The following is a 137,929-nucleotide window of genomic DNA, read 5'->3' on the forward strand; positions in this document are numbered from 1 at the left end:
GGGGGCTCCCCCAACGTGACTGGTTAGGGGTGAGGGAAGGGGTCCCTCGTTGGCCAAGTGCCGGCTGTTTGGGGCCGATGGCTTCCAGGCTGGCTGGTGCGGAGGCCAGCTGTAGGTGGCCCGTCCAGGCTCTGCTCGTGCATACAGCCTCTCAGCTGAATACAGCCGCTGCAGTGACTGCGTGTCTAACTGATTAGAATTAACCTCCAGGGTTTCATCACCGTCTGACCTTCTCCAGTGGCTCTGATTTTGTAGACTCGGTCACCCCCTCATTCCTGCATCCAGCAGGAGCGTTTCCAGGGAGGTGCACACCTCTCCGCCCATGTTAACCTGGGAAACCCTCCCGCTGTGTGTGCAGCCCGCAGACGAGGCGTAGGTGGGGAACCGGATGCTGACGACGGAGCATCTGTCAGAGCAAAGCCGGCTCCTCTGCCTGGGCTGCAAGGCAGGGGTGGGGCTGGGGGAGGACAACCAGGAAGCCGCTGTTCAATCAAACAATGGAGGGAGAGGCTCTCCCGGGATTAGCTAGATTCAGGGTTCCCCTGCTGCTAATGCCCCCGTGCCCCGGGGCTCAGCCAGGCTGTGGCACCTCTGGGCACTTGCCAGTGGCCGGGGGTGGACGCGCGCGTCCTGGATGAGGGACCAGACTCTGGTGCGTTCTCAGCTGAAACGGCCCGCAGGTCCCAGCGCCTCTCAGCGTTTTGAGGGTGAATTTAGGACCCAGTGTTTCCTAAGAGCCTCACATGCTCCAGGGACCCCGGCCAGACACTAGCCCACAGCACTCGCAATCCGGCCCCGGGGCCCCGTCCAAGTCTGGGTCCTGGAGTACAGGCTTCCCGCGAGATGCCCATTTCCTCTCTAGAGTCGGTTTGGGACCTGTGTTGACACACACCGCTGCCCCGGGGGCACCCTTGTCCTTGGCGGGTGCAGACCCTTCTCCCATGATTGCGACCTCCCCACCTGCTCCAGGGAGCCCCTCCATTCAGCGCACGCTCCCGTGGTCCCCTCTCTGCTCTCTTTGCTTGCGCTTTGTAACACATAAGTAATGATGGCAACGCGAATATGCTGCCCTCTCCTTTCAGCCCTCCCAGAGGTCATCGGACGCGTCCTCCCGACATTGCTGGGCTCCCCCCCACGCTGGCCCCCACTCCCCGCCACGCTGGCACCCACTACCCCCCACCAGCCCCCACGCTGTGCACAGGCTTCCAGCTGACATCAGCAGGGGCTGCTCACCTCCCTCCCCGAGCTGTTCCTCCACGGCGCAGGGCACACGGCACATGCAGGCAGGTCCCGTCCTTGTCGCCGCCCCTCTCCTGAAGGACCTCAGTGTCCCCTGCTGTACCCAAGGCTTGCTGGTGACCCGCTCCGTACCCCACAGCCGGTCACTGGGGATTGGCAGCTGTGATCTTGGTGGCGCTCCTTGCCTGCGATTGGCGAGGCTGGGCCAGTCTGTGGTCTCCAGGGCACTCACTGCTCCTGGCTTTTGTCCTGTGAGTCCCTGGGGACGTAGCCCTGCCTGGTTCCTGCTGGGGGTGTTTAGTAGGTAGCGGTTTGGGTCATTCTGACTCCTCTGCCCTGCCCCCGTCCTGATGGTGCTCAGCCAGCCCCTTCCTTGTGCGGCAGCCCCGGCAGCCCCGCTCAGGATGCCCCCCAGCACCCCCCGCCCAGCCCTCCCCCGGCCCCACGCCAGCCACTCACTTTATATGCGGTCTTGTTATTTCTTCTTTGCACTTGGGGAGCCTGTCCTCTGACTCGTTCCAGAGACAGTTTTCCTTCTTAAATTCCCTTGATTTAAGGGAGGGCAAATGGGCTCTACCTTCTCCGTTGTGACTCGCTTGTCCTCGGCCTTTGTGCAGCACACCCGCTGGCTGCTCCGCGGCCTTCACCCCAGCAGGGAGCAGCGCTGAAGGGGCAGGCCTGGCTGGGGGTTGTGGGGAGGGGACAGGGGCTCCCAGCTCAGCCGGCCCTGTCCTCCGGGAGTGGTGGGGAGCATCTGCTGACCAGCAAGGGCCCTCATGTCTCAGAGGCCGCTCTGCCGCAGGGATGGCCACCCACCATTCTCATGCTTCAGCCTGACTCACTTTTTGCAAAAATTGGGTTGTTGTCCTCATGTCACCCCCACACCTGCTGGGGCCACAGCCCTTGTTGCTTCAAGGAGGATCACTGGTTTGACCCCTAATGGAGGGAGTTCCTGGGATTTCTGGGTTCTTCTGTGGGCTGCCTGAGAGCTGTGGATGAGTGTTTGCCCCAGCCCGTGGGGTCTGGTTCAACGTGACTGCTGCGGACAGCCATGTGACCCAGGCCCCTGAGGAGGAGCAGTGCTCCCCCGCCTTGCTGAGAAGGAGGTCCCACCCTGCCTGGTCACCTGTTGTCCGTGCCCACATTTGGACAGCAGAGGGCTGGGTGCCCTTACTCTGTCCACTGATGAAGGCCTTAGGGGTCTTCCCAGGCGCAGGGACTCAGTCCCATCCTCTGAGCCACACCAGCTTGGGCAAGGGCATAAGAGGGGATGAACTTAGTCCACAGGGGCACCTGCAAGCTGGCAAACACCCCCAAATATTAGCCATCTGTCATATTTAGTTAGCAACTACTGTATACCAGGGGCTGGCCATACACTTCTGGGAACATGGAGATGCCGTAGTGTCCGTCCCTTACAGGCCACACACTCGGGAGAGGACACAGGCCACTATGCCCCAGACCAGTGCAACGTGGCCTGTGTCAAAGCACTGGAGGCCCTCGAGGGCCCCAGTCACAGGTCTCTTGTCCAGGGAAGCTGCTTCCTCCTAGAAGGACTCCTTGTGTTGAGGACTGTGGCTCCTGTTGGGAGGAAGGGTGGGATGTCCATGATGGACCACACTGGGACTCAGGTCAGCCTCCACTGTCATCGCCACAGGGCCTGCTGGCCTTGCTGACCCAGCCGTAGAGTGGACTGAGTGTGAGATCTGGGCCCAGCACCCCCATGTTGACCCAGGCCCTAGCAGGGTCCCTGTGTCTGAGTGGAATGGCTTCGGGAATGCCTAAGTCATTCCTGCATGCCTGGTCATTTACCCCAGGCCACGGCCAGGCATGCAGTGGCCAGGTCGGGCAGGGTCCAAGCGGTAGCTGTGGGCTCTGCCCCACCTCCTTTCTAGAGTCTGGGCCCCGTGAGCTGGTCCAGAAACGCCTCCTCTGGCCACAGATGCTGTCCGGGTTCCCTGTTTTCCTTTCCTATCATCTGGCCTCACCTGAGGCCAGGCCAGCCCATCAGCTATGTTCTGATGATCTAGAACTGTAGGGCAGAGGTTCTCCAGGGGCGTATCTGTCTCTCTAAGGAGGGCATGAAGAGTGGGGCCCAGTCCCAGGGTGGCTTGCAGGTCACACCGGAAGCCACACCCTTCCACAGCACGTGGGGACATGTGTCACAGAGCCTGCTGAGAGCCCAGGGCATGCCACACTTGGTGGTACCTGGACTGATGGAGCCTGGCTCCTGTAGGGCAGGCACTCCCTGGGGCTGGACCAGGGATCCATCCATCCTCCGTTTCCCTTGCATGCTCAACACAGCGCATGGCCACTGACTGGGAAACAGCATGCTACAAAATGTACACGTGTGGCTCCTTCTGGGCAAAACCGGGGGCGGGGGGTACTATAGGTGCATTGTTGACCCTCAGGGCCTCAGTTTCCCCGCTGGTAAAGGGGAGATTTGTGGGGGCCTGCATAACCTACCTGTGGTTTCCCTGACACAGACCTGCGCCCCCTGGACATCCTGGCAGAGGCCGTCCCTGCCCACGGAGCTGCAGGCGGAATCAGGGTGATACAGGCCCACGGCGTGCAAGGACTCCAGCTCTCTGCCGCCGCCCCCCATGCCGTGAGCTTCCCTGCATCAAGGATTTTCTTCCGATGTGACCTCTTCCCTGAAGAATTTTCGATCGTCATAACCTTGAAAGTTCCCAATCTTCCCCCGAAGGTCAGTGACACTCTTTACTCCTCATGTTCCTGCGCTACGTCCTCACCACCCAAGCACGTAGCGGGCACGACTGACATGGACTGCGGCCAGGCACTGCTCCCGGGCCCCAGGGTAGCTTTGGGGTCAAGGGTGGCCATCCTGATAGGTAGCGAGATGCCCATCACAGCAACTGTGCAAGCAGAGCTGTGGGACCGTTGCTAGGTGTCTATACCGGTAATTCCTGCAACCGTATTTTCTGGCGGGCTGACCTGTCAAAGGCTAGGGATGAGGCTTGGAGTTCCTAGTTTGACGTCTTTCCTCGGGAAAACAGGTGATCAAATAACAAGACGGTGCCTTTTGGGATCCGATTACCTGTGCTTTGCAGTCCTGTCCACCCCAGTACAGCTAATGTTCCTGTCCTCCCACTCAGCTGGACACCCCCAAAGGTGAGGGCCCACGGTGCCCATTGCTGCTTCCCCACGGGGCCTGGGACGGTGCCTGTCAAAGGTCTGTGACCAAGTCAGAATCCTCAGCTAAGGAAGGAAAGCCCTTCGGCCCTAATCCTGACCCTCCTATTGGTTTGCTCCAGGGAAGGAAGGCGATGCTGCCGTCTCATTCGCGCCTTTGGCTGTGCTGAGTTTTCTTTTTCTTTCTTTCTTTCTCTCTCTCTCTCTTTGTTTCTTTCTTTCTTTCTTTCTTTCTTTCTCTCTCTCTCTCTTTCTTTCTTTCTCTCTCTCTCTCTTTGTTTCTTTCTTTCTTTCTTTTTTTAAGATTTTGTTTATTTGACAGAGAGACAGATCACAAGCAGGCAGAGAGGCAGGGAGAGAGAGAGGGGGAAGCAGGTTCCCCGCTGCACAGAGAGCCCGATGCGGGGCTCGATCCCAGGACTTTGGGATCATGACCTGAGCCAAAGGCAGAGGCTCAACCCACTGAGCCCCCCAGGCGCCCCACTGCTGAGTTTTCTTTTCCAGTCATTGTGTTTTCCCTGTCCTATATGTTCCATTTTCTTCTGTTTTATATAAATTCCACTTCTCATCTTGTCCTCTGCCGTCCTGAGCATGAGTCCAGTATTTGGGTGTGTGGACTCCATTCTGTGGACGACTCCCACGTGGGAACTGCCCGCGGGGCTGGCTCTGCTGTCCTCTTCCTCTTTTTATTTTCCACCGTGCTCAGTGGCATTTATGCGGAGCTGGTGTTTCAGGACCATGTTTTACCACAGGGCCTCCAAAGAGGGTACTAAGGGCAGCGCATATGGGGAGCACACTCTGTCCCTGAGGGGACACTGCCTGGGGGACTCAAATTGTGTCACTCCGCAAGCATCTTTTATACACGTGGCTTTATTTATGTTGTTTTGAACAAGCTCTGTCAATGAAATAACACTGAGCTTATTTCAATAAATGTACAATAATTTTATTTATTTATTTTAAAGATTTTATTTATTTGAGAGGGAGAGAATGAGAGAGAGAGAGAGAGCACAAGATGGGGAAGGTCAGAGGGAGAAGCAGACTCCCTGCTGAGCAGGGAGCCTGAGGCTGGACTCGATCCCCGGACTCCTGGATCATGACCTGAGCCAAAGGCTGATGCTCAACACACTGAGCCACCCAGGCGTCCAGTGTACAATAATTTAAGAAACCTATTTTATACCCGTGCATTTACAAAGTGTATTGAATGAAGGACAGTGTGGTGAAGCCCTCAAGTTTGTCAATGACACCACGGATTTTTCCTTGCATATGAGGGCTGTTCTGAGAAACGTTTCTGTACGTGGGCTGCTAAGGAGTACTTTTTTTTAAGTTTTTATTTAAATTCCATAGTTACATAGAGAGTCGTATCCGTTTCAGATGAACAATACAGTGACTCAACACTTGGTACATCACCCAGTGCTCCTCAGGACAGGTGCCCCCGACTCCCCAGCCCTACTTCCCCCAGCCCCCGCCCACCTCCCTTTGCCATCAGTGTATTCTCTCGAGTTGAGTCTTTCTTGGTTTGCCTCTCTCTATCTTTCTCTTTTTTTGTTCCCCTGCTCGTTTGTTTTGTTTCTTAACCCAGTTTTTTTTTTAAAGATTTTATTTATTATTTATTTGACACAGAGAGAGATCACAAGTAGACAGAGAGGCAGGCAGAGAGAGAGGGGAAAGCAGGCTCCCTGTTGAGCAGAGAGCCCGATGGGGGCTCGATCCCAGGGCCCTGAGATCATGACCTGAGCCGAAGGCAGCGGCTTAACCCACTGAGCCACCCAGGCGCCCCGTTTGTTTTGTTTCTTAAATTCCATATGTCAGTGACATTATTTGTCTTTCTCTGACGTATTTCGCTCAGCATAATACCCTCTAGCTCCATCCATGTCATTGAAATGGTGAGATGTCATCCTTTTTTAGGGCTGAGTGATATCCCATTGTGAATATACACATCTTCTTTATCCATTCATCTTTCGATGGACACCTGGCTGTTTCCATAGTTTGGCCATTGTGGATAATGCTGCTCTAAGTATCAGCATGCCTGTGTCCCTTCAAATTAGAGTTTTTGTTTGGGGGGGGGCGGTAAATACCCAGTAGTGCTATTGCTGAGTCATAAGGCAGTTCTATTTTTAACCTTTTGAGGAATCTCCACACTGTTTTCCAGAGCGGCTACTCCAGCTTGCATTCCCACCAACAGTGCACGAGGTTCCCCTTTCTCCACATCCTCGCCAACACCTGTTGTTTCTTGTGTTGTTGATTTTGGCCATTCTGACGGGTGTGAGGTGGGATCTCATCGTGCTTTGGATTTGTATTTCCCTGATGCTTCTTTTCATGTGTCTGTTGGCCATTTGGGTGTCTTCTCTGGATAAATGTCTGTTCATGTCTTCTGCCCATTTTTTGATTGAATTGTTTGTTTTTTTGAGTGTTGAGTTTTACAAGGTCTTTATAGATTTTGGATACTCACCCTTTATCAGGTATGTCATTTGCAAATATCTTCTCCCATTCCGTAGGTTGTGTTTTAGTTTTGTTGGTTGTTTCCGTTGCTGTGGAAGCTTTTTACTTTGGTGAAGTCCCAATAGTTAATATTTGCTTCTGTTTCCCTAGCCTCAGGAGACATAACTAGAAGCATGTTGTTATGGCTGATGTCACAGAAATTACTGCCAGTGTTCTCTTCCAGGATTTTTATGGTTTCAGGTCTCACATTTAGGTCTTTCATTCATTTTGACTTTATTTTTGTGTGTGGTGTAAGGAAATGGTCCAGTTTCATTCTCCTGCATGGGGCTGTCCAGTGTTCTGGACACCATTTGTTGAAGAGACTTTCTTTCTTCCACTGGTGTACTTTTCTGCTTTGTCAAAGATTACTTGACCATAGAGTTATGGGTTATTTCAGGATTTTCTATTCTGTTCCACCGATCTATGTGTCTATTTTGTGCTAGTACCAAGCAGTCTTGATGATGACAGCTTGATGATGACAGCTTGAAATCCAGAATTGTGATTCCCCCAGCTTTGGTTTTCTTTTTTAGGGTTGCTTTGGCTATTCAGGGTTTTTTGTGGCTCCAAACAAATGTCAGGGTTGTTTGTTCCAGCTCTGTGAAAAATGTTTTTGGTATTTTGATAGAGATTGTGTAAAATGTGTAGATTGCTTTGGGGAGTATAGACATATCATTGATATTCATTCTTCCAATCCATGAGCATGGTATGCCTTTCCATGTGTCCTCCTCCATTCCTTTCATAAATATTCTATAGTTTTCAGATCTTTTACCTCTTTGGTTAGGTTTATTCCTAGGTATCTTACTAGTTTTGGTGCAATTGTAAATGGGATTGATTCCTTGTTTTCCCTTTCTGCTACTTCACTTTTAGTGTGTAGTAACGCAACAGACCTGTACATTGATTTTGTATCCTGCCACTTTGCTGAATTCATGAACCAGTTCTAGCAGTTTTTTGGTAGAGTCCTTTGGATTTTCTAGAATATCATGTCTGCAAATCGTGGAAGTTTGACTTTTTCTTTGCCAATTCAGCTGTATTTTATTTCTTTTTGTTGTCTGATTACTAGGGCTAGGACTTCCAGCACTATGTTGAATAACAGTGGTGAGAGTGGACATGTCTGTCTTGTTCCTGACCTTAGGGGAAGAGCTCCCAGATTTTCCCCATTGAAGATGATGTTCACTGTGGATTTTCTTATATGGCTTTTACTGTGCTGAGGTATGTTCCCTCTATCCCTACTTTGTTCAGGATTTTTGTCATGAATGGATGTTGTACTTTGTCAAATGCTTTCACTGTGTCTACTGAAATGACCTTATCTTTTCTCGTGTTGATGTGGTGTGTCACACTGATTGATTTGTGAATACTGAAACATCCTTTATATTGAATAAATCCCACTCAATTGTGGTGAATGGTTTTAAATGTATTGTTGGATTCAGTTTGGTAGTATCTTATTAGGAATTTTTGCATCCATGTTTGTCAAGGATATTGGCCTGTAGTTCTCTTTTTTTAGCAGTGTTTTTACCTGGTTTTGGTATCAAAGTAATGCTGGCCTCATAGAATGAATTTGGAAGTTTTCCTTCCTTTTCTATTTTTAAAATAGTTTGAGAAGAATGGCTATTAACTCTTTAAATGTCTGGTTGAATTCCCCTGGGAAACCATCTGGTCTTGGACTTTTGTTTGTTGGGAGTTTTTTGATTATTGATTCAATTTAATTGCTGGTTATGGGTCTGTTCGAGTTTTCTATTCCTGTTTTGGTTTTGGTAGTTTGTATGTTTCTAGGAATTTATCCATTTTTTCCAGGTTGTTAATTTGTTGGCATATGGTTTTTCATATTATTCTCTTATGATTGTATTTCTGTGGTGTTGGTTGTGATCTCTCCTCTTTCATTCATGATTTTATTTATTTTGGTCCTTTCTCTTTTCTTTTCTTTTCAAGATTTTATTTATTTATTTTCCAGAGAGGAAGAGGGGGAGAGAAAAAGCAGGGGGAGCAGCAGGTAGAAGGGGAGGGACAAACAGACTCTCTGCTGAGCAGAGGAGAACAACCAGACTCCCTGCTGAGCAGGGAGCCCATTGTGGGACTTGATCCCAGAACCCTGGAAATTATTACCTGAGCTGAAGACAGATGCTTAACTGACTGAGCCACCAAGGTGCCTTATCCTTTCTCTTTTGTTTTTGATAAGTCTGGCAGGAGGTCTGGTCTATCAATTTTATTAATTCTTTCAAAACATCAGCTCTTAATTTCATTGATCTGTTCTACTGGGGGTTTTGTTTGTTTGTTTCTGTATTATTTTTTTCTGCTCTAATCTTTTTTTAAACAGTTTTATTTATTTATTTGAAAGAGAGAGAGAGAACGAGAAGGAGGGAGGATTAGAGGGAAAGGGAAAAGCAGACTCCCTGACAAGCACCCAGGTCCCTGAGATCATGACCTGAACAGATGCTTAACTGACTATGCCACCGAGGAACCTTGATTCTGCTCTGAACTTTATTATTTCCTGTCTTTGGCTGGCTTAGGCTTTATTTGCTACTCCTTCTCTAGCTCCTTTAAGTGTAAGGTTAGGTTGTGTATTTGAGACTTTTCTTGTTTCTAGAGAAAGGCCTGTATTGCTATATACTTCCCTCTTAGAACTGCCTTTGCTGCAGCCCAAAGATTCTGAGCTATTGTTTTTCCATTTTCATTTGTTTCCATGTATTTTTTTAACTTCCTTTTTAATTTCCTGGTTAACTTGTTCTTTCTTTAGTAGGATGTTCTTTAACCTCCATGTATTTGTGATCTTTCCAAATTTTTTCTTGTGTTTGACTTCAAGTTTCATAGTGTTGCGGTCTGATAATATGCATGGTATGATCTCAATCTTTTGGTACCAGTTGAGACCTGATTTGTGACCCAGTGTGTGATCTATTCTGGAGAACGTTCCATGTACGCTCAAGAAGAGTGTGTATTCTGCTGCTTTAGGATGGAATGCTCTGAGTATATCGTTAAGTCCATCTGGTCCAGTGTATTGTTCAAAGCCCTTGTTTCCTTGTTGATCTTCTGCTTAGATGATGTGCCCATTGCTGTGAGTGAGATGTTAGAGTCCCCTACTATTACTGTATTATTATCAATGAGTTTCTTTATGCTAATTATTATTATTATTGTTTTTGTACATCATTTTTTAAAATTAACACATAATGTATTATTTGCCCCAGGGGTACAGGTGTGTGAATCTCCAGGTTTACACACTTCACAGCACTCACCATAGCACATACCGTCCCCAATGTCCATAACCCAAGCACGCTCTCCATACTCCCCCTCTCACCATCAAGCCTCAGTTTGTTTTGTGAGATTAAGAGTCTCTTATGGTTTGTCTCCCTCCCAATCCCATCTTATTTAATTTTTTCCTTCCGTACCCCCCAAGCCCCCCACTTTGCCTCTCAAATTCCTCATATCAGGAGATCATATGATAATTGTCTTTCTCTGATTGACTTATTTCGCTCAGTGTAATACCCTCTAGTTCCATCCACGTCATTGCAAATGGCGAGGTTTCATTTCTTTTGATGGCTGCGTAGTATTCCATTGTATATATACACCACATCTTCTTTATCCATTCGTCTGTTGATGGACATCTAGGTTCTTTCCATAGTTTGGCTATTGTGGACATTGCTGCTATAAGCATTCAGGTGCACGTGCCCCTTTGGATCACTACATTTGTATCTTTAGGGTAAATACCCAGTAGTGCAATTGCTGGGTCGTAGGGTAGCTCTATTCTCAACTTTTTGAGGAACCTCCCTGCTGTTTTCCAGAGTGGTCGCACCAGCAGTGTAGGAGTGTTCCCCTTTCTCTGCATCCTTGCCTGCATCTGTCATTTCCTGACTTGTTAATTTGAGCCATTCTGACTGGTGTGAGGTGGGATCTCATTGTGGTTTTGATTTGCATATCCCTGATGCCGAGTGATGTGGAACACTTTTTCATGTATCTGTTGGCCATTTGTATGTCTTCTTTGCAGAAATATCTGTTCATGTCCTCCGCCCATTTCTTGATTGGATTCTTTGTTCTTTGGGTGTTGAGTGTGATAAGTTCTTTATAGATTTTGGATACTAGCCCTTTATCTGATATGTCATTTGCAAATATCTTCTCCCATTCTGTCAGTTGTCTTTTGGTTTTGTTGACTGTTTCCTTTGCTGTGCAAAAGCTATTGATCTTGATGAAGTTCCAATAGTTCATTTTTGCCCTTGCTTCCGTTGCCTTTGGTGATGTTTCTAGGAAGAAATTGCTGCAGCTGAGGTCAAAGAGGTTGCTGCCTGTGTTCGCCTCAAGGATTTTGATGAATTCCCTTATCACATTAAGGTCTTTCATCCATTTTGAGTCTATTTTCGTGTGTGGTGTAAGGAAATGGTCCAGTTTCACTTTTCTGCATGTGGCTGTCCAATTTTCCCAACACCATTTGTTGAAGAGACTGTCTTTTTCCTATTGGACCTTCCTGCTTCCTGCTTTGTCGAAGATTAGTTGATCATAGAGTTAAGGGTCTATTTCTGGGCTCTCTATTCTGTTCCATTGGTCTATGTGTCTGTTTTTGTGCCAGTACCACACTGTCTTGATGATTTCAGCTTTGTAATAGAGCTTAAAGTCTGGAATTGTGATGCCACCTACTTTGGCTTTCTTTTTCAACATTCCTCCGGCTATTCTAGGTCTTTTCTGGTTCCATATAAATTCTAGGATTATTTGTTCAATTTATTTGAAAAAAAAAATGATGGTATTTTGGTAGGGATTGCATTAAACATGTAGATTACTTTAGGTAGCATGGACATTTTCACAATATTGTTTCTTCCAATCCATGAGCATGGACTATTTTCCCATTTCTTTGTGTCTTCCTCAATTTCTTTCATGAGTACTTTATAGTTTTCTGGATACAGATTCTTTGCCTCTTTGGTTAGGTTTATTCCTAGGTATCTCATGGTTTTGGGTGCAATTGTAAATGCGATCGACTTGTTTCTCTTTCTTCTGTCTCGTTGTTGGTATATAGAAATGCAACTGATTTCTGTGCATTGATTTTATACCCTGACACTTTACTGAATTCCTGTACAAGTTCTATCAGTTTTGGAGTGGAGTCTTTTGGGTTTTCCACATAAAGTATCATATCATCTGCAAAGAGTGATTGTTTGACTTCTTCTTTGCTGATTAGGATGCCTTTAATTTCTTTTTGCTGTCTGATTGCTGAAGCTAGGACTTCTAGTACTATGTTGAACAGCAGTGGTCATAATGGACATCCCTGCAGTGTTCCTGACCTTAGTGGAAAAGCTCTCAGGTTTTCTCCATTGAGAATGATATTTGCTGTGGGTTTTTCATAGATGGCTTTGATGATATTGAGGTCTATACCCTCTATCCCTACACTTTGAGGAATTTTGATCAAGAAAGAGTGCTGTGCTTTGTCAAGTGCTTTTTCAGCATCTATTGAGAGTATCATATGGTTCTTATTCTTTCTTTTACTAATGTACTGTATCACATTGATTGATTTGCAGATATTGAACCAAATTTGCACCCCAGGAATAAATCCCACTTGGTCGTGGTGAATAATCCTTTTAATGTGATGTTGGATCCTATTGGCTAGCATTTTGGTGAGAATTTTCACATCTGTGTTCATCAAGGATATTGGTCTGTAATTCTTTGTTTTGATGGGGTCTTTGTCCGGTTTAGGGATCAAGGTAATGCTGGCCTCATAAAATGAGTTTGGAAGTTTTCCTTCCATTTCTATTTTTTGGAACAGTTTCAGGAGAATAGGTATTAATTCTTCTTTAAATGTTTGGTAGAATTCCCCTGGGCTGGGATCTTGTTTGTTGGGAGATTTTTGATGACTACTTCAATCTCCTTACTGGTTATGGGTCTGTTTAGGTTTTCTATTTCTTCTTGGTTCAGTTGTGGTAGTTTATATGTCTCTAGGAATGCATCCATTTCTTCCAGATTGTCAAATTTGCTGGCATGTAGTTGCTCATAATATGTTCTTATAATTGTTTGTATTACTTTGGTGTTAGTTGTGATCTCTCCTCTTTCATTCATGATTTTATTTATTTGGGTCCTTTCTCTTTTCTTTTTGATAAGTCTAGCCGGGGTTCATCAGTCTTATTAATTCTTTCAAAGAACCAGCTCCTAGTTTCATTGATTTGTTCTACTGTTTTATTGGTTTCTATTTCATTGATTTCTGCTCTGATCTTTATTATTTCTCTTCTTCTGCTGGGTTTAGGCTTTATTTGCTTTCTCCAGCTCCTTTCGATGTAGGGTTACATTGTGTATTTGAGACCTTTCTTGTTTCTTGAGAAAGGCTTGTATCGCTATATACTTTCCTCTCAGGACTGCCTTTGTTGTGTCCCACAGATTTTGAACAGTTGTGTTTTCATTTTCATTTTTTTCCATGAATTTTTTAAAATTCTTCTTTAATTTCCTGGTTGACCCGTTCATTCTTTAGTAGGATGCTCTTTAGCCTCTGTTCTTTCCAACTTTCGTATTGTGATTGAGTTCTAGATTCAGAGCATTGTGGTCTGAAAATATGCAGGGAACAATCCCAATCTTTTGGTACCGGTTGAGACCTGATTTGTGACCCAGGATGTGATCTATTCTGGAGAATGTTCCATGTGCACTAGAGAAGAATGTGTATTCTGTTGCTTTGGGATAGAATGTTCTGAATATATCTGTGATGTCCATCTGGTCCAGTGTGTCATTTAAGGCCTTTATTTCCTTGTTGATCTTCTGCTTGGATGATCTGTCCATTTCAGTGAGGGGAGTGTTAAGGTCCCCTACTATTATTGTATTATTGTCAATGTGCTTCTTTGATTTTGTTATTAATTTGTTTATATAGTTGGCTGCTCCCATGTTAGGGGCATAGATATTTAAAATTGTTAGATCTTCTTGTTGGAAAGACCCTTTGAGTGTGATATAGTGTCCTTCCTCATCTCTTATCATAGTCTTTGGCTTAAAGTCTAATTTATCTGATATAAGGATTGCCACTGCAGCTTTCTTTTGATGTCCATTAGCATGGTAAATTGTTTTCCACCCCCTCACTTTAAATCTGGAGGTGTCTTTGGGTCTAAAATGAGTTTCTTATAGACAGCATATAGATGGGTTTTGTTTTTTAATCCATTAGGATACGCTGTGTCTTTTGATTGGGGGATTTAGCCCATTTGCATTCAGGGTAACTATCGAGAGATATGAATTTAGTGCCATTGTATTGCCTGTAAGGTGACTGTGATTGTATATTGTCTCTGATCCTTTCTAGGCTACGGCTTTTAGGCTCTCTCTTTGCTTAGAGGACCCCTTTTGATATTTCCTGTAGAGCTGGTTTGGTGTTTGCAAATTCTTTCAGTTTTTGTTTGTCCTGGAAGGTTTTAATCTCTCCTTCTATTTTCAATGATAGTTTAGCTGGATATAGTATTCTTGGCTGCATGTTTTTCTCATTTAGTGCTCTGAATATATCATGCCAGCTCTTTCTGGCCTGCCAGGTCTCTGTGGATAAGTCTGCTGCCAATCTAATATTTTTACCATTGTACGTTACAGACTTCTGTTCCCGGGCTGCTTTCAGGATTTTCTCTTTGTCACTAAGACTTGTAAATTTTACTATTAGGTGACAGGGTGTGGCCCTATTCTTATTGATTTTGAGGGGGGTTCTCTGAACCTCCTGGATTTTGATGCTTGTTCCCTTTGCCATATTGGAGAAATTCTCTCCAATAATTCTCTCCAATATACCTTCTGCCCCTTCTCTCTTTCTTCTTGTTCTGGAATCCCAATTATTCTAATATTGTTTCATCTTATGGTGTCACTTATCTCTCAAATTCTCCCCTTGTGGTCCAGTAGTTGTTTGTCTCTCTTTTGCTCAGCTTCTTTATTCTCTGTCATTTGGTCTTCTAATCACTAATTCTCTCTTCCTCCTCATTTATCCTAGCCGTAAGAGCCTCCATTTTTTATTGTACCTCATTAATAGCTTTTTTTATTTCAACTTGGTTAGATTTTAGTTCTTTTATTTCTCCAGTAAGGGCTTTTATTTCTGCAGACAGGGTTTCTCTAATATCTTCCATGCCTTTTTTGAGCCCAGCTAACACCTTGAGAATTGTCATTCTGAACTCTAGATCTGACGTATTACCAAAGTCTGTATTGATTAGGTCCCTAGCCTTCAGTACTGCGTCTTGTTCTTTTTTTTGTGGTGAGTTTTTCTGCCTTGTCATTTTATCCAGATAAGAATATATGAATGAGAGAATAAAATACAAAAAGGATGGCAAAGACCCCAGAAAAATGTATGCTAACCAAATCAGCAGAGACCTCAAATTGGGGGGAGAAATAAGGGGGTAAAAAGAAATTTTAAAAATTAAAATACACATATAAAAAATTAAAAAAAATATATATATATATATGACAAGTGAATAGAACAGAGCCACCCACTTGATTTGGGGTGTATTTTGGCCTCTTAGAAGAAACTACCTCCCAAAATGTTAAAGAAAGAAAAAATTATATATATACAAAACTAAGGGTAAACATGGTGAAGGGATGGAATATGATTGTAAAAATGAAAATTTTAAAAAATTCTAAAAAAGGAATTGATAACATAAGTTGGTTGGAAAAAGAAAGAAAAAAAAGTGGAGAGAATTTGCTCAGGCTGGACTAGAACAAAGCCCTGTGCTAGATTTAGGGTATATTTTGATCTATTAGAAGAAATTGTATCCCAACATTTTTTAGAAAAAAAAAAAACACTATATGTATACAAAAAATAAAGTTAGATACAATGAAGGATACAATATGAATATAATAACGAAGGTTTAAAAAGATATTTTTAGAAAGGTATTGTTAAGATAAACTAGTTTAAAAATGTTAAAAGGGAAAAGAGGAAAAGTTTAAAAAATAGAATAAGAAAAAAATTTTAAAAAGTTAATTAACTTTGCAAGACTAAAGAATCATGGGGAGAAAGTCATGAATTCCATGCTTTACTTTCCCCTAGCTCTGGAATTCTGCTGTTCTCCTTGATCAGTGAGCTTGGTCTTGGTTGGATGTTCTTGTTGATCTTCTGGGGGAAGGGTCTGTTGCAGTGATTCTCAAATATCTTTGCCCAAAGCGGAATTGCACCACCCTTGCCAGGGGCTGGGCTGAGTAATCTGCTTGGGTTCGCTCTCGGGAGCTTTTGTTCCCTGAGCACTTTCTGTAGAGCTCTGGAGGGTGGGAATGAAAATGGCGGCCTCCCAATCTCCAGCCAGGAGGAGCTGAGAGCTCGGAGCCCCACTCCTCAGTATGCCCTTGGAGAAAATCAGTCAGTCCCTCCCATCTCCCTGGTCTCCTGCTGCACTCCAAGCTCACCTGCCTGTGACCAAGCCTTTCTGTCTCTGCTGCATGGCCCCATTTGGAGTCTCCAATCCCAGCAGATCACTGCTGTGCTCCTCTTCCAGTAGAGGAAAGTGGATCTCCCTGGATCTGCCACTTGTGGGATCCCTGCTCAAAGAGCAGTGGACTGACTGTGCCGGAGATCACGGTTTAAGGTAACCCCGAGCTGAGAGCTCACTCCTTGGCTCCATCTCTGTAGCTGGCTTCCCCGCTGATACCTGCAGGCTCTGCTACACTCAGACACCCCCGATCCTTCAGTGACTCCGTGGGACCTGAGACCACACTGTCTCTGTGAGGGCTACTCCACTTAGCCTCTGAAGCGATGTCCTTCAGTGCAGCAGGCTTCTAAAAGTTCGGATTTTTTTGCTCCACGGCTGTACCGTTTGCCAGAAGCCGGCCCCTCCCCCCACAGTCTATCTTCCCGTCACTTTGGATTCACTTCCCCACAGGTCCTACCTTTCAGAAAGTGGTCACTTTTCTGTTCCTGGAATTGCTGCTCTTCTTCTCTTCAGTCTCCTTTTGGGTTTGTAGGTGTTTGGAATGGTTTGATAACTATCTAGCTGGACTGCTGTGACTGGATGTCATCTCAGTCTCCTACTCCTCTACCATCTTGACTGGTCTCTCCTATGTTTATTATTAATTGTTGTTTATATTTGGATGCTCCCAATTTAGGGGATAAATATTTACAGTTGCTAGATCTTCTTGATGGAACATCCCCTTTCTTATGACAGTGTCCTTCATCTCTTGTTGAAGTCTTTGTTTTAAAACCTAGCCTGTCCCACCTAAGTACTGATACTCTACTTTCTTTTGATGTCCATTTGCATGATGGATGTTTCTCCATCCCTTCACTTTCTGCAGGTGTTTTTATGTCTACAGTGGATCTCTTGTAGGCAGCACTCAGTGATTTTCTAACAGCTTTGTTGAGCTGCAATTAATGTACCACACAATTCCCTATTTGAAGTGTGCAATTAAGTGATGTTTGGTGTATCCAGCTTCTGTGCAGCCCTCATTGTGGGGAGTTTGCAATTTGCCATCACTTTGGGCTAAAGCCCTGCACCCTTCAACTATCCCACCCCTACCAGCAACAACTAGTTTACTTTCTGTCCTATTTGTTTGCCTACTCTGGACATTTAATATAAATGGAATACATTCACAAATATATGGTCTTGCTCCTGGTTTCTTTTGTGTAATGTGTCTTCAAGGTTCATCCATGTGAAAGTGCTCATCAGCACTTCACTCCTTTCCATGGCTAAATAACGTTCAACTGTATGGACATACCACAGTTTGCTCATCCATTCATCAGTTGATGGATGTTTGGGTCGTTTCTACCCTTTGAGTACAATGAATAGTGCTGCTATAAACATTCATGTACACGATTTGGTATGGACATATATTTTTTAATTCTCTTGGGTATATACTTAGGTTTGGAATTGCTGGGTTGTATGGTAACTGTAAGATCAGCCTTTTTTAAGCAGGAGGCAGAGAGAAAGGGAGAGAGAATCTTAAGCAGGCTCCATGCCCAGCACAGAGCCCAACATGAGGCTCAATCTCACAACCCTGTGAGCATGACCTGAACTGAAATCAAGAGTCGGATGCTGGGCACCTGGGTGGCTCAGTGGGTTAAGCCGCTGCCTTTGGCTCAGGTCATGATCTCAGGGTCCTGGGATCGAGTCCCGCATCAGTTTCTCTGCTCAGCAGGGAGCCTGCTTCCCTCTCTCTCTCTCTCTGCCTGCCTCTCTGTCTACTTGTGATCTCTCTCTGTCAAGTAAATAAATGAAATCTTTAAATCTTTAATCTTTAAAAAAAAAAAGAGTCAGATGCTTAGCTGACTGAGCCACCCAGATGATCCCCTATGCTTAACTTTTTAGGACCTGCTAGACTGTCTGCCTAGGTAGCTGCACCATCTTGCAATTTCTCCACATCTTGTCAACACTTCTTATGACCTGATTTTTTTTATTCTAGCCATCTTCCTGGGCAACAAGTGGCATCTCACTGGGGCCTTGATTTGCATTCCCTGATGAATAGTGATGTTGTGTGTTTTTTCCTGTGTACTGGCTGTTTGTCTATCTTCTTGGAGAAATATCTATTCAAGTTCTTTGCCCAGCTTTAATTGGATTATTTCCTTTTTTATTGTGGAGTTATAAATTTTCTATGTATTTTAAATAGAAGTCCCTTATCACGTATGTGATTTGCAAATATTTTTCTCCCATTCTGTTGGTTGTCTTTTCATTGTGGCAGTGTCCTTTGAAGCAGAAAACCTTTTAGTTTTGATGAAGTCAGATTTATCTTTTTTTTTCTTTTCTTACTTATACTTTTAGTGTCATATCTTAGAATCCATTGCCAAATCTGAGGTCATGAAAATCTACCCCAGTATTCATTTCTAAGAGTTTTATAGCTTTAGTGATTTTATTTTGGTGTTTGGTCCATGTGAGTTAATTTTTGTACATGTTGAGAAGTAGAATCCACTTCCTTCTTTTGCATGTTCATGTCTAGTGGTCCCAGCACCTTTTGTTGAAGAGACACTATACTTTCCCTTTTGAGTGGCCTTAATCCCTTGTTGAAATCAATTGACTATAGATATATGGGTTTATTTCTTGATTCTCAATTGTATTGCACTGATAAATGAATAAATACCAATACTGTCTATCCTTATGCCAGTACCACATCATCTTGATGACTATAGCTTTGTAGTAAATTTTGAAATTGGGAAATGTGAGTCTTCCAAACTTGTTCTTATTCAAGATTGCTTTGGTTTATTCTGCATTCCTTGTAATTCCATATGAATTTTATCATCAGTTTGTCAACTTGCACTAAGACGTCAGCTTGGATTCTGATAGGGGATTACATAAATACATAAATGGGGGAATAATACTGCCATACTCACAGTGTCAGCTCTTCCCATCCTGGAACAGGGATGTTTTCCCATGGATTTAGATTTTCTTTAACAAAATAAAAATGATGTTCTATGGCTTTCAGAGCACTAGTTTTGCAGTTATCTTGTTCCTAAGTATTTATTCATTTTATCTAATTTATATTAGTTATTGGCATACAGTTGTTCATAGTAATTCTCTGTAATTCTTTTTATTTCTGTAAGGCTGACAGCAGTGACCCCTTCATTTCTGATTCTCATCATTTGAGCTTTCTCCCTCTCTTCTTCTCTTTTCTATGATCAGTGTAGCTAAAGTGTTGTCAATTTTTCAATCTTTTCAAAGAGACTGTTTTATTGATTTTTCTTTATTATTTTTCTATTCTCTATTTCACTTATTTATGCCCTACTCTTATTATTTCCTTCCTTCTGCTTGTCTGCTGTGTCTTAAAGTAGAAGTTTAGGTTATTTATTTGAGACCTTTCTCCTTTCTTAATATATGTACTTATTAGCTATAAATCTTTCTTAATATATGTACTTATTAGCTATAAATCTCTAAGAAGGGTTTTAATTGCCTCCTGTAAGTTCTGGTATTTTGTTCTTTACTTTCATTTAAAAGTATCTTATGATCCCCCTTTTCATTCTTCTTTGACCTTTTAGTTATTCAGGAGTGCACTGTTTAATTTATGAATCCCCCCAATTTTTTTCTGTTACTAAATTCTAATTTCACTCCATTGTGTTCTATCCACTTTAATGTATTGGGGTTTGTTTTATGGCATAACCTATGTTCTATCCTAGAGGATGTGCCATGTGCATTTCTGAAGAAGGATATTCTGCTGTTGTTGGCCAAGCTGTCTGACAGATCTGTTAGGTCTTGCTGGTTTATCGTGCTATTCTTTGTGTCCTTGTTGATCTTCTCTTCAGTTGTTCTATCCATTGTTGAAATTGGGATAGTGAGGTCTTTAACTAATATTACTGTCTATTTTTTTCCTTTATGTCTGTCAGCTTTTGCTTTGTGTATTTCAGTGTTATTATTTGCATATATGTTTACAATTATTATATATTCTCCATGGATTGACCTTTTTATCATTAAAAATGTCTTTTTGTCTAGTAACAATTTTTGTTTTACGTCCACTTTATCTGATGTGAGTAAAACATGATTATTTTCTTATGGCTGCTGTTTCCATGATATATCTTTTTCTATCCTTTTGCTTTCAATCTAGCTGTATCTTTTACTCTTAAGTGTGTCTCCTGTAATGAGTGTATGGTTTAATCTCAATTTTATCCTGTCTAACAATCTTCCCTTTGATTGTATGAGTTAATTCACAATTAATGTTATTATTGATATATAGTTGATCCTCATTATTCATGGCTTTTTGCAACTGCAACTTCACCTACTCACTAACATAGATTTGTAACCTCAAATCAATACTCATGGTGCCTTCACAGTCATTCGTGGACATGCACAGGTCAGCAAAACATTGGGTGTCCCCACATGCATGTTTCCAGCTGAGGTCAAACAACTCTGCCTCTTGCTTCAGCTCATGCTGCAAACAAGTATCCTGTGCTGTCTATTTAAGCCACGTTCTCCAGGCTCTTGTGCTTCTTATTGGTGAGGTCACAGTTTGAAATGGCCTCCTAAGTACAAGAAGGCTGTGATGTGCCTCACAGGGAAAATGCTTGTGTTAGATAAGCTTCTTTCAGGGGTGTGCTATATTGCTATTGGGAGTGACTTCAGTGTTAAAGAGTCAGCAACAAATAATAAGTATTCATTGTGAAATGATAATGTATATTGATATATATATATATATATATATATATATATATATATATATATATGTCTCTGTCCCTCATTCTTGCTAATATTTGGTCTTCAACCCCAGTTTCTGACACTGAGCTCCTAAATCCCTTGGAATTTCCTGGGTGGTTGGAACGACTTTTGCTATAATGAAGTGATTCTTAGTTGGCTTCAGGATGGGTCTACTCACCAGAAGGACCAAGCTTTGATTAGGAGCTTGGTGCTTTCAATCCCATCCCCAACCTCAGGAAAGCGGAGAGGAACTAGAAATTGAGTTAATAATCAATCATGTGTGCATGATGAAGCCTCCATAAAAATCCCAAATGTATGGAATTCTGAGAACTTCCAGTTTGCTGAATGTGTCCACATGCCAAGAGGGTGGCACAGCCCAGTTCCACGGGGAGAGAAGCTCCTTCACTCAGGACCCCTGCAGACCTCGCCCTCTCTATCCTTCCATGTGGCTGTTTGTCTCTATCCTAAAAATATCCTTTGCAATAAGTCAGCAGTAGGAAGTCAGTTCTTTTCCAGGGTTTTGTGAGCTCCTCTAGCAAAGTGTTGAACCCAAGGAGGAGATCATAGGACCCTCTTCCTTGTAGCCTAATCACAGGTTATGGGTAACTGGGCATCTACTGTTGGCATCTGAAGTGGGGGTAGTCTCATGAGTCTGAGCTCTTAACCTGGGGTTCTGCACCAGTGTCAGAATGGAGCTGAACTGTGGGACACCCAGAAAGTGTTAGAGAGCCGGTCCATGGGAAAAACCCACACACCTGGTGTCAGGAGCATTACACGTGAGTGAAGAATGACACTGCATTTTCCCCAGGCACACACATTGATCAGTTGACGAAAATGGGACCAGGGCCCACAGGAAGCTAACTCTAGTTCTCCTAGGAGTGATGGTTAATATTTGCTAACCCAGCACGTGCAGTGATTTTCCGTAACACGTCGCCGTCAGTGGTGCGAATGGGCTGTGGCTGGATCTTGCCGGCCACGTCACTGTCTTGTTTCCTCTGTGTCTTGTGTCTCTTATGTGTGTGTTCCTCTTGTCCTTCTTTGGTGTGCTCTTTTGCACTTAGCAAATATTTTTGCATGCAGTGTTTTCATTTCTTTAATGATTTTTCACTATTTTTTTTAGTTTTTCCTAGTTTTGCTCTGGGGCTTCCATGTTTATTTTAACATGGCAGAATTAGCTTCTGACTTCCACTAAGTCAATTCCAGTGACGTAAAAACAGGCTCCTTTTCATACAGAGCTCCATCCCTTCTTGTCCCTTTGTGGTCTTGCTGTTACATACACTCCACCTGTCAATGTTAAAAACCTCTCGATATATTGTTATAAATTATTACCTAATATGCTTTTACGACTTCTAAGAAGCTGAGAGAAGACAGGAAAGCAAGTGTTGTATTTTCAGCTTTGGTTCTCCTAGGCTTTTGATCATCTCTTGTTCCCTTGACACTTTCCTGTGATCCAAGGTGCCCTCTGCGGTCATTTCCTCTGCCCACTGCAGCTTTGCTCCCACCTGCCTCTTTTGTGTTGTCGAATACATCACCTCACGCCCCAGACCCCGCAATGCAGTCTGGGCGTCCTGCTGCAGGCAGCTGCTTTAGTCGGAAAAGCAAACCACAGGAGACTCAGTAAAAGAGGAAAGCTCGGGGCCACCCTGTCTGTTGTAATCACATGACCTCCTTGATTGGCGAGCTCCGAGTCCTCCTGCGGATCAGAATTCCCAACCCAAGGGACTCCCGACAGTGTGTCTTATAAGGTGGGACTGCCAGCATCAAATTCCCTCAGTTTTTATTTATCTGGGAATGTATTCGGACTCATTTGTAAACATAGCTTTGTTGGATAGAGGATTCTTGATTGACTTTTTTTTTCTTTCTTTTTTTTTTTTTTGTCTTGAGCACTCTCGTGGGTCTTTTGTGTGTATCTTATTTGGAGTTCATTGAGCTCTCCAGATCTATGGATTATAGTTTTTAGATAGACTTGGAAGGTTTTAAGCCATTATGTCTTTCAGATAATAACATTGCTCCACTGAGGACTGATTATCATGTGGCCCCAGGGACAGCCCCCAGCCCCACCCCTCAGAGGTCAGGGACACTTTCAACCCTGCAGCCCACTGGCCCCCAACAAGCCGTGGATGGAACCCTGCAGCTCAGAGCATCACCAAGGGTCCTGCCCTTGCCCCTTCAGAGACTTGGCAGAAGAGAGTGACCAAGTGTCCATGAGGACATGAGGGCCCATGCCAGAAGCTGTGTACCCACCTCAGTACACAGGTCTCAGTACTGGGGCATGAAGCAGTGGAGCAAACCCATTGCCTGTCGTGGTCCTTCCTACTGTGCTAGCCTGTAGCCTTTACCACGGCCCATTCTGTGAGCCCATCTCTGTCCCCAGGACACTTTCCTCATACCTGCCGCAGGGCTCACTCCTGGGAGACATGCCCCATCAACACCCACTACAGCCAGCAGCACCAACCCACAAAGTTCCCCTGGCCCACAGCCAGCCCAGCCGAGCGTCTCTCCCTTTGCTCAAAGCCCAAACTCTCGGGCGCCCCATCCTCATCTCTTCCCTTGAGGTAGAAGGGCAACCCCTTGTGGGTTGGAGCACAGGCTGTCATTTTAAGGAAATCACCTGATTTCTTTGGTCTCTACAAAAGCATCAAAGCATTTTTACTGTCTTTCCTCTGGGGACAAACACAGGTCAGGATAGGCTGAACTACACTCAGTGCCACACAGGCCAGCAGTCTCACAGCGAACCAGTACCAGGAACACATCACAACACTAAACACCAACAAGGAAGGGAAGGCTTCACTAAGCCTACTGTTGGGACAACATACACATCACGGTGGGTATAAAAGCCAGCAGCCTGAGCACCTACCACAGTCACGCACTCACACTCACACACACTCACACACTCACAGCCTCCTCCAGCCCCACCGCCCCCACCATGGCCGCGTCCACCCTGTCCGTCTGCTCCAGCGACCGGAGCTACGGCAGCCGCGTCTGCCTGCCCGGCTCCTGTGACTCCTGCCCCGACTCCTGGCAGGTGGACGACTGCCCAGAGAGCTGCTGCGAGCCCCCCTGCTGTGCCCCCCCCTGCTGTGTCCCCACCTGCTGCGCCCCCACCTGCTGTGCCCCCACCTGCTGTGACTCCAGCTGCTGTGCCCCCTCCTGCCTGACCCTCATCTGCACCCCTGCGAGCTGCGGGTCCAGCCCCTGCCCGTCAGCCTGCACCAGCTCCTGCCAGCGCTCGGGCTGCAGCTCCTCCCCCTGCCAGGAAGACTGCTGCCAGCCCGTCTGCTGCACCCCTGTCTGCTGCAAGCCCGTCTGCTGCACCCCTGTCTGCTGCACCCCTGTCTGCTGCAAGCCCGTCTGCTGCACCCCTGTCTGCTGCAAGCCCGTCTGCTGCACCCCTGTCTGCTGCAAGCCCGTCTGCTGCACCCCTGTCTGCTCTGGGCCCTCCCCCTGCTCGGCCTCCTCCTGCTGCCAGCCCAGCCCCTGCTCCTCGTCCTGCTGCAGACCGTCCTCCTGCGTGTCCCTGCTCTGCCGCCCCGTGTGCAGACCCGCCTGCTGCGTGCCTGCCTCCTCCTGCTGTGTCCCTTCCTCCTCCTGCCAGCCCAGCTGCTGCCGCCGGGCCTCCTGCGTGTCCCTGCTCTGCCGCCCTGTGGGCTCCCGCCAGGCATGCTGCGTGCCCACCTCGGCCCAGAAGTCCTGCTGCTGACGGGGCCGTCCTTCCACTGCTCCTGGGGCCAGCTCGCACTTCCACCTAAAATATTTAAAGCCTTGAGCCCCGGTCTGGGGTCTCCTTCTGCCCCAGAACACCCACTCAGCAAGCAAGGCTGCCCCTTACTGTCTAGCGGGCTCCCTGGGCATCTCCACGCTCCCTCCAGGCCGTGTCCCTCCCAGCCTCCTCCTCTTCATTCTGGCTGGATTGAGGACCCTTTGTCCTGCTCAATGTGAGTGACCTGTCTGTTGATCAATAAAGTCATTGTCGATCCTTCTCCAAAGGCCTTGAATGCATATTTGGGCAAACCACAGGGAAGGGTCCTGACGCTGCATGGGGCGGGGCTGTGTCCAGGGCCACTGCACCTGGGCGGGGCTGGCCACCTGCACACCCTGCTTGGCCTTCTGCCATGTTCGTCCCCTGTAGCCTCCAGCACAGAGAAACCTGTCCACCTGGGTGCCCCCGGGTGCCCCTGGACACCTTCACCAGTGAGGGGCAGGGCGCCGTCTGTCCAGCCCCTGAGCCTTACATCTCAGGGCTGTGGAGTTTTGCTAGGGACGAAGGAGAGCCCGTTTACTAACGCTCTGCCTGGAAGGCACGGAGGCTGCTCCAGGACTGGCTTTGGGCAAGAGGATGGCAGCCAGTTTCCAGAGACCCTCCGCACGGGCAGGGCTTCCCTCCACAGGAAGACCCGCGAGTGTGAGTGCTGTGCGCAGGGGTGACCCGAGCCTGTGTCGGGCAGGGCTCTCTGGAGAAGCCGCCCATAGGATGTGTGCATATGTGTACAGAGACATGGATTTTGAGGAACTGGTTTGCGTGCCTGAGGAGGCTGGTGCGTCCAAAGTCTCAGGCAGGCTTCCCGGGAGAGGGCTGCTGCCGCTGGGGTCAGAAGACCGTGGGCTGGTGGCCTCCCTGCCTCCTGAGGGACTGCTTTGCTGCTTCGTCCTTTGGCTGATTGGGCGAGGCCCACCTGCCGAATGGCAGAGAGCCGCTTCTAGTCAGCTGATTTAAATGCCGATTTCACCTAAAAACTATCTTCACAGCCACGTCTTGTGTGCGTTTGGCCAAAAAACAGAGCACGATGGCCTGGCCAAGGGGACACATAAAGTTAACTATCCCAGGGACCAATGGCCAGGGGGAGAGGGGGTTGGGAAGGGTGTGTCTCGTTGGGCACTCCGCTCAGGAAATCAAGTACTGGAAGAAACAGGGAGGGGGGATTCCCGCTGGCCCTAGATGCCTCCCCTGGAGGGTGCAGGCCTTGTCTGGGCCATGGATGGCCCCAGTGAGGAAGGGCCTTGTCCAGGAGGCCTCACACACCCACATTAGAAGGAAACCACGCTTCACAACATTGTGCTGTAGGAACCCAAGGTCAGAAGGACCAGGAGTCGATGGAGAGTGTTTCCTGGCCCAGAGCCTTGGCTCCAGGGTGACTCCAGTGTAGCTGGCTGGCCAGTGGCCCAGGCTCCCCGTGAATGGCAACACTGCTCCCCCGGGTCTGGTACAAGGCGTGTCCTGTCCCTCCAACCTGGTCCTGCAGCCCCACCATCCTCCTGAGAGCTGGAGCTGCGAATGGCCACGCCCACAGGCCTGGCCTCTGCCCTCCTCTGCCCTCCTCTGTCCTGCCCGAGCCACCTGGGAGCCCTGCCTCTCTGAGTGCTCCCCCTCCTCCCAGCCCCACTGCTCCGCACACAGTCCTGCAGAGCCCCCAAAAGCCCACAGAGCCCCTGCCCTCGAGACAGACCCTGTGACGGTGTCAAGGCGGAACCGGAGTGGTGGCCCAGCCCCTGCCCTGACCCCAGCCCCCCACTCCCCAGCATTTCTTGACTCCTTATCCCTGGAGAGATCTCGACGCTCACCCGTTATTTCCTCAGTTGTCGATGTGGGTTTTAGAAGCTGCGGATGGAGTGTCCGCAGTGGTGGCCGGCCGGCCCGGCATTCTGGAACATCTGCCGCTTCTCGTCCACCGTGCCTGCTTCCCGGCACCTTGTCATTTTGGTGGGACAAGTGGTCCTTGTGCTGGGAAGGCATCGTGGCCTTGTCAAGGCCTCTGACGGAGGCTTATTCCCACAGAGGATGTGTGTTTGCTTCTGTCGGGGGAGTGGCGCTGAGCCCCAAACTCCTCAGCTCTGGGCCTGGCTTCTGGGCGGCGGCTCCCCGAGAGGAGCTGTCAGGGCAGCAGAGTGGGCGGGGAGCAGCGGGGGAGCTGGCGGGAACACCAGTCCGGCCCCGCCCTCCCCCCGTGAGGCTGAACCCTCGTGGCCTGACCGCCCCCCACTACTGTCATCTTCGTGGTTCAGATTTCACCGTGCATGGTTTGGGGGGACATGAACATTCCGATTGTGTCAGTTGGTCCCTTCCTCAATCTGACTGGTGTCCCTGTGAGACCAGGAGGACGCAGTCCTGCCCACTGGGACAGCCGCGTGACCCGGACGCACCCACCGGAACATCTCCCTGTGGAGGAGAGAGGCCTCGGAGAGGGGCCCGCGGACACCTTGATCTCAGCCTCCTGCCTGTGGGGGCTGAAAGTCAACGTCTGCCGTCCCAGGGGTTCTCTGGCGCTCTCCTGCTGAGCAGACCAGCCCCACCCGGGAGACCCCGTGCTGGGCACTGTGGCCAACAAGACAGACAAGGTCACCGCCCGCCAGAGGCCTACGTTGTAGCAGCGGCCCCAGAGTTGAGTGGCCAGGGTCACAACGGGGGCTGGGCGGCAGGTGGACGGGAGGGCGACCTCTTGCCATTGGGGAGCGGGAGGCTCGGCTCAGCTGGAGGGTGAAACCCCAGGAAGAACTTTGGGCAGGGGAAAGTGTGCAGATGGCCAGTGATGCAGACGGGCGTGGGGCGTTCTCGGGGTCACAGCCTAGCAGAGCTGGGGTGCGGGGTCCCAGGCTCCCAGCAGGAGGTCCGACTTCAGGAGTGTCTGTCTTGAAGAGCCTGATGGACGCCACCATGCAGTGTTGTCACAGGAGGTCCCAGTTGGATTTGTTCTGCAGGAAGGCCCTTCCAGCCGCATTCGGGGTGCGCAGGTCTCAGTGGGAAAGGACTGGCCACTCTCGGGGGTAGGGGGAGGATGTGGTGTCCAGCAGGCTGACAGATCGCAAAGGTGGCCAAGACGCCACACTGAGCAGAGAGGGTGGTGCGGGGAGGACTTGGGCGGCCGCCAAGGTTCTGGCTCAGGGACCTGGTGCACGGCACAGTGGCACTTCCAACAAAAAGACCCTGGGTCAGAGCTGGTTTGGGGGAACCATGGCCAGTACGTGGACCTGTCAGGATGCGTGGCCCGGAGCGGCACGCACTGGGACGGACATTTAGGAATCCCTCCAGGAGACTCAGTGATGTTTATGGGAGGACGGCGCTGGCTGCCGTGGGGTCGTCTGAAGAGGGAGACACCGTCCCTCCTCGAGCTTACACCAGGAGACTGTCCAGATCCCCAAGTCTACGCCGCAGAAACACGCAGATCTCTGAGAATTGTCCTGTACTGTCAACGCTGCTTCCAGGACAGCCAGAAGCCCCTCCGCACCCCCATCGGGCACAATTCTCCCGTCAGAGCAAGAGAAAGACCCGCCCTGGCCACCAGCCTCTCCCCAGGATGGCCATCTATGCCCTGGGACCCTCCCGCCCAATAGTCGCCCACTCCACGCCTCAGCCCAGGTGTGGGTGTGAAAGGACAGTGACCCAAAGGCTGCTGGTAACACCGGGGGTCTCAGTACACAGACCCCACTGCTCCTACCAGCACGTGGCCTCCCTACCGAGAGCCCTGACGTCCTTCTTGGCCCTTCCTAGGGCATCACCTTTCTCTGACATAATCCGTACACCAGCACAGCCACAGCCCAGCCCACCAGGGTCCACCATGACCGTCGGCCACAGAGAGTCAGACACACACTTCCCCTGGGCACCAGCAGGTGGAACGGCTTGTCCACAGCACGGCCCCTCACCAGCTTCCCGAGGGCCAGACCCCAGTCAGGCGGGCATCACCAACCCTCCCAGGCTGCTGACACATCTAATTAGGCTTCCCTGTCCCGTGGGGACACCAGCAAGGAAGGGGACATGTGAGTCTCCTGTGAGGACAACACCAGCCCAGGGGCGGATATAAAAGCCCTGGCATCCCAGGGCACCTCACACACACACTCACACACACACTCACACTCACACTCTCAGCCTCCTCCAGCCCCACCGCCCCCACCATGGCCACGTCCACCCTGTCCGTCTGCTCCAGCGACCGGAGCTACGGCAGCCGCGTCTGCCTGCCCGGCTCCTGTGACTCCTGCCCCGACTCCTGGCAGGTGGACGACTGCCCAGAGAGCTGCTGCGAGCCCCCCTGCTGTGCCCCCCCCTGCTGTGCCCCCACCTGCTGTGACTCCAGCTGCTGTGTCCCCACCTGCTGTGTCCCCCCCTGCTGTGCCCCCACCTGCTGTGACTCCAGCTGCTGTGTCCCCACCTGCTGTGCCCCCACCTGCTGTGCCCCCACCTGCTGTGCCCCCACCTGCTGTGACTCCAGCTGCTGTGTCCCCACCTGCTGTGCCCCCACCTGCTGTGACTCCAGCTGCTGTGCCCCCTCCTGCCTGACCCTCATCTGCACCCCTGCGAGCTGCGGGTCCAGCCCCTGCCCGTCAGCCTGCACCAGCTCCTGCCAGCGCTCCCCCTGCCAGGAAGACTGCTGTGTGTCTGTCTGCTGCAAGCCCGTCTGCTGCACCCCTGTCTGCTGCACCCCTGTCTGCTGCAAGCCCGTCTGCTGCACCCCTGTCTGCTGCACCCCTGTCTGCTGCAAGCCCGTCTGCTGCACCCCTGTCTGCTGCAAGCCCGTCTGCTGCACCCCTGTCTGCTGCACCCCTGTCTGCTGCAAGCCCGTCTGCTGCACCCCTGTCTGCTGCACCCCTGTCTGCTGCAAGCCCGTCTGCTGCACCCCTGTCTGCTGCAAGCCCGTCTGCTGCACCCCTGTCTGCTCTGGGCCCTCCCCCTGCTCAGCCCCCTCCTGCTGCCAGCCCAGCCCCTGCTCCTCGTCCTGCTGCCGCCGGTCCTCCTGCGTGTCCCTGCTCTGCCGCCCCGTGTGCAGACCCGCCTGCTGCGTGCCTGCCTCCTCCTGCTGTGCCCCTGCCTCCTCCTGCCAGCCCAGCTGCTGCCGCCGGGCCTCCTGCGTGTCCCTGCTCTGCCGCCCTGTGGGCTCCCGCCAGGCCTGCTGCGTGCCCGCCTCGGCCCAGAAGTCCTGCTGCTGACGGGGCCCGTCTCCCGTGGGGCCAGCTGGGCTCAGGACCCACCCAGTGACAGTGGTCCTCCCAGCCCCCTCAGTCCGGTCCTGACCTGTTAGGTGGCTGCCCACACCCAGGACGGGGTCTTCCATGCGTCCACTCTGCTGACATGACCTTGACCTTATAGCTCCCAAGAACGCTGACCCCGCTGCTCCCCAGGGCTCCTGCTCCCAGGAGGGGCCTCCACTACTTCTGGGTCCCCCGTCCTTCCCTCCCAGTTTCTCGGCTCGGGTCCCGTGACCTCAACTGCTGATCTCTCAGCGCCTGCTCAGACACCCCAATAAACTCACTCACCAGCGCATCTGCTTCCTTTCATCCAACCCTCATGGGGGTGGGGGTCCAGGGGTCTGAGCAGACATTGGTCTCTTCCACCCGGGAACATTTCTAAAAATGAGGGACTAAGAAATCCCACAGGCAGGGCCCCGGGGTGGGAGGCACGCCCTGGCCCAGGAAGGTCAGGGCTGCCCGACCCTGCGTGCCCAGGGCTTCCTGAGGCTGGCCACCTGCACACGGGTCGTGGTCTGAGACTTCTCAGCCCCTGGCCTGTTTCCACCCACTGCCCCAGCTGGACAAACTGGCCCTAGACCAGCCGGCCTGGGTCTGCAGGCAGCACAGCTCCTATGGTCCTGGGGACCCTCTGGGGTCCTCCCATGCACTGTACCTAGTTAGCAGAAAGGTGGTGGCGTGGGGGAGGCACTGCTCCCATCAAGATGGGGAAACACGGACTGGATACCTTCCCCCCCAGACCAACTAAGAGCACTAAGACCATGAAGTCAGGCTGTCAAATCCTGGGCCTGAGGTTCACAGAACAAGCATGGGGAGAGGGGAAGAAGCAAGGTGCATGTCCCACTGGCCCTCCCACCAGCTGGAGAATGTGTCCGGCCCCCATGAAGGAGGGCAAACCCAGTGGAGCGCCAAGAACCCTGATGGAGTTGGGAAGAGGCCCAGGCAGCAGGGGTTGGGCTTGGGGTCAGAGTGCCGGAGAAGAGACCCTGTCACAGTGGGTCTCTCTACCCTGAAATTGCCCCATGCTCCATCTGCCCCTCCCCAGCGGCCGCGGCACCTGCTGGTCTCCTGTCTCCTTAGAGGGGTCCTTCCTCGTGCACAGAGCATGGAGACTTCTCAGACTGGCTGTTTTCAGTCACTCACAGGTGTGTGCATTTCCTCCCGGTTTCTTCCTGGCCTGATCGCACTCTTCTTCTTCTTTTTTCTTTTTTCAATTTGTTTTTCTTGATGCCAAATACACATAACCTCGTCTACCGTCCTAACCAGTTTCAAGCGCAGAGTTCAGCGGCGCTTAGTACATCCTCAGTGTCGTGGCGCCATCCCCACTGTCCATCTCCAGGACTCCTCTCATTCCCGGGAGGATGATACCCTGTCCCCTGGAACACTGCCTCGCCAGCCCCCTCCCCCAGCCCTCGTGCCTGCCCTTCCACCTTCTGTCTCTGAAATTCCTCGCATCAGTGGAATCATGGAGTAGCTGTCTTTCTGTGACTAATGTCCTCGTCACACTTCAATTCTGCTGAAGTCAGACCTGCTTCCCTTTTAGGGCCGACGGCAAGTCCGCTGCGTGGATGGCCCGCATTTGGCTTATTTATCTGTCCCTCGGTGGGCCCTGGGCTCTGCTCTTGTCAGTATCGCTGCTGTGAACACCGCCGTACAACTCTCTCTTCAAATACCTGCTTTCGGTTCTTTTGAACATATACCTGTATATTTACTGGATCGTACGGTAACTCCCCTGTTAATTTTTCAAAGAACCACCCTATAGATTTCCACAGCGGCTGTACCATTTCCAGCTCTCACTCACTACACAGGAGGGCTTCAAGTTCGCCACATTATCATCAACATGCAATATCTTCTCCTTGTTACAATATATCTATTATATATAATATCCAGGGGCATCTGGGTGGTTCAGTGGGTTAAGCCGCTGCCTTCGGCTCAGGTCATGATCCCAGGGTCCTGGGATCGAGTCCCGCATCGGGCTCTCTGCTCAGCAGGGAGCCTGCTTCCTCCTGTCTCTCTGCCTGCCTCTCTGCCTACTTGTGATCTCTGTCTGTCAAATAAATAAATAAATAAAATCTTATATATAATATCCATATACAAAGATGTCTTCTCCTTGTACGTACATTGTGTTTCCATTTACATAAGTCTTATATATATTATGTATCTATCGTAATGGGTGTAAGGGGCTTGTCATTGTAGTTGGACTTGGTTTCTCTAATAATGAGTGACATCAAGCATCTTTTCATGTGCTCGTTGGTCACAGAATTTGTACATCTTCTGTGTCTATTCACGTCCTTTGCTCATTTTTGAATGGGGTTGTTTGGCTTTTTGTTACTGAGTTTGGGGAGTTCTCATGCATTTTAGATATTAATCCCTGATCAGAATGTGATTTTCAAATGTTTTCTCCCATGTCTTTGAGTTACCTTTTATTCTCCATTGGTATTGTCTTTTGATGCAAAAAATATTGAGAGTTTTCATGAGGTCCAATTTTTGTTTTGTTTTGTTTTGTTTTGTTTTTTTTGTTGCCTGTGCCGTTGGTGTCATTTCCAGGAAATCCTCGTGAAATCCAATGTTGCGAAGCTTTCATCCTGTGTTTTCTTCCAAGAGTTTTATAGTTTTAGGTCTTCCATTTATGTTCTGGATCCATTTTGAGTTCATTTTTGTGTGTCATGTGACATCGGGGCCCACCTTCATTCTTTTGCACGTGGGTCATCAGTTTTCCCAGCACCATTTGTGGAAAAGACTGTCCTGGGGCATCTCGGGGAGTCAGTGGGTTAAGCAACCGCCTGCGGCTCAGGTCATGATCCTGGAATCCCAGGATGGAGTCCCACATCGGGCTCCCCACTCAGTGGGGAGTCTGCTTCTCCCTCTGACTGCTCCCCTTTCATGCTCTCACTCATTCTCTCTCCCACATAAATAAAAAAAAAATCTTTAAAAGATAAGACAAGACAAGGCTGTCCTTTCTCCGTTGAATGGACTTGGTGTCCTTGTGAAAGCTGATTTGACCTATAAGGTGAAGGTTTATTCCCGGACTCCGGTCTATTGCATTGGTCTATATGTCCCCCGGCCACTCTGTTTTCACGTCGACACCATCCTACTTTGATTACTGTAGCTTTGTGGCTCCGAAATCAGGAGGCGCGAGTCCCCAGCTTTGTGTTTGCGGGACTGTTTCAGCTCTTCAGGGTCCCTTAAGATTCTATACGAGTGTGGGTGGTTTTGTGTTTCTGTGAAAATGTCATTGGGATTGTTTTTAATTAACATACAATGTATCATTTGCTTCAGGGGTGCAGGTCTGTGACTCATCAGTCTTACACAATTCCCAGCCCTCACCATAGCAATTATCTTCCCCAGTGTCCATCATCCCGCCACCCCGTCCCCCTACCCACCCCGCCTCCAGCAACCCTCAGTTTGTTTCCCGAGATTAAGAGTCTCTTAGGGTTTGTCCCCCTCTCTGGTTTTGTCTTGTTCCATTTTTCCCTCCCTTCCCCTGTGATCCTCTGTCTTGTTTCTCAGATTCCTCAAACCAGAGAGATCATGTGATAATTGTCTTTCTCTGACTGACTTACTTCGCTCAGCAGAATATCCTCTAGTTCCATCCCCGTCACTGCAAATGGACACCGTCACTGTGATTTCAATAATGATCGCATTACGTCTGTAGATTGCTTTGGGTGGTCTGGACACCTTAACAACACTGAGCCTTCCCGCCCGTGAACGTGGACTGTCTTTCCATTTATTTATGTCTTCTTTACCGTCTTTCACCAACGTTTCATAGATTTCGTTGTACAGGACTTCCCCCTCCTTGACCAATTCCTTTTATTTTATTCTTTTTTTTTTTTTAAGATTTTATTTATTTATTTGACAGAGAGAGATCACAAGCAGACAGAGAGGCAGGCAGAGAGAGAGAGAGAGGGAAGCAGGCTCCCTGCTGAGCAGAGAGCCCGATGTGGGACTCGATCCCAGGACCCTGAGATCATGACCTGAGCCGAAGGCAGCGGCTTAACCCACTGAGCCACCCAGGCGCCCCTATTTTATTCTTTTTTGAAGCAATCATAAATGGAATTATTTTTATAATTTCCTTTTGGGGTTGTCCATTGTTTGTATATAGAAATGCAACCGATTTTTGTGTGTTGACCTTGTCTCCTGCTATTTTTCTGAATTCATTTACTAGTGCTAACACGTCTTTAGGATTTTCTATATATAAGGTCATGACATCTGTGAACAGGTGTGATTTTACTTCTCCCTTTCCAATCTGCACTATTTATTTCATTGCTACTATTTATTTCATTGTCCAACTGCTCTTGGGAACCTCCAGTACCGGGATGAATAGAAGTGGCTAAAAGGGGCATCCCTGTCCCGTTCCTGATCTTAGAGGAGGAAAAGCTCCCAGTCTTCCCTAGTTGAGTACGATCTTTGCTAAGGGGTTTTCACACAAATATTTTATTATGCTGTGGTAGTTCCTGCTTTTCCTAGTCTGTTGAGTGGTTCGCCATGGAAACATGCTGAATGTCGTCAAATGCTTTTTCAGTATCGATGGAGATGAGCCTGCGCTGTTCTCTTTATGCTGGTAGCGTGGGGTTTTATACTGACTGATGTTCATAAGTGGAACCATCCTTGAATTCCAGAAACACGTCCTTCATGGTCGCGGTGTGTAATCTCTTCACTGTGCTGCTGAGTTCAGTTTGCTAGTGTTTTGTTGAGGACTTTTGCATGATTTTTGTAATGGATGTTTGTTTGTGGTTTTCTGCCTGGCTTTGTTATCAGGGTAATGTAAGCCTCATAGAATGAATTGGGGAGGGTTCTCCAAAGCTTATAGTAAACTAGGAATAATTGGAAAACCTGTTAACCTGATAAAAGACATCTGTGAAAAACTTATAGCGAACACCATACTTAATTGTAAAAGACTGAGAGCTTCCCTCCAAAGATCAGGAAAAAGACACAGATGTCCTCTCTCACTGCCTCTACTCAACACCATACTGAAGTCCTGCCTGTGCAACCAGCAAGAAGAAATACAAGTCATACACATTGGAAATTAAGATATACAATGGTCTGTATTCACAGAGGATGTGAGTGTCCACATAGAAAACCCCAAGAATCTACAGAAATCTCCTAGAAATATGAGAGAGTTTAGCAAGGTTGAAGTGTGCAAGCCTAAAATAATTAAAATTAATTGCATTTCAATATAATAGCAATAAATCATTAGAATTAAAAAATTTTGTTTAAAGGCGTGATTTACAACAGAATAAATAATGGAAACTTGGGTATAAATCTCAGGGAATAGGTACATAATGAGAACTACAAAAAAAAAAAAAACGACGAAAGAAACTTAACAAGACGTTAGTCAACGGAGAGCTAAACCATGTTCGCAGGTGGGAATATTGTTCTATCAGTGAGCTCGACTCGTCTATAGATTCAAGCCAATCCCAGACCACGTCCCAGTAGCAGTTTTTGTCAGTATGAACAAGCTAATCCTAAAATTATTTGGATAGGAAAGGAGCTCAAATATCCAAACCACTTGAAAATGAAGAACAAAGTTGGAGGACGTCACTACCCGACTTCAAGATTTTCTATAAAACCACGGTACTCAAGACAATGTGATGTTGGCAAAGGAACAGAAGCAGGCAGATCCGGAAACAGAACAGACACACAGACGCACGCGAATACAGTCAACCGATTTTGGACCAGATACATGCAAAGGCAAGTTCAAGAGACAGAGGTGTGCTTGGAATGACTGGGCGTCCAAATCCAAAAACCCAAAAAGAATCCTTGACCCATACCTCACGCCTAATGTAAAAACTTCATAAAAACTGATCATAGCCCTAAATGTAAAATGTAAACATTTTAGACTTTTAGAAGAAAACAGCAGAAAATTGTTGCAACCTTGAGTTAGGCTTATAACCGAGAGCATGATCTGAAAAAGACGAAAATCGATGAAGAGGCTGCCCAGCCCTCAGCCCTGGAAGCCCACATGGGTTCTGCTAAATGAAAGAAGCCAGACCCCAAAGGCTGTACACTGTCTTTATAGAACATTCTGGAAAAGCCACAAGTGCAGTGACAGAGAGTCGGTAGCCGCAGGGGTTTGGGGCAAAGGGAGGTGTTGCTAGGGTGGGGAGCACGAGGGACCTTCTGCATGGCTTGGGGGCGGTGCGTGGGCGACCGCCAGGACTCAGGGCCGAGCGCCACCAAGTGTGTTGCGCGTGGAGGGAGGCGGGGAGGACGGTGAGCCGCGGCTTGGCTCTGTCAGGTCAAGCGGGCGAAATTCTTCTCCCTGAAGATGGTAGGACTGCAATCTGCTTTTGGCAGGTTTTCTTTTTCTCTGATTATTTTCTATATCATCCTTCTCTTTGTTTCTGCGTTGACTCTGCTGGACCAGCTGGTCTGGGGATGCTTCCGCGAGCGGTGTTCGGGCGGCAGTTTTCCAGAACAGCTCTAGCGTGGGAAGGGCTGTACCTTCCGCTCCCCGGGCGGTTTCACAGAGGCCGTGGTCCGACCCCTCCCCCTCCAACGTTGGAGATCCAGTCGCACGTCTTCGCCGAGCGGCGGGCCAATGCCAGCCTCTCCGGAAACATCTAGGGTGTTGAGGTCGGTGAGAGAGCACGCCCGTGTGCCGACACGTGCACCGATTTCTGTCCGTCTCCTCCCACGTTTGGTCAGAACCCCACGTCCGCACACACCATTGCCCTCTGCTCTGGGAAACGTTCCCGGTGGCTGATCCATCTTTCCCGAAGTCTCGTGCGGTGAACACGGGATCTTGAGGGCATCTTCATTCCTCTGAAGTTCTCCACGTTCCTTCTCGGTCATTCCGGGCTGAGACATGTTGTCCGCCTTCCCACTCAACCTTGATCGCCGCCATGCAGCTCTCCGTGTGGGGGGCGCCGGCAGCTGACGCGCACACCTGTCCTGGGTTTGCGTCCTGCCTGCTCCAGGGGACTGGGATTCACAGCCCTTGCCCCACCCCTACCCCCCAGCAAACCACAGCCAAGAGCAGGACGTGGTGGGCAGGCTGTCCGGCCCGGGGCTGCAGGACACTAGGTTGTTCCTGTGCTGTTTGCTTAAAGACCTAAACAAAGTCAGGGGCCAACCCCGTCCTCAACCACGACAGGCATTTTACAAGCAGACACTCTCGTGTAAATAAACCGGCGGTAATAAGCACTCCCAGGGCTCAGCCGACACAGCAACGAGGAAGGGGAAGTCTCACGGAGCCTCTTGCTGGGACAAACACACCCAGGAGGGTATAAAAGCCAACAGACAGCTCAGTACCTCACACACACTCACACTCACACTCACAGCCTCCTCCAGCCCCACCGCCCCCACCATGGCCGCGTCCACCCTGTCCGTCTGCTCCAGCGACCGGAGCTACGGCAGCCGCGTCTGCCTGCCCGGCTCCTGTGACTCCTGCCCCGACTCCTGGCAGGTGGACGACTGCCCAGAGAGCTGCTGCGAGCCCCCCTGCTGTGCCCCCCCCTGCTGTGTCCCCCCCTGCTGTGACCCCACCTGCTGTGACTCCAGCTGCTGTGTCCCCACCTGCTGTGCCCCCACCTGCTGTGCCCCCACCTGCTGTGACTCCAGCTGCTGTGCCCCCACCTGCTGTGCCCCCCCCTGCTGTGCCCCCACCTGCTGTGCCCCCACCTGCTGTGCCCCCCCCTGCTGTGCCCCCACCTGCTGTGCCCCCCCCTGCCTGACCCTCATCTGCACCCCTGCGAGCTGCGGGTCCAGCCCCTGCCCGTCAGCCTGCACCAGCTCCTGCCAGCGCTCCCCCTGCCAGGAAGACTGCTGTGTGTCTGTCTGCTGCAAGCCCGTCTGCTGCACCCCTGTCTGCTGCAAGCCCGTCTGCTGCACCCCTGTCTGCTGCAAGCCCGTCTGCTGCACCCCTGTCTGCTGCAAGCCCGTCTGCTGCACCCCTGTCGGCTGCACCCCTGTCTGCTCTGGGCCCTCCCCCTGCTCGGCCTCCTCCTGCTGCCAGCCCAGCCCCTGCTCCTCGTCCTGCTGCAGACCGTCCTCCTGCGTGTCCCTGCTCTGCCGCCCCGTGTGCAGACCCGCCTGCTGCGTGCCTGCCTCCTCCTGCTGTGCCCCTGCCTCCTCCTGCCAGCCCAGCTGCTGCCGCCGGGCCTCCTGCGTGTCCCTGCTCTGCCGCCCTGTGGGCTCCCGCCAGGCATGCTGTGTGCCCGCCTCGGCCCAGAAGTCCTGCTGCTGACGGGGCCCGTCTCCCGTGGGGCCAGCTGGGCTCAGGACCCACCCAGTGACAGTGGTCCTCCCAGCCCCCTCAGTCCGGTCCTGACCTGTTAGGTGGCTGCCCACACCCAGGACGGGGTCTTCCATGCGTCCACTCTGCTGACATGACCTTGACCTTATAGCTCCCAAGAACGCTGACCCCGGTGCTCCCCAGGGCTCCTGCTCCCAGGAGGGGCCTCCACCACTTCTGGGTCCCCCGTCCTTCCCTCCCAGTTTCTCGGCTCGGGTCCCGTGACCTCAACTGCTGACCTCTCAGCTCCTGCTCAGACACCCCAATAAACTCACTCACCAGAGCATCTGCTTCCTTTCATCCGACCCTCATGGGGGTGGGGGTCCAGGGGTCTGAGCAGACATTGGTCTCCTCCATCCGGGAACATTTCTAGGAATGGGGGACTGAGAAATCCCTCAGGGCAGGGCCCCGGGGTGGGAGGCACGCCCCGGCCCAGGAAGGTCAGGGCTGCTGGACCCTGCGTGCCCAAAGCCAGAACCTGGGACATGGGGATTCCTGTCCCAGCAGGGCCCTGGCTGTGACGCCAATGCCCCTTCCCGGCCCCTTGTCTCATGTTCCCAGCCCCACCGTGAGGATTTTGTCCTGACTGTGGTTCTTGGCTTCCACGTTTCGCCTCCCCCTTCCTGAGAGTTGCCACATGGGAGAGAGCTCCCCTGCCGTGGAAGGTATCCGGGTGCCCCGTCCCAGCCTAGAAAGCAATGGGGTCTCTGTGTCCCCTCAACACCACAGGCCGTGTGACCAGCATGTGCCAAGTGCGTGTTCCTGGGTGAGGTGTTAGTTCGAAGACGGGGACCATGGCGACTTGTACTATGTCTGCAGCATTGTGGCCCGGGCGGGGTTCATGGTTTTAGGAGACGGAGGCTTGCGGGAGACACTGCAGCCTGGCTTCGATGCCCGCTCTGGTGCCCAGCTTGGAGCTGTCAGCTGCAGTGGGCTGGGAGCTGGGGCCCCTGAGGGCCTCTGACGGGTGCCCAGGTGTGAGTGGTCTGAGCTGGGAGTCAAGGTGCGGCCTTCACACTCTCGTGCGGCCGTCCCCACCGTCCGGGTGCAGACTTTCCCATCTCCCCGCGGAGCCCCACGGCCGCTCCTCCCCCAGCCCCCACGCCCCCGTTCTAGGCTCTGTCTCTGCACGTGGCGGCTCAGGGCCCCTCACGGAAGTGGGACCGTGTGGTCCATGTCCTGCAGGACTTCCCTTAGTGTGACGGCCTCCAGGGTCATCAGTGTGAACTCTGGGACATGTCCAAGGCTGAGTAACCGTGCCTCGCACAGGCAGACCACGGGTCCCCTGGGCCACTTCTGCACGTGAGCACCTATGGACGATGGGGTCCGTGTGGCGCCTCTCCCCGGGACCCAGCCTTCCATCCACGCTCTGGCCCAGAGAGGACTTGCTGGGTCCTGCGCTGGTTTCCAGGGCCCGTCCCTCTGTTCTCCCCAGCAGCTACACCGAGTGGCAATCCCCTGTCCCCAGGGCGCGCCTCCACACCCCATTCCAATGACCCATTTCCCACCACCTTGCCAGCACGTGTCCTGCGCGTTCGAGAGTAGCCGTCCTGATAGGTGGGAGCGGGGCTGTTCAGTTTTATCACAGACCTGGTCACCGCAGTAGGCCCTGCCTGTGAGCCCTGCCCTCCCCTCCCCTCCCTTGCCCCGTCCTCTCCTGTCCAGCCTCCCCTGCCCCCCACTCCCCTGTCCTACCTTCCGGCTTCACCCTGTCTTTCAGAAGAACGAGTACCTGTTCACGGTGCTGGCAGAGGAGCCGGACGCCCTGCTGCTGGGCCTGCGGTACTCGCCCACCCGGCTGCACTTCCTCTTCCTCAGCCAGGACTCGGCGGGGGCCTGGCAAACCCGGGTGACCTTCCGCAGTCCTGCTCTGATGGACAGCCAGTGGCACACGCTGGTCTTGGCCGTGTCCGAAGGTTCCTTTTCCCTCACCACGGACTGCGGCCTCCCGGTGGACATGTAGGTAGCAGGACGCCCAGGGAGGGGGGCGCGGGGCTGTGTGCCGCCTGCCCAGACGCGCCCAGGGCAGCGGGGCGGGGCGGCTGTCCCAGGCACGGCCGGCATTGTGCAGTGTGCACCGTGGGCACTTGGGCTTGTGGGCAAACAGCCTCTGGGAACCACGCTCTGGGGCAGGAACACAGGGTCATCGGGGTTCCGGGACCAAACCCGTCCCCCGGAAAGGCGGGGTGGGTGGGGCGGACGCAGGCGCCCAGGCCAGATGCGCTGGACGTGGCAGGGGTTGGGGGAGGGGCGCGCCCGCAGAGCGTGGTCACTGTTGCAAAAGCCCATGGAGCAAACCCACCAGGAGCTCTGGCACCCGACTCTAGCCCGGCTCCGGCTCTGCAGTCTCAGCACATCATTCGACCCAAGACCCGGTTTGCTGGTGGGGCCGAGGGTGTGCGCGGCCCCTACAGCTCCAGCTAAACACGCAGACGGACCCTCTGCCGGCACCACCCCCACCCCAGGCCCTCGGAGGCCAGAGCGCCTTCCCTGTCCCGCCGTCCCCTGGGTGCTGGGCTGGACCAGGGAGGGAGGCAGGGGGCCCTACAGCCCCGCCAGCTGCTGACGACCCCCCTCGCCCTCAGCTTCCAGCAGGGCTCAGGGGCGCTGGGCACTTTTTTTTAAATCATAAATTGTGCTGTTTGCGTGAAATCTATCATTATTGCAAATATTACTTGCAAAGGTAGACTCTCACGCTGCTTTGTTAGAGGACACTTAGTCCATAATGAAAAGAATCCTTGCATTCACACACTTGGTTTAAATACATCTCTACTACCAGTGCCCCCCATGACCCCCAGGTGCAACAGGGCCTTTACTGGGCAATGATGGTGGGGACCCAGCAGTGAGGACAGCTCTGTGACAGGGAGGAGTGTGGGCCAAGGAAGGGGACAGAAGGAACCGGGGCTGCAGCCGATGGTGCCCGAGGAGGAATCTGGGCCTTGGAATGGGGCCTCACAGGTCTCGCGGGTGCATGGAGGGCATGCTGTGATCAGAGATGCGATGGGAACATGGGGCATTCTGGGATGGCGGTCAGGAACTGGCCGCACCGTGGCCTGCTGTAGCCAGATGCAAGCCTGGAAGGGGCAGGTGTGTTTATGAGAGGGTACGACGTCGAGATGCAGGAGGCAGTGAGAAGAGAACACATGCCTGGCCCATCCACCCCAGAGGCTCAGCCAGACCTTTCCCTCTAGCAGACACCCACCTTCCCCCCACAAACCCCAAGCTTCACCCGCCATGTCCACATCAAAGTCCAGCTCTGGCCACGTTTCCAACATCTTCCAGGTCACCAGAAAGGACCCCTCCCTCCCAGACACCATCTGCTCCCCCACAGGCTTGGGGGAGGGTAGGCAGGCTGGAGACCCAATGCCAGTGGGAGCCATGGTAGGTTCCCGAGAGATGGAGGAGCCACTGTATGGACAACTCTGCAGCCACACTTGTGGACTACTCCTGTTCTGGGGCAGAGAGCGTCCCTCCAACTGAGGTCTGCCAGAACCCCGGAATAGAACCTTGCTTGGAGACCGTCTTTGCAGGTGTGGTCGAGTTCAATTGAGGTCGTCCTGGATAACCTCCCGTCCAGAGTCTAGTGTCCTTCTAAGAAGAGGAGAAGAGGCACAGAGAAGGCCACCCGAAGACAGAGGCTGAGGGGTGCATGGGCTACAAGCCAGGGATACCAGAAGCCCCCAGCAGCTGGAAGAGGCTAGAGGAACCCACCCTCCCGGCCTCAGAGCTGGGGACCGTCTGCTGTTGAAGCCCCGCCATGCATGGTGTTTGTTACAGCCGCCCCAGGAAGCCAGTATCTTGCCTGTGCTGCTTCCCCCTGCCCTTTTCTCCATAAATGGGCTGTGACACTGCTGCCCACCCCCACACCCCGTGGCCCTAAAACCACCCTCCAATGTTTTCAGCATGGCCGACGTGCCCTTCCCGGCCAGCCTGTCAGTGCGAGGAGCCCGGTTCTTCATCGGCAGCAGGAAAAGGACCAAAGGCCTGTTCACGGTAAGTAAGGTAGGGGCTTCCCGTCCCACCCCCCAACACCAGTGCTCACAGAGGGACCGTCCCTGCAGGCCTGCTGTCCTCATGCTCCGACTGACAGGTTGGGGTGTGTGCCACGCGGATCAGGGAGCCCTGGGCTATACTGGGACCCCTTACTGGCCAGGCACATTTTGCCATGTTCCCTCTTCCTGACACACACATGGCCACGGCCACCACAGCTCACACCCTCTACCCCCAGGGACCTGCTCTGTGTCCTCTTCTGTGGAAACCTTCCCCCCACCCCTCAGAGAAGATGGGCCTTGTACCCATCCCCTGCAGCCCTGACCGCCCTCAGACCGACTGGGTGCTCGCTCATTACCTGCCTGTCCCCTAGACTGCAGCCGGGCGAGCTTGTTCCGTGAGTGCAAGGGATTTGTTTCGTGCTGTGTTGTGTCCAGACCCATGTCTGATACACGATAGGTGCTTGGTGAATATTTATGGATGGCGTGCTTGGGTGGATGGATAAATGCGTGGCTGGGTGGATGGACGGATGAGGGAGTGGTGGATGGATGAATGGATGGATGGACAGATGAGGGAGTGATGGATGGATAAACGGATGGATGGATGGATAGATGGATGGATGAGGGAGTGGTGGACGGATGGATGGATGGATGGACAGATGAGGGAGTGATGGATGGATGGTGGGTGGATTATGGGTGGGTAGATGGATAGATGGTTGGATGAGTGATGGATGGACACATGGTGAATGGATCGATGGGTGGGTGGATGGACAGACAAAAGGACAGATGGTTGGATGAGCAATACAGCCCAGTCACCTTAGGTTAGTTCACAGGAAAAACCCCTTCCATGACTCACTTACCTTAGAATGATATTGAATTCCCCACCATTGCTCTCAGCGCTCCCCAACCCCCCAGCCAATCAGCAGACTCTTCTCTCCTAGCTCTAGAGGTCGATGGACCTACCATCCCCCATTCCCACCCCTCCCCCAGGGTTCAGACAGGTTGAGCCCTGGGGTCCTGGGGCTCTGGTGACGAGGTTCTGAACACGCCGTCCATCTCTCCGCAGGGCTTGGTGAGGCAGCTGGTCCTGCTGCCCGGCTCAGACGCCACCCTGCGGCTCTGTCCCTGCCCGGGTGCCGAGCTGGCCGTGCTGTCCATCCCTCCTGTTCTGCAGGGTATCACAGGGAAGCCAGAAGATAATGAGGTGCTAAAATATCCCTATGGTTAGTAGGTCAACACCACCCACTCTCCTTCACCAAAGGTGGCCCCACGAGCCTCGTCGCTTTCCCACGTCCCCTGGGAGCAGACAGGAGAGTGATTATCAAATTAACAGAAGGACTGTCTCCGTCAAACCAGCCAGCACCATCCGCCTTTCCTCCAGGAGGCTTGCCCAGTGGCCGCCAAACCCCACTTGGATGGTGTCCCCAGGGAACCGCTGGTCCTGCTTGGGACGCCGGGGGCTGTTTCCTAACGTCACGTTCCTTCCCTTGGGCCTTCTGACTTCCACCTGCTGCCTGCTTTGCCCCCGTCAGTATGTGAGGTCTTCGTCCCCATCTGCCTCTGACAGCCAGCTACACCTCAGCCCCACCCCCGGGACCCCGAGGGTCCCCTGCCCTGCTCTCCTTAGTGTGTGCTTGTGTGCTCTCCAGGTAGAAAGGTCCTGTCTGGGCAGTTTGTGTAAGCCTCACCCCTGCCCCGGAGCAGCCGCGTCCCCTCCCACCACACTCCGCCCGGGAAACAGCCTCCGCCCCTCCCAAGCCTCAGGGTCACGCTCCACCAGTCAGGGGAGCCCCGAGCACATCACCCCCACAATCTAGTCCTGGCCTGGGTTTCCCAAGTCCCAGCAACACCGGCTTGTCTGCTGCCATTTTTTTTTTTTAAAGATTTTATTTATCTGAGAGAGAGAATGAGAGAGAGAGCATGAGGGGGGCAGGGGGAGAAGCAGATTCCTGCTGAACAGGGAGCCCGATACGGGGCTCGATCCCAAGTCGCTGGGACCATCACCTGAGCTGAAACCAAGAGCTGGACTCCACCGTCAGAGCCACCCAGGCGCCCCCCCACCCCCAGCTGCTGTTTATTTGTTTGCGTTGGGGAGCACTTTAACGTCTACAGACTGGGGTGCCTGGTGACGCAGTCGGCTCAGCATCCGGCTCTGGATTCAGCTCAGGCCATGATCTCAGGGTCGTGGGATCGAGCCCCGCATTGGGCTCTGTGCTCAGTGGGGAGCCTGCTTCCCCCTGCCACTCCCCCTCCACGGCTGCTCTGTCTTGCTCTAAAGTAAATAAATCTTTCAAAAAACAGTCTACATATTGATGCCATTTATCGCCATGATATTTGGAATACTTTTATAGTAACAGTATAATTTTAATAATTTTTATTGTAAAAGAAGAGACAGAGAGGAAAATGACTTCCCTGCCCAGTGGAAATTTCCTGCTTCCGTCCAGTTCCAGCTCGGAACAAGAGGCAGGAGGCAGGCGTGTGAGCCCAGGTGCCCCCAGTGCGGGCAGCAGCGCACACGTCGCTGTGACCCGGTCTCGCAGCGTCATCAGGACCATGTGGCTTGGCCCGAGCTGAGGCAGAGCCATTGGAAGTGATGGGGTCAAATGCCAGGGAACAAGGAAAAACCAGCCTCAGGCCATGATGACTGAGGCTTTTCCAGGGGACGGTGGGCCGGCCTCTGCAGCGGGCAGGGAGGCCGGCCGGGGAGCCTCGCGGCTTCCGTCCTGCCGTGGGGGCCTCACTTCCTCCCCGGGGCCGTGTTGGAGACCCCTGCGTCCTCATGGTCCCCGCGTGTGTGCAGAAGCTAAGGCAGGATTGCCTGGGTCGGGGGCAACGTCCCAGCTCCATCTTCCTCTAGGGAACCTGCGCCTGGACGCTCCCCTTCCCTGTCTCCCCCAGAAACTGACATGAAGGTGACGCTAGGCTCCCGGCCTCCATGCACCAAAAAGGAGGACGCCCAGTTCTGGTTCGACGCCAGCCGGAAGGGGCTGTTCCTGTGCGTAGGCAGCGAGTGGGTCTCCGTGTTAGCAGGTGAGGGGGCTCTGGGACTTGGGGCTCTTCTCGAGCCAATGCTGCTCGGGAACGGGCAGCAACCCCCAGGCCAGCAGGCCTGCATGTGTCATGTGGGCAGGGCTCGGCACCCCTGCTCGTCTAGTCCCCATGGCCCCAGGGGGCAGCCTCCTGGCGTCCTGTCTACCCCTCGGATCACAGACACCAGGCGGCGATGCCGGAGCCTAGAGGCGTGCGGTTCCCCCGAGCGCTCCCGGCGGTGCCTTCCCGCGTGGGTATGAGAAGTCGAGGTTGCCCAGGGCGCCCGGGGCCCTCGTCCGCAGGAAACGGGAGCTGGCTGCAGCTGCCGCTCACGAGCCTTGACCCCAGTCCCTCGTGTACTTGAGGGCACAGCTCGTACAGGAGCCGTGAGCGTGGGGATGTCTTCTTAGGACCCGACATGTCCGGGCCGTCCCCGCAGTGTCACCGGCCATCCCGTGCGCCAGAAGCCCAGGCAGGCGCGAACGGTCTCCTCTGATGGCCTCTCTGGGAGGGTGATGCTCGCTCTGGGCCAGTCGCCCGGTGAATGCCCGACCGTGGCAGACGCGGGGTGTCTGGGCGCGGGGCCTTGGGGTCGCGCTCCCGCTCTGGGAGGCCCCAAACAGCTCCGGTCGCCGCAGCAGCCAGAGAAAAGCTGGACTATGTGGAGGAGCACCAGAGCCTGCTCACCAGCTCGGAGACGCTGGGCCTGGAGGTCTTCGCCATCCCCGAGGCCGGGCTCTTCGTGGCGGCCGCCAACCGCAAAGCCACGTCCGCCATCTACAAGTGGACAGACGACAAGTTCTCCTCGTACCAGAACATCCGCACGCACCAAGCCCAGTCCTGGAGACACTTCACCATCGGGAAAAAGGCAAGTGTGCGCCCAGCGACCGTCTCGGTCCTTCTTCTCTTGGGAAAACCCAAAGGCTGGGATGGCTCCCGCAGATGATCCGGGAAAGGATTCCTCGTGGTTTCAGCGTCTTACCTGGGTTCTCGCCGCTCGCACGGTCGGGCAGTTGGCGGCGTCTCTAATCCCAGCACGTGAAGTCTGTTTGGCTTCCTGCAGAACGGAGACGAGACCGCGCCCACCCTGCAGTCCGGCTCGACGTAGACCCACGGGGCTGAGCTAAAAGCTCGTTGGCCCATTTGATGAGCCGGTCAATGAGGTGGGAATCTCTGGGGAAGGGGCCAGACTCCCGGTGGGGGGCCAGGGCCGGAGCTGGGGGTGAGACCCTCGAGGGCAGGCCCTTTGGAGCCGGGGCCGGAAGGAGCAAGGGCCCAGATGCTGGGTCCAAGGGACGCCCTCCCCACGACGCCTTGTCTTACCAGCTCCGTCTACACCCTTGGCTCCAGGGGCAATGTCCTGGGGCCGCTGTCCTGCCCCCGGCCTCCAAATGGCTCACTCACAGCTCGTGTGTGCCAGGCACAACCTGCTCTCACCTCGGCCCGCCCCCAGGACGGCCAGGGAGCAGAATGGACAGGGCTCTCTCTGCACTCCCGTTCCCGAAGTCCGCCCCAGCCCAGCCGCGCTCCCCGTCCTGCCTGGCGAATGGCAGACTAGCGTTGGGTTGGCGACATTTCCATATAAAAAATGTTAACTTTGCTTCAAAGAAATACCAGAAAATTCGGCAAAGACAAGGCGGGGAGTTCTGTCCGGTCACTAACGCAGGCAGAGGGCTTACTGGACGCACACTCGCTCCTGGGCTCAGCAGACGAGCCCCACACACCCAGCCGGCTTGCCTCTGGGCCTATCGCAGGCCGGGCACCCATGTGTCTGACCCGGCTACGTGACAAGCGTGTGCTTCCGGGAGGGAGGAGGGCCAGGCATGGAGGACAGTCTGCGCATGAAGCTGTTCCCAAGTCTGGGGATGGAAATGGGGACGACGGGCTGACGAACACAGAGACGTGACGGACGGATCCACAGGGACACAGGCGCTCGGCAGCTGCAGCCAGGCCCCTCGCATACACTGCAAGAGCCACCGTCCCGGGCTCTCTCTTTCAGGTCTTCCTGGCTGTGGCTAATTTTGAACCGAATGAGAAGGGTCAGGAGTTCTCTGTCATTTACAAATGGAGTCAGAGGAAGCTGCGGTTCACGCCTTACCAGAGGGTCCCCACCCACAGCGCCCGGGACTGGGAGGCCTTCGAGGTGGCTGGGGAGCACTTCCTGGCCGTGGCCAACCACCGGGAAGGTAGGCCGTGGCCACGCACACGGAAGGAATCCACAGGGGCGGGGGGAGGCTGACTCACCTGCCAGTCTGTTTCCACCTGGTTAACAAATCACGACGAATCACACCTGGCCCGGTGACATCTGGGTGAACACACCTGAGCACCTCCTTCCCGTCCAGGCAGGAGGACAGGTGCACCGTCTGCGTGGGGGCCCTCACCGTGGGGGCGGGGATGCGGGCCCGACCTCCGCATTTGAAACTAAGCAGCTAACTAACCAACTAACGAGCCTCCTCGTCGGGGGGCGGGCTGGGGAGGTGGGAAGGTCAGCTGCTGGGCTGGCAGAGGGACGGCGGTGCAGACAGTGTGCGGGCAGAGTCGCTGGAGGGATGCGGGACGTTGCTTCGTGCCTTCTGGGCACAAACCCTGGGACGCAGCAGGTGCAGAGTGGGGGCCAGGCCTGGCCGGGGCTGGGGACCTGGTTTCTGGGGTGATGGCCTGAGTGACCGCGGCTGGGGGATGTCTGCCTGGTGTCCCTCACGGCGGCCGCTGGCTCGCAGGTGACAACCACAACATCGACAGCGTCATCTACAAGTGGAACCCGAGGACGCGCCTCTTCGAGGCCAACCAGACCATTGCCACGTCCGGCGCCTACGACTGGGAGTTCTTCACCGTGGGGCCCTACTCGTTCCTGGTGGTGGCCAACGCCTTCAACGGCACGTCCACGAAGCTGCACTCGCACCTCTACGTCTGGCTCCTCGGCTCCTTCCAGCTCTTCCAGGCCTTCCTGGTAAGGAGCCGTGGGAGCCCCGAGTCCCGCCTCCGTCAGGCCACCCGGCTTCTGCCACGAGGCAGCTAGAGACAGGGGACCAGGAGAGCCAGGACCGGTGCCCGGCTGCAGGCCCTCACCAAGCACCGCCCCCCACGGGAGGCTCAGGCTGAGCCCGTGCTGCCCCAAGACAAGCCCGACACTGAGGCGGGAAGGGCCCTGCCCGCCCTCTGTCAGGAGCTTCCTAGGCAGCGCGCGGTGCTCAGCGGAGCTCGTGGCCCCTGGCCAGGCCCCGATCGTCTGAAGGGCCCATGGGCGTCAGACTCCTGCCCTGGGGCAGCCGGGCAGCAGGCCCCTGGCCGGCCCGAGTATGGGGGCAGGGACAGCACTGGCCACTGTCCCTTCAGACTGTGAAGTCCCTCAGCGGGTTGCAGGCTCCACGGGCAGTCTGGCAAAGTGCAGAGGAGCGAGGGGCCACACCATCGTTAATCGGGACGCCATCGTGCTGGCTCCGGGCCTGGCCAAGGGTCGTGGGAAGCAGGTGCAGGGGTGAGGTGGGGATGCACGCAGCCCATCTTGGGACACCGGGCGGGCGCTGGCTACCTTCCCCGCTCCCGATGGAGCTGTGGGCCCTCGTTCTCTACTCACTGCAATCACCGTGGAGAGCTGTCAACCGCCGACAGGACTCCTCTCTCCCTGATCCTTCCGGAACATCCCTCTGCTTGTCTGTCTGGCAGTCAGTGCGGCTCCCTCGGGGAGGACATGAGGACAAGCTGCAGAGGGTGAGGGCCGCTGCAGGAGGGCGGCCGGGTCCGCGATGTGTAGGCGGGAGGCGGTAGAGAAGAGCCAAGAGAGTGGCCCCTCTTGGCCGCGGGCAGGGGGAGTGGCCGGGCCGTGTGCCCAGCGCGGGGAGGTCCAGGGCAGCCGCGGAGTGACGCTGAAGTTCCTGTGGGACAAGGCGGCCTGGGGTGAGCACGAGGCATGGCCCCGAGTTTCCTGGCAGGAGGAGGTGGTTCCTGGGGCTGCGACTCCGGAGATGGGGAGCCCAGAAGAGGAGGGCTGGCGGTGGGCAGGAGTCCTCGCAGCCACGGGCCTCCTTGTGGGCCTCAGAGACTGAGCACTGAGCCAGGCTGGATCAAAGTGCGGAGCCAGGAGCTTTACCCACCACCTCCCAGTCAGTCCTCACGGCCGCCCTGAGAGCTGAGTGCTGCCCGTAGTCTCCCTTCACGCCCGGGGACGCCGAGGCACAGGGTCCCGGGACCGGCGCCTGGCCGAGCCAGGATGGGAGCCCAGGTGGTGCCATCACTCAGTCCAGCGGTGGACAGATCGTCGAGCACAAGCTCCCTCCATGGCACCCGCCATCGCCATGAGGCCAGGACCCCAGAAGACAGGTGGGCTGGCCGGGGGCAGAGCCGTTCCCAACAATGGGGCTGGGCGTGGGTTCACCAATTTGGAAAGCGTTCAGCAACGGGCTGGTGTGGGGTCTGCCTGTCGCACGCCCCGTGGAACTAGAGCCCAGCCCATGAGAAGGTGGTGCTAGAGGGTCTGGGAGCCGACCCTAGGTGGCCACATAGGGAATCGAGGGGAGGCCTAGATGCACAGGCTGGGGCTGACAACCGGCCCCAGAGCCATTGTGGAAGGGCCTGCCCGGTGACAGGCACAAGGCAGCTCATGGGGGAACGGCACAGGCTGTAAATGACCTGCCAGGGCACCGGGGTCACGTGGAGGCCAGCTGGGGGAGGGAGTCCACGGGCCCGTGCATCAGGAGCCCGCGGGGGTGCGACCGTGGGACCGGAAGGCTTCAGTCTGAAGGGTGTTGCAGGATGAGTGCTTCCAAGGAGCTGGTGGGTGGGCGGGGGCGGGGAGCAGGCCCCGGGGTGTCCCCAGAACAGGGTCCCGTAACGAGCGTGGAGGGAGCTGCCTGCGGCTGCATGGTCACCCTGGCCCGGTCTTGAGCAGAACCGACAAACCACGCGTTTGGTAGGACTCGGGCTCCTGCCGGGCTGGGAGGGCGTCCCGGAGATCGTCGTCCTGCGGCTAGCAGCGCCGGGATCCCAGCTCTCTGCACTTGAACTGAAGGCCCCGGTAGAACCACCTTCTTCATCAAGGGCTGCTCCCGGAGGCACTGCCTGGCAGGGACAGAGCCACCCGCCGCCGTCCTCCCCAGGGCCACGCACGGACAGCGGGGGCTCCGGGCGTTGGTGAAGGACCGAGATAGGAAACAGTTGAACTCGTGTGCAGACGTGCACCCGCGCCGGACCACACCCAGCTAACTCGAGGAACACGAGGGATTTTAAAATTGTAATTACCCTAATTACCCTTTAAATTCTAATTACCTTCAGAAGAACTCAAGGAAACATCACCTTTGTAAAGTCTGTACCAAATGCCATGAAGGGACAGTTCCTGGGCATTAAAAAGATGGTTGCTGGCCCTACAGGAAGATACTTGTCAACCAGACTGGAAAGTCGAGGCAGGGGAAATGTCTAGATGCAGAACGAGAAGATGAGACAGACCGAGGGGATCAACCCAGGAGATCCAGAAGGAGTGACGAGGGAGCGGAGAGCAATGGGGCCATCGAGGGGCTCCCAGACCCGGGACCATGCCGGCCGCTGGGGGACGCTGGCCCCGGAGACCAGATCCGAGAGGCTCAGGCTGTCACACCGCGGGTTTCTCCCCTGGGTTCCGAGTGAGACCACTTCCAGTCCGAATTCTGTGTGCTGTGCCGTGGGCGGGAGAAGGAACCCAGGCCACCACCCGGGGTTAGTCCCCACCCAGTGAAGCGTGACGAGGGCCCCTGGACCTCCTCTGGCGTGTGGCTTCTCCATCCGAGGAGAGGCAGGAAGCCCCCTCCGGCCGCCGGCCGTCAGCCCCCACCCAGGGTCGGCGCCGGCTGGCCGGCGCAGCTGCGTGGGACATGGAAACCGGGTGGGGGTGCTGCCCACGACGTGTGCGCCTGCATGTACTGGAGTCACCAGACACCGGGAATCAGGGGGAGCTGCGGCTCCGCCCAGATGGTGGTGAAGGCAAGTTCCAGGGCGAGGACAGTCCCGATGGCCTGCGGAGAGAGTCCAGGGGGCCAGCTGGGGAAGAGGAGGACAGCATGGACACGCGGCCGGCTGGCATGAAGACAGGATGGAGGGACGGAGGTGCAGCAGACGCCCCCGGGAGGGGCTTGTGGACGCGGCGTCCCCAGGGTGCTACCCACGTCACAGAGCAGGACGGAACAGCTCCAGGGGAGGGCAGGACCCGCGAGAGGCTGGAACACAAGGTCATGGCAGAGACAGGGATTGTCTTCCCCAAAAAGGAAAAAGAGGGGAGCGGGGATGGGTTGGGATTGCAGCGGCAATCCCCAGCTTATTGGACAGCCGCCACGGGCAACACTCCGGAGCTCGTGTGCGAGGATCCACGGGCAGGGTGGTCACTGTTCAACAGAGTCTGCTTGACCTGCATGTGGGGACCGTCCCCAGGGTGGCACGGATCTCCTCCCACCACTGAAACCCCGGAGAAGGGCAAGGCTTGGCGGGAGTGACACTGGGAGGCGGTCTGGACACCGTAAGTGCCGACAGGGACATCCTGATCCTGGAGTCACCCCGTGGACAGAGCCTGCAGGCTCGGTCTGGGGTCCGACACTGAGTGTCTGTGTTGGGGCTCCTTGGTAGAGGGACAAGGGGAAGAGGTGGTGAAGGACGGAAGGGGGCCCGTGTGTTCTTCCTAGAGCTCCAGGAGTCAGAGGCATTTCCCGGGGACCCCTTAAGGGGCACAGTCACCCACAGCCCCCAGGCAGGGGCCACACTGTCTCTAGGGGCCCAGGCCCCAGACGACAGGCCGGGCTCCCCACCCGGCAAGACCCAATGGCCGTGGGCCCTGCCCTGTGCTTGGGACGTGGTTTTTCCTGTTCCTGAAGGCCTCGGGCCAGAAACGCTGGGATTCCCACCGGTGCCAAACTTTCTTGCTTCCCCCTCTGGAAAGCCTTTCCGCTGTTGGTAGAGATATTTGAAGGCAGATCTGCGGTCGCCCTCGCTCAGCCGGCTCGTGGTTCGCCCGCAGGCCCAGTTCACAGATGAGAACACTGAGGCGGGAAGCGAGGGGACCCAGCTGGGGGCACAGGTGGGGTGTGGAGGGGCCATCGGTCCATACAAGGCCCCATCATTGCGGGGGAGCCTGGAGTCTGGCCTGGGGCCCTGAAAGGGGTCCCTGGGGCCATGCATGTCCTCCCCGCACCTGTGAGTGTGGCTCATCCCTCTGAGAGCTTTCTGTCCGCCGGGGGCTGGGAGGAGAGACTGAGCGTTGCTGAGCAGACCCTCCTGGGGTCTTAGCCTGCGCTGAAGGCAGGTGGGAGAGGCTGCCAGACCGTGGTTTCAGGACTCCATCCCCAGCAACGTGGGTCGACAGCCAGCCCCGATGGCAGCCGCTGTTCTGCATTTTGGGGCGGCCTCTGAGCGCCCGCCCCAGTCTGCGGGGGATCCCAGGAGCCAGAACTCTGGGGGCACCACTGTCCCCCGACCCTGCAGGCCACCGAGGGAGGCCCCAGGGGGCCAGCGACTTCACACCCTGCCCCAAGGCCTTCCCTTATGCGCCCCATCTCCTCACACCTCGACAGTCCTCAAACCCCGCAGCAGCCCACTTTCATGGTTTGCCAGCGATCCCCCCACTGTGTTTAATCCTTTTAGGTCCTGGCACTGCCTGAATGTTTCCTGTTTGAAGTTTTACAGCATCTTTTGTGACCGTGTGCTTTGAAGCAGGCAAGATTGGGAGCTTTGAAAGACCTCGGGGCCCTTTTCCAGAGGGCGGGGCCAGGCGTGGGGCCCATGGTGTTAAGGACGTCCCGCAGGACGGTACTGGCAAGGAGCTGGGGCGCGCTGGGCACCCGAGGTCGGCTCGCAAGGAAGGCCCTGGCCATAAGGGGCTGGTGGCTGGTGTGAATGGGAGGCTGGCTGCTCACAGCACCACCCCCCCCGAAGGAATTCCAGAATCTTCCTGCCAGTGGCAGACACAGGGCTCCGATGACTGGGCCTCCTCATCTTAGAGCCAAGGGGGCCCGGGCTGGGTGTGTCCAGGAAGGCAGGAGCTCTGTCCATGGGAAATCTAGCCTCCTGCGCTCACGGGCTGTGGGGGGGGGGGCGGCGGTCACTGTCATCAGATGTGGACCCAGCATGGGGGTTGGGAGAGGGGAGGGAGCCGCTGACCATGTCGGGGTTTGTGGCCCGGGCGGAGGGCTGATGGGCGTGAGGGGCTGGCAGAGCGCCCACAGGACCCCCGGGGGAGAGTCTCAGGTACCAGGGACGAGTGCAGCCGGTGAGGGAGGGACGGGCAGGGGTGCCGGCGGTCAGCGTGCGTGTGGGGGCGGTTCGTGAAGCTGCGGCTCGTCAGAGGCTCCGTTTGCACCGAGCGCGTGAGAGTCCAGAAGCAGCTGGGAGGCAGACAAGCATGCGGGGTTGACAGCGGTACCTGCAAGCTGGGTGGTGGCAGTGCCCCTCGGGGTCAGCACTGCGGGGCGGCCCTGGGATGCGGGCTGCCTCCTGGCGGCTTCTGTTTGCTCGGGGGGGCAGGCAGCCTGGGGGAGACCCAGAGATCAGCCAGGGAGGGTGTTGCTCCCCCGGAGCCCCCCAGAGCTGGAGTTCACCCGCCCTGGCCAACTGCCTTCTGTGGGGTTAGCAGCAGTCCCACCCCGGGGCCCTCTGGGGGCCGCCCGCCTTCCCTTGGAAGCACACCTGTCTCCCTGTCCTGCCCCCGGGCACCCCCGACTTTGACTCTTTGCTCCATCAAAGCCGGAACCCAAGGGCCTCCTGGCCCAGCCTGACCCTCTGGCCACCGGGAGCCGCCCACGAGGGAGGCTGTTGGGGGCTCCAGGTGCGTCTGGCTGCCACGTCCCTGAAAAGCCATCATCCTGCCAAGGCGCTCGGGCAGCCTGCCAGGCACCGTGCCGGGGGCAGTTGGGACAGGCCCAGGGGAATTCCATGCAGAGGGATGGCGGGAGGTGTCGGCCACCTCGCCAGGTGCCAGGCAGGGTTTGGCAGGCCTGTTGGATGTGGGAATTCCTTCTGTCTCTGATGAGTCCCTAATGCACCAGGATCCAGGAGCCGCCTGACAGCAGGCCCGAGGCCCCTGCTCCCCCCCGGGCCAGGCCGGCGCAGCCGCGGGCAGAGACGCTCCCCACTCTTCGGAGCTGAGGGTGCGGGGGTTGGCCTTGCTCTGAGAGGGGCTCCAGCAGCCCTGCGTGGGGAGGAAGGGGTCATCGGCAGCCAATGGCTGTGGCCCCAGGAGGCCTCCTGGGGGTCTTGGCCACCCTGTGGCCAGATAAAATCCCGGATGCTGAGCTCAACTTGGGCTCCAGGTAAACCATGAATAACTTCAGTAAAGTCTGTCCCCAGCAGTGCACAGGACACACACAGACTGAAACCCCTGCTTACCTGGAATTGGAAGTGCATGAGGCACCCTAGTCCTTGCTGTATGGAGGCGCGGAGCAGGGCAGACAACACCCCTCCAAACCACTCACGCACCGAGGGCTCCTCCCTGCCTTCTGCTGCCAGCCCCCCCTCGGCCGTCCATCCCGCCCCAGCACCGCCTCTGCCCGCACTCCGGGAGCCTCCCACAGCCCCCCTCGGGCCCCCGTCTGTACGCACCTCCATGCTGGCCCTGAAGGTGCGTGAGCGGGCTGAGGTCGTGAGGCTGGGAGCCGGAGGGAAGCCCTGGTGCCCAGGGGCGGGGGGTTTAAACCACCTGCCGGCCACATTACTGTGAGGTGTGCGCGCGCCTGCATGTATACAGGCATGTGTGGATGTGTGGGTATAGTGTGTGTATGCAGGCACGTGCGGGTGTGTGCACACATGTGTGCATGCAGGAGCACATGGCGTAGGTACATATGTGTGCACGCGTGGGCCTGCAGGCTCGCGCCTTTGCACACGTGCGTCTCCCACTGGTGTGGCTTCCCCAGCGCAGGGCTGGAGGCAGCCTGTGGTCCTGTGGACTGACGCTCGCGTTCGCATCTGAGCACCCGCAGGACTGTCCGTGTGACTCTCTGCGCGGGTGTGGGTCCCCAGCAGGTGTCCTGGGGACCATCCTGACGGCTCCGTTGGTCGCAGGAGTCTGTGAGCCTGCTTGGATGTGAGGTGACCCCAGGGGACAGACCCCGTGCCCCTCGTGGAGCCACAGACACGCTCATCCAGAAGGGCCTGAGCCCAGCTCCCGGCGCCCGCACTGAGTCAGTGACCGCGGGGGGTCCAGGTCCCCTTGTCCTTGTCCTAGGGGGTCTTACTGTTTCAGCTGAAACTCACCTGTTTCCGCTCCTCAGGACAGGGCCAGACCTGTTTCTGGAGCCGCTGGACTAGGAGGCCGTTCAGGGGCCGCGGGAGGACTGTTCTCAGCGGTCGGAGGGGCCCCGGCAGACAACGGCCCCCTCTGCTGGGCATGGAGAGAATGCTGCCTCGACCCACGGAGTTTGGTCTTGGTCCGGTGGCTGGGATTGGACAGGGGACAAGCAGTCAGGCTGGCCGCACATCCCGAATTTGCAAGTGGGGACAGTGACACCCCAGCAGGTGACAGATGTGCCAGGGAGCTCACCTCCCTGGGTACGCACGTCCACCCGCACACCCTCACCTTCCCACCCTTGTTTTCCATTCGATGATGCGGAGGATGTTTCCCCGTGGACACCGAGCTCCCCTCATCCCTGGTGTCGCTGCCCCGTTGTCCCCGCGCCCTGCGGTCCAGGACGTGTCGTCTCCTGCTGCCTTTGAGCTTCTCAGCCTGTCTTCTGCGCCACCTACGGGGACACGACGTGTCCAGGCGCGGGTATCTTACTTACTCTGCGCTGGTCTCTGATCTTCTTGGACCTGTGGTTGGTGTTTTTAATCCAGTCTGGAAACAGTTCAGCCCTCGTGCTTGTGAATGTTCTCTCTGTCTCCTCCTCTTGCCCTCTCACGGGTGCCAGACTACATCACGTGGTCCCGCAGGACGTGGGCTCTGTCCGTGTGTCTTGGAACCTCTTTTCCCCTTCGTGCGCTTCCGTTCGGATGACTCCTGACGGTCTCCCTGCAGTTCCCCGATTGTCCCTTCTGGACAGCCCCGGAGCTGTCCCGTCCCGCGAGCGTCTGAATCGAGACACGACATTTCCGTTAGAGACGGCGCCTCGGCTCCGGCGGTTTTCACGCTGCCGAACGTCCGCTTCTGCGCTTGCCACGTGCGCGTTTCCCGAGGGCTCTACCCAGAGCCCCCCTGGAGCCTACGTGGGCAGCGGCGGTATTTGCGCTGTTGCTCGCTTCCGATCCGTGTTTCTCTCGATCACGCATCGCTCTTGCCTTCTGTGGAAGCCTCCAGCCTCCCGACGGCTGCCCCTGAGTCCCTGGACGCTGGCCCCAGGTGTGAGCTCAGGGGCTGGACAAGACCCCGAGAGGTCGACGAGGCGACATTGGGGCTCCCCCTTCTGGGCTCCCTCCTGTCTCGGGTGTTCCCTCTCATTTCTAGCCGCTCCGGAAGCTCAGGCTCTCCCCTGGGGACCCCCAGCCAGCCGGCCTGCTGTACCCACTGAGGGCCCTGTCCCTGCAGCAGGGGGTGAGGGGTCCTCAGAGGGGGAGTCAGGCAAACACGCGCCACGTGCACGGGATTCCCTTTGTTCCGGGGTCACGGCCCCTGCGGGGTGGGCCTGCCCTTGGCCCTGTCCGGAGCCTCCACTTGAGGCAGGCTCAGCTGTGTTTGCACCTGGCCAGCAGGTGTGGTCTGCATCAGAAGCTGGAAGTCCGTCCATGCAAATGCCCGCTTCTGTGGCCCACGGGGACAGACAGGGTCAACGGAACCCCTCTGTGCTGACACGGGCACCGAGAGCCCAGCGGCATCCACTCGCGTGGCTTAGGCTCCCCGAGGGCTCTTCCATCCGCCACAGACCCACCACGGGGAGCCACGCTCACCCTCTCTGGCTTGACCCCCTCCATCCGCAGTCTTCCTATGCAGTTGCCCAAAGGGCCTCCCCTGCATGGACCCCTCGTCTCCCTAGGAAAATGCGCCCATTTATTTCGGGCCCCACCTCTCTCCTCAGGGCTCAGAGCCTGCATCTGGGCTCCTCCGGTCCCGTCCTTCCTTATGCACCAGCACCCCCATAATCCCCGAGATGCTGGCCACAAACGGGGCAGAAACGTCCTCCTCGTGGGCCCCCATGCAAGTCAGCTCCTGCAGAGTGAGCTCTGGGCAGAGGCTCCGCAGTGCGCCGTCCGCGTACCAGTCCCACCCCGTTTCCTCAGGCACAGCTCACCCTCGAGGGTGATGAAGGATTTACGGAGGAACAGCATGCACGGGGCGCCCAGGGGTGGGGCTGTTGATCGGACCCAGGGAAAACCTCAGGCCTGGGACAGCATGTCGTGAGAAACACAATCGCCTAGAGGTTGCTTCAGAGGTCAGAGCTGGGACTGGAGGAAGCAGGGAAGGCTCCCTGGAAGAGGTGTTTTAGCGGCTGGAACTTGCAGGACGGGCAGCACTGGGGTGGGGGAGCGGGAGGCACGGAAGGCTAAGTGAGAAGCACTTGGCACAGGTGATCTCTCTGGGTGTGGGTACGTTTGGGTACCACACACAGGACGGGGGTGGCGGCCGTGAGGCTGGGAAGTGAGCAAAGCCGGCGGGGGGAGGGCCGCCTGTCCGGTGCCTGCTGCGCGGTGGGTGCCGCGCCGTGTCTGAGGGCCAGCTGGGACGCTGCAGAGGGGTGCTGTCCTCTCCTTCTCGCCCTGCCCAGACATTCGGCGCCGCGGACTGGGAGGTTTTCCACATCGGAGAGAGGGTCTTCCTCGCAGTCGCCAACAGCCACAGCTACGACGTGGAGATGCGCGTGCGCAACGACTCCTACCTCATCAACTCGGTCATCTATGAGCTGAACGTCACCGCGCAGACCTTCGTCAAGTTCCAGGAGATTCCCACCTGCAGGTGCGCCCGGGCCGGGGGCGGGGGTCAGGGGCAGGGCCCACGTCACTTACGTGATGACGCTGCCCTCGGGGTCAGCACGGCTGGAGCCGGGCATGCGGCGGCTCCTGGTGCGCAAGCGTGTCCCCATCTGTGGGGCTGCGCCGTGGCCTCTCGGGGCTCCTCCCAGGACAGCTGAGTGACTCTGGGGCCCAAACTCTCACCTTGGCCCTGAGACTTTCCAACCGTGCACCTTGCTCGTTTGTTTGCTGCGGTTCCATGATTTTTATTAAATTCGCAGATCCGTGCAACCATCACCAGGTGGTTTTAGGGTATTTTCATCACCCCAAGAGGAAACCCCCCACCATTCAGCTGTCACTCCCCCTCCCCAGCCCCGGCAGTCAGCCGTCTACTTTCTCCATGGAGTTCCCCATCCTGGACGTTTCGTCCACGTGGAATCACGTGGGAGGTGACCCCTGGTGCCTGCCGTCCTCCCTGAGGCCGGTCCTCAAGGTTCCTCCGCATGTGGCGCAAGCCCAGGTTCCACAGCTTTTCACGGCCCAGCGACATCCCATCCTGCTCGTGGGTCCGTCCTGTGGGCCCCGTCCACCGCCCGCTGAGGGACAATTGACCAAGTGCCATGGCTCTGGAGAGTGGAAATAGGCCTGCTCTGGGGGCCCGGCTGGGGCGCACGGCTGGACGGCTCACTTTCCACTGCACTCGAGCAAACCTGGCATCTGGTAGGAGCCGCAGTGCCCACGGCGTGAGTCCGCTCGCTTCTGCCCCACCCGGCTGGAGGACAGATGACCATGGCGCCACACATCTGCCGCCCGCGGCCACGTCTCAGGGAACACAGCACGGGCTGAATCGCAGAATCATGACTGGCCGCAGCTCTGAGCCGGTGGACAGGGACAGGCTGGCCTGGCCTCCAGCGCCCGGCTGAGTCCCGCTGCTGCTCGCGGGGGCTCGGCCTCCCCGTCTAAGAAGGACGCAGCCTGTGGGTTTGTAGTAAGAAATACAGCTTCCGAACGTAGGAGGACATTTCTCTGTCAGTCCCTGAACCGGTGTCACACAAGGAGCCACGGACCAAATGGGTGACGTCATGGCCAGGGTCCTCACCCTGCCTCGGGGCAGGGGCAGTCCTCCATGCCGCCCTGGAATGATCACAGGCTTGGACCTTTTCTCCGATCCCTTCCACCACTTTAAAGTGAAAGATCCGTCCCACACTCCACCGCAGCACAGTGCAAGTCCACCGGCCACGGGCGGAGGAATGGATGAGCTCGCGGACCCTCCACGTAGTGTGGTATCATCTGGCCTTAAAGGAGGGACGGTGACACAGGCCACCACACACAAACCTGGGGGACACCATGCTCAGGGAGATTGGCCACCCCCAAAAGACAAACACAGTGCGACTCCAGTCATACGAGGCCCCCCCGGCACTTGAACTCTGAGGTGGAGAGTGGTTGGGGCCTCCGGGGCTCGGGGAACCTATTAGGGCTTAACGGGGACGGAGGTTGGGTTTGGGAAAGCGAGAGTCCCGGAGACGGCCGCTGGTGATGGTTGCACGGTGTTACTGACGTCCTCAGACCACCGAAAACGGTTAAGGTGACACAGTTTATGCTAGTTGTAGTTTATAAATTTTAAAAATGTTTTAAAAAGCAAACAGGTGAGTTGTACTTCCCCAGGACAGACCCAGTTCACCGTGCGAGAAGACCGCTCCGGATCTCGGGGGGCATGGGGCCCTGGCATTAGGAGAGCCGGCTCGGAGCCCGTGCCCGGTTCACTCACGCCTGCCCCCACCCCGCCCCCGTCTCCGCAGCGCCCTGGACTGGGAGTTCTTCTCGGTGGGAGAAGACTACTTCCTGGTGGTGGCAAACTCCTTTGATGGAAACACCTTCTCTGTAAACAGTATTATTTACAGGTAAAGACCCTCCAAAGGCTGCCCCCTTCCTCCCCGCTGGGTCTACCCGGGTGGCTGGGGACTCACCATTCTTGTAGGGCAGGTGGCCCGTGGGTCACGCTGACACTCGCACCTCAGGCTTGTGGCCGGAGCTACAGACTTCTGACACCGTGGCGGGAGAGGTCATGGTGTTTTCCGCTGTGAGCAGCTCCGTGCGGGATGGTGGCGGGACTGCCCTTTACCCGGTCGGCGCAGGTTTGCGTGTCCTCACACGGTGCGGGGCCCCAGCATTCGGTTCACTCTGGGTGGCTTTCAAGTTTCGTGAGCACAACCCCTGGGAGCCTTTCCTTCCCATTTCCAGCTGCGTGCCAGGATTTAACCACCGTGTCCAGACGCCCGACTAAATTATCATCTCAGGTCTGCTAGTTTTTCTTAAGAAGAATCTCGTGGAGTTTCTAGGGGTATAATTACACCCAAGAGTACAAGCAGCTTTGTCCCCTGATTTCTAATGTTTGTTCTCCTCACTGGTTTGCCGAAGTAGCTAGAAATCCCAGAACAGTCTCGGTCAGGGGACCACCGCTCTGTCCCGCTGTCTGACGGGAGCTGTCCGAGTGTCCCGGGTGGTTCTGATGTGGCCCGGACCCTCCTGCCGGCCTGGCTCTTCTCTGCCCACCTGCCGACGTAACGACTCAGGGAGGATCTCCGGGCCTTCCTGCGGCGGGCGAGCGCCCCGAACGGTGTTGCGCCGCCGCTCGGGACGCCGCCGACTTCCCAGCGCGTGGGCCTGTCGTCAAGTGTTCGCGTCCACGATAGCGCACGAGCGGGCCTGACGTTTCTCGTGGGGACTTACCTTTACCCCGTCTGATCTGGAGCGTAGCTCGGTAAACACACAGGCCGAGCTCTCCACCTCCCCTCGCGGGCTGGGCGAGTTCGCTCAGTAGAGCTGCTCCCCAGCGGACCGTTCTCGCTGCGGCCGGCCTAAGTCCTGCCATAAGGTCCCCTGGCCTGGCTCTTTTCAGGGGTGTCTCTCGAGCACCCTCCCTGATGTCTCCCACGGTGACGGGCACAACCCGTCTTTTCACCTCCTCTCCGGACAGTCGGGTCATCCGTATCTTGCTAGAAAAATCCACCGATTTTCGTTAGACTTTCTCACTTATTAGAAAGTAGAATTTCCAAGAGGACAAATTAGTTTTAGAATTCATGTGAAAGAACACATTTCGAAGGCGGCCCAGAAAATTCCGAAAAAGGAGACTCGCGAAGGAGTGCCCTGCAGCGTGGCGACGGCCGGCGGTTCTGCCGGAAGTGAGCCCGCGGGGGGCGGGGCTCACAGCCCCAGGACAGCCAGCGGCTCTCGGTCACGTGACGCGACACGTGTCGCGCTCCTCGTCCACGGGACGAGGACGCGTGGCCTGTCGCGTAACAAAGCGGCTGCAGCGAGTTTCCGTGCATCCGGAGGGCGAAGCCGTGGTCCGCTTCAGGTCGTGCCGAGAAACAGGTTTCACGCGGATGAAACACCCAGACGGAAACTCGCAAACGGCAGAAACGCCGCGGGAGGCCAAGCCGACTTCGGCCGCGCAGGTGCTCAGGAGGCCGTGGGGCTTCCGCACACGACGCTGCCGGGGTGACTCCGGACCTTTGCGGTTTCTGCGGAAAAGGCATTGCATTCAGAATCAAAGAAAAGTTGATAAAAGACCATGTTAATTTGGATCAGGGACAAGGACACGCGCAGGAAGAAAATGCAGAGTGCGTGTGAGCAGGAGCGACTGGCGGGCGGCGCACTGGGCTGTGGGGACAGGAGCCTCCCGGCCTCCCCACAAGTCACCCTAACGAGTGTCCAGATGAAAACCCTCCCGCGCTCGGCCCCAGCGCCCTGCCCTGGGGACTCCACACGCCCGCAGATCCCTTTTGGGGGCACAGACCAGAACCGCTGACTCTGCGGGTGGCCCGATGGACGGGGTCGGGGGTCAGGGCCGGGTCGCCCGGTGCTGTGCCAGGAGCTGCTACCTCCTTTGAAAACAGAGGGACTCCACGCCTGTGTGGTGACAGGCATGCGTGGGGGGCTCACCATCCACACCGGCCCCAGGAGGAGGGGGAGGTCCCAGCTCAGCGCCAACAACCAACCTTCTGGCACGGCCGGGATCCCAACCATGTCCCCCGCCCATGGGGGTATCTGCGGGCACTCTGGGCTGGCAGGATCCAGGCTGGACATGAGGAGCTACAGGGTCTTGGACAGGGTAGGGGGCCCCTTCCGGCCCTCAGTTTCCCTCTTCGTAAGCTGAATAGGCTGAGTTTCCCTTGCGTAGGCACAGGGAGAGGCACCCAGGGGCACCCAGGGGTTGGAGGGACAGGTGCAGGCCTAGAGAGGGCAACGCTGCGCTTCCCTGGTCAACCTGCAGGGGTGAGGCTGGCGCTGTGTCTCCCGCAGGTGGCAGGGCTATGAGGTACCAGCAGGGGTGGGGCTGACGCTGTGTCTCCCACAGGTGGCAGGGCTACGAGGGCTTCGTGGCTGTGCACAGCCTCCCGACCTTTGGCTGCAGGGACTGGGAGGCGTTCCGCACGGCAGCCGGCTCCTACCTCGTCTACTCCAGCGCCAAGGAACCACGCTCCCGTGTCCTGAAGCTAAGGACGGGCTGACGGCCCCCTGCACCCCCCGGAGGCCTCGGGAAGCCCGTGGTCCCTGTCCCCAGCCCACACCTGGCAGGGACGGCCGCCCACCCGCTGCCCTGGGCACCACGGCGTCGGACCGGGCGGCTGGCAGGCGGGTCTCGGAAGCCCCGGGCTGCCCTGCAAGGCTGCGCATCCCGTGGGGATTTCTCTTATAGGAAAGTTCCCACCAGACGTTACCTCAGCACCCGCGGGGCCCCCGTCCACAGCCCTGGCCAGCCCTGGCGGAGCGGGCTCCGTGCTGATGTCATTTTCTACCAACTATTTATCGTGTCCTATCTACGCAGAAATATATTTATGGTGCTTCTACCCAAAGCGTGGCAGTGTCTGCATGTGTCCGGGGGACAGCTCTTCGTGGACAGGTCACGGGAGCAGGACGCACCTGCCACCGCAGGGGGGTGTGACCCTGAGGCTCTAGTCACCCAGCTGGACACCACCTGTCCTCTACAGGGAGCTGGTGCCCCTGGCCTCAGTTTCCCCAGAAGGCAGTGGGGGTAGGTTGAAGCAAGGAACGGGCAGGGGTGTGGGTCACGTGTCCCACCCGTGGGGGACAGGGCCCATCCCTGGGGCCCGTGTGTCTGTGTACGCCCGCCGGCTCCCTGATCACCACGGCTGGCCTCATGGCCATGCAGGCTGGACCTGGAGTGCCGCCTCTGGGCCATCGCTCACTCGGCTGCCCCATGTCTGATGCCCCAGCCCTACAACCGGCAGGGCCTCCTGCTCTGGGAACCTGGGGGAGGAGGGGAGGCACCATCACCACCAGGAAGGCCTCCTGGATGGAAATCAGTGCTACTTGCCAGAAGCTCTGCTGGGGAGCCCCGTGGAGTCCAGGGAGTCCACACACGGGCAAGAGACCAGGGGTGGGGTTGAGCCAGGCCTGTTCCATTACCCACGACCACCAATTCTGGGAGAACGAAGGCCTGGGAGGGGACATGGAGCCAGGCTGCTCAGGGGCCCACACTTGGTTAAATGCTCTGTCACTTCCGTCTTGAAATTCTCAGTGATCTTTGCTGAGGATCCCAGAGCAAGGCGCGCGGTGCCACTCCAGCCGGCTGAAGCCTGGCTCCCGGGACCACATCCGTGTGAGACCCGAGGGCGCTTCCCCACTCCCAGGAAGGAAAGCGGGGTCTGCAGCATCTCAGGCTGGGCCAGACGGGGATTGCAAGAGACCTGGGCCCTCCTCATTTTCAGAAGCTGGGATTTTTCTAGAGCTCCCTTTGGGCCCATACATGGCCATGTGCCTCTGAGAGGGCTGGGGCTGACCCCAGACAGCACGTCCCTCCCAGGGAGAACAGCAAGGGCGGCGGGGGTGGGGGTGTGTCCTGGGGCCCCAGGGTGTCTGAGCCATGTGGCCGTGGTGATGGCCATGGGTCCACAGGTCCGGGGCAGCAGGCCGAGGGCACCACATGAAAGGACAGGACCCTAGTTACATGAGAACCACAGACAAACCACAGTCTGCACGCGTCCCCAGTAATGCCCAGAGCACGTACTAGAGCAGGTCTGTGCTTTGTGTGAAGTTCAGATCGCGGCGGGTGTCCAGCTCCGGTCGCTCCCTCTGTCTGCGCCCCGCGGAGCGGTGGTGGCGGACGAGCCCCTCTTAGGGTCTGCTGGGGGCAGCTCTGATTTTTCTGAGATTTAACACAAGGAAGAAAGTCAGAGGCAATGACAGGCCGGGGCAGCCACCCTGCGATGATTCTGCGTCGACTCAGAGGGTGTTTCAGGGTGACGTTAACCCCACTCAGAGGACCCCGGGGAAAGCAGACGGCTGTCTGCAACGCAGGCCCCCCAGTCAGGGCGGGAGGGTTGGAAGGACAGAGCAGGCTTCCCGAGAAGGGGGATTCCCCAGACGGGAGGTGCACCTTCGGCCCTGCCCGGCGTCCCCCAGGCCGGCGGCCCTCACAGCCTCCAAGACCCTCTGCGCCTAGTCCTTGTGACAAGGCCCTTGTCCCTCCCGCCCCGTCCCATCGGGACCGATTCTGCGGAGCCCTGCCAGCACAGTGGCCTGGCGGACAAAGCGCTCAGGAGCCAGGACGCCTCGGGTTTGGTTCTACGTGCCACGACCCAGTCACCCAGCCTCGGTTTACCCGTGGGGGAAGGGCCTGCTGCGCCATCCCACAACTTCTCTCTCCCTGGAGAGATCAGGACAGACGTGAGCTAGCTTCCTCTCGGCCGGGCGGGTGTTGCTGTGGCGTGGGGCTCGCCCTGGGGGGGGCGCGGGGCCGGAGACGGTCCCCCCAGGGAGGAAGGCGGCTGGGGACGCACAGCACACGCAGCGGGAGCGACCGCGTCCCCGCACGGAGCTTTGCCAGCAAACAGCGCCACCGCGTCCTTGGCCCAGTATCTGATCTCTGTTCTCCTGAGTGTGAGTCCAGGTTTGTTTAAGTTACGAACGCAAACAAGAGGGGAAACGGGCTGAACGTTAAAATATTTACATCTTCGGGGCACCTGGGTGGCTCAGTGGGTTAAAGCCTCTGCCTTCAGCTCAAGTCACGATCCCAGGGTCCTGGGATCAAGCCCCACATCGGGTTCTCTGCTCAGCAGGGAGCCTGCTTCCTCCTCTCTCTCTGCCTGCCTGTCTGCCTACTTGTGATCTCTGTCTGTCAAATAAATAAATAAATCTTTGAAAAAGAAAAAACAGCTTTTAAAATATTTACATCTTCTCCAGTGAGCGCTCTGGTTTCTGTCCAGTTGGTGAAGGTTTGCCGGGCTGTGGGCGGCTCCACGTGAATCTGCGTGTCACCTGTGGGGCCACGTGCTTGTCACGCGGGCAGCCGCGCTGTTTCCTCTGGGCGGCGTTCCAGGGTCTGCTGGGCTGACATCGTCTGTGAACCCATGGGGTTCTCTCTAAGGGTCTTCACTGGGATAAAGAAGGTCGTGTCTTGAAGTCGGGATTTCCTGGAGAAATCCTGTCCGAGGCAGCTTCTCCAGGTCCTGCTCGGGCCCAGGCTCCCCCCGGAACAAGGCTCAGCACGACCCGTCCCCCGGGTCTGGCCAGGAGGCGACTCTGCCTCTCTCACAGTCTGTCAGGTCGGGAAGCGGAGGACTGCGGGCCAAGTGCCTCGTCCACCGCGGTCGTCGCTCCCAGCGTGATGCGTTCCTCTTCCAAACGCCTCTGGACCTCACCACCACCAACATGGACCCCAGCGTCTGCCACACACACTCAGACACACACACACGCACACCATCCTATAAACATCTGCTCAGGCACGCACACGCATGCACACGCCTCCCACACCCATACCCATTCACACACGTGCACACCTTGAAAACACACTTACACACATACCTACAGACACACACACACCTCCCATATACACATTCGCTCAGGCATGCCCACGCACACACATGTACATACTTTCACACCCCACACATGCGCACACACCAGCTCACATCTCACACACACCCCCATATGCACCTGCTCACACACACCCATGCACACACACGTACTCAACACCCTCACACACACACAGGCACACACCAGCGTACACCTTGCACACACCTACACACGTGCACACGTATACACGCTCACATGTGCACAAGTATGCATGCCCCACACCTGTACACACATAGACACACACAGTTGTGCACACGTCTTCCGGTCCCTCCTAGCCAAGGGCTATGTCCCGGGCAGACCCGGGGCCTGGTTCTGCGGAAGCTCAGTGCCGGCTGACAGCCCGGGTGGTGATGGCCGACTGCTCGCACCGAGTGCCCACTATGTGCCCGCTGTCCTGCCGGGCCTGGGGACACGCACATGACCACACAGTCCAGCCACCACTAAACTCTCTGGGGGTTAAAACCCGGATTCCTCAGGGTGAACAAGGCCCCACAGACCCGCCGTCTCCTCCTCTCCTTGGCCCCCACCCGGTCCCGCAGGCTGCCTCCACCTCCCTGCCCGCGGGTCATTCACCTGCTCCCCTCCAGGCTGGCATTCTCCGTCCCTTGTCTCAGCTTTCCCTCATCCGGCCCCTGCGAGAGGCCCTCCCCGACTCAGGTCAACAGAAGCCCCCACCCCAACCTCCAGTGCACCCAGGACACCGTCTCTCTCACCTGCTCGCACTTTACCACACAAAACAGAGAAGTTGGAACACGCGGGTTTGCTCCTTCGTGTCTAGCTCTGCCTATGGATATGTGGGGCCATTTACTGCAGGCTCCGAGAGGTCCCCGCGGTGCAGGCTCCCTGGGGGCTTCCGGCCCTCCCCGCGGTGGAGATGCCTTGCGCGCCCCCGGCCCTCTGCCCCCCGGCTGGAGACTCATCCATGTCATGACATCGGCACTTTGTTTGTTCTTACTGCTGACTTTATTTTACTTCGTTAAAGGATTTACCTATTTATTTGAGACAGAGAGTGCACAGAAGGAGAGGGAGAGGAAGGGAAGCAGGCTCCCTGCCGAGCAGGGAGCCCCCAGGACCCCGAGATCACGACTGGAGCCGAAGGCAGACGCCTCACCGCTGAGCCCCTCAGGCACCCTCTTATTGCTGATTTTACTGCTCATTTTTGTTGCTTTATTCCCTCCTATGACAAGTCCGTCACTTGTGTATCTGTTCTCCTACCGACCAGCCTCTGGGTGGTTTCCCGTCCGGGGCTGCAGCAGATGTCACCAAGCCCCGTGCGTGGCCCGTGGGGTCACTTCTGGAACCGCGTACCCAGGGGCAGAGCTTTCTCACCAGCCGCTCTCCAACGGCCTGGCCGTTTTCAAGTCTTCCGTTCCCGTGATAACAGAGAGAACTCTCAGCCTGACGGCCCGCAGGGACTCCCATGTCGCTGTGTGTCTCCGGAGCGCAGGCGGTCTGCCCTTTGCCCGGGAAAAAACACGAGAGGTCGGCGGGAACCTGGTAGAAACAGTGAGAGAATTTCACAAGTTCAGTCGGCTCAGAAGTGCGTACAAGGGCCCAAGCCCAGCTTGTCGGCTTCCACGGAGGGAGGACAACAGAGAGCCAGAAAGACAGGCACTGCCTGCCAGGTCCACAGAACAGCGGGCTGGCCCTGTGGTGGCCTCCTGTGGCCACTGTCGCAAACAGTCACACACTAGTGGCCTAAAGCAACGAGAATGTACTATCTTACAGCTCTGGGGCTCAGAGGGCCCAGCCGGGTCTTACTAGGCCAAGGTCAAGGGGTGGGCGGCAGCATCACTCCCCTGGGGGCCCCAGGGCGACCCCTTCCTGTCTCCTCCAGCTTCTAGAAGCCGCCTGCTTTCCTCATGGGGGGGGGCTCCTCCTCCACCTTCATGGCCAGCAGCGGGGGGCTCGCTGCCGTCTGCCTGGGTCACTTTCTTCTGCCCCCCTTCCACCTGCAACCATCACGAAGCCCATCTGGACGACAGAGGATAGTGTCCCTTTCCCAAGGCCCCTGGCCAGCAACCCGAACCCCACCTTGCTGTGGGACCTAGTGACAGGTTCTGGGGATTCAAAGCTGGGGGCATCTTTGAGGGCCCAGCACTCCCAGGAGATTTGACCCCCCCCCCCCCACTTCCACTGCATGAACAGCTGAGACCCCCCTGCCTGGGTCCCAGAGCCCGGTGTGTTCCCCGAGAGGGCTCCCGTGCAGGGGGAGGGGCAGGGCTGTGTCTAGTCAGGACCCTCGAGGCCTCATGCAACAGAGTGTGACTTTCACAGAGACGGATGGTCACCCATGCGCAGACAGAGCCCAGTTGAAACCGTCCCAACCCCTTAGAGATGAAGTCTGAGGAAACCACAAAGTCAGGCTCTGGGAGGTGAGTCAGGATCTGGACAGACCCTCCAGTGACATCTAGCATGGCCTCGGTTTCCCAAGTCACTGAGAAGTGTCATATGCCACGACCAGGTCCCAATACTGCTGCTTTTGAGGGTGAATGGGCGATCCACAGAACATTCTGGAATGTACTAAGTTATACTAAACCAATTCGATTTGGTCTTGGCACAAATTCAGAAACATTAAAGTTATAGATGTCAGAAATAAAAAATTCCAGAAGAGATTTTTTACTATTTGGATGGAAACTTTTTAGACGTAAAAACAATGGCAATAAATGAAAAGGGAAGATTACGTATTTGTCAAATAGATAACGTTGCACTTTTTTAAAATATCGAAAAGTACAGTTGAAATACCAGCCTGCTGGTCCATCAGGGCTTGACTCGCTCCCCGAGGCCTGGAGGGAGCTCACACACCAGTGCACATGCGAGGCCCTAGCAGGAACCAGAGCAAAGGGCGTGAGCAAACATTCACAGCAGAGGAAAACAGGCTTGAATTCTGGGGAGTTACAGCCCAGGTCACCGTGGGTGTCCCAGGGACGGGTGCTCCGGGGTGACAGGACCTGCCCGATCTGTCCCGTGGGGCTGCCGCACTGCTAAAAACTCAGCAGAGTGGTTCCTTCTGTTGGCAATGCAAGCTACTGGCTTGGAAAACCTCAGGCTCGGCGTTCTAATTATTATGACATCGACTGCTGGGCTCTGATTCTCAGTCCAGGGCAAGGACAGGAGGCCTGGTGTCCGTTCCCAGCCCTCGCCCCAGCAGTTCCAGCGACCGGCCCTGGAGAGACCCCAGAGCAGGGGAAGCTGGTGGGGACCTGGCTCGGGCCAACGACACACATGGCCACCCGCTGGTCAACACCGCTAACCCGCAGACACAGCAGGGCCCGGCCCCCTGGCCAAGCTCGGCCCACCCTGGCCAGGGCCCTGCAGTGGGTGCAGAGGGGCTTCGGGCTGAGCGTGAGGCAGCGGGAGGGCTGAGGGCTCAGGAGAGACGGACAGTGTGTGCCCCTCCAAGGGGGCCGTTGCAGCTCTCGTGTGGATGGAGGGACAACGCCCCGTGGGGCCTGGCCAGGGCTGCTCTCAGAGCTCTGCGGGGGGGACTCACCCCCTATACGGGCTCGGACAACTGGCCCTCAGGGAAGTCCAGCACCGAGATGACCACTGCTCAGAGATGCCCCAGTGTCCTCCTCACTGTCCTGACAAAAGCGTCTGTTTGAGGAGGGGGCAGGGGGAGGAGGGGGCAGGGGGAGGGTGAGGAGGGGAGGAGGGGGCAGGGGGAGGAGGGGAAGGTGGGAGGGTGAGGAGGGGAGGAGGGGGAGGAGGGGGCAGGAAGAGGAGGGGAAGGTGGGAGGGGAGAGGAGGAAGGGGAGGAGGGGAGGGGGCAGGGGGAGGAGGGGAGGGCAGCAGGGCTCCCTGAGCCTCCTCACCAGCCCCGGGCCGGCTGGGCGCTGGGAGCCTGGCGGGCTTGACGCAGGAAGAAAGTTTCCAGGGGCGACATCCGGGCCCGGCAGACTCTGTCCTGGAGCCACGGCGGCCACAGTCGCTTGCGAGCTGGGTGGACGCACAGTCCCCCACTTTCCCCGCACGCGCTCTCCATCTGCCTGGCTGCTGAGGCTTCGGGGACGGTGCCCATGTCTGTCTGCCGTCCACAGCTGCGCGGCGGCCAGGTCACAGCTCAGCTGGGTGCCCGCCAGCCCAGGGGACCCTGGACCGGCTATAGCCACTGTGCCCCCATGTCCTTTGCACAGCTGCCCAGCTGGCGCGTAGCCACTTCTGACAGCCGACGTCACCAGCAGCGCCCGGTGGCCGGCCTGGCCGCCAGCCCTGTGCCCGCTCCCCCCAGGCCACCCTGCATGCCGGGCCTCGCTGGGCCCCTGGACGGGGCACTGCTCTCCTCACCCCCTCCCCCCGCACTGTGCTTTGACCCCAGGCGAAACCCGGCCGACCTCTGTGTTGACAGCCCTTGGGCCTGTCCCTCCCAAGTGAGAACTTCCAGGCCCGGGCGTCAGGAGGCCCAGATTCCTGCGAGGCCTGGCCCCCACCCGGCGGCTCCAATTGGGCACTGGTCTCCTCCAGACCTTGCAGTCTCAGTTTCCCAGCTGAAAATGGAAATGCTCTCGACCACGCGGGGCCCCTGGGAGAATTTGCGGGGCGTGCTGGGGAGCAGGCTGGTTGGTGCCCCGCACCGCTGCGGTCCCGGCCTGGCAGGCAGCCTCGTGCTGGGCCTGCCGGGGGCCTGAGGGCTGCTGCACACCTCCTGCCCACTTTCTGCAGGGCTGGGCACCCTCCTGACTCTGCTCCTCAGCTCCTGTCCCCCAGGCCTGTCCCAAAGCGGGGTCAAACCCCCTGTCCCTGCTCGTGTGCCCGCCCTGCCCTGCACCCCACTCCCAGCCCGGCTCACCAAGCCCCCAGCATCTGCCCAGATGCCCCAGGTTAGACTGGGGCAAAGCTCTCCCTCTCCAGCCTGCGTGCCCGAGGCAGAGGGGCCTCTGAGAAACGACGCGAGGTGGGGGTGGGGGCAGGGCGCACCTGTCCGGGGGTGTGTGTGCGTGAGAGTGAGGGGTGTGTGACCCCGCGAGACTGTGTGTGTGCAACCATGCACGGGAGTGTGCTTGCCTGGCGTGTGTGTGTAGTGAGTGTGAGTGCTTGCACGTGGGGGTGTAGGACTGTGCGTGTGAACATGTTTGTGTCGTGTGCCTGTGTCGTGGGGCACGCGCGTTTGAGCGTGTATGTGGTCTGTGGGGCCACCCTGCTGCATCCCCACGCTGTGGCCTTGCCCGCTCCCTGGGGGCCCTTCCTCTGGAAAGGGAGTGAGGCCAACAGGTGACGTGAGCTCCCGGGTCACCTGGCCACGGGCTGAAGGGCACACTGGCCCCGAGAACTCAGAGGTGGAGATGGTGAGTAGGGCGGCCACTGGGCACGGGCGGCCATCTGCTCTGGCCACGCCGGCCACTCTCAAAGTGAGGGCTGTGTCCGTCCCCTGAGTCTGCTCTACAAAGTGCCACACACCTACTCGCCTAGACAATGCAGTTCTGGAGGCCAGAAGCCCGGACCGGGCTCCACGGGGCTAAACGCCGGCTGGGCAGGACCGGTTCCTTCTGGAGGCTCCAGGAGAGGATCTGCTCCCTCCCCTCCCTGGCGTCTGTCCAGAGGTGCCTGCATTCCCTCCAGCTCTTCTCAGTTCCTGGCCCTGTCGTCTTCCATCCTCGCAGGCTCCTGGGATGAGGACACGGAAGTCTCTGTGGCTCACAAGGAGGGGAGAGGAGGGGAAGGCAGAGCGGGCTTGCTGGGTGCCCGGTGCCTGGGGCGGGGCACAGGGTCAGGCAGTGAGGGTGACCTTGCAGCCCGGGCTCGAGCTGGAAGCATCCATCTGAACCCAAGGCTGACTTTTCTCTCCACCAGACGGGCCTGGGCACAAGGGTCCCCTGGGCACAGGGGTCTAGCAACGTCACCACGCAGAAAGGACCAGAGCAGCAGCTGAGCCCGGCAGGGGAGGTGCAGGGCAAGAACGCGGGGTCCCAGCTGGGGGCCGCCCACCAGACTCGGCCCGTACGGGGAGGGTCCCGCCTGCCCAGCGGCTGATTCGAGCTTCACCCAGGGAAGGAAGCCAAGCGGTTTGAAACCCAGTCTGTGTTGAAACTCCTGCACAACGATGCTTTCAAAATTACTGGTCGTTTTCAGAGGACCCAACTCTTTCTTTTGAAAACTGATGAAGAACCACACATTCACCCTCCCATTGCCACATGACACGGCCACCGGAGAACCCGTGTGTGAGGCTGCTGCGGCTGACAGATGGGGAAGGGGCCACAGAGCTGAGAATCTGTGGGCAGGGGCCCCAGGGAGGTAGCAACCCTCGGCGTTGATCGTGGGAGGCTGCTCACACCACACCCTCGCAGAAGGGCACACCACCACCCACAGCGCCGCCTTGCTAGGAAAAGCAAACAGAACCACCAGGTTCCCAGGAACGGGGATGGAGGAACAAACTTAACGCCACAGCAGGACACACAGCAAAATGCAGACAGTGGAGGCGGGTCACAGGACGACCACAGAACTGTGGGGAAGCGAGGACGGATGGGGGAGGAGCCTTTCCATGCAACGAGCCCAGTGGCCATGCCAGGCAGGTGCGCTGTCTGTCCTTGATGGAGCCACCGACCCAAACCAACCCCAAAATTTAGAGACGGTCAGGCACGTGTGGCCGCTGAATGGCACTGGAGAGCCACGGTAATTTCTCAGTGCGATAACAGTTTTGTGTTCAAAGGATTCCACTTACATTAAACTTCTAGAAAAGGTAAAGCTACAAAAAAACGAGTTTCTACATGAAAAAAAAGGGGGGGGGCACCATTCCCGCAGGAAGAACCGCACTGACCGGGAGAGAGCGCTGGTTCCTGCATCAGGGGACCTCTTTGGAAAGGCAGGGAGGGGAGAGGGGATCTGGGTCAGGCGGGCCACAGGGGAACCGATAACAGAATCCACTCCAGAGGACTTAAGCACAACGAGGTTTACTGAGAGTTCAGGGGCAGTGGGGAGGACAGTGAGTCAGACCTGAGACCCAGCTTCCAGAAAGATGGCTCCAGAAACCATGCTCCCTGCTTGCGCTGGGAGCTCCCACCACTCCAGAATGTTCCATCTCTGCCGGGGACTGCCCGAGCAGCCCCGCCTCCTCCCCAGGGGACCGGTCCAGAATCAAAGCCTCGCATACATGCTTTGTGGGGAGCTCGATGCCGGACTCCGGAGTCTGGGGGAGCCAGCCAGCAGCCAGCCAGGCAGGGCCAGTGGGGCATGCACCGAGGGGGTCCCGGTGCCCGTGGCCGGGGCCCCGCTGTGCCACTCAGAACTCCCAGGAGAGCGCGCCTCGCACCCTGGCTTGACTTTGCCGATGGCCTTCTGCTGGCCCTGGGTGGAGCTCTGCAGTTCAGCCCAGCCCCACTCCAGCCCCCCTGCACACAGGCCTTAGACCCCTGTGGGAATGCTAGCCGCCCCTGGGCTGCGCCTGTGGCCGACCCTTTAACCCCCGGAACCCCTTCATCTCCTACCCGCAGCCACTGTCCATTAGGAAACACATCCAGGCCAGGCTTCCCCAAACTCACATCCACTTTAAAACTGTCCCTCCCGCCCCGCTGCAGGCCAAGCTGGGGACTGGTGGCCCTGCAGGGGGAGGTGGCCCCTGGGTTCCAGGCTGTAGGGTAGGGTGAACAAGGGAAGCTGTTCCATGTCCGCAGGGGCCAGCGCCCCCAGTCCTGGCCCCACAGCCATCCTGGGGTGCCCGTCCTGCCTCCTACAGCCCGCAGGCAGCTCCCAGGAGTGGCCTGGGAAGGGCTTCAGGAGCAGAGCTGGGAGCCCCCCGACCCCAGCACGGAGAGCCCCTGAGTGCCAGGATGGCCCATCCCTAACACTGGGCCACCCGAGGGAGTGAACCCGAAACCCAAGAGGAGGGAGCCTGGGGTGCCAGGAGGCACCCTCCTAGGGTGCCCCCTCCTAGGGTCAGGGTCGGGGTGGGGCTCTTGATACCAGGAGCACCGGTGGAGAGACTGGGGACCGAGGGAGCAGCCCAACCAGACCAGCTGGGCTGGGCGACCAGGCCCCCACCGGTTCCACCAGCGCCTCCCTGGCCCTCTTCCCCTCGCTGGCCCTGAGGTCTCCCTCAAAGCCAGAGTGCCAACACCGACCCCCATGGGAAGGAAGGGAGGCCCTGTTACCCCCCAAGCAGGGGTGGCTGTTCCAGCTCCCTGCCCCATGGGGAGCCCCAAAGTCACCCTGCCCTGACCCCTGACCTGTGAAGCGTTACCTCCTGTGGCCAGGGCGCTCAGCAGCCCAGGCCGTGTGTCTGTATAAAGTGCTCTGAGAGTCCCCATTCGGATCACAGTGAGAGTCAGGGGCCACCTGTGTCCCATAGGGCTGTGACCCCCCACCCCGACAGACAGGAACCCCCTTTGTCCCGTACCTGACACTGTCAACACTGATTCTGTCAACGAGGCCAGCTTGACTGTCCCCCGCCCCAGTCTCTACAGATTTCAGGGCCGGGGTGCGGGCTGAGTCAGCTGTAGGGCCCACGGGGGCTTCCAGGGATATGCGCCCACACGTGGCAGCAAGGCAGGGGCTGGGCCCAGCTGGGGTGTCGTCCTGAGGCGTCCCTCAAGGGGAGAGAAAGGGAGGGGGGAAAGGGGAGAGCAGAGGGCTCCCCGGTACCAGGGCTATGAGCTCCCATGAGCAGGAAGGAGCTCCGCGGTCCTGGAGTTTAGGGACCTGGTGGGGTTCCCTGGAGGGAGGTGTCCACTCTGGGATGCCTCCCCGTGAAGGGTGATCCCAGAAAGGCCAGGAGGGCCCGGCAGCCCTGGTGTGTCCGGGGTCCTTGGAAAGGGGCAGCGCCACCCCACACTCCCCATACACCCGCCCTCCACGAAGAGCCTGTATTGGGTGGAACCCAGGCTCTGGGCTGATTCCGGCGTAAGAGGAAATGGTGAGCTTCCAGGCAGGGGGACAGGTGCCCCCGCCCCAGAGCTAAGGCCCCGCCCTCCATTCCCGCACCCCTGGCTTGGGCAGTGGGCACAGAAGCAGGGTGCTAGCCTGTGGGACGTATTCAGGGGCATCACTGGAAAAATCAGGACCTTGTGTGGAGGGGCCTTCTGCGCATCAGCTGTGCGGCCTGCATCTCTGAATCGTGGCATGACGGGATCCCCGTTCAAGGTCCACTTGAGGTCACGGGACGCTCTCTGGGTGCAAACCACCCTCTGTTGCAATTCCTTCTAAGCATCTGCTTCATGAGGTTCGGAACCTGCACATACCTTCAGTTCATAAGCAATTTATCCCTATTTGCGCTCTCCCCCCACACACCTGAAGCAATTTAAAAATAAGTACTCTTACAAAAGACATCAAAAAATAAAACTAGAAAGACGGCTCACGCTATGTAAGTGCAGGTAACATGTACCCTGAACGTCAAGGGGCATGGCTGAGGGAGTGTGAGTTAAAGAGAGAGAGAGAGAGAGAGAGAGTTTAGCTCTGAGGTTCTGAGGTTCCCGGCAGCAGAGGTGAAGACGGGCGGAGGAGGGGGGGGGGCAGGGAGCTAGGCAGAGACTTCCCGTTGCTGGAGGTAAGGCAGCGTCCCGCTGACCGGCCCGGACACGCCGACAGCTGTCCTCCTGTCCTGGAGAAGAAGCAGCTTTCGGACTCCGTGAGTAGAGGGGCGAGGCACGCTCCAGACCCAGGACGCCAGGCCTCCCCCCAGACCAGGCACAGACGGTGGCGGCACTCGGGGCAGGGACACACCACACCCCGCCCCCCGGAGATCCACTCTGGGCCCTTCTCAGGTTTCTATCCGTGGTTTTCTTGGTTTGGGAGCCCCCTCTCCCCGGCTGGAATCTTGGCACACGTGTTCCTCTTGGCAACACTCTGAGAATAAACAAAGTTGTTCAAAGGTTAGTTTGAACTGCACTTTGCACTTACCTCTCGAGAAAAACCTGGTCTCTACTACTTTGCTCTGGAAAGAGTTCTGCAGTCACATGCGTTCTGGAAGTACTACCCGGGGGACAAGCTAAGTCAGTTCTGCCTTCCGCAGAGGAGTCTACACCCTGCCGTCTGCGGGCTGACCTCATGCGCGTGGACCGGAGCCTTGCTTCTCGGAGTGCAACTCACACCCTCCAGGCACCACACGGATGAGGCCGGCAGAGCTCAAGGGACACGGAATGTCATTGACAGATGGCCTGGTTTGAAGTCCCTACGGGGTCACTGCCTGACTGTGGCTGGGGGCAACGCTGCTTCTCCGAGCTCTGGCTTCCTGGTCCGTGCAAGGGCCCGATAGTCACGTTTTGGACTTGATGTGGGGCGCGGTGACTTCAGTGCAACGCAGGGGAGGGCTCTGTGGGGGGGGGGCTGTGAGGACCCACTGCTCGGGGCCCAAAAAGCGCGGGTCAGCCGTCACCTGCTACGGAAGTGACGGGGGACAAGTGCTGCTCTGCTTCGTCCAGCGGGCACTAGGGCACGGGGCCGATAGGGTCCTTGGATGCGGGGGCGCTGGGCAGGGACTTCAGGTACTCCAGGTGCCGCCTGGCATCCTCCTGGTTCTGGCGCACGTAGTACACGACGTAGGTGATCACCATGGCGAACCAGCCGAACATGGTGACCAGCATGGCCACGTCCGTGGTCTTGCGGTGGGTGCTGCAGAAGCTGACCCCGGAGTCCAGAGCCTGGATCAGCGGCTTCCCCACGAACTCCTCCTGCGCGGCCGTGTGGCAGGCGATCTCGTCCACGGACTCAGGGTCCAGCTTGAGCTCCCACAGGGCCTCCTGCAGCGCACACTCGCAGTGCAGGGGGTTGTGGGAAAGGCGGACCTTGGCGCTCAGCTTGCCCAGGGCGTCCTTGGGGATCCTGCGGATGCGGTTACGGGACAGGTCCAGCAGCCGCAGGCCCCCGGCCAGGCCCGAGAAGGCGGCGGGGCCGATGGTCTCGATGAGGTTCTGGGACAAGTCCAGCTCCCTCAGCTGGTGCAGGTGCTGGAAGGCCCCGTTAGGGATGTGGCTGAGCTGGTTGGCATCCAGCTTCAGGAGCACAGCGTTGGCGGGGATGTCCTTGGGGATCTCCTGCAGGCCCCTCGCGCTGCAGTGGACGGCCACGGCCCCGGCGTGCTCAGGGCACTGGCAGCTCTGCGGGCAGGACGCGCCCAGGCGCAGGCAGAAGAAGAGGATGAGGCAGGACCCTCCCGAGGGGACGGGCAGAGACGAGGGGCTCTGCTTGCCCACGGGGCTCATGCTGACCACACCTGGGGACAGAGGGCAATCTCCTCCCTCGGGGGGCCGCAGACCTGCGTTCTCCCTCACTCCCGCAGCCGCTGCTGTGCAGGTGACTGTCGCGCGGGCATCAACACTCCCTCCGTCGGCACGAGGGGCAGCGTGTTCTCTGGCTCTAAAAGAGGGCAGCGATCAGTGTCGTGGACAGCGGTCCCGCAGGGAGCCCCAGGGCACACTCTGACTTTGGGGGGAGATGTCACGGGCACCCTGAGGCGTCTGACCAGCGGGTCGGGGTGTCTCTAACTTATTTCCAGATTCCCAAGGCCACCCAGAAGAGCAAGGGCCGGTCGCGCTGACCGCTGGCTGGGTCCAGGAACGCCGGACACACCCAGGGCACACCTAGGCGAGCAGGGGCCGGCTCGGCCGGGCCAGGGGCCGCCGCTCGAACCCCCGCGGCTGGAAACTGGAAGAGAGGCCGCAGGGTTCTCCGGGGTGCGGGCAGCGGAACCGGCAAACCCGCGGGGCGCGCTCGGGGCCCGCCGGGCGGGCGGCGGTGGCCGGGGCGGCGGCTGTCGGGGACCAGCGCTTGCCCCCCGACACCCCGCGCGGGGCCGCCCGCATCCGGAGCCCTTCTTTGTCACCCGCGGGGGCGAGCACGCGGCCGGGGGCGGCGCCCAGCCTCTCGCTTGTGCCGGAGCAGGAAGGGAAAGGAGAAAAGCCAAGCCGTGGCGCGCGGCCGCGCTGGGGCGTGGAGTGGCGGGGCCGCGCGCCGGGCCTGCAGGGCGGGGCCGAGACCCCAGACCCGCGACCCCGCGACCCCGGGCGGCGGGCGGGCGCGGCGGGAGCTTTACCTGCACGGTTGCGTCTGGAGGCCGCTGTGGGCGGGGCTCCCAGCACTCGAAGCCCGACCCGGAGCCACACCCCGGCGCGGAGGCGACCCCGGGCCTGAGCCCACCGCGGCGGCCGCTCGGGACACACGCGGCTCCGCCTGCGGCTCCGCGGGGCGGGGGCGGGGCCCGGGGGCGGGGCTGCGAGGGCGGGGCGGGGCGGGGCCTGCAGGCGGGGCGGGGCTTGAGGCGGAGCTGTGAGGCGGGACTGGACGGGGTCTGGAGGCGAGGCCTGAGGCAGCGGAGAGGCTGGGCGGGGCTTGAGGCGGAATCTGGGACGGGGCGGGGCTTGAGGCGGAGCTGTGAGGCAAGATGGGGCGGGGCCTGAGGCGGTGGAGGGGGGGAATCGGGCGGGGTCTTGGATGGGCGTGGCCAGGACGGTGCCGGAAGACCAGGGGCCGGGCCTGGGGCGGGGCCGGGCCTGGGGCGGGGCCGGGGTGAAGTGTGGGGTCTGCTGGACGCGAGCGGGGTGGGGCGGGGGTGGAGATCACAGGGGCTGTGAGCGGCGGCTGAGGGCGGGCCGTGCGGCCGCAGACCCCGCCCCTGCCCGTGCGGCTCTGGTTGCGGCTGGAGGCAAAGCATCCCTGCGGTCCGCTGCCCCGCGCCCGGCCCAGGCTGGTGGGCGCGGTTGGGGCTTCGCGGGGCTGCGTCCGGCCGCGGACCTGGGCTGCGGAGTGGGAGTGAGCGGGCATCTCGCGTTTCAGCGGGGCCGGAGCCGGCTTCGGGGTTTCAGGGAGCCACGTGGTGTGGTGACCCTAAAGCCCCGCTGACGTTGGCCGCGTCCGACATCCGCGCGCCGAAGGCCGGCACCGCAGTCGGCCGCCGGCCGGGGCCCCTTCCCCGCCTCCAGGCGAGCGCGGCGTGCGGGTCACTGCGGGTCACTGCGCCCGGGCTCGCAGGTCCGGAGTCCGGTCGTGGCCCATTTCGCGCTCCTTCCGCCCGCCCGGCTGTCCGCACCTGTCCGCGGGGGCGCGACGCGGCGGTGACGCGCTGTGCAAATGTCCCAGCCTGCGCGTCTCGGCTGACCATGCATCTGGGGTCGGTTTGGGATCCGACTTGGGATCCAGCTCAAGGTGGCTCGTTTCTGCCTGCGGTTACCCTGTTTCCGGCTGTTTGTTCCAGCACTGACCCCTCCCTGCTGGGCGGCCTTTGTGCCTCTGTTACAATGCCCGGTCCTGTGTGTGCGCGTGCGCTCTGTTTCATCGGTCTGTTTGCTTGTCCTTTAAAGGATTTTACTCATTTATTTAGAGAGTGGGGGGAGGGAGAGAATCCTGTGCAGACCCCCACTGAGCACGGAGCTGGACCAGGGCCTCCTTCTCCCCAGCCTGAGACCACGACCTGCGCAGAAATCAACAGTAAGGCGCTCAGTCGACGGAGCCGCCCGCGCGCACGCCTCTCTGCTCCTTTTTATGCCAATTTTCCAAGCGGGCTTCCTTGCTGTAGCTTTGTGGTTCTTGAGTCAGGGAGTACCACCCTCCACTTTTTGTTCCTGCATCAAGTTCTTTTTCGTTATCCTAGATGCTGCGCACTTCCTCATGAGCGTTAGAGCAGCTTGTCGGCTTCCAGCAAAGAAGCCTGGTGCGTTTTGTTGGGATCCCACTGAATCCCGACATCAGTTTGAAAAAGTTGATACCTTGACTATGCAGAGTCCTTCGGTCCATGAGCATGGTATACCTCCCCATTCATCCAGAACTGCTTTTGTTTCTTTCAGCCCTGTTTTGCGGTCTTGCGTCTCCCGTCATACTTACTTCTCGTAATTTCATGTTATGTTAATGGTATCTTTATTTCAGTTTCCGCTTGCTAAATGCTAATATAGAGAGATAAAACCGATTTTTGTATACTGATCTTAACTTTGCTAAAATCGCTTATCTGTTCTAGTAACTTTTTTACAGATACCTGAGGATTTTCTGCGTATACAATCGTGCTATCTGTAAATAAAAAGAGTATTCTTTTTTTCCCAGACTGGATGACTTTTACTTCAATCTCTAATTTCTTTGGCTAGGGCCTCTAGTTCAATACTGAATGGGAAGACTGAGAGCGTATCTCCTTGTTCATCCCAAGCTTGGAGAGCATCCAGTCTTTAAAAAATAATGTTAGTGGTCGATTTTCTTTTATTTTTTTTTCTTTTTTGGTAGCTGTTCTTATCAGTAAGAGGACATTTCCTTGTGAAAATAGAGGAAACCTCTTGCAAATGGAGTCAGGAAGCCCCGAAGAAGCACTCTCACGCACGCCCTGGCCCTTACAGCCTGCGTCGTCACCAGGGAGGAGAAGGTAAGCGTTATCTTGAAGAAGGAGGACATTTTCCCCATAGGAATTTAATCTCCTGCTCTTAAGAAAAGGAAGGAGACCGCTCGCTGCCCTAGCAATGGCACACAAACTAACCACCACTTACCACCAATGAGGAAATGCCACAAACGCAAACTCTTGTTTTCCCCAATAAACTCTTCAAAACAGCCCTTCTCAACTTTCTCCTGAAACCAAATAAGAACTGACCTTCCCTTTGTCTCTTTGGAACTGCCTGTGGCTCACCTTAGTTTGCCTCGCTCCAGACTGCAATTCCTCTGCTATTCCTGAATAAACTCAGTTTGCTAGTAACATAGCTGGTCGTTTTATTTTTAAGGTTGATATCTTCTATTTCTAGTTTGCTGAGAGTTTTTTTTAATCAGGAAGTGTTTTGAATTTTGTCAAATGTCTTTTCACCCATTGAGAACTTTTTAAAAATTAATATATCCTTATGGAAGATTATATTAACTGATTGGCAAGTTTTGAATTAACCTTGTGTCCTTGGAATAAATCCCACTTGGTTATGCTGTATCATTTTTTATATGTTGATACATTATTTAAAGAGATAGAGCTACTGAGGTTATATTTTTTCCTTGACTGAATGTTGATAGTTCATCTCTCTCAAGGAATTGTCTCTTTCCACATAGATCAATGGAACAGAATAGAGAACCCAGAAATGGACCCTCCACTCTACGATCAACTAATCTTAGACAAAATAGGAAAGAATGTCCAATGGGAAAAAGACAGTCTCTCAACAAATGATGTTGGGAAAATTGGACAGCCACATACAGAAGAATGAAGTAACATTTTCTTATACCACACACAAAAATAAGCTCAAAATGGATGAAAGACCTAAATGTAGACAAAAATCCATCAAAATCCTAGAGGAGAACACAGGCAGCGACCTCTGTGACCTCAGCCGTGGCAACTTCTTGCTGGGCGTGCCTTCAAAGGCAAGGGAAGCAAAGGCAAAAATGAACCATTGGGGCTTCATTAAGATAAAAAGTTTCTGCACAGCAAAGGAAACAGTTGACAAAGCCAAAGACAACCGCCAGAATGGGAGAAGATATTTGCAAATGACATATCAGATAAAGAGCTAGTATCCAAGATCTATAAAGAAGTTATCAAACTCGGGGCGCCTGGGTGGCTCAGTGGGTTAAAGCCTCTGCTTTCGGCTCAGGTCATGATCCCAGGGTCCTGGGATCGAGCCCCGCATCGGGCTCTCTGCTCAGCAGGGAACCTGCTTCCCTTCCTCTCTCTCTGCCTGCCTCTCTGCCTACTTGTGATCTCTGTCTGTCAAATAAATAAATAAAATCTTTAAAAAAAAAAAAAAGAAAAAGGAAGTTACCAAACTCAAGACCAGTAATCCAGTGAAGAAATCAGCAGAATACATGAATAGAATTTTCTCCAAAGACATCCAAATGGCCAACAGACACATGAAAAAGTGCTCCACATCACTCGGCATCAGGGAAATACAAATCAAAACCACAGTGAGATCCCACCTCACACCACTCAGCATGGCTACAATTAACAAGTCTGGAAATACCGGTGTTGGTGAGGATGTGGAGAAAGGGGAGACCTTGTGCACTGTTGGTAGGAATGCAAGCTGGTGTGGCCACTCTGGAAACAGTGTGGAGGTTCCTCAGAAAGTTACAAATAGAGCTGTACTGCGACCCAGCAATTGCACTACTGGGTTTTTAACCCTAAAGATACAAATGTAGTGATCTGAAGGGGCACGTGCACCCGAATGTTTATAGCAGCAATGTCCACAATAGCCACACTGTGTATGTACACACACACACACACACACACACACACACACACACACACACACTGGAATATTACTCAGCCATCAGAAAGGATGAAATCTTGCCATTTGCAACAATGCAGATGGAACCGGAGGGTATTATGCCGAGTGAAATAAGTCAATCAGAGAAAGAAAATTATCATGTTATCATTCATACACGGCATTAAAAAAAACAAAGCAGAGGAGGATAGGGGAAGGGAGGGAAACAAAATAGGATGAAATCAGAGAGCGAGACAAACCATAAGAGACTCTTAACCATAGGAAATGAACTGAGGGTTGCTGGAGGGAAGGGGGTGGGGGGATGGAACTGGGGGACGGGCATTGGGGAGGGCACGTGATGGGACGAACACTGAGTGTCGCTTGCGGCTGGTGAATCCCTGACCTCCCCCTCTGAGACTAACAATACACTGTGTGTTAGTTGATTGAATTTAAATAAATAGAAAAAGAAATTGTCTCATTTAAATTGTTGAATTTATCAGTATAGAGTTATCCATAATGTCTGCCAGTGATCTTTTCAATATGGAATGGGGGTGATGTCAGTCCCTTCCGGATGTGGGTAATCTGCGTGTTCTTCCTTCTGCTACTGATGACTCGGGATAGAAGTCTACCAATTTTACTCACATTTTCAAAGAGCCAGTTTTTAGTTCCATTGATTTCTTTATTGCCTTTCTTTTTTTATGTCCCAACTGATCTTTTGCTTACTTTGGGTTTAATTTTTTCCTCATTGTTTTGGTTTCTTAAGGTGAAAGCTGAGCTCACTGGTTTGACACTTTTCCTTCTTCTCTTGTACAGGCATTTTTGTGCTATAACTTTCCCTCCAAGTCCTGCTTTAGCTGCATCCCAGACATGCTTGATGAAATTCATCAAGTTTGCAATGCTTTCTAATTTACCTTTTGATTTCTTTTTTTGAGTCATGGGTTTAGAAGTATTTTGTGTTGTTTCCAGATATTTGGGGATTTTCCAGAGCTCTTCCTGGTTTTGATGATTAATTTAAATTCCTTGTCAGAGAGCATACTCTGTATGCTTTGGGTCCTTTTAAACTTACGAACTCATTTCATGGCCCACGAAGTGACCTGTGTGAATAATTGTTATATGTGTACTGAAATGTGTTGTACGGTTGCTCCGTGGACTGTTCTAGAAGCGTTGATGAAATCGAGACTGCTGATAGTGTGAGTCTAGAATTTTACATTTTTGCTGATCTTCTTGTTGCTCTATTAATTACTGAGAGAGGGTGTCGATGTCTCTGACTGCGATTGTAGACTTGTCTGCTGCTCCTGGCAATTCTATCAGCTTTTGCTTCCTGTATTTTGAAGTCCTTTATTCAGATTAATGTGTCTTCTTTATAAATTGGCCCTTTATCGTTATGAGATAACCCTCTTTATCCCCAGACAGTTTGCTTTGATGTCAGTTTTGTCTGATGCTAGCTTGGCCACTAGCCTCCTTGCGATTACGTCAGCGTGGCTGTGCAATTCCCTCCTCACACTTGTGTCTTTATCAGGTATCCATAGCACCAGAGTATCTTCCTCCATATATTTATTAGCTACAAAGGGAAAAATAATAATTTTATAGTGGAGGGATGCCTGGGGGATTCAGTCAGTGAAACATCTGTCTTCAGCTCAGGTCGTGATCTCAGGGTCCTGGGATCGAGTCCCGCATCAGGCTCCCTGCTCCGTGGGGAGTCTGCTTCTCCCTCTCCCTGCTGCTCCCCCGCTTGTGCCCTCTCTCTGTCTCTCTCACAAATAAATAAATAAAACATATAAGAAAAATAATAATTTTACCGTGGAGGAGCAAGCAGAAGCCACCCTCCCTGCGGGACGAAGGCAAATATCATCCGTAATAAGCAGTGAGTGTCCTTACCCTGGATGCCACGGGCCGAGACACACCCAGCAGCATTTCTGTGCCTTTCTCGCCAGAAATCTCACTCCAGTGGTGAGAGCTCTTCAGACACACCCGAGCTGAGAGACATGTTACAAGGACTGATGGGGGCAGTTCAGAGAAGGCCGGGTCGGTGCTGCAGGCTGGAGCCGACCGGGGAGAGAGCAGAGCTCACCGTGGCTGGGGCCCAGACAGACAAAGCCCGGGCACAGGGGCGGGCGGGGGGTGGTTGTGGGATGAGACCCAGGCCGTATCGTTTGCTGGTGGCGCGGTCCTGGCTGTGAGAACCCCCACTCCGGTCTTGGGCTGCAGCCAGCCTTCCTCTGCTCTGCCCGCTCTCCCCCTCTCCCTGCCTTCTTTTGAAGCAAGTGTTTTTGTTTTTTTTTTTTGTGATTGCACCTTCTGTGCTGAGTTGCCCCCCAGCCGTGACTCTTTACCGTGTGATTTCGGCGTCTGCCCCGCTGTGGCTGCTGACTGCAGTGGTCCTTGAGGACCACCCTGTGCCGGGGTGTACATTCTCAGGTGTAGGAATCACACCACCCCCGACTCTGCTTTCGACAGCCAACTCTCTCTTTACAGATTAAAATAATGCGCGCCTTGAAGCTGCGGGCACGTCAGGATGTGACAAATCAAACAGAGGCCCAGAGGGAGCCCCCAGACTGAGGAATAGTTCAATGTTCAAAGTGACCAGACTCGGTGGGGTTGCTACCCCGAACCACAGCGCCGGTGCAGGGCAACCACGGACAACGCAGAGCAGGAGGGGCGGACGCGCAAGCTCCTGCTGAGCGGTTCTGCGTATGGAAAGCTCCGCAGGGCAGGGACGGGATGGGGCAGGGGTAGGGGGGCACTGCGGGCGGCAGGCTGCGGAGCTGGTCTGAGCGCTGGGAGCTCGCGGATCACATTTGCCCGGATGACCAAGTGCGCTCTGCCTCAACAACATGAAATTGGAACGGGCCGCAAGGTTTGCCATTCTCGGGCGATTCTGCATTAACGGATGGACAGACAGATCGATTCGCAGCGCTCGCGGAAAGCTGTGTGGTGAGCCGTCTCCTCGGTCACATGGCCAGTCTCATGGGGGCCTCTGGCCGCCGGCCAGGCCCAGGCCCAGGCCACAGAGCCCTGCGAGAGTCTGGCTCTCCGTCCACTCCAGACCTGTGTGCACAGAAACACCAGAAACCGTCTATGGCCCTTCTGGCCACGTGGTCTGCCCGCGGTAGCTGCCCTTCCGACTGTAATTGGGCTCTGGGATGACTACCTCACCCGTTTATCTGCTGGAACGCAGGCTCAGAGGCCCCAGGGGTGCAAGACAGCGGCTCAGGCCGCCTCATTGCTTCCTCACCAGGAAGGTGGTTTTGCGAGGCGAGGTCCGAGCACATCTCTCTGGGGACCAGCACAGGGGGGCCGAGCCTGTGGCATCCACAGGGGCAGGATGAAGCCAGGCCTGTGAATAAAACATCTCGGCGAGGCCAGCATGCTGCTCTCCCCCAGGAAGACCGCCCCTCCTCGGGGTGTCTGGGCGGCCCTCGACGCCCTACCGTCCCGCCCTGCCTTCCTGGTGCATGCTCCGCCCTCTCCGCCCTGGCCTCCACACCGGCCCCAGGGGCCCCCAGCTCCTGCCCACCCATGGGGACCCCCAGACGGAGCCCCACGCCCGCCCAGGAGGGGCTGGAGCAGCACAGAGGCAGAGGACGGAGGCCGCTAATGGGAGCCAGAGGGGCAGGGCCGGGGACCCCACGGAAGAGGAGCCGCGGCAGAGGACGGATTGCCGTGGGTGCACTGCTTTGTCGTCTTTTCCAAGAACAGACTGTTTACTGTAATCATCGCGGCGACTCCATTTTCCCTCCTCCGTACATCCTGACTTCCCCCGCCCTGCATTTATGTCGTAGCCGCTCTCCAGCTTCCTCAGTTAGAGGCTCGGATAATTCACTTTCGGTCTTTGATCTCCGAATAAGGGCATCTAAGGTCGGAAAGGCTTCTCTCGAGCCTCTCCAGCCGCTCCCCACAGGCCGTGACATCACCCCACCCCCCCGCCCACTGTCTTGCGTTGGCTCGCTCCCTACTTAAGGGGCAGGTCGCAGGCAGGGAGGTGGCCGGCACGGTGGCCCCTGGGCTTTCCCTGGACAACACCCAGCTCATGGTCCTTGCTTGTCCTTCCCCGAGCAGCTGGGGTGGCCCTGGGACCGAGCGCTGACCAGAGCCTAAAGGACAGCGTCTCCTCTCCCGACAGGGGCACTGCCCTCCTCACTGTGCTCTTGCCGGGGAGACGGGACAGAAGCCCCTCCAGGGAGGATGGAGGGCAGAGGGCAGCGTCACCCAGCAGTGCCCTGCCCTGGATGCCACCTCCTGTCCCTCCGAGCTGGTCAGGGGACTGGTCACTCACCGTCCCAAGCACAGGCCCCGGGAACCACTGAATATATTTTCTGTCCCTTCTAGCGTATGTTCTCGTTCTAACGTTACTGTTTTGTTTTGTTTTGTTTTAAGATTATATTTATTTATTTAGAGAGAGATCATGAATGGGAGGAGGGGGCAGAGGGAGAGGGAGAAGCAGGCTTCCAGCTGAGCAGGGAGCCCAGTGTGGGACTCGATCCCAGGACCCCGAGATCGCAGCCTGAGCCGAAAGCAGATGCTTCACCGACTGAGCCCCCTGGCGCCGCCTCAAGTCACCATCCCGTGCTATGGCCGGGGGGTGTGGCTCCGTCCCGGGGTGGCCTTTGCAGAGCTGCTGAGATGTCCTCAATGCGGTGACACACGCTTGGTTTTTATGCCTGTCGCGTGTGTCTCCTCCGGTTCCCACTGCTGGGCGGGTGCAGAATCAGACACACACACGCATGAACGGTGCGTGTTTATGTGTGTGCCGTGTCTGTATGCATATGTCCCACGGAATTAATACACGACTATAGATACATATTTCATTTTCTGTACACGGATACGTGGCACCTCACGTCTATAATTTACATGTAATGTCTGCGTACGTTGTGTATGTTTGTGTACGTCGCGTGATGTGTACACGTGTATTTCTATATAAACACACGCATGTGTGAGGGTGCGCACACACAGAAGGACCCCGGTCTTACCGATTGTGTTATTCAAATTCTGCCCTGTTTTCCTTTTGTTCTTGATTCCCTGATTTCTGAGAAAATATCTCAAATATTACTGTGGATTTGCCAATTTCTCCTTGAGTTTCTATCAAGTTTGCTTTATGTACTTAAAAAGCTGTGCTGTCGGGCGGGCGACAGTTCCTGAATGGGAGGTCCCGGAGGGAGCGGGCGTCCGTGCGTCCGGCAGGACTCTCCCCACGCCTTTCTGTGGGAGAGCCTTTGCCCAGTGCGACCTGTCTGAGTCATTAGCGCTCAGACGTCTGTCTTAGGTGATACGGAAAAACACACAGAAAACAAGACAAAGGAGTTGTGTTTTTTAACCTGATATGAAAATCACGATCTAGACGTGTCACAGCCCCTGCTGCTTCGAGCGTTTCCTTCCCCGTTTCACAGTAACCGTCCTCTACGGGTTACGGTGCTTCTCTGCACCTCGTCGTTCCCATTACCTCCTCCGGTGTGCACGGTTCTTCCCATCTCTGCCCCCTGCGTGTCCACGAGCCCCACAGCCATCCTGTGGCCACACTTCTGTGAGCCCTGCCGGCCGCGTGGCAGGACCGTGGGCAGCATCTCCTTCCTCCTCCCGCGTGAGAGGAGACCTGGGCCCTGGGACCACCGCCTGTCTCCTCCGCCAGCTCTGGGGAGACCAGCTAAGCCACACGATTTAACCGTGTCTTTTTCTCAGCACAGACCTTGGTCTGTGCGCCCGCGCAGGTGTGTGTGCATGTGTGTTAAGGACCAAACATTTGTCCCCCCAACCAAGTCCCCGTGTCGGAGCCCTAAATCCCGGTGTGGCTGTATCTGGAGGCCTCTAAGGGAATAATGAAGTTAGACGGGGCGAAGGCGTGCAGCCCTGAGGTGGCAGGGAGAGGGCCCTCGTAAGAAGAGACACGGGAGCCCTCATGCCCTCTCTGTGCAAACACCGAGCACGGGCAGGTGAGCCGGGCATGCAAGCCAGGAGGAGAGCCTGCGCCGCAGCCAGCCCCACCCGCCCCTCGGTCTCGTCCTCCGGCCTCCAGGACCGACTGGACGTGAACGCCCGCGGCTCAGCCAGGCTAAGTCAGGGCTTGCTCTCCTGAAACGCATCTTAGAGAGTCTTTCGGAAAGGGCGCGTGGGTAACGCGTTTTTTGAGCCTTTACAATTCTAAAGTGTCTTTATTTGGTGCAGCCAAGGTCCCCACACCTGAGCACCTGTGTGGGGGGAGCCGCGGAAAGGGCGCTGGGCAGTGGGTCTGAGAGGGAACGGCCAGTTCGGGCCTCAGGGGCCTGCAGGATGTCCCGGGGAGGAGCCCGAAGGAGATGCCCCGGGGGAGCTTGGCCGTGGCTTGGAAGAGGTGTCAGTGGCCCAGACTCAGCCCCCTGACCACTGTCTGTCTGAATCCGGTGTGTGGGAAGCACAGGAGACGCCGGCCCGGCCGGTTTGGGCAGCCCGTTTAATGTTGGTTTTACAATATTCCAGCCCTGGCCACTCCGGGTGGTTCACGCGCCACTGACACGGAGAAGGGGGATCCCACGCCATTGAGGCCCACCGCCTGCCCCTCCCTGGGCTCACGGGACAGGGATGCTGTGCCTGGAGAGCCCCCGCCCGAGTCCCTGGCCTTGGATCTCCAGAGAAGTGTGTGCTCGTGTGAGCCCCGTCCCCTCACGCACGGGCCCAGCCCCGACTGCTCGGGGCAGTGAACTGTGGCTGCGGGCGCCCCCGACCCCAGAGCAGGCGAGGGTCCACGTAAGGTCATGGTGGACACCATCTCCGGGGTGTGGGTCCAAGGACAAGGCCACGGGGGAGCCCCAGCTGTCCAGGAAACGCAGGCCTTGGGCCCACACACGTCGGTAGTGGATGAGCTGCCCACGACGTGGACGGGAGGGATCTCGCTGGCTGAGGGCCGAGGCCGCAGGGGCAGGGATGGCTGTGGGGTCCCAGGGGCCACGTCAACACTGGAGAATGGCCCTGTGACCCGAGCCAGCTGTCCCCTGCCTGGGCTCTCCTCTGGGGCGCCCTGACGCTCTCCATTTCACAGGCTCATCTGCCTGGGAGCTCAAGGTGGCCGTGAGAGGCGGCAGAGCCCATGCCACACCGGGCGGTGCCCGGGGTCCGGGGGCGACTGTGGCTCCGGCAGTTGGTAGTAGCCTGTGTCTGGGGAAGTGCACGACAAGCCTCGCCCTCCCCTGGCAGCGGGGCCCGGCTGGACTGCATGGGTCAATAGAAAGCCCCAAACAGAGCAGCCACCTTCTGGAGGATGGTCTTGTGGTTGGCATACAGCGGGATGCGCTTGTCCACGACCTGCCACTGGACGGACATCCCAGGGTCGCAGGTGTGCAGGTGCTGCAAGGGCGAACAGAGATCCTGACCCCCTGCTGAGCCAGCCCAGACACCCCAAACTTCAGCTGCAGGAGGACTGCGGGGACGCCGTGGCCCTGGGCCCAGCCCTGCTCTGGCCTGGCCATCGGCTGGCTCACGGTGCTCTCGTAGCGAAGCGGAGTGACAACAGAGCATGTGGCCTTGTTCCGGGTGTTCCGTCCTGCAAACGCAGCCCGGGGTCTGCTCCCTGGGCCTCCACGGTCCCAGCTCAGACTGATCTACATATGGGGGACCCTAACCCCATGAAGGCACGAGAATCCCGCCCCTCCCAAGAGGTCCGGCTCTGACTCCGTCCTGGCCTCTCCTCTTGGAGCCCCTGCTCTCTGTAGCTCCCCCTCTCTGGTCTTAGCCAGCTCTGGGCACCTGGGAACCGGCGGGCCCCCCAGAGCATGCTCACACCCCCCACACTTCTTGGGAGCCCATGCCCAAGCCTCCTACAGAGTTCAGCCTCTTCAGATCCATGTCGCTCTGGTCTGGGAAGTGGATGCTGAGGGCCACTGTCTCTATCCAGGCGTTGTCTGTGTTCCTTGGGTCGTCCACGTACCCCTTATACACCTGGGGGGCAGCACGGGGGTGAGCCGGCCCCCCCAAAGGAGCCCTGAGTCCCACCCCAGCTTTTTCCCAGAGGGACCCGCGTGGGCCCTGTGCTCCGTCCAGGCCCTGGGACACTCTGGGCACCGCTCCCCGCTGCCCCAGCCACCCCCCTGCCCCTGCCAGCTCTCTCCCTGCCAGGTGCAGCCTGCTCCCCAGCAAGGCCCCAGCATGCCTGGCCCACGGTGGGGCCCGCGCCTCACTCATCTCCCTCCTGGTCTCTGGCCTGACATCCGGGCCGTCCTCTACTGTCCTTGGAGGGACTAAAACAGGACTGCCGACCTCAAAATCATGACGCTAAGTGAGAGAAGCCAGACGCCGCGGCCGAAGGCCGCGCACTGTGTGATTCCACTAACAACCAGGGCCCTGCGCAGGCAGACGGGCGCCAGGAGTGGGGGAGGGGCGGGCGGTGAGTGCGGGGGTGGGGCAAGCACTTGGGCGGATGGGAATGTTCTGGAACAGGCGGAGGTGGTGGTCACACACAGGGCACTCAAGGCCACTGACCTGCTCCCTTTGAAACGGTCCATTTTATGTTACGTGGATTTCAGCTCAGTCAATACGCTAGTTGATCCTTCTTACAAAGTACAGAGAAGAGGCAGCGGGGTGGCCCCGGGATGGCCCTCGGGACAGGACTGGCCCCAGAGTCAAAGCTCTAAACCCCAGCTCTTGCCTGTTTTGCCCTGAATGGGCCAGAAACAGGGCCGGGACAGCTCGGAGGTCCACTGAGGACGCTTAAGAATCCCGGTGCAAAGCCTCCCGGGGCCATGGAAAAGGGTGGGTGAATTTTAAATCAGGGCCTAAAAATAGGACCGTCGTGCATTAAGCAAAAATGTTACGGGGAAATGTGTGCGGTGTGGCTGCATTTCTGTCAAGCACGTGTGGGGTTCACGCAGAGACCGTGGGCCCAGAGCCCACGCGGGCGGCGACAGAGGCCAACAGAGGGCCTGGCGCAGGGCTCTCCGGCCCCATGGGTGGGAGTGAACGTGGGAGTGTGGCAGCACATGCGGACTGCTTTCGGAATGACGAAAAGATTCAATGAGGAATGCGGGCCTGAGCAAGTTGCCTCCCGGGCCACGGTCTGGGAAGCCTGTGGGGGGTGTCCCAGCACCCCCCTGCCCAGGGAGACACAGACCCTGCGGTGTCTCAGGGCAACAGTGAGTATGGGAGGGAGGGGCCGCCCCCTTGATTCAGAGAGAACAGGGACAGAGAAGGAAAGCAGGTGCCCAAGGCCCAGAGCCACGGCCAGCCCCGCCTCCTGCTCTCGGCCTTTCCTCCAGGAGCTGCAGGGAGTGCGTCGGGAGCAGGGTCCCCAGTGGGTCCTGCTCTTCCTGCCGGTCTCACCACCAGCACACCGTGGGAGGCCAGGACACACAGACGGGGTTGAAGCAGAAAGGCTGCCTTACCTCGGTGCCCTGAATCAGCAAGTTCTGGAAGGAAGACCAGAACTCCCTTCGGAGGACCTGCTTCAGCTTCCGGGGCAGTATCTCTCCCGGTTCTCGGGAGCCCTGAGCAGAGGAGGCACAGGCAGGTCTGCAAGGCTGTCCAGAGACCCACATCCGCTGGCCACCTGCCCAGCGTGGGCCGCCGGCCAGCCCCCCAGAGCCACCGGCAGGGGAGTGTCTGTCAGCTCAGCTGTCTCCGGGCTGATGTGACATTGCCCAGAGCCCACTGCCCACGTCAGCCTGTGATGGAGCAGGGGTGGGTCAGGCCAAAGCCACAGCCTCTGAGGGGTGCCTGCAGGCACCGGGGCCTCTCTCTGGCCCCCATAAGGTAACCAGCGCCCTGCCTCCGCCACTGCGGGCTGCAGGCAAGCTGCTCGGAAGATGCCAGTTGGTAGGAACCGCATTGGGGCTGGGCCAGTGTCTTGCCCAGAGAGACCAAAATGCCCAGGAGGGAGGCTGAATCATGCTAGAGAAGCCCCAGGGTGAGAGGGCCGGCCGTAAGCCACCCCCGATTCAGCATGGTGCTCCCTCTGTCGGGAGAGGGACCTCCTTGCTACAGGTGCCAGAGCTGCCCAGACTCCTCGTCGCAGCCTGAAGACCGGCCATCCCCAGGAGAGGAACGATGGCCACGGACAGGTAGATCATGGATGCCCCGGGAACAGGCTCAAAGGAGAGGCCCCTGAACGGGGCCGCACCCCAGACGCTGTGTACCAGCTCAGAGCCTGGCGGCTGGCCTGGTCCTCCTGCTAGGATCCCAGAACAGGGCCAGGGGCCGGGGAGGGCAGCCTGATCTGGGAGTAAAACCCAAGCGGTTCAGCCCACGGTCTTCTGCACCCCAATTAGTTTTGTCCCCACAAGGTCTTGGGGTGCACTCCAGCCTTCACCCCTACGACCTGCCACTCCCCACCTCCCCACAGCCCTGCAACTGTCCTGTCCTTAGGGCTCAGCTCAGCGCTGCACAGGACACAGGGGCCCGTGGAGACACCTACGGGAGGAGCCGTGTCTGCCCCCGTGGCTGTGAGCGCCACGAGCACGCCCGGCCCCGGCACGGACGCAGCCCCAGCCCTGAGCCTGCTGCTCAGAGACAATGGGTATCAGTTAGGCTCTCACACACCAGTCTCTGAACCCGCTTTCACAACTACAAAATGAGCCGACGGGAAGGGGACCTCCTCACAGTGCCCAGTCCCAGCCTGTCCTTCAGGACCAGGGACAGAGTCTAGAACCGTGGGGCAGTGACCGCGGGGGGAGGGGGCGCGTCTGCGGGTGGAATGGACCGACTCGGACGCCTGTGCCGGCTCACCCCTGGCAGGGCCCAGGACTCCGAGCGTGGGGGCCTCACGACCAGCACTTCCAGCATTTTCTTGATGCCCTTCCTGCAGATGGCTCCATCCTGGTTCCGCCTCCACCTGCAGACGGGCCGCTCGTGAGGATCCTCTGACGTCAGCACACCCCCCCGCACCGGGGAGGGAGGCCATAGGATCCTGGCCCTGCCTCCTGCCCTCCCGGGGGGCCGACCCTGTCTCCTTCCCCAGCAGCTGCTCCAAGTGAATAACTGGGCTGGTGGCCGCTGGGGAGTGTCTCCTGCTTCATTGATCCTGGGAGGACTAGAATGGCCCTGGCTTTCAGGAAAATAGTTTTTTATCAAAAGCCTCCAAGAAACATGCGCCCTGGGCTCTGCTGTTCCACCACTCGCTCTTTGGAAATGCTGGGTGGGATCAGATGTGTTTCCAGTCTGTCTGTGGGCCTGGGCCTGGGCCTTGGCGTTGCCCCGCCTCAGAGGCACGCCAAGGGACAGGGACCTGAAGGGAGACAGCCTCCAGGAATGGGGACAGGCCTGGGTTTTTCCCAGGGACAGGGACATTCCCAGCCTGTGTCTCGGGTGTGCATGAGGGTCAGTGGCTGGGACAGACATGATAGGGGCCCATGGGGGGACTGGGTGGCCTCGTCAGTGGCACTTACCGCGTGATCACGGGCTGCAGCGTGTGGTTGGGTCCAAAGCGACAAAGGCTGCCTCGCCCACGCAGTCCTGTGCGGCCCATGGGGTTCCTGGGGTGGACAGGGGTCGGTTAGATTGCCGCTTGCTCCGGGAGGACCAGGACGGGGCAGTGGGCAGAGGCCACTCAGGGGGTCGTGCGGCTCCCCCAGGATCCTCCCCAGTCCAGGATTTTCAGAGCCCCGGCAGCTCACCTTGGCGGGAGGCAGGGAAGGAGCCCGTGTGTGGAGGCACTGAGGGGACCCCAGATCTGCCAGCCCTTCCCCCAGCCTCCCCACCTAGGGCTGTCCACCTGGGGACAGATGTCCCTGAGGGACCCCGAGGGATGAGGCAGGAGCTTCAGGTCACCTTGGAGTTGGCTGGAAGAGGAACATCCAGCCCTGCCATGGAGAGTGGAGTCCGAGTGGCTGTCCCGCCCCCCGTGCCTAGCCCACCATGCCACGCCACACGTGTCTGCACCCAGAGGCCTCACATACGTGGGTCCTGCTGTGACGCACCAGCCTGCTCTCTTCCCGCGCCACAGCCCTGCGTGGCCTCCTGTCGCCGCAGGGGGGCCCGTCTCCCACCACCTCCCGACATGTGGCTCCTGTTCCAGAACGTTCCTGAAAGCCCCGCCCCCTGCCACCTCTCTGCAGCCACCCAGGCCCTGTCCGCTCCACGGGACCCACGTATCCCAGCCACTGCTGTCCCTCCACTAATTCTGACGGCTCCTTCCTCACCCCTGGGCCCTGCAGCGTCTCCTCCCCAGAGACCCTGCCCACAGGAGGCTCCTTCATCTCCAGGAGCCCAGGCAGGTCACTGGTGACCCCGAGGGCTGCCGGGCAGGTCACTGGTGACCCCGAGGGCTGCCGGGCAGGTCACTGGTGACCCCGAGGGCTGGCGGGCAGGTCACTGGTGACCCCGAGGGCTGCCGGGCAGGTCACTGGTGACCCCAAGGGCTGCCGGGCAGGTCACTGGTCACTCGACAGATGGACGTGGAGCATACTTTGCACAGTGGGACACCGTGCCCGTCCCCACAGAGAACAGACGCTGGCAAACACAGCCATCCCTGGACACGGACCCACTGCCCCTCCATGGCTCGCCTGTGACCAGAACCCTCTCAGGGAAGCATGCTCTGCCCCAGAAATCCATGGAGATGGCAGGACAGTCACCCTGCTTTACAGGGAAGAACAGAAGTCCCCAAGGTTACTCAGGGATGAAGGCAAAGTAGCCAAGGCCAGCGGGGTAAGTCCCACGAGGGGCAGAGGAGGGGCCTCATCGAGGTGCTGAGGAAATTCGTTTTAGGTCAATGTGTCTTTTCTTCTGCATTCTGTTCATTTTTATCAGAAAAATGGCTAGTTTGCCAAGACAGGGCAGCTGAGCCCAGAAGCAAGCCCCCAAAGGCCCCCACAAGGGTCATGGTGATGTGGGATGGTGGCGGCTGCACTCACAGAGGGAGCCCGTCCTGCACCATGTAGAGCCCATGGAAGCTCCGCCGGTCTGTGGGCCCGTCCACGGTGTTGTAGCTGATGCCGGCCAAGGCTTCTGGGGTGCTGGGAGCAAGCGGAGAAGTCACAGCCCCAGGGAGACAGGGTGGCACCCGGACGGGGCCATCAGAGAGCACGCGGCCCCAGGTGCCCCCAGCCACATGCCTCCCTGCGTGTCCCAGCCCTTGAGGAGATCAGGGCACCTCGTCCAGGCCGGAAGCGGACCCTGCCCTGAGCCAGCTCTGGCAGCCACCTGGGAGCGCCAGGGGGTCCCTCACCCTCCCTCCTGCTTGGGGCCGAGGATTGGCACACTCACTTTCCCATGGGGTCCACCAAGCCGTTGTCCCTCCTGTCGTCCGTGTAAAAGGGCGGGTCGTAGATGAGAAACTCCGTCTGCACAGACACAGGGGTGCCCCCCTCAGACTGTCACCCAGACCACGGCTAAGGCCCAGGCACCCAGATGACCAAGGGCCATCAGAGTGCTCGCAGCCAAGGCCACCAAGACTGTCCCCAAAGTGCACATGGTAGCTCCGAGCTCAGGCAGGCTGGAGAGGGGCAGCACCCCCCAACGGGGATGAGGCCAAGGGGCAGCAAAAGCTGCTGGTCTAGGGGAGCCCCCAGGATGGGGGGGGGGTCCAGCTGACAGCGACTCGGGAGAAGGGATGGAAGCCACCGTCTGGAATGTTCTGGAAAGACCAGAGAGAAAGCCTGTGGGCCAGGGAGGCCACGCAGAGGCTGTCTCCCCTTCCTCTCCCTTCGATGCTTTCGCTCAGCTGTGGCACTCACAAAAGGGGCAGTGACCGCTCCCGGGGATGCTGGGGTCCAGGACGAGTGAGGTGGCTGGAGGCAGGGGGACAGTGTGCTCCCTGTGTGGGTCAGGTCCCGGCTCCACCACCTCTAGCCACGTGCACCTATGGGACTCAGTCTCTTTCTCTGCCCAGCACATCCCGGAGGCTGGAGTGGGCGAGGGCAGCCAGTGCCCGGCTGTGTCGGGGGGCTCAGGGCAGAACTGCTGCCCCGAACCCCGGGCGCCTCCTGCCAGGGCTCACTTACCTCCCAGGGGACCTTCTCGTTGGGCACAGGGAAACGTGTGACGTGGGAGTGAGGGTAAAGGAGGTGCCGGGCATTCACATGGTGGCTGTCGCCCACATCCTCCGCCTTCTGCCTGCCGTCCAGCTCACTGTCCTGCCCCTCTGAGGCCTTCTGGGGTGCTGGGAACAGCCACAGGGAACCATGGGCAAAGCCGGACCCCGGCTCAGGCACCTGGCCCACAGGACAGGGGCGTCCTCTATGGCCCTTTCCCCAAAACTGGGCCTCCTCCACCTCCCCGAGTGTAGAGTGAAGCCTGCAGCCCAGGGCCCCAGGACGGTGGCTCTGCTAGGACTGAGATCTGGAGTCAGGCACTCTCCCCGCCCCCACGCCCCCACCCCCAACTGGCACCTGCCTCCTTGTGTGGCTGCCCCAGAGCCCGACCAGGGAAGCAGGACCAGCAATGCCCCAGAAGAGCTAGTCATGCCCATTTCTAGAAACACAGACTTTGCTTTCTGTACCCCAGCACCTCCTGGAGCTGCCCCTCCTCTGTGTCATGAGGCACACAGGAGGAGGTCAGGGACATGGGCCAGGCCTCCCCTCCGAGTCCCCCTTCTGGTCATGTCGGAAGCTCATCTGTGCTGGGCCCCTGCTTCCCGGGGCAGGCTATGCTCCTGCTATGTCCTTAGGGCTCAGGGACGGCTCCACAGCTTACCCCCAGGGCCCGTGAGAGCCCAGCCTGCTGCCTCTCCTCCCCACAGACCCCCAGACTCAAAAGAACATAGGCCAGTAGAGACCAGCTGCAGGCGTGGCCCCCCCACTCACCCAGGGTGGGGAGGCCCTCCTCTGAGCCAAAGCCACTGTCCCTCAGTGCCTTCATGACCCAGTGCAATGCTCTGGACGTCTGGGCCACCTGGAAAGCATACCCCAAGCGAGGTGTGGTCAGCGCCTGCCCCCATACAGCACACCTACCCCCACCCCTCCCCCAAAACCGCAAAGGCGCTGCTGGAAGTGCCCCTCCTGTTGCAGTGACCCTACCGGCATCCAAGCCCACCCTGCTTCCCTTGGTCACCTGCAGTGCCCACCAGGGAGACACAGTGGCCACTGGACCTGGACACACCAGAGGCCACCGAACCATTCTGAAGCCCCAGGAAGAGCTCTGAGCTGTCTTCTCAGGGAGAAGGTGGGGCACGATGACCCATGGAAGCTTCCCAGAGCTCCTGTTCCTCCCAGAGAAAAGAAACCTCTGGAAGCCAAACATACTCAACTACAGGCAAAGTAGGAGCCATGTGATGAACAGGGGCCAGGAGAACACAGCTCGGCGGGGCAGCAGCCACACTTGTGTTAGAGGGTGGCAGCAAGGCGAGGCCCCACAGGGGAGAAGGCAGTTTGTGTAGACCCCTACAGGCAGTGTTCCCCGGGTGGGGGCTGGCTGACGGCGGACACCCTGCCAGCACACGGGCCCAGGGACTTGCCCCCCAGACACAGCAGAGCTGAGAAGGCATGAGACTCCAGTGACAGCATAGGGGCACAGGTGCTCCCTGCTGGGAGGCTGCTGTGGGCCACAGGGGCGCTCATAAGAAAGCACAGGTCCTCTGTGCCACCAGCAAGAGGTGCACAGAAGGGCAGGGACCCAACCCCCACCCAGCCCACCCCTCCTTATCCTGGAGGCTGGAGGCCTCCCCAGCCACCAGCCCCAATACATCCCTTCGTTGCTGTGCTTATGAAACTACACCGTGATAGTGGACTTTTATGTCTGTGTCCCCAAGACTGGAAACCTCTAAGCAGGAGACAATGCCTGCTCGCCTTGACATTCCTCAGGCCAGCCCTGGATGTGGCACAGAGGAGGAGCACAAGAAACATGAAATGATGGATGGATGGACGAAAGGATGGATGATGGAGAGATGGGGGGGCTGGCTGGATGGATGGGTGGATGACTGATGGGTGGGGGATAGATGGATGGGATGGATGGATAGATGGATGGGGGATAGACGGATGGGTGGGTAGATGATCGATGGATGGGGGATGTATGGATGCGTGGAAGGCTAGATAGATGAATGAATGAATGAATGAATGAATGAAGAGACGGATGGGTGAGTGAACGTTTAGAGACCTAAGCCCAGCTTGCCTGCGAGGCTGCTCAGGGCTTCCTGTCTCAGGCCCAGGGCTTGGAGCCCAGCTGGTGTGGCCCATCCTGTGGGGGGACCATCAGTGTTCACTGATGGGGGATGAGTGGGGCTGCTCACCTGGTGCTAATTGCCTATTGGCAATGTCCTTCAAGCTGCCTCTTACAAAGGAACGCACTCCTGTGTGCGGAAGCGTCAAAACCTTGGCCCCACATTCCCACCATCTGGGGCTGTTCTGAGACGTCCACACGCTGCTTTCTAATGTGGTTCCTCAGCCAGGGGTCCACACAGACATTCAAACGCACCCTACACCTCCCTCCCAGCATCCCCTGGTAGCCTGGGACATCTGGACATGGAGTCCTGTGCAGCGGTCATCTCAGAGGACAGCTCTGAGGGGGCCAGAGAAGGGGACCAGAGAAGCTCCCTCAGACCAGCCTGCAGTGTGGACACCCCCAGTGCATTGGGGCCAAGCTCAGTGGAGAAGTGTTTGACAGCATTTTCTGGAGGACAGAGAAGGTGCTGCTTCCAGTTGGGAACGGTTGCCCAAACATTCCCCAAGTCCGTCTCAGGGTCATTTCCCCAGAGTGCTCCCTCTCAGAGAGCGGGGGCCAGGCCTGTCGGAGGCCTGGCCCAGACGTGGGGCCCTGGCCCAGAACCCACCTGCGCCTCCAGGGAGGCAAGCCTCTGCTCCAGGGAGCTGGACTGCTTGCGACCCTCCATTTCCAGCAGGTCCACCACGGTGTTGACCCTGGAAGAGCACAGAGCTGAGCCCAGCCGGGCCGAGCTCGGGACCGATTGTCGGGAAATATGGCCCCAGGTGGCAGGGGGAGGTCCCTGCCAGACCCAGTGGCCCGGCCTCTCCTGCCCTTCACTCCAGGCCTCCTCCCCTCCACCTGAAAGTACCTACAACATGCGTTTCTGTGCAGAATGAACACCGCCTCCCGCCCCAGAGAGGGAGGTCTCGTGGCAAGCAGCTGCCCCCGGCGCCCACGGCCACTCTGACACCTGTAGGGGCCTCCCTGGGGGAGAGACGCAGGTATGCGCGACGCTCCTCACTGTGACTGGCCCACAGGATGCCAGAAGGCAAAGCACCAAGTTCAGAGCTGCTTCTGGGCAGCAAGGGTGGAGGAGGGGCGGTGCACGGTTCGGAACGTCTGTCTGGTTTGTGTAGCTTGGCTACAGCATGGCAGCGTCCCCAGCCTTGGCCTGGCCCATTTATAGTAATTAATTCCACGGCCAAACGTGGTCCAGGCTCTCCCCTCTGGCTGTGCCCGCTGCCACCTGCCAGGGACGCTCTTCCATAATAAACTCAGCCCCTACTTCAGTGACCGCTTCGAATGTTCTCTAGGGAAAGGGGAGGAAGGTATCCTGAGCGTCCGGGTGTCACTCCTCCCTCAACTACGTGCTCCCTAATCTCACAGGAGCCACGAAACCGCTTCCTGCCACGTCCCCAGCCAGCCCGTGGACTGCCGTGTGGGCACTGACACAGCGTCTTCAGACCCCATGACTCATGTCACCAGGACAAGCTCACCAGAGACCCCACCTCATCAACACACCCCCTCCCCGATTTGTGGGTGGAGAGGGGTGGGCTCAGCTCAGCCACAGGGCTGTGGGGCCAGGGTGTACCTCGCGGCCTCCCCGGGCCTCGGATCCCTCCCCTGAGCCAGGGAGGGAAGGTGGCCAGTGCAGGGCAGCATGTCCCCATGTCCCCAGCCAGGATGTACTCCTGCTGTACACGTGCACTCCCTCCCGTGTGTTTTGGAAACTGTGCTAAGCCGATGGCTGCCATCCTGACTCTGTTCACAGAGGAGCCAAGAGAGACCCAGCCAGGCAGGTGCATGGCTCCAAAGACAGGTGCACTCGGCCTGGCTGCGAGGTGCCCACCCCCAGATGCCCCCTCAAGGCCCCACAGCGCCCCTCTCCATGCACAGCCCAGGGGACGGCCCTAGGGGCAGGAGCTGGCATAGCTGCTGGGCCTGTGTCCCCTGCCTCCTCCTGGCCCACGACAAGGCACACCCTGACCACGCACCCATCAGGGCCGAGGGGTGATGTGGAAAGCTGGGAGCAGCACAGATTTCACACCAGAATGAAGAGGGGAGGGAGGACCTGGGGGCAGGAGGACGATACCCAGCGAGCCTGAGTTCCAGGCGGGCCACCTGGTCCCACAGAAGTGGCAGCAGGGCCATGTGCCCACAAGCTCGCTGAGCTCACCCCCCAGGCCAAGGGGGCCTGCCCCGGCCCACACCTCTCCTTCAGCCCTGTCCACAGGGGTCAGCCCTGCCCGCAACATGGGTGACCTTCTTCCTCCTCCCCACCCCGCGGGGTCCAGTCTTCCCAAGGACCCAGAGAGAAGGCCGTGGGTCAGCCGGAGGACACAGGTTTCCCTGCCCCGGGGACCTAGCCCAGGTGGGCTGTGGCCGCAGCGTGACTTGGAGCTATAGGGGTTTCCCGCCCCATGGCCGCAGGGGCCACCCTACTTCTCGCCGATGTCTTGAATCTGCTGCTCCGGCCTCTGCTTCTGCTGGTACCGCTGGTTCTGCAGGTAATTCTCCTTCAGGTAGATCTCCCAGGACAGGAGGGCGGCCTCCTCGTTCTTCTCCAGCTTGCTCTCTGCAGGGCCAGGGGCACATGGAGGGACCCGGCCGCCCCGTGGGGGGACTGGGAGGGGCCCTGCCGGGAGGAAGGCAGAGGGAGCCCACCCGAAGTCCACCGAGGGGTTGGGGGAGGTCAGAGGCCCACAGAGTCTCCCGGGTTCTAGAAGGAGCCGCCACACCCCCTACAGGCGCCCCCCCCCCCCCCCGTGCCCCGAGACCCGAGACAGCGGAGGGCGTGCTCTGGGGACGGCGGAGGGAGGGGACTCACTGAGCTGCTTGTGCCTCTTGGCGGGCACCTTCAGGACCATCCTCTTGACAAACAGGTGCAGGTGGCTGAGGAGGATGAAGGGGGGCGGTGCTGGCGGCCTGCTGTGGTACTCCTCTATCAGGTCGTGGCGCTGGAACTTCCAGATCTGGTCCGTGTGCTCCTGGACCTGCTGGAACGTGTAGCTGGCAAGAGGCAAGGGGCGTGGGTCACGGGAGAGCCGGGGGACCCCCGGATTTGCCCACAGCATTGCCTAGGCGGTTTTGGGGGACCCAGGGAGCGGCCCATGAAAAGCAAACACACAGCACCCCGGAGGGCAATTCCTGAAGCAAAGACATGCCAGCTGGGTCCCACGCCCCCCAGAGGCTCCCCTCCCCGTGGCCCCAGTGCCCCGCGGGGACCCTCACTTGAACATGGCAATGAGGAGGTTCAGCAGCAGGATGTTGGTGAAGAGCAGGTAGAGACACAGCAGGATGACCGTCAGCCACTCAGGGAAGGCAGGCTCATGCCGGACGGCGTCACTCTCGGGACACTTGGGCTTGTAGGGGTCCGTGCCATTGGGGCTGCACTGGTCCAGGCTGAAATTCACACCTGGGAGGGGGGGCGGGGGCCGGGAACAAAGAAACCACACAGAGTCATGAGTGTCCCTTGGGCAGTGAGCATCCCTGGGGCCTGGACAACCCCACAGCGGGCTGACCTTAGCTGTCTGCTTTGGTCCAGAGAGAGGTGCCTGTCTACACCCAAGCATCCTCCATAGGCAGGAGGCCTGGCTGCCAAGGGAAGGGGAAGACCCCCGAGCCAGATCCATGCTCTAGCCTGGCGCAGGCCCCTGCCCGGCACACGGCCAACCCCTCTGGGGCACGTCCTGGGCTCCCGGGCAGAAGCCAGCCCCAGGAGGGGTGACACAGGCTCCAACCGCAGAGAGCCCAGGGACATAGGACAGAATTCGAATGAGAAAATGAACAGTTACCACAATGAGGAGGGAGACGGGGGAGGGAACTGTGTGGCACAGGCCATGTGCTGACCTACACAACAGGGGTACCAACCGAAGTGTAGTCCCCCATCCGTAGCCAAGGGAAGGGTATAGGAGATCACAAAACATAAATATGTCCAGCTTGTACATCTAAAAATACTCCCGAGAGGGCATCTCTAGTGGCAGTCATTACGGGCAGTTACCCCGGAGGGAAGGGCTTACAGACAACTTTATTCTTTATATTTACTTTGGATTTAACATTTTTGCAACAATGAGCATGCACTAGTGTTTAGAGACTGGAAGTCTGTACCTCCCACCACCCTGTGTCTGTTTTGCTGATCTCCCCCACCCCCAGCAAACAGGCACTGGTAAGGAGAACAAGACCACAGCCCCGACACACCCTTCCCCTTCCAGTAAACTAAAAAACGGAAAGCAAACCAGACCCAAAGCCAGCAGAAAGAAGGAAATAAGAAAGATCAGATGACCAGAATGCAAACAAATAAAAGAGAGAATAAGAAAACAACAAAGAAAATCAATAAAACCAAAATCTGGCTCCTGGAAAAGATTGAGAAGATTACAGCCCTTTATCTAGACTGGTCCATGGGGAGGGGGGTTGAATCGCTCAAGTTACCAGGAAAAGAGAACAGCACTACCAACCCTACAAAAGTAAGAAGAAGTCTAAGGAAACACCGCAGAGCTGTGTGCTAACAAAGTAGATGGCTTAGAAACAGGGGCAGACTCCTAGCGAGAGACGAAACACCGGGCGTGACTAAAGAGGAGGTGGGAGGTACAAGCAGACCTGAAACAGGTAAAAAGATTGAAATTATAACTTAAAATTTCACACAAAGCATCATTCCGGCCCAGAGGGCTTCACTCGTGAATTCTACTGAATGTCTGAAGAATTAAAACCAACCCTTCACCAACTTTTCCAAAATATGGAGGACAAGGGAACACAGATAACGCGTTCTGAGGGCAGTATCACCGTGATACCAAAACCACACGAAACAAAACTGAACATAGATGCAAAATCCCTCCCCCAAATGCCGGCAAATTGAATCCAGCAACACATAAAAAGAATTATACTCCATGGCTGAGTGAGGGAGATCCCAGGAGGGCAGAGCTGGCTTTACACCTGGAAATCAATTAATACAACACACCATATTAATAGCATGAAGAACAAAAATCATGTGAACATTTCAACAGATGCAGAAAAAGTGTTTGACAAAATTGTATATGCTTTTATAATAAAAGCACTTGAGAAACTAGAGATAGAAGGTCTTCCTCACCCTGATGAAGGACATTTACAAAAACCCCACAGTGAACATCATACTTAGCAGTGAAAGATTGAAAGATTTTCCCTCTAAGATCAGGAACAACATAAAGATGTTTGTTCCAGACGCTTCTATTCGATGTTGTATCAGGAGATCTAATCAGGATAATTAAGTAAGAAAAAGAAATAAAGGTATTGGATGGGAAAGGAACAAGTAAAAAGCATCTCTATTTGCGGAGGGCAAGATCTCGTATATAGTAAATCCCGAGGAATCCACTAAAAAACTATGAGAGGTATAAAGAAGTTCGGCACGGTTTCAGATCAACATGCAAATATAGTGTATTTCTGTACACTACCAACAAAAAATCCAAAAATGAAATTAATAAAATAATTCTATTTACAAAAACATGAAAAAGAATCAAAATCTTAAGAATAAACTTCAAATGAGTCTAACTCTCACGCTGAAAATTATAAAATATTGTTGAAAGAAATTAAAGATCTAAATAAGCAGAAAGGTATCCCATGCTCACAGTCAAAATCCTAAACACCTTTTGGGGAAAGTGAGAAGCTGATCCAAAAATTCATGTGGATCCAAGGGACCTGGTGGCCAAAGCAATCTTGAAACAGAACAACGTTGAAGGACTCACATGTCCTGATTGTGAAACTCACTATGAAGTCACACTCGCCAAGACCGAGTGGTGTTAGCACAAGAACATAGAGATCAACGGGATAGAGCTGAGAGTCTATAGATAAAACTTTCATTGATGGTCAGTTGACTTTTGACAAGGGAGCCAAGATCATTCAATGGGGAGAAATGGTTTTATCAGTACATGGTGCTTGAACAACTAGACATTTCCATACAAAAGAACGGTCCTTACCTCACACCGTATAGAAAACTAGCTTAAACAGCTCAAAGGCCAAAAGAAAGAACAAAAGCTGTTACTTCTGGAATAAAACACAGACGTTAACTCTTCATGACCTTGGATCAGGCATCAGGTTCCGAGATAAGCACAAATGATAAAAGCAATTGATAAGGTGGACAGCATCAGAATTTAAAAGTTTGTGCTTTGAAGGACACCATCAAGAAAGTGACAAGATGACCCGTAGAATATACTGGTAAATCATACACATGAGAAGGGACTGGTGTCCATATGTAAAGAAATCTTGTAACTCAATAAGAAAGAAGAAGAATCCACTTGAGACATGGGCCAATGAGGGGAGTAGACATTTCTCCAGTGAAGACGCCCGAATGGCTCAGGGAGCGCGTGAAGAGATGCTCCACACCATTTAGCATAAGGGAAATGCAAATCAGAGCCACAATGAAATGCACCTCACACCCACTGGGACGGCAAGAAGGAAAAAAAACAAACAAACCATGATAAACCAGAGAGAATGTGGAAATTGGGGCCCTCGGGTCCATTGCTGGTGAGGATATAAAACACAGGGCAGCTGCCAGAGAAAATAGCTTGGCCAGTCCTCAAAAAGTTAAACACAGACTTAGCATAAAACCCAGCGGGTATACATTCCAGTCCCAAATATATACCCAAGAAAGATGAAAACATACGCCCACACAAAAACTTATAAAAAACTTATAAGTAACTGTTCATAGCAATGTTATTCATAACAGCTAAAAAGTAGAAACAACACGTGTTCACCGACTTACAAATGCATAAACAAAATGTGGTCTGTCCATACAACAGAGTATTACTTAGCAGTAAACGGGAATTAAATACCGATGCAGGCTACAAGTTGGGCGAGTCTTGAAAACGTTACGCTAAGAAAAAGCAAGATACGAAGATAACATATTGCGTTCTCCAGTTCTATGAAACGAGCAGCAAAGACAGATTGTACAGATGGAAAGTAGATCAAAGGTCGCTAACAGTCCGGAGGGATAGGGAGTGACTGCTAATGGGTGTCTTTCGTGGGTGATGCACGTGTTCTGCACTGGAACCACTAAAGCACACTTTATACAGCTGAGTCTCGTGGCGAATGATATCTCGGTGAAGCTGCTGAAAGAAGGAGCTCAGTATGGAAAAAGGCTTGTCCCCGTCCAGAGGAGGAGGAGGGATAGGGTGGCATGTGGTATGGGGGAGGGGTGTCGGCTGGTGTCCCAGCACCCCAGGCCACACCCTTGGCCCGCCGGGGATCTCAGCACAGCTTCAGGGTTCAGCTCAGACTCCCCCCACCCCGCTGATGCCAAACCCCCTCAACCCAGCATCGCACGCACCTATCTCTCTGCCACGTGGGCCCTTGGGGAACTGCCACCCACCGCCCCCTGTCCCCCATCCTTATGTGAGCTTTGAAGGCACCCCGGCAGGTGCTCTCAGTGCCCTAAGTCCTACCGTCAATGTAAGCCGGCATCTGCCCGAAGATGGTGAGGTACGACTGGTAGACGACCCCCCGGAAGATCCAGTCCACTCGGCTCTCGTTGTGGATGAGGATGGCCTGCTTGGCCACCCCAAAAGACACCACCCACACCGCCAATAGGAAGAGGAAGAAGAAGACGTCCTTCATCTGCAGAGACACAGTGGCCCCAGCTGCAGCCACACGCGCCCACATGTCCCCTCCCTGCACACCTGGGCCAGGGCCCCACAGCACTGGGAGGCATCTCTGATACCCACTGCAGGGACACGGGGGCCCACCGTCCAGGGCCTGCCCCCATATTCTCACAGGGTGCCAGGCGCCACACAAGGGGCTGGATGGGACTGTGACCCATGGAGGGGAGCAACAGGAGCTATAACAGGGACAAGGAACGAGCTGTGGTGATCAGGGAAGGCTTCCTGGAAAAGGAGATGTACACGCAAGGACTTGAGACAGGCATGCTAGGGTTGGGAGTCCGAGGGCGAAGCAGGGACATGGGAACCTGGCAGTGGTCTCGGCCCGGGGGCCCCTCACCGGCCGCTGGCGTCAGGACCCACTCGTCCCCTCACCATCCGCTTCACGATGATGATCTTGGGCCCCAGCGTCTTACTGACGGTGAAAATGTGCATCAGCCGGAGGCAGAACATGATGAAGTCCAGGGACAGGATGATGCGTCCCGGGTACAACAGCCCGGGGATGAGCCTGCCCAAGGCAGAACCGAGGCCCTCAGCTTGCCACGCCAGAGCCTTGCCCACCCGCCCGCTCACCGGCCCGAGCCCATGGTGGCTCTGGAGGCCTCTGGACCCCAAAGTACCACGCATGGGGTACAGCTCACGGGCAGAGCCTCCGGGGCTCTCTCCAGAAAAGTCCAGAAACCCAGTTGGGGGCAGGGCAGGCGGGCCCTGCGGCCTCTTGCCTCATGGAGAAAGGGATGGTGGCAGGGACGCACGGGGCCCTGATAGACAGCAGAGTGGCCGGAGCCACAGCAGGAAGCGCCAGGGAGGGCCCCTGGGCCTCAGGAGCTCCGGCCCCTTCTCTGCTCCTCCGCCGGCCCCGGGGAGCATCTGCCCACCAGACAGACGACAAACATGCCCGGGGGGACCGGAGCCCTCGGGGCTGCCGTCACGGAGCTGGAGGCCCAGGGGAGACCAAGCCGCTCACCTGCAGGTCAGTCCTGCTATGAAGAGCAAGATGGCGCCGACGTCCAGTTTGTTCCAGAAGTCGCTGAAGTACAGGAGCACCACCTTCAACAGCCCGAGCTCATCGGGGTCGTAGAAGAGCTGAGAGAGGGCGCGGTTAGGGGCCTGGCTGTCGTCACCATCGGCACCAGGGCAGTAAGAACACTTGCTCCTTCCCGGACAGCGAGGCCAGCCAGGGAGGGGACAGATTTCCCCTGTTCCCGTGTCCCCCGGGTCAAGGAGGAGGGGGGAGGAGCTTCAGGCAGAGGTGTTGCCAGGCACCCTGAGCCCAAAATGTCCGTGTTCTTGGGGGCCGTCCGTCCTCTCTGTCGGGAGCCAGCCAGCTCCCAACAGACCCCAGGACCCCAGGAAGGGTGGGACGGTGGCAGGCCCAAACCCTGGCGGCGGGGTGGGTCAGGGAGAGGTCCCAGAGATGGTCAGACTCAGAGCGGAGGGCACATGAGACCCTCATTCTGGGGCTGCCACCTGTGAGACTGGAGCTTTGTCCCTGGGAGAGGATCTGGCTTCAGGAAGCGGTACAGCCAGAGGAAAGCTGGGAAGAGCCCAGTGGGACAGTGCTGCTTCCCGCACCTGCCTCCGCACCTGCCTCCCGCACCTGCCTCCGCACCTGCCTCCACACCTGCCTTCCTCATGGGCCTCCCGCACCTCCCTCTGCACTGCCTCCCTCACTTGCCTCCAGCACCTGCCTCCCGCACCTCCCTCTGCACCTCCTTCCCGCACCTGCCTCCGCACCTGCCTCCCTCACTGGCCTCCCGCACCTCCCTCTGCACCTGCCTCCCAGGAGCTCTGAGGCTGCCCCAGGCCCTGGCAGCGGAGTCTGGGTGCCTGGTGAGCCTACTGTGAGCCCACCCACAAAAGTGACCCGGCTGCGGGTCCCGGGGCCAGGCGCTCCCAGCTGGGGGTGGGGACCAGAGGACAGTCCATGTAGGTTGGGGATGTGGGGAAGTGGAGAAGGGGGCCAGCCGGGCGCACCTGTCGCAGCTCCTCACACACCAGAGAGAAGAGCCAGAAGTAGATGAGGCACTCGCACCACGAGGGTGCGGGCTGGAAGTCCACCATGAGCACGTAGGCAAAGAGGCACAGGAAGGCGAAGTAGGACAGGATGTTGAGGTGGAAGATGACCACGGGAGCACTGAAGAAGGCGCGGAACCGGAGCATGCCCCTCCTGGCCTGCAGCTTCTTCTCCCTGCAGGGCAGAGGCCGGGGGGCGGACGGCAAGGCTGCGGGGGCCTGAGAGCCCCAAGGACCTCTGCCTCCCCCAAGGAGCGGGGCCAGAGTGCTCCTGTCACATGGCAGGGACAGAAGCTCAGGGACATATCCTGCGTCCAGGCAGCCCACTGACCCTGCCTATGCAGCACGTAGACGGCTCCCCCAGATAGCGCCATGGAAGGGAGGGCACTGAAAGAGCTCTTTGGCTCTGGTGTCGCTAGGATGGAAATGAAATGCTGGGCTCCGGTGGGCGCTCAGCACAGGGCGGGTGCTCAGGGCAGGGGGTTGCTCAGGGCAGGGCGGGTGCTCAGGGCAGGGGGCTGCTCAGTGCACGTGGGTGCTTCCTGTAAGTGGGGACCCTCCCTCGGCCTCCCGCCCGCACGCCTCTCTACCGTCCTAGGACCCGGGGGCAGCCATCGGGACAGACGCGACTTCCCCCCTGCAAGCACATTAGGAAGGAAGGTCTGCGGGCCCTGCAGCCGCCCAGCATCCAGGCTGGTACCTGAAGGAGACAAAGCTGGTGCAGAGCAGCGGGAAGGCCAGCATACACAGGATCACCCGCCAGAGCCCGTTGTCCACACAGAGCTGGCCCCACCACACCTTGGTTAGAAAAGCCTGGGGACAGTGGAGGCAGCTTCAGAAGAGCGGGCGCTGCCTGTGCCGCACCCCTGCGGGCCGTGCCCTGTCTGCTCTGTGCGGAGTGCCTGCGTGGTCCCCAGCACAGTGCTCTGAGCCCTGCCGCACCACATGGTGGGCAGTGCAGGCAGAGCCCGTCTTCCACAGCTGAGGAAGAGGCTCCAGGCCCGGCCAGCCTTTTCCCGGGGTACAGGCTGGGGCCACCCAGAGGTCTGCGGGCTCCCAGGTAGGAACACCCCTGTGGGGCTGAGCCTTCACCACCCACCACCCCTCTCTCTTAGCATCAGTTTCCTGACGGGCAAAACGGGAGGGGAGCACAGGATCAAGGGCCAGGCCTTGTCCCCGGGCCCCCAGGGGGCCACAGCACTGGGACCCGAGTGCCGGTAGGTGACCAGGAGGCCGCGTCAGCGCCCACAGCTCCTCCCAGAAGTGAGCCTCAGACGGTCACCTGGATGCCTCCGTGAGACACGAACTTCATGTCCTTGGCCTCCAGGGCCAGCTGCAGGCAGGTGGTCCTCCCCCAGGCCTCCGACACACGGGTGAGCAGTTTCTGTGCCCTTTCCTCGTCCTTCCGGTGGCACTCGGTGAACACCCCTGGCAGAAGGAAGATCCATGTCTGACCCGGGAACGGCGTCAGGGACTGGCTCCTCCAGATGCCACGGTCTGGACAAGACCAAGGACGAGGACACCGGGGCAGCGTGTGAGGAGCTGGGCCATGGTCCCAGGCCAGCACCTGTAAACTCACCGATGGCTCTGTGTTCAAACTCGTCGGCCAGCGCCAGCATCTCCTCCAGGCTGTCCGTGTCCTCCTCCTCCTTGGACAGCTCCTTCAGCATCTTGCTGCAGGCCAAGGCCGCCGCAATGCAGTCCTGGCTCTGGGCACCGGGGAAGCCACCATGAGAACCCAGACAGTCCAGCCCAGGAGCCCCAGACACACTGCCTGGGGGTGAGGAGACGGCATGGGCCACTAGGTGATTACTTGTCGTGCCCCTGTCCATATAAACCACTTGGGCCCCCCCAAATCAGTAGGTGAGCCTGAGCCGGAGGTCCAGTCTCCCGCACTGGCCAGGGGGAAGGGTCTGCTTGCCCACCCAGAGCACAGCCCTGACGGCACGAATCCCAGCACGGCTTGGGCATCTGGTCAACCCCAGGCCCAGGGCTAAAGGGCAGAAACAGGACCAGGTCCACGCAAGTCTCCTTCAGGTTCTGGGCGCCCAGCCTCAGTGGCTCTGCCTGTCCCAGGCACCAGGGATGCCGAGAACATGTCAAGGGAGGCTCTCCAAGCACAGCCCAGAGGCACTGTCTGGTCTAGGACAAGGGGCTGTTGGCGGATCCTGGAAATCCCCCCACGCACTGAGACCCACAGAGCACACCCGAGGCCACAGGCAGGCCCAGCTCTGCCGCTGACCCACCATGAGCCTTGGGAGAAGACAAGCCTCCCAGGATCACAGAGAGGGTAGACACTGGTGACACTGGGGAAGGGCCAATTCCACAAAAGCAATTTGGAAATGCCAATGCTGAGACGTAGGGGATCTCTCGGAGAAAAAATTACACTTTAATTTCCCTGTAAGAAGAGAATCTGCTGGAAGTAAAGGAGAGCCATATGTGGGGGCCTTGGGTCTGGCCCATCCCCCATCATGACCATGAAGCTGCCCACGGCCTAGTGATAAGGGAGCTGAGGGCCGATGTCCCCAGGCAACCCACAGAGGGGCTCAGGGCAGGCTCACACGAGGCTCGTTCCTCATCTGAGTTACAGACTCTGTCGACATCCCTGACGGTCAATGAAAGGAGATGCAGCCCCCCAGGGATATCAACTTCTGCAGAGTCGCCACGGGGCAGGCTGGCCACGGCACAGGTGACCCACCAACCCCCACCCACCGTGTGGGCCATGGCAGGTGGCTGCTCCGAGCTGTGCCCGCACACACAGCCTCCGCCCTGGACAGAAGGACAGGAGGCAACACACCTCCCTAAATTTCTTTTCCTGCCTGAGCCCAGCTCTCTGTCCTCCAACACTGTATACCCTGGGTCCCTTCCATGGTCATGGGCACTCCCGCCCTCCCTCCAAAGCCGCACACTCCTCTACTTGCTGTTGGCCCTGGGCTTTCTGGACACACTCCCTGGCCGGAGCCCTGTCGCTGGTCCACACACAGCCATGCTTCTTGAGAAACGGGCCTAGTTACCTGGGCCCAGATGATTTCTGCCAGCTCCCGACGACTCTGGACGATGGCCCATATGAGAAGATCGCGGACCGGGTCCATGGTGAAGGCCACACGTTCTGATGAGCGCTTGTGGAGGGACCGGAGGCTCACTCCCTGCATCTGGAGAGCAGCGAACATTCAGAACCTCTCCTAGGCCCCCAGTACTGTCGGTCACCCTGGGTGGGCCTGCTGAGGGTGCAGCCCTGAGCCCAGGTCCACACCTTCCCAGAACCACTGTCCCTGGAGGCTGAGCCCAGCAACCTGCAGTTTCAACACCACCTTAGATCGATTTCCTGCACACCAGAGATTTAAAACCCTCCCTCTGGAGACGCGTGGAAACATTCAGAAAGTGGAATGTCCAGCTAACTCCTGGCCTAGCCTCTTCTTCACACACCAGGCACCGCGAGTTTCCTGAGTCTTTTCTGACGGCATCAAAGCCTTTCTGGGAAGTCAACTTCTAGCAGAGTCTGTTAGAGATTCACGGCTGTGAGTTTCTCAAGGGAATCTACACAGTGTCTCCTGCAGAGAAGGCCACCGAGAAAAAGCCGGATAGACAAGGGTCACATGTGAGCAGGAGGGCACATCCCCCCAGACTCAGTTTACACAGTGACATGGGAATCCAGCCTCCTAGCTCATCCAACCATAAACACCTACTCAGATGGTCCGGAAAATATATCCAGAAGTGAGAACACATTCCCCACATGACACACAAAATTCCGCTTTTTTAAAGAAATTTTAGAAATTTCCTGAAGGCTTGTCTTTATGTTAAAAGTGATTAGTTGGTGAACTAAATAAATTACCGACGTGTCTAACTATGAGCTTCCAGCTTGGACCGTCATAAAGGGCATCTTAAATACACCAGAATCTCAAAGAGTGAGTGGTGAATATACAAAACCCAGGCACAACCCCTTTCTCCCAGAGCTCAGACGGAGCCCACCTGAGACAACGGATGAATCTGAAAACCTGAATGAAGTGGCTAATTTTCTGCTAGATATAAAAACCAAATCTGGTCATAGAACACACAGAAAACCTAAACTGAGAAATTACCAGAAAAGAAACTGAGGAAATTCTCAGAGCTACTACCCAAAAAGGCCCTGAGCCCTGAGGGACTCATAGGAGAGCTTCTTGAGCTCATAAGAACAGTGAATTCCAGCCACACAAATGGCTCCAGAGCAAAGAAATAAGGAACGTTTCCCAGTGGTTTTCACAAGGATCACATAAAGCTGGTACCAGAACCTGACAAAGATGCCCCCAGAATAAAACTACCTTCCAAGGCACAGACATTCCGGTGTAAAAACCATGAAAATATCGGCAACATAGCCCAGCATCACACTAAACACATGTCACACGGCAATCAATTAAGATCAAAACAAGAATAAGTATGTCTTGCCATCAGGAAATCTATTGAAAATAATTCAGCAAATTCATAGTTTAACGAAGAAGAGCCATTCCAGTTCTCAAAAGACACCTGACAAAACTCGGTGCTTGGGCTTCCTTTGTAAAAGCCTGAAGAACCAGAGAGGGGGATATTCGGTAACGTGAGTGCAAACCCGGCCTCCCACTTAGCACTGAGATGCTGCAGGATTCCCATCAAATACGGACAGAGACCAAAAAACAACTTCTCCCGTGCTGCAGTGCACACTCTGGGCATCCTGACAGTGCTGTGGTGGAATCCTGTCGACCTGACCACATGGTGGCCAGGACTGGGGGTCCGAGGCACGAGGGGGACCACTTCCCCCACATTACCTTATGTACTGTTTGAGATTTCTAGAAAGGGAGAAGCATGGACTGAGACGTGTCCCCAGAATTTGTATGTTGAAGCCCTGCCTCCTAGAGTGACTGTGTTTGGAGACGGAGCATCTAAGGAGGTGACTGTGGCCCTGATTCCATAGGACCGGTGTCCCTGGAAGAAGAGAAGATGGTGTCCACCATTGCTCTCTGTATTTCTCCGCCCGCCCACCAAACGAAGACCACACGCGGACGTGGCAAGAAGGCGGCCGTCCTCAAGCCCGGGAGGGGGGCCCCAGCAGGCCCCAAGCCCGCTGACACCTCGACTGTGAGCTTCAGCCTCTGGACTGTGGGAGACCAAATGCTGTCTGAGCCCCCAGTCTACGGTATTTTGGGATGGCGGCCCTGACAGACCAAGATGGGGAGCACGTTTCTTTTCCAATGGAAATAAGAGATCGTATCTTAAAACAGAAGCACTAAGGACCTAGCAGCGGCCCAGCACCCGGGCCCAGCGGCGGGGTGGGGGTGGGGGGGCGGCGGGAGGGGGTCACCAGCACGCACGTTGAGCTTCATGTTGGGCACCGGGAGCAGGAGCCGGGGCCGGTCGCCGGTCCGAGGCCGGGGGTACAGCGGCTGCGTGAAGTCCCCCAGCAGCTCCCGGAGCACCTGGGCCACGTGGTGCATCTGCACGCGGGGGACGGTGGGCCCGCCGGCCAGCCGCCCGGGCTCCTCGGCCAGCACCTTCTGCAGCTTGCTGTGGAACAGGCAGGAGGGGTCCAGGTGCTGGTACAGGGAGAGCAGGGTGTCCCACGTGACGAACTCCTTCAGCCGCACGCCGTTCTCCAGGAAGAGCTTCACGAACTCGGGCTTGTTGGAGATGAGGGCCGCCATCATCACGGGGTGCAGCTCTGAAGGCTGAGAGAGAGCACTGTGGGGCGCACCCCGCGCACACCCCATCGCAGGGCCGCTGGAACCAGAGCGCTGCGGTCCCTGACTCGGGAAGGGAGGAAGCAGCCCGGAGCGCTCTCCACCAGGACCAGGGCTGGGGTGGACAGAGGCCCCACTCTGGGGCCTGTCCTCGCTCTTGCCTTCCAGTAAGGCCCGCCACAGGGCTGCTCAGGGGCCCTACCTTCCACTGCCGCTCGCCGGAGAAGATCTCACTCCGGGCGATGTCCACGCGGTTCCACGCCACGGCCAACTTCAGCTGGTGGTCCCAGTTCTCGTGGCCAAAGCAGTCGTGGCTCCGAGAGGCTGCAAGTAAGAGGCGGCTTGGGGCATCGCCCTGGCCCCCGCCCCGCCTGGCCAAGCCCCTCAGCCCCCGGAAGAAGGCACCACGTCGGACAGGCAGGCGTTTCCGCAGGAACGTTTGCGGTGCCCCTGCCCACGCGTCAGCTCCCTTTCCACCTTGGATGCAAAACCGGAGCTTGGCCAGGCTCTCGCCGCGGGCGTTCTGCAGGCGAGTTCCTGCTGCCCTCGCTGGTTTTGCGCCCTAGAGCCTGGGTGGTGATTTGGGGAAGGAAACAGGAACTTGACCCTTTCTGCACAGAAGACACAGAAGCCAGTACGAGGCGCGGTGTGGAGACGGGGACAGGAAGGCTGAGCCCACGGAGCGGCCGTGCGGAGCAGGGGCGCGGGTGTGGAGAGCGTGAGCCAGACGGGACAGAACGGACCGACTGGGCTCCAGTAAAACCCGAGCCTTCCGCTCTCCGAAGTCACTGTGAAGGAACTAGGGAAGGGGGCCAGGACCCAACACACCCCAGGGCGAGTATCAACACAGGATCTGTACCCGAGTACACCAAGAACTCCCGCGACTCAACGATGAGGCGACCAATAACCAAATAGAGCGGACAGAAGACCTGAGAGGCCTGTCGCCAGGATGACACGTGCGCGGCCAACAAGGCCAGACGCCGCCGGCCGTCGGGGAGAAGCAAACTCAAACCACACCAAGCTGTCACATGCCCCCAGACCACGGGCTGTGTCGAGGGACGGCGAGGACGCCCAGCTGCTGGCCCCGCGGGCACCCGGGCGAGGGGAGAAGTGCGGCGATCTTGTTGGAAAACAGTTTGGTGGTTTCTTATCAAGTTCGACATACGCTTACCATAAACAACCAGAAATCCCACTCCTAGACGTGGTCCCCAGAGAAACGAGGGCAAACAGCAGCTTTACTAACAATAGCCTCACACTGGAGGTGGCCTGCGAGCCCCGTGGCCCCTGAGCGGGACACGTGGCGGCAAGGACCACTCGTGGCAGAAAGGAACCGAGTTCCGAGACAGGCGACAACGCGGAGAGCTCCAGAACGTTGCCCTGAGCCGGAGAAGGGAGACCTGCGGGAGCGGTGTGCATGGCTCTGTTTACGTGAGGCTCTGGCACCGGGAAGGCCCGTCTAGAAGGACAGACGCAGAGAAAGGCTTGCCCAGGCCCATGGAGGCACAGGGAGCTTTCGGGGGGTGGGGGGAGGTGTCCCGTGCTGGATTGGGTGGGTGCGCGGGAGGCAGACCTGTCCAAGTGCACATCGCGGTCAACCCAGGACGGGGGACGGTGACTGTGTACAAGCCGCACTTCAAGGAAGGAGATGTTTAGAGGGTTGTCACTGAAAAACCGTGTATGTGTGTCCGTGTGTTTCTATTTTTTCGTGTGTGCTCCCATAGCAGAGAGAGTCCCGTCTCCCACTGTCCCACGGCCTTTCTCCTGAGCAGCCAGTCACAACCAACCACAGCCTGTTGCTTCCAGAACAAATACCCTCCCAGGACCCGCCCTCCCCCGGGATGGGACACGGGAGGCACCGTCCACGGCGGCCGGACCGCACGGCGCTGATGGCAACAAGCTCTCCCTGACGCCCGAGGCCGGCGCGCCTCAGCTTCACAGCCGCACTTGTGCCTCTCAGTGACTCTGGCTGACGTCTACACCCGCGTGTAACCACCACCGGGATCAAGAAATAGAACTCCCAACGCCCCTGAGGCTCCGGGCTGCCCTTCCCGCTCGGCGCGCACCCCAGAAAAACCACGATTCGTAGCGCTGGATGCCCCGGGAGCACACCCGGAGAGCAGACGTTGGGGTCCACCTCCCCTGTGGGCGGGGGTCCTTCCCTCTCCAGCGCTGTGCTCGATGGCCACGCTCAGGGCCCCGGGAACCCCTGTCCCCGCCTTCGAGGGGATTTGACCAGACGCGGGCAGCCCGGTGCCCGTCTTCTTGCTCCTTAGGCCACTTCACAGAAGGCTAGGAGGAGACAGCCGCCCTCACGGCCCCGTCTGTGAACAGAAGGGTCGGGCGGCACGAGGTAAGACCGTCAAGCCCCTGTCGTCATGCAGACATTCGCACTGGCTCCCCAGCGGCCCATGTCCTTGCCGGCGGGGCCCGCGGGGCCCACAGCGGCGTCCCAGCTCCTGCTCTGCCGCACGTCCGTCCTCCGTGGGACTCTGACCTACTCAACCAGCTCCTCCCGCTCCTCTGTCTCCCTGGCCGGAGATCGTCCAACGGGAGCCCCGGTCCTGGTTTTAACCATCTCGCTGGTTCTGTGAGGTTTCAGGTCAGGAGGAGGGCACGGAGCAAATCCTGGGTCGGAGACACTCCCCCCAGAGCTTCCAGCCCCGCCACCCGGCTCGCATCCCTCAAGGGTGACCAGCGGCCCGCAGGCAGAACAGCCGGACGCCTGCAGCCCCATCAGAGCCCGCGGGAGGGACGGGGGCATCTGCGCTCCTCCAGGAGGGGATGGGGGGAAGCTTGGCTGCCGCGGGCGGGAGCTTTCGGACGGGGGGTGGGGTGGGGGGGCGTCCCTCCTGCATGCGAGGACACATGGGCGACAGGAGCAGGCCTCCCGACACCCAGAATCGTGGGTGCAGCTGGGACGACCATGGGGGCACCTCAGTGTGGCCGCCCTCAGGTCCCAGTGAAGCAGAGAAACAGCAGAAAGGGGCCCGGACCCCCAACACCAGCAGCGGGCACCCCTCCCCCCGCCAGGCAGGAGAGTGAGGGGACCACAGTGCCGTCCACCGCCAGCTGCCCTCTGACCAGCACGTCTGACCAGGGCTCGGTTCTTCGGCTCATGCAAACTTGGGGTCCTGAGCCCCCCTCCTTCCGCTTCCCCCTCTCGCCCCACTGGCCTGACGCTCACCTTTCAGCAAGGCCTGCAGGATGGCCACGTCCACGTCCTGCTGGCCGTCCTTGCCTTCCCGGAAGATGGTCAGCAGCTGTCGCTTCCGGACGATGTCTTGAATCTGCAACAAACACGGCCAGAGTGGGCTCTGGGGGGACAAGCGGGCCCCCGCCTCCTCACGGGTCACCTGCAGACTTGAGACCCCAGGCCACGGCCGAGCCCCGGCTTGAGTCCGGCCTGCGGGGATGGCCTGGGCACAGCGCCTCGCCTCCCCGCGGCCCAGACGGTGAAGGTGAAGACACGTAAGGACTGAACAGGCACCGTTCTCGAGCAGGCACCGGTGGAAACACCCCCAGGGCTCAGGAGTTTCACCCCGACCCGAGACTGTCTGCCGAAGGCCCAACACCATTGACCTTGAAACCCCCCCCCACCCCCCTCCTGCCGGGGCCCCGCCCTCCTCACCTGCTTACCTGCCTGCCTGCCCACCCAACCATCCAGTCAGCCCCCACCCACCTACCGGCCTGTCCACGTGCCCACCCGTCCGTCCGTCCTACCTACCTACCCGTCCGTATGTCCAGCCACCTACTACATCCCTCCGTCCCTCCATCTATCATCTCTGAGCCTACCGCCCCGCTCTGTGCACCTAGAGACCAGGGTGGGCCTTTCACAAGCACATCTAGCCTAGCTGCCCACCTCTCTCCCCAGCCCCCCAGCCGGTCTCGCCCAGCCTCGCCTCCCCCCACCCCTGCCTCTGCCCCCAGCCTGGCCCCACCTCCCACCTCCAAGGTGGCCTCCCTCCTCCCACCACCTCCTCTAAGACCCCAACCTTCCCCATCCCTCAGGCCACCTTTCTCATCGACTCCAAAATACTTCCCCCTGCCATCCCCCTCCCCAACACCCCCCCATCCCGCCCACTGAAATAACATCTCCTGAGTTCACCGCAGCCCTGGGTCGGAGTGAGAGTAGCTCCCAGCATGGAGCTCAGGTGTGTGGACACAGCGCTGACCACTTTGTCCTCTGGGCTTAAGCAATAATTGTCCATTTTTTCAGGACAAGAAAAGCAGCGTTCAGAGAGAGCCAACAATTTCCTGTTGACACACAGCTCTCTGGCGTCGGCGGCAAGCCCCCCGCACGAGCCCCAGCCCCCGCGGCAGATGTCGGCGCCCACCAGCGGCAGCAGCAGGGGGAGCAAGACCCTCGTATTCACTCCTGCTGCCACCCGCGGTGTAGACCAATCGCTCTGAGGTTTGTTGAATGAATATCGGATAGTGACTCTGTAGCTGGGGGCCCCCGTCCCCCAGAACAAGAATGACAGTGAACGGCGAGGCTTGAGACGGATTCGTACGAGACTGTTTTTAGGGCTTTGAGTCAGTAACGGAGAGCGGATAGAAGCAGGCACCTGTTGACAGCACTGGGTTAGGACCAGTTCTAAGAATTGCCTGAATAATTTATAAACTGACTCGGGAAAGGCCCCAGGGCGCGTCTGCCCAGTCCCCCCCGCGCCATCAGGAGCCGAGCCGATGCTCACTGCCGGACCTCGGCATCTTTGCAGGCGGAGCTGTGCTCAGGGCAAAACGTCTCAGGCAACATCGGGATCGGACGCGGTCGCTCAGAGACCGCAGCACGCGTCCACGAGAACGAGGTCACTGTGCCACCCACAGAGACCCCGAAAAACCACATCTGTCCCCTCAAGAGCGAGCCCTGCTGCCCCTGCCAGGGCCCAAGGCCTCCCCAGGCTCACGTGCCCCTCCACGTGGCCGACCACGGCGTCCCTGGGTCCCTGCAGGGCACGCAGTCCGCGCGGCTTGCGACTGGACACCGTGGGACAAGCTAAGCTGGTCTACAGACTTGCCCTGAGAAACGCCCGTCGGACACGTGACACCTCCGACGTGCAGGCGTTTTCACAAGCTGGCTGGCTGTTCACAGAGCTGCTGGTTGGGGAAGCCAAGGGCCCGAGAGCCCCCACCCCCAACCAAGAACCGGCTGTGAAACAGAGGTCAGGGGCCTCACAGGTGGGCCCGGAGCCCCAGGTTCAGAGAGCAGCAGGGATGGCGGGGGCCATGTGGCCCTGGGAGCCAGAGGAGTCCCCTGGGCTGGCCGGGGCTGCGGGCATCAGCGAGGGCCGATCCAGCCACACCCCTCCATGCCGACCCCCACCCCACCCCGGCCGACTGCGAGGACCCCCTGAGGGGCCCTTGCAGAGTCGTCCCCGTCTGGGAATAATTCACCTGCCACCTTGGGCGTAAAAGGACAAAGTCACTGCATTTAAGGGCAAAACTACTGAAATGCAGGACAATCGAGTCACCATCACCGCTGTGACCACCTGGTGGCCTGGAAGGCTCCCTGCTCTCTGCACCTGCAGGTTCCCCAGGAGGGGCCCCTCCTGCCGATGCCTCTAGCTGAGGGGTGCCCATGAAGCCCCTTCCGGGTGCCGCACGGTACCCCAGAGCCCCTCACCCACCCCCCTGCCCTTCGGGCCCTCTAACGCCTCCGTTCATCTGCCCCGGGTCGGGGGAGGCGGGAACTCGCCAGGCTCGCAGGCTGTGACAGACCCTTGTGCCCATGGCTGTCACCTGGCAGCGCCCCTGTGGCCTGGATCTCGACTCCCTACTCCTCTGCCCCTGCCCTGCCTAAAGCAGCGGCCTCCTCCCAGCAGGCATCTCTTCCGGAACAGCTGCACTGTCATCCCCCGTCGCTCCCCAGCCCGGCCTGAACCTCCAGGGCCAAGAGGCTCAGGCCAAGCCCTCCCCCAGCAAGACTGCTGACCTTTTTGGTCCACTCGACAATCCTGCTCTCACTGAGGGTCTCAAACGTCTCCTGGAAGAACAGGCTGAGCTTCTCCTGAACCCTGGAGATGGTGATCTCGGATATGGGCAGGCCGGCCACCTGGGCAATGACGTCGGCCACGCGGCCCGAGCCCTCCACGACCACACAGGGGGTGCCGTTGGTGATGGCGTTGTAGATGGTCTGCAAGGCAGGTCTCCTGTGAGCCCTGTGCAGACACTCCCTGAGCCAGAGACTTCTCTAGTGCTGTGGCTTGAGGTCAGGGCTAAGGGGCTCCCGTGAAGTGTACCGAAAACACAGGGTTTGGGAGCATTCCTCTGCCCGCAGAGGCAAAGCCGCTCGTCCTGACAGAGCAGCCAGGCCCGCTGCTTGGGTGGACTGTGACCCCCGAAACAGAACCCCCACGACGTTTCGACCCATCGATCTGTGCTGCGGGAGAGTGTGCCGCCTGACCTGTCCCTCGGACAGGCCCAGTGTGAGACCAGGACCCCTCTAGGCAGACCCCAGACACCGACAGCGAGATCAGCTTCAGGAAGGGCCTCAGACCCCCCACGGGAAGGACATCCCCCAGGCCGACGAGGCAGGTCTAGGTGGTATCTGTGAAGTCGGCCAGTGGTCCCCCAGCAGGGCCAGGCAGACGCCATGGTCTGTTTTCTCCGTGGGAGCCTGCCTTACACTTGGCTGTGGTCCCATGGGGCCAGGGCAGAGCCTGAGGGCAACCCCTTCGGGAACCCTTCCGGGGCTCTTAGAAGCAAGGGGACATCCCGCTCCCTCCTGGGGCCCCTCTTCCTGGCTGGACACCCAGGGCCGAAGCCATAACGCCCTCCCCTGGCAAGGCTCCTCCTCGAAGCCGACCTTCCCACCACGCCAGGAAGGGCCCTGCCACGCACCCCTCCCTTTCTCCTGGCCCCGCCCTTCCTAAGGGCCCTGCGGGATGCTGGCCGGGCCTTCCAGCCAGCTGTGAGCTTGACCTCCAGAGCCCCACCCCCGAGACGGTACTCACATGCAGGGTGCCGGGCCCCCCTTCCAGCACCACACAGACGACAGGGATCTTGATGGCCACACCTAGGACGGAGCCAGAAACCCCGATTTAGGGAACATGGGGACTCGGTCGCCCACCTGGGCACCCTCGCCTGCCTCCCACTGGCCCCAGCTTAATCCCGGCCAGTGCACAGGATGGGAGATCCCGGAAGACTCTCAGGAGCTTCCAAAGGCTGATGCTCTGCCCTCAGCGGCCGGCCAGGCCCGCGTGCTCCGTGTCAGGAGAACAGATCCAAGGTCTGAGTCGCCCCCCCACCCCGTCCCATCGCCTACCGCGTCCCTTCTGGGGCTGGAGGGGAGGAGGGCTGTCTGCCTGGCCGGCCGCCAGCACCAGCGTGCTTCTCTCACAACCCTTTTATGGGGCCTCAAATCTGGGCCCGCCGTGGGGACATGGGGACGCACTGAGCCGGTGGGCAGAAGGCACCGGTGGGGGGGAATGCGGCTCGGGACCTCCGTCCTCTGGCCCACCCTCCCCCCTGCCTTGAACCTTCCCTCCCTTCCCGCCAGCGGAGGACTTTGGAAATCCCTCCTGGGCAGCAGACTGTGCGTCCAGGTGCTGCTGCGGTGGCTCTGCCCACCCCCCACCCCCTTGCCCTCCTAGCGTCAGCCTCACGCCAGGACGGAGAAGGGCGAGGTGTCCCAGCCGCCTGCACTCAGGGCCCCGCATGCCAAGCTGGCGAGTCCTCGGGGGGCACCACTGCTCGCTGCTCAAAGGCCCCCACCCCCCCACCATGGAGCCGGGAACCTGCCGCTCCGGGTCCCTTCTCCTCCCCACAAATCCTGCTTGAATCCCTGCACCTGGAACCCCCCCATCTCACCCACAACGGGACCGACGTCAGGGCCGCGTCCTGCATGTTCTCGCTTCTGAACAGAGCCCACGCGGGGGCGTAGCGTGATTGTAGGTGGTCGACGGCCCGCGAGCGAGCAGGAGAGCTGAGGGCTTGCCCGACCTCCCTCCAGCGGTCAAACCGGGTGACAGACACGTCCCCGCTGAGCGGGTGTGGAGAGACGGTGGGACCAAGTCCAGAGGCGTCTCAGGGCGCCCCTGAACCCCACCTGCTGACCGTCCTGCTCACGGCCCGCCATGCCCCAGGCCCCTTGACCAGCCGGCTCCCCCCAACACGGAGAGCCTCGAAGCGACGCGCCACTCACCTCCTCTTTCCTTTGTCTGCTCCGACACGAACTTCTCCAGCTTCGTCCTCAGGGGGATCTCGACCCCGTAGCGGCCGTGGGTCCCATCGTCCACAAGGATGAAGTGGGAGTGGTTACTGTCCAGGCAGCTCAGGCACCCCTGGCCTTCCTCATCCACGATGTACTCCGCAGGAAAGCCGCCCTAGGGACAGCAGAGACGCGTCAGGCACAGAGAGACGGGGAGTTCTGCGTCTGGAATGCTAGGACTGGGTGGGTGGTCTGCGAGGCTGGATACTGACCCCCAAAAACAGGAAGCCCTCAACCCTGGAAACTACGAATGTTACCTAATTTGGAAAAACAGCCACTGCAGATTTGATGAAATAAAGGATGGTGACACGGGAGGATTATCCTGAAGGGTCCGGGCAGGTCCTAAACGCCACCTCCCGGGGTGGCAGAGGGAGACAGACTACCGGGGGACGGGCCCCGCAGCTGTGAATGCCAGACCAAGCGCGTCTCCCCGACAGCTCCCGATGCCTGCATGGGGTCGAGCCACAGGGGTTCCGAGCTCCCGCCTCCAGGAGAGGGAGAGACCCCCGTCGTGCGGCCTCCAGCTGGAATCGGGGTGTCGCTGTCGCAGGTGCGGGAGGGTTCCGGACCGCGGTGACAGTGGAGGCTGGCAGAACACAGCACGTGGCGGGAGAGCCTGGAACGGACCTGGTGGGAGCGCGGCGGCAGAGGCCCCGGCGCTGGCGGAGGGCAGGGTGAGCAGGCGGAGCGAGCGGTTCTGGTCTTCCAGCTGTGTACGGAGGCCGAGGGGCTGCTGGGCCGGCCCAGAGGGCATGAGGACCACAGCATTGGAAACGGGAGGATGACGGTTGCTCCCTGAGCTGCACGCGGCCACTGTGCGGAGGGCACGAGTGTAAGTGACGGGCGTGGACGCGGACGAGCAGCGGGCAGGTGCCCCCTGGCTTCTTCTTGCTGAGGAAGGGGGCACGTTGAGGGAACCGTGACTTGAGGACCTGGGACGCGCTCAGCCTGTCCAGCTTGGGAAGGCGGCCTGCACTCTCCCGGCTCGCCGACAGGAGGCCTGCCCCCCGGCGGGGCTGGACGTTCGCTGGGGATGGCATGGGAGGCGCGTGGCTCTGGGCTCCACCACCTCGAGGAGCCTGGAACAGAGGCGGCATCACCCACGAAGGCGCTGAGGGCCAGCTCCGTGTCTGCGGCACAGGACACACGCCAGGAAGACAGGATGTCGTGTCAGCGGAAGCCTGGCTAACCAGGACTGAAGGGACACAGGATGTCAGACTCCCAGACCACGGCAGGCGGGAAACCAGCAGATAACCTTCAAGGAAATGGCACGATCATCCCCGGGGCAGGGTCATGGATGAGGCGGAAGCTGGGCCTCAAGTCACAGAGACTCCAGAGTTCAGCGACCAGGACCCCTTTATTCCTGGCATGTTCCCCTTTTGGGATGAGAATGGGCAGCAGCCCTAGGCTGCCCGTCCCATTATTGTGTTCCAGAAGAAAGTAGCTTGTTTCCCGGGGTCACGGGTCCACACACGAGGGGGCTGCTGTCCCAGGATGGGTCACACGCAAAGTGTCGCTCCTGCCGGACTTGGAGGATCCAGAGGCTGGGATCGGGGACTTTCTGGCTGAGCAGGTGCTGTAATGGGTTGATGTGTGGAGAGCCTAGGGATGGGGTGAATATAGTTTGCACATGGGATGGACGTGAATCTCTGGGGGTTGAGGGCCGCCTGCAACGGGCTGAGCCCCTGTCGTCCAAAGACATCAGAACCCCAGTCAGGGCAGGCCCAGGGGGCAGCAGAGTCTGGAGGCAGAAGCAGCCTCCCCAGAGCCTCTGGAGGGAGGACGGCCCGTCCACACTTTGACCTCATTCCTGACCTCTGGCGTCCGGAAGCGGGAGGATGCATTTCTGCGGCTTTCAGTGGCCACATCTGCGATCACGGTTCCAGCAGCCCCAGGACACTGACCCAGGAGGGACGGGGCCAGCGCATGCACTCCTGTCGTCCGCAGAGGATGGCACGGAGGTGTCACGGGGAGAAAGTCAAGAGTGGTCTCCGAGGTGACCCCATCTCTCAGCCTCGGTTTCCACTCCCCAGAAGGAGCACGCAAGGTGGAACCAGTCCTGCCCCGCTGAGCGCCCCGGCGGCTCCACCACTGAAGGACAAAGACCAGGGGCAGGCTGGCCGAATCACCAGTAACCATGAGGGAAAAGCAGTCCCCGTTCCAGAAGGTTCTTCCTGGGAAAGAGCACTCGGTGGCCCGGAAGGCGGGAGGCCCCCACTTGTAAGTCCCTGCTCACGGCCCATCAGGCCAGTGTGTTCCCGGAACGTCCCCGACTGTGCGAATTAAGTGCACGTGCGCTCATCGAGCCAAACCCGCTGCATCCTTTAAGACTCTCGCTGAAGGAACCGATGACCTTCTCCAACGCGAGTCTCCGTGTTCTACGGCTGGCCTTCCACTACCGCCCCCTCCTCCACACGCCCGGTGGCCATGACTGCCACACACCGCTCTGGGCTGGGGCCACCGCAGAGCCTCAGTGCACCCCAATCTGGACAGATCCTGCCGTCTGCGAAATCCGTGTCCTGTCGGAACGGCTGTCGGGATGACCCGTGGTGGCCCTGAGGCTCCTGCTTGGAGCCGTCCCGTGGTCATAAAGGTGCCCAGCCCAGTTAGCTGCTGGCCCGGCCGTCAGGGGCTGCAGTGCGGCCGGGCATGAGCCCCGGTCTCTTGGGCCCCTGGCCAGGCCCTTTCCTCCCCACTGCACTTAGCCTGGGGTCCAGACGGAGGCCTGTCCCCTGCTGTACCTAGTGGGATTCCGCACCTGACCTCCTCTGACCCGCACCCCCGGGGGGGGTGGGCTGCCAAGCTCACCAAGGGATGGATCAGGCCCTGACCCTGACCCGCACCCCAGGGGGGCTGCTGAGCTCACCGAGGGATGGATCAGGCCCTCTCGGTTGTGCACGGTGCCCCACGTGGCAATTCCGACAGTGACGACGTCTCCCTCATCGTGGCAGCTGCTCAGGGTGAAGTCCCGCACCGCCTCGCCCACCTGCTTCATGACGCCCGTGTGGGACCCTCCAGTGATAATCCAGGCCCCTGGGGAGAGGATCAGAGGTGAGCGCCTGCCACTCGCCAGCCTGACCCTGGCACCCTGGTGCTCCCTCCCGTGGATCTGCGGGGCCTCCACTGGGCTCTCCGACTCCTCGTCAGGAGCGTCTCAGGGCCGGGACCACGGAGGAAGCCGCACTGTGATCCTGCCTTCGATGTGCAGCTCCGGGAGCCAAGGCTTCCCACCTGCCCAGGCCGGGAGTGGGGGACAGGGACGGGGACTGCAGGCCTCTCTCACCACCTGCCCGATGTCTCTCTCTGTCCTGCACTGGGGAACACATCTGTCTGAATTCTTCTACTCCAAGACATAAATGTCCCTTCTTCCCCGTGGTTCCTGGGGCCTGAGTGTGGCGGCCTGAACCCCAGCTCCCAACCTCCTCACTTCACCACGGTGCCCACTGGCATGCGGCTCGCAGTGGCCCCCACAGGGCACCCCCTTCCCTGCCGTGGTCCAGCCTGACCCAGGGGACCGGCTCTGGTCATCCCGGACAGGCAAGGAGAAGGGACGCCAGGCCTGGGTGCCGCGAGATTGTGTCACAGCCGCTTCTGCCGCACCCCTGTCTGTCTTCTGCCCGGAGGAAGCCCCCCCCCCCCCCCAGTTCTGTGCGGCGGTGCCATGAGGAACCCGCTCAAACACGTGGCTTGGGCTTTGGTGTGGGGACACTGCTACTGAATGCTAACGAGATAACCATCAAGGCGTGTCACCTGAGATGACCTGCGGGACAGGTGAGCCCCTAATGGGTTCACAGCCCCAGTCAGAAGCGTGTCTGGGTGACGGACGCGTTTAGCCTGGTCCCGCAAGTGAGGAGACTCCAGGAGGACTCAGACCGAGCCTCTGTTTCGGGGCAAGGACCAAGCAGAGGGCGTGGCCCTCCTGCGTGGCTAAAGCCAGAGCCTAGAAGGAGGGTCGGCCTTCCCGGGGTGGCCCCAGTCACCTGGACCCAGAACCCAGAACCCAGCCATGAACCGACCCAGTGTAGCCCCCTTGGAGGCCGTGGGCACCGTGGCTACGGCTCCAGCATCACTCTGACACAGCGCCAAGGGCCACACCCCGTGGCCCTGCCCTGGGCTCCCTGGAAGTGTGGCCTTGGGGGACACGGAACCCCAAGGCCATCCCCTCGCATGGCAGTTCCTCCCTCTCAGATGTGGACAGATGGATTAGGCTACAGTGCTTTGGTTAACAGAGACCCTCACGGACATCCCCATGATGAGGACAAACCCTGCAGCCTCCTCCACCAGCCCCCCATTGGCTCATAGTTGCCTCAGGCCTCCTGATGATGCAGAGCCAGGTGGGGCCGCCAGGAGCTCGCCAGAGCTGTGTCCACCCCATGAGCAACTGAGCAGCAGCCCCTGTGGGCCAGCAGGGAAGGGCTGGGCAAGTCTGACCCAGCAGGGCATGGCCTTGGGGACTCCCCAGGGCTGCTCTGGTCCCCACACCCCAGTGCTGTCTGCTCAGCCCACCCATGGCTCCCAGACCCAAGGGCTACCTGTGGTCTGGGCCACCTTGACCAGGCCTCTTCGGAACACACTCTTGAGCCTGGGCTTCATGTTGAAATCCTTGGCCCCACCTGTCACCGAGATGAGGAGGTTGGGGACATCCAGGCCCCAGTACTGGGTCATGAGGTGGTAGATCACGCTGGGGGGTGTGTCCTGGGAGAGGCGGACGTACTGCAGGGAAGTCAAAGGACAGCAGAGGACACGCTGGGTCAGCGGGTGGACAGCTGAGCCCCAGAGAGAGCCGCGCGGCCGTGTCTGAGAGCCCCGCCAGCGGGATGGGCACCTCCCACCCTGGGTCTACGCCAGTGAGTCAAAGTGTCCAGGCCCAAACAGGACGCAGATTGAGAGGAGGGAGAAGGGGCAAAGGCCCAGAAGCAAGGCCCAGCGGGAGGACAGGCCACCCTGAGGAGACCGGCTGCACCTTCCCAGCCCCCCTAGCCCAGCCCTGTGCCCACAGCACCCTCCCCACCCTGCTTCTCTGCTGTAGGACACACCCAGCCCAAGGCCCACCCTGTCCCGTGGTGACCCAGAACTCAGAGAGCCCCGTGGGTCTCCTGTGAGCCTTGTGGAGCCCCCGCCCACCCCTCCCCCAGTGCTGGCAGGCTGGATGCCTCGGGTTTCAGCCCGCCTCTCTCCCACACCGGGAAGTCCTGGCCACCTCGGATCACAGAAGGTTGGCACGAGTCCACAGTGAGAACAACAGAGGGAGGAAGACCAACCTTTCCCACCTTCTGGCCCAGGCCCTTGAAAACAATGTCACCAAAGGCATCCGTTGGCATCTCCTGGACATGTTTTTTGGGGTCCCAATCTTTGCCCTGCAAAGTGTGGGGCCTGGTGGCCTCCTCCAAGTGTTGCTGGCGTGTGTGTCCGCACTCACACACCACCTTCCTGCAAAGACCGCACAGTCACTGGAGGAAGCAAGCTGCCTCTGTGCTCCCCTCGGGGGCGTCAACAGGGGCCCAATGGAGGGTCAGGACTTTCACCCCCCAGCAGTGAGGAGGCACCCCCAGCAACAGTGTGAGTGGAGGCCCAGTGGGGAGCTGAGCATCCCTCCCAGGCCCACAGGAACAAGAAGCCCCTCCCTGCCACGTAACAGCTCAGGCTGAAAAAGCTTGGACTTCGATCCCCACAGGGCACAGATATGTCAGAGGGGACCTGCTAAAACACAGGATGCAGAATCTTACATATAACACCCAAAATATCACAATTTCAGATGGAAAATCACTAGTCATCCCAGGAACCAGGAAATCTCCACCAGAATGAGAAAAGACAGCAGCCCCCAATGTCAAGGTGATACACATGTTAGAATTATCTGACAAGGATTTTATGGCAGCTTTCACAAAATGCTTTACCAAGGAATCATGAACACACTTGAAAAAGATGAAAAAAACATAAAGTCTCTGCAAAGAAATAGAAGGTACATCAAATGGAAATTTAGAAGTAAAAAATGCACTAACTAACCAAAATTTTTTTGAAAATCAGTAGGTGAACTCACCAATGAATGAAGGTGGCAGAGGAAAGAATCCACAAACTTGACGATAGAACATAGAAATAACCCAACACAAACACCAGAGAGAAAGCAGACCTAAATAAAGAGCCTCTGGGACCTGCAGAACTATGACAAAACACCAAATGTGCGTGTCATCAGAGTCCCAGAGGGAAGAGAGAAAGGAGGCAGGGCTGGAAAAGCATGTAAAGAAATTATGACCAATCACAATGACCACCGAGTTATGTATGTAAGTGCTGAATCATGGTATCATTCAGCTGAAACCACTGTACGTTACACTTGAATTAACATTGAAAAGTTCATTTAAAAAATTATCACCAAGTGGGAGCTTTCTCAGGAATGCAAGTTTGCGTTATCATATTAACAGAATAAGGAAGAAAAGTCTAATGATAATTTGATGGGTGCCTAAAGTGTTTTACCAAATTCAACATCTGTTTATAATAGCAACTTTCAATGAAGTAAGAAGAAAGGGGAACTTCCTCAACCTGGTGAAAATGCATCTGTGAAACTCCTACTGCTAACATCATACTCAAGGATGAAAGGCGAGCACTTTGTCTTGAAGACTGGGAACAAGACGGTGGTGACCCCTCAGCTCTGCTGGGCAGCATGGCACTGGAGATCCTAGCTAAAAGAATGGCAGAAAGGAAAGGAAAGAAAAGTAAAGGGAAGGGAAGAAAGAAGGAAGGGAAAGAGGGAAAGAAAAGAAAGAAAAGGCACACATATAGGAAAAGAAGTAAAACTATCCTTATTCACACATGAATAATTTTGAGTGTAGAAAATCCTAAGGAATCTATAAAAAGCTATAAAACCGACAATAAGTCTAACATATTTGTAGGGTACAATATCAACAGAAATGAATCAACTTTATGTTTATATAGCAGTAACAAACAATTAGAAACTGAAATCAAAACAAAATACTACCTATTACAGCAAAGAAAAATAACAAATGGCCCAAATCTCCCACACTTGGAAAGAAGATATAAATCTACAGATTCAAGAATCTGAGGGAACACCAAACACTATGAACCCAAAGAGAGGCATACCAGGATATGAGAAATCAAACTTCTATAAAGTGAAGACAAAAGAAAAAATCTTGAACACAGCAAGACCAAAATGACAACTTATGTATTGGGGGAAATCATTCAAATAACAAGCAACTTCTCAACAGAAACCAAAAAGAAGTGCAAGGAGGAAGTGGCATACAAACCCAGAACCTACCAGCCCAGAATTCTCTACTCAACAAATACATGATTCACACGGGAAACGGAAGTTGGACATCCTCCTGCAGGAAAACTCAGGGAATCACCCGCAGAGCTACCCAAAAAGGAGGGATAAAGGACGTTCTCTAAACAGAAGTGGAGTGCTAGCAGGTGGAATGGTTGAATATCAGAAAGGGAGAAGGAACAATAGGAAGGGTAAGTGGGACTCCAAAGACATGTTCAAGCCCCCTGGAAGCACAGAAAAAGAAAAACAAAAAACCAAACTGAAAACAGAAAAATGCAGCAGCAGACTCAAATCCTAACATATCCATAATTACATTAAATATAATATCCTAAATATGCCAATTAAAAAAAACACAGATTGACAGAGTGGGCTAAAAGAATAAGACCCAATTATTTGTCTTCTTCAAAAATCTCACTTCTGGTATAGTGTTGGAGGCAAACTGGATGTGGCCGGACCACTCGGCAATGAAGAGGAGCAGACTGGACACATGCAACGACCCGAGCGGACCTCGAAGGCCTTGTGCTGAGCGAAACACTGAAAAGATCGTGAGGGTAGGATTCCTTATGTAACAGCCTCGAGGCGAGAATGTTTAAGAGATGACGAATGGGTTCACGGTTGCCAGGGGTTAGGTTGACAGGGGCAGAGAACATGAGTGCAGAACCCGCGGTGGAAACAGGGGTGCTATCTGTTGTATCTCGGCAACTTGCAAATGTCTACAATTATTCCGAAATAAAAGGTTAAAAAAACCCTAGACACAGGGCCAACAAGGTGCATGATGCCCAGCCTTGCAGCCGGACCTGGGGCCCAGCTGGCCTAACGTGGGTGCTGCCACAGGAGAACCCCACCTCGGGGACTCCCCGCTCTGGTTTCTGCTTTCCCCGCAAGAGTGCGCCTCCCATCAGCCATGACCTCCTCTCTTATTCCCTTCATGTTCATGGGTTGAGACTTCTTGTTCCTTTACTGCTATTCATTGGGGCTTCAGGAGAAAGAGGAAATGAATGTGCTCTTTACACCTCGTTTAATTGGAAATTATGAATTTTTAGGTTCTGATTTTTTGCTAGTATCTAGTGACCTGAAAGACAAGATCCAAATGAGACAGAACAACCAGTCCAAGGCCAGGTGAGACTAGGGCCAGGTGAGACCAGAGCCAGGTGAGACCAGGGCCAGGTAGCACAGGGGAAGGATGGCTGGGCTGCCTGCCAATTACCTAGTGTAGAGCATTGCTCTGACTCTCCATTTCTCTGCCGGTCGATGGGGAAAACAGTACACTCCCCGACCCCCACCCTAACAAACGCTTTGAGGGTCAAACAAGGTTCTAGAAATAATTTTTTTAAGATTTTACTTATTTCTTTGAGAGAGAGAGAGAGAGCATGCACATGTGAGCCAGGGGAGGGGCACAGCGACAAGCACACTCCCCACTGAGCACAGAGCCCAACCCACACTTGATCCCAGGACCCTGCGATCATGACCTGAGCTCAAGTCAGACACCCAACTGAGCCTCCAGGTGACCCTAGGAATAATTCATAAAACTAGTGCAAAACAATGGTGCATACAGAGCACCAAGAACGGGTTGGTTAGGAGACCCACAGCCTCTTAACGCCGCACACAGAAGTAGACTCAAGATGGGTGGAAGACCTGAATATGAGGAGGAGGACACAGGCAGCGACCTCTGTGACCTCAGCCACAGCAACTTCTCCCTAGATTCGGCTCCGAAGGCAAGGGCAGCAGGGGCAGAAATGAGCTATTGGGATGTCATCAAGATCAAAAGCTTCTGCACAGCAAAGGTAACAGTTGACAAAATCAGAGACAACTGACAGAATGGGAGAAAGTATTTGCAAATGTCTTATCAGATAGAGGGCTAGTATCCAAGATCTATAAAGAACTTATCAAACTCAGCACCCAAAGAACAAATAATCCAATCAAGAAATGGGCAGAAGACACGAGCAGACATTTCTGCAAAGAAGACATCCAGATGGCCAACAGACACATGAGAAAGTGCTCCACATCACTCGGCATCAGGGAAACACAAATCAGAACCACAATGAGATCCCACCTCACACCAGTCAGAATGGCTAAAATTAACCAGTCAGGAAACGACAGGTTCTGGCCCGGATGCGGAGAAAGGGGAGCCTCCTGCACCGTTGGTGGGAACGCAAGCTGGGGCAGCCGCTCTGGAGAACAGCATGGAGGGTCCTCGGAAAGTTGAGAATAGAGTCGCCCTACGACCCAGCAATCTCACTACTGGGTATTTACCCTAAAGATGAAGACAGAGTGATCCGAAGGGGCCCCTGACCCCCAGGGTTCACAGCAGCGACATCCACAACAGCCAGACCGCGGGAAGAGCCCAGACGTCCGTCGGCAGATGAACGGACAGAGAAGACGGGGTTCGTCTACACAACGGAATGTGACTCGGCCATCAGAAAGGGAGACGTCCTGCCCTTTGCATCGGCGTGGATGGAACTGGGGGGGATTGTGCTGAGCGAAGTCGGTCAGTCAGAGAAAGACAATTACACAATTACACGATTACACGTATGTGGGATTTAAGAAACAAAGCAGAGGGGCTTAGAGGAAGGGAGAGGGAAATAAAACAAGACAAAACCAGGAGGGAGACAAACCGTAAGCGATGCTGAACTCTAGGAAACAAACAGGGTCGCTGGAGGTGGGTGGGGGGTGGGGGGGATGGGCATTCAGGAGGGCACGTGATGGGACATGCTGAGGGACTCCCTGACCTCCACCCCCGAGACCAATAATGCACTGTGCGTTAACTACACTGAATTTAAATAAAAAATAGAGACCCACAGCCTGGCCTGTGCTCCGGGCTCTTACAGGGATGCCCCTCCTGGGGTGTGTCATGGCCACGGGGCCCTCCCAGTGCTCTGAGCCCGTCCATGGTGAGTTCAGGGCATGCCCGCTGACCTCCTCCATGGACCCCCTAAGGGAGACTAAGGTCTCCTGCAGTGATCCTGGGGTACACGCTGCATGCTGTGTGACCTCCTCGACCTGTGGTCCACGGCAGGGGAGGGAACCGCCGGGGTGAGGACCCAGCTCTTGTACCTTGGCCCAGGGTTGCCCCCGACTTTCTAAGTCTCTAACGGCCTCTGACGGGCCACCTCTCTAGCTCGTCCCTGAGCCAGCCCTCTCAGAGGAGCCTGGGTCTGAAACCTAAGTGGCTCGCTAGGCTGACTCAAGGCAGGAAATGGCACCCAGTCCACTGGCCCAGAAATGAAATAGCCTCTCTGCGGAGCTCTTGGCCCAGACGGGCATGACGGGGGACACCAGCACTAGTCCCGGTGCAAGCACGGAGCCCGCAGACGTGCGGTCTCTCCATCTGGGCCCCTCCCCGCGGCCTGGAGTGGCGCCTTGACTCCCTGAGCATGCTCGTCTGGTCCTCAAGATCGTTTCAAAAGCACCTGCTTCAGTCTCTGTGCCGGATGGCGGAGGATGTGGTGTTCCAGGAAGAGAACCAGCACACCAGGGCCACGAGGTCAGCGTGCCAGAATACGGGGGCGGGCCGGGGGGCGGTGGAGGGAAGGGAGAGCAGAGGAGGGCCCTCCGGACGTGGAACCAGTTAGAGATGCCGGGGGAGGCGGGGGGTTCGGGTCTGGAAGAAGGTGGGGGACACCCTAGCGCCCTTGATGGAAACGGTTCAAGTGTAGAAATGCACCTTTTCCAAAGCTTGTTGTGTGGTGGGGAGGACCTTCCCCACCCTCGTGCCATCCGCTGGAGGGACCCGTCTGATGGGCCGGATGAGAAGGGCCCTGCGCCGAGCGCAGCCGGCTCCCGAGATGAGAGCTGGTGCAGCTGGTGACCCCGCTCACACGGCCCCCACCGGCCCCAGCCACACAGCTTTCACAGGCCTGTGCAGTCCCCGACCCATGGGCTCTGCCGTGGGCCCAGATCCCGCAAACGCTGAGATTTACGCAGAACACCTGCTTTCCCTCGGGGCCTGAATTTGGGGGGTGCTAGACAGAGGGGCCTACGGGACCCGCCCACAGGGCTAACCCCGGGCATTGAGTCCCCAACGGCTTTGCAGGACAGAGACACGGCCAACAGCTTGCTGCCCTTTTCCCAGCTGGTGTGACCCTCGGGAGGGGGAGGGTGTGGCAAGCCCGCCTGTGGGGGTCTCCGGACCCTGCCTGTGTTTTCCCTTGCTGAGCCTGGTGTGAGCCCTGGTGCTGTGACAGCCTGTCACCGGGTCCTAGAAATCACTGAACTCAGGGTGGCCTTGAGGACCCCCAGAAACCAGCCTCCACCACCCACCCCAGCCTGGAATCAGCCCCCCTTTCTCCCTGGGGCCCACCTGCCCTTGGACAGCACCTTCCTCGTGGGAAGCACGGTGACTGGCAGCAGGCTAGACAGACTGCCCTCCCCCAGGCTCGCCAGGGCACCGGGCAGTGGGGACGGCCCCAACCCCCAGGCACCCGACCACTCCGCAGACCCCACTGTGCCACCTGTGGTCCCAAATCTTTGAGACGGGAAATCAGAGATCATAACGATGCTCTCTTCGTCAACCAGCGGGCTCTCGGACATCATCTGTGGGTCACCGGTGCTTCTGGGCAATGACCCAGACCCTGGCCGCGCCTGCTGAGCTCCCAGTTAGTGGAGGATGGAAAACCCCCATGCAATCGCCCCTCGGCAAGCTTGCATCCTCCCTGAGGCTCCTGGTGCCCTGGGCCCCAGAGCTCTCCCCAGGACCTCGGGGGGCCTGCTTCCCCTCTCCAGCTGTAAATCCTGTCCTCTAGGTCCCATTCATTTAAAGCTTCTGAAACACAATTTAGGGACCTTCATTAAGTAACAAAACACAGCCAGTCAGGAAACAGTGGACATCATTCATTCTAGTTGCCGCTGACCAATTACACAGACACGGGCTCACAATAAAAGTCCTCTGGTGTCCCCATCTCCCTGGCCCTCGCTGGGTCCCCTGGTCCCCAGACACACCCCCTTGCTATCTCCCTGGGACAGGCTCCCGCATTAACCTGATGCTAATAAAAGAGCTTCTAGAAATTTCCAGAACCAAACACATCCTGAGCACTTTCTTCAACGTGGGGAAAGGGGTACTAAGGGAGTACCTCAAACCCAAGCTGTACCCCCAGGCCTCACTGACCCCCATCAACATTCCCCACTGGTCGCAACTCAGAGCAAAGAAGGGGCCCGGGGTGCTGCTGGTGGGGGCCCCCACCCCCACAAGCTGGAAGTCCGACGTGGTCCATCCCAGAATGAGTCTGTAGCCCGTGGGTCCTGGATGGGGATGTGGGGGGCTCTAGGGCTCTCTGAGGCTATGTCCATGAGCCTATTTTGAAGTAACTAAAAGTGGAAACCTCGACACAAATTTCTCTCCGCACATCGTCAGACTGAGCGGTGTGGCCTGGGAACTGCCCGCTGCGTGCGTCAGAGGTCACTGGGCGCTGGTGCCGGCAAGCAACCCTATGACCGGGGTCTGCTGCCTGCACTGGGAGGTGAGAACTGTCCTCTGAGGCAGGGCCAAGCCCGGGCGTGGACCCCAACGCGTGTGCAGGGCGTGATGTCACAGGGACAGATGCTGCAGGACCCCAGGCACAGCCTCATCGTTGGGGACCACTCCTGCCTGACTCTGCGGTCATCTCTCCACCGTCCCCACACAGGGCTCCCTCCCGCACAGGCCGCTCCTGCCACACCGTGTGACACACATGAGCTGGGTGCTGTCTGTCCGTGACGGGAGGTGAGAAAGTGACTCTGCCACCACAAAGGCACACAGTCATGGTGCCGTGGACTGGATCAAAGACCCGTGTCCGGAGCGTGGGGGAGGGGAGGTTACTTCCAGTGCAGTCAGGGAGAGCTGCTCAGCAGAAGCCACAAGAGTACAGTCAGTGACAAGGAAGCAGTGGACAAAGTAAGAGAGAACGTGGCCCGTCCGTGGCCCAGCACGGACTCGGGTGTGGCTGCAGGGGAAGCAGGAACTCACACGTGCTCCGTGCACCCTCAAGGACTGCCAATGACAGCCACGCCTCCCACGAGGTCCCTGCAAAGCTGTCCGCAGGCTCCCCCCGGACTCATGGGGAGCCCCATGGGAAGCCAGTGGCCCAGGAGTGAGATGTCCCGCAGTGTGGAGGCAGCATGGCCACAAATGCCCGTGGAAGGAGACATGGTGGCCGCACCAGAGCCACAGGCTCCGTGGGGAGGAGCGGCCACGGTGGTATCAGGGGGCTTTGGGGTGAGGGGGGCCCTGTCTGAATTTGGCACCCTCCGCAGTGAGGGGCCTGGGCTGCGGGCTTTCCCTGAGGCCCCTTATGGTTCCCGAACCCTCTCTACTCCACTCTCGACTCCAGAGGAAAGGAACATTCTAGCGGTGTGCCCTGTGGCGCCAGAATACCAGGGTTTGAGTCCAAGCACCACTGCGGAGTGGTTCCATCACCACCCCGCACAGTCAATTCCGTCCTCGGCACCTCCCCTACACGCAGGACGGGGGAAGCTGCTCCCCAACAGCAAGATCCGGGGTGAGTGGAAATGCCGCAAGCACCCAAGACCACACAGACAGCCACGCCCGTGGGCAGGGGGAGGGGCGGCCCCCTGCCAGGCCACTCACCCGGCGTCCGACAGCTTGGAGCTCTCCACGAAGTACACGCACTCCTTCTTCTTGATATTTTGCGGGACCCACGAGCTGAGATTTTCTTGCTGAGGGCAAAAAGGGCACTTTGAGACCCCGGGGGAGGGGTCACAGCCCTATTTGGGGGACACACCCTACGCAGCTCCTAGACACGGCTAAACGCCCTGTCCAGCTTCGGGGACCCCTTCCTGGGGGGCTGGGGGAGAAGGGAGGGGACCCTCGCCGAGGCCCTCAGGTGTGGGTTCGGCAGGAGGATCGCGTCCTCCTGGGCCCCACTCAACTACCCCAGAACTTGCAGTTTCTGTCACCTCTGCCTACCTCGAGAACAGAGCCGTGCAGCAGATAAGGGTCTGGACACCTGCCTCGGTCCTGGAGAGACAGCGAGCTGAGACCCCTCCCACCCACCCGACCAGGGGCCGTGCCAATTAAACGCACCCTTCCCACAGTCTTGTCCCGGGCTCCCGGGCAATCAGCTCTGGGATGTGGGTGGTGCTCAGGGCCCTCCGTCACATCCTGGACATGAGGGGCGACAGCCTCCCATGAGTCTGGCCCTGGACAGGACCAACGGGCTTCCCCAGCGCCCTCCCACCAGACCAAGAACATGAAGGGGTCGTGCGGTCCGTGGAAGGGGACAGGCCTGGCCGTTTACCGTTCTCTCCAGGCCCCCGGCCCCCAGCTCCGCAGAGCCTCTGCCCCAGGCAGGAAACACAGCCCTCCCTGGTGGTCCCTGCGCCCCACAGGGCTGTGGTGCAGCCGGCCGAGGGCCCTGCTGAGCCCCCGGAAGGCTACCTTTGTGCTGTTTCCAAACAGGTGCTGTAGCCTCCGGGTCTTGCAGATGCTGCTGTTGCTGCGCCGGAGATGGGGGACCATGCTCAGCTCCGCCATCGTCCTGGCTGCACCCCAAAGCCTTCCTCCTGCCTGGAGCCGCCTTTCCTCAGGGTCGGGGGCTCCGTCCTACGGGCCACTCGCACTCCAGCTTCTGCAGTCTCCCGCCCAGCTCAGGACAGCCTTTCCTGCAGCTCATGAGGCTGAAGGTTCTGGAAGGACACTGTGGAGGGCTGCTGGAATAGGTCAGAGAGGGAGATGCGGCAAGTGTGAGAGCACCAGGTTTGTGTCTCCGTGCACGGTCCACACGCCGTCCCCGCCGCCCGCGCTCTGTCCCCCAGCAGGGTCCCGGGGCTGTCTGGAAGCCCTGGCCAGCGCCCAGGGCCCGGAGGCCCGCCTGGAACACGGAGGGCCCCGAAAAGAAGCTCTGTCCCCACCCCTACTGCTCCTGGCTTTCGGAGATCCCCGGGCTGCCCTCCCAGCATGGGCCCGGAGTGCGAGGATGCGGGGGAGCAGCAGCCGCCCTGCCCCCTCCCCTCTCGGCTCGGCTCTCCGATTCCAACAGCCCCGGATGCCACCCCGGGGCCCCTGTGGCCTGGGTGGGAGCACCTGCACCATGACACCATCTCCACTGTTTTGAAAAGTCCACAAGCCTGGGGGCATGGCCACCCAGACTTTCTTTCCAGGGCTCCCCTTCGGGATGGGCATGTCTTTCCGGTGCCCACCCTTGCATTCGGGACAGCTTCACAGCTCAGCATGACCGTCCCTAGGGTCTCCCCGACCTCTGACTTAGAGGAAATTTTTTTTAATTTTTTAAAAATTTATTTATTTGACAGAGAGAGATCACAAGTAGGCAGAGAGGTAGGCATGGGGAGAGGGGAAGCAGGCTCCCTGCTGAGCAGAGAGCCTGAGGGGGCTCATCCCAGGACCCTGAGATCATGACCTGAGCCGAAGGCAGAGACTTTAACCCACTGAGCCACCCAGGCAGCCGTAGAGGAAATTTAGATCGGACTTTGGACTCAGCCTTGGGAGTTGATGCCGGAACGAGTTCAGACTCGGGCTGTTGGGACGGAGCGAATGTCCTGCGAGAAGGACATGACTTCTAGGGGCCAGGAGGAGAAGACCAGGGTCTGAAGGTGCCCCCCTGACATTCATAGGCTGAAACTGCCCCCCCCAAAGGTGATGGCCGTAGGCAGCGGGGCCTATGGGAGGTGATCGGGGAGGAGTGAGCCCCCATGACTGGGGTTAGTGCCCTCAGGAAGGAGACCCCTGGGAGCCCTCTTGCTCCTTCCCCGCTGTGAGGACACAGAGAGGCTCTCAGGTTCAGCAGCCCGAGCCTGAGATGACGGCCTGACCCTCTCTCTCCCTCCCTCCCCACCCCACAGTCTGGGTCCTGGAAGAGTCTGGAAACCCAGGGCTGACCATGACCTTACAAAGCCCCCCCTTCAACCTTCTCTGAGGTTCTCCCCCAAATCTGACCATGTATTTCCCCCTGAAAGCGGTTGTGGTCACCCTGGTTCTCCACGTGCAGTGGCACAGGTATGTGTTAAGAACCTCTTGAAAGGAAGTGAGCCAGAAACACACAGAAGCCATCAGCACACGGGCCTGCACGTTCTGCCCCACAAAGTACTTGTCTAGGGGTCACCGTAAGACTTCCACTTTGCTGCATGTTTTGAAATTTTTACTTAAGAGGTAGAGGAAAAAAACAAAACACAACCAATGGACTCAAAAAGTAGAACATAACGGTATAAGCACTAATTATAATAAGTATATGAAATCAGGGCAGCCGTATAAATGTGTCTGAAATACAAAAAAAAAAAAAAAGACCCATTTTTTTTCAG

At 57.4% G+C, this 137,929-nt stretch overlaps 7 protein-coding genes across 16 annotated transcripts in view; 5 read left to right on the top strand and 2 right to left on the bottom strand.

Moving 5' to 3' along the window:
- Window positions 1–3,712: 3,712 nt before the first annotated feature.
- TSPEAR (thrombospondin type laminin G domain and EAR repeats) lies at window positions 3,713–62,842 on the top strand (the record flags this gene model as incomplete). The annotated part of the gene is made up of 11 exons (XM_047708516.1): window positions 3,713–3,943; window positions 39,773–40,011; window positions 41,955–42,045; window positions 43,108–43,264; window positions 44,940–45,071; window positions 45,713–45,939; window positions 47,071–47,257; window positions 47,792–48,021; window positions 57,716–57,903; window positions 59,699–59,800; window positions 62,260–62,842. Coding segments are annotated over 11 exons (1,938 nt in total), but the record flags the coding sequence as incomplete, so codon positions are not given.
- Window positions 23,791–24,564, top strand: LOC125093385 (keratin-associated protein 10-12-like). The gene has a single exon (XM_047718428.1). It carries the CDS (start codon window positions 23,791–23,793, stop codon window positions 24,562–24,564), a length of 774 nt encoding a protein of 257 aa, XP_047574384.1.
- Window positions 28,749–30,005, top strand: LOC125093367 (keratin-associated protein 10-12-like). Its single transcript, XM_047718391.1, has 2 exons — window positions 28,749–28,891; window positions 29,072–30,005. Exons 1-2 carry the CDS (start codon window positions 28,749–28,751, stop codon window positions 29,775–29,777), a joined length of 849 nt encoding a protein of 282 aa, XP_047574347.1. The 3' UTR covers window positions 29,778–30,005.
- Window positions 37,116–38,004, top strand: LOC125093359 (keratin-associated protein 10-8-like). The gene is made up of 2 exons (XM_047718383.1): window positions 37,116–37,285; window positions 37,478–38,004. The coding sequence occupies exons 1-2, from the start codon at window positions 37,126–37,128 to the stop codon at window positions 38,002–38,004; spliced, it is 687 nt and encodes a 228-aa protein (XP_047574339.1). The 5' UTR covers window positions 37,116–37,125.
- Window positions 62,843–75,172: 12,330 nt separating the features above from the next.
- LRRC3 (leucine rich repeat containing 3) lies at window positions 75,173–77,880 on the bottom strand. The gene is made up of 3 exons (XM_047718417.1): window positions 77,737–77,880; window positions 75,606–77,060; window positions 75,173–75,306 (listed from the first exon to the last, which is right to left on the bottom strand). Exon 2 carries the CDS (start codon window positions 76,904–76,906, stop codon window positions 76,133–76,135), a length of 774 nt encoding a protein of 257 aa, XP_047574373.1. The 5' UTR covers window positions 76,907–77,060; window positions 77,737–77,880; the 3' UTR covers window positions 75,173–75,306; window positions 75,606–76,132.
- On the top strand, window positions 76,905–80,830 carry LOC125087826 (translation initiation factor IF-2-like). The gene is made up of 6 exons (XM_047708530.1): window positions 76,905–76,997; window positions 77,289–77,762; window positions 78,287–78,671; window positions 79,291–79,440; window positions 79,908–80,043; window positions 80,703–80,830. Exons 1-6 carry the CDS (start codon window positions 76,905–76,907, stop codon window positions 80,815–80,817), a joined length of 1,353 nt encoding a protein of 450 aa, XP_047564486.1. The 3' UTR covers window positions 80,818–80,830.
- Window positions 80,831–88,247: 7,417 nt separating this feature from the next.
- TRPM2 (transient receptor potential cation channel subfamily M member 2) overlaps window positions 88,248–137,929 on the bottom strand; it is a 51,674-nt gene continuing 1,992 nt past the window's right edge. For 3 of the 10 annotated variants that reach the window (XM_047718589.1, XM_047718571.1, XM_047718550.1), the window contains 33 exons: window positions 136,053–136,321; window positions 135,582–135,632; window positions 135,243–135,331; window positions 126,669–126,837; window positions 125,940–126,120; window positions 124,274–124,440; window positions 121,342–121,522; window positions 120,152–120,213; window positions 119,131–119,331; window positions 116,383–116,485; window positions 113,401–113,522; window positions 112,833–113,186; window positions 110,526–110,663; window positions 109,091–109,220; window positions 108,794–108,939; window positions 108,212–108,324; window positions 107,473–107,686; window positions 106,463–106,581; window positions 105,871–106,003; window positions 105,283–105,454; window positions 101,105–101,288; window positions 100,701–100,882; window positions 100,316–100,448; window positions 98,499–98,586; window positions 96,538–96,625; window positions 95,737–95,894; window positions 95,000–95,076; window positions 94,648–94,749; window positions 93,184–93,270; window positions 92,525–92,630; window positions 91,186–91,287; window positions 89,630–89,746; window positions 88,248–89,155 (listed from right to left, as the gene is read on the bottom strand). In XM_047718589.1, the coding sequence (XP_047574545.1) occupies window positions 89,030–89,155; window positions 89,630–89,746; window positions 91,186–91,287; window positions 92,525–92,630; window positions 93,184–93,270; window positions 94,648–94,749; window positions 95,000–95,076; window positions 95,737–95,894; window positions 96,538–96,625; window positions 98,499–98,586; window positions 100,316–100,448; window positions 100,701–100,882; window positions 101,105–101,288; window positions 105,283–105,454; window positions 105,871–106,003; window positions 106,463–106,581; window positions 107,473–107,686; window positions 108,212–108,324; window positions 108,794–108,939; window positions 109,091–109,220; window positions 110,526–110,663; window positions 112,833–113,186; window positions 113,401–113,522; window positions 116,383–116,485; window positions 119,131–119,331; window positions 120,152–120,213; window positions 121,342–121,522; window positions 124,274–124,440; window positions 125,940–126,120; window positions 126,669–126,837; window positions 135,243–135,331; window positions 135,582–135,632; window positions 136,053–136,148 (4,491 nt within the window). In that variant the 5' untranslated portion in view covers window positions 136,149–136,321 and the 3' untranslated portion in view covers window positions 88,248–89,029. Of the gene's footprint in view, window positions 89,156–89,629; window positions 89,747–91,185; window positions 91,288–92,524; window positions 92,631–93,183; window positions 93,271–93,676; window positions 94,006–94,647; window positions 94,750–94,999; window positions 95,077–95,736; window positions 95,895–96,537; window positions 96,626–98,498; window positions 98,587–100,315; window positions 100,449–100,700; window positions 100,883–101,104; window positions 101,289–105,282; window positions 105,455–105,835; window positions 106,004–106,462; window positions 106,582–107,472; window positions 107,687–108,211; window positions 108,325–108,793; window positions 108,940–109,090; window positions 109,221–110,525; window positions 110,664–112,832; window positions 113,187–113,400; window positions 113,523–116,382; window positions 116,486–119,130; window positions 119,332–120,151; window positions 120,214–121,341; window positions 121,523–124,273; window positions 124,441–125,939; window positions 126,121–126,668; window positions 126,838–135,242; window positions 135,332–135,581; window positions 135,633–136,052; window positions 136,325–137,929 lie in introns of those variants that run through there. The other 7 variants (XM_047718580.1, XM_047718560.1, XM_047718608.1 and 4 more) reach the window with 5 other exon arrangements.

This window comes from Lutra lutra, chromosome 1 (genome assembly GCF_902655055.1).
Source record: "Lutra lutra chromosome 1, mLutLut1.2, whole genome shotgun sequence".
Taxonomy (NCBI): Eukaryota; Metazoa; Chordata; class Mammalia; order Carnivora; family Mustelidae; genus Lutra; species Lutra lutra.

Bases quoted from the DNA above. Each gene is read 5' to 3' on its own strand.
- LOC125093359 (XM_047718383.1), top strand. From the start codon at position 37,126: ATGGCCGCGTCCACCCTGTCCGTCTGCTCCAGCGACCGGAGCTACGGC. The intron at 37,286-37,477 runs CCCCCTGCTGTG...CCACCTGCTGTG, and splicing joins TGCCCCCCCCTGCTGTGTCC to CCCCCCCCTGCCTGACCCTC.
- LRRC3 (XM_047718417.1), bottom strand. From the start codon at position 76,906: ATGAGCCCCGTGGGCAAGCAGAGCCCCTCGTCTCTGCCCGTCCCCTCG.
- LOC125093385 (XM_047718428.1), top strand. From the start codon at position 23,791: ATGGCCGCGTCCACCCTGTCCGTCTGCTCCAGCGACCGGAGCTACGGC.
- LOC125093367 (XM_047718391.1), top strand. From the start codon at position 28,749: ATGGCCACGTCCACCCTGTCCGTCTGCTCCAGCGACCGGAGCTACGGC. The intron at 28,892-29,071 runs CCCCCCCTGCTG...CAGCTGCTGTGT, and splicing joins TGCGAGCCCCCCTGCTGTGC to CCCCACCTGCTGTGCCCCCA.
- LOC125087826 (XM_047708530.1), top strand. From the start codon at position 76,905: ATGCTGACCACACCTGGGGACAGAGGGCAATCTCCTCCCTCGGGGGGC. The intron at 76,998-77,288 runs GTGACTGTCGCG...GGGCACACCTAG, and splicing joins CCGCAGCCGCTGCTGTGCAG to GCGAGCAGGGGCCGGCTCGG. The intron at 80,044-80,702 runs GTAAGCGTTATC...CTTTCCACATAG, and splicing joins TCGTCACCAGGGAGGAGAAG to ATCAATGGAACAGAATAGAG.